General features: G+C 41.9%; 3 protein-coding genes and 1 long non-coding RNA gene across 10 annotated transcripts in view; 2 read left to right on the top strand and 2 right to left on the bottom strand.

The window, feature by feature from the left end:
• The first annotated feature begins 12974 nt into the window (after nt 1–12974).
• On the top strand, nt 12975–38273 carry TMEM168 (transmembrane protein 168). Of its 3 annotated transcripts, none has more exons than XM_036424680.2 (5): nt 12975–13108; nt 19481–20734; nt 23980–24122; nt 26038–26312; nt 36356–38273. In XM_036424680.2, exons 2-5 carry the CDS (start codon nt 19607–19609, stop codon nt 36901–36903), a joined length of 2094 nt encoding a protein of 697 aa, XP_036280573.1. In that variant the 5' UTR covers nt 12975–13108; nt 19481–19606; the 3' UTR covers nt 36904–38273. The 3 variants fall into 3 exon arrangements, with proteins under 3 accessions (XP_036280573.1, XP_036280591.1, XP_036280583.1); XM_036424698.2 differs by having other exon boundaries at nt 12977–13108; nt 19481–19702; XM_036424690.1 differs by lacking the exon at nt 12975–13108 and having other exon boundaries at nt 19481–19702; nt 20338–20734.
• Nucleotides 23277–33338, bottom strand: LOC118711587. Its single transcript, XR_004985748.2, has 3 exons — nt 33328–33338; nt 33280–33285; nt 23277–23423 (listed from the first exon to the last, which is right to left on the bottom strand). It is a non-coding gene; the product is annotated as an uncharacterized LOC118711587 (long non-coding RNA).
• A 5019-nt stretch (nt 38274–43292) lies between the features above and the next one.
• Nucleotides 43293–95517, bottom strand: BLVRA (biliverdin reductase A). Of its 2 annotated transcripts, XM_036424567.2 has the most exons (8): nt 95420–95517; nt 85214–85245; nt 81852–81973; nt 79083–79202; nt 71005–71102; nt 62107–62214; nt 47236–47407; nt 43293–43633 (listed from the first exon to the last, which is right to left on the bottom strand). In XM_036424567.2, the coding sequence occupies exons 2-8, from the start codon at nt 85223–85225 to the stop codon at nt 43384–43386; spliced, it is 882 nt and encodes a 293-aa protein (XP_036280460.1). In that variant the 5' UTR covers nt 85226–85245; nt 95420–95517; the 3' UTR covers nt 43293–43383. The 2 variants fall into 2 exon arrangements, with proteins under 2 accessions (XP_036280460.1, XP_036280503.1); XM_036424610.2 differs by lacking the exons at nt 81852–81973; nt 95420–95517 and having other exon boundaries at nt 85214–85244.
• Nucleotides 95518–109561: 14044 nt separating this feature from the next.
• Nucleotides 109562–112465, top strand: part of LOC118711492 (cytochrome c oxidase assembly factor 1 homolog) — a 21171-nt gene continuing 18267 nt past the window's right edge. The window contains exon 1 of one of the 4 annotated variants that reach the window (XM_036424633.2): nt 109562–109581. The gene's annotated coding sequence lies outside the window, so the exon portion shown is untranslated. Of the gene's footprint in view, nt 109582–110191; nt 110318–110542; nt 110583–112349; nt 112397–112465 lie in introns of those variants that run through there. The other 3 variants (XM_045576047.1, XM_045576034.1, XM_036424625.2) reach the window with 3 other exon arrangements.

Below are 112465 nucleotides of genomic sequence, written 5' to 3'. Positions count from 1 at the left end.
CCAATGAAAGTGCTTTGAAAGTAAATGAAAACAGTGCTTTTGAGATCCGGGTGTAAGCACTACCTTGGAGTCAGCGTTTGTATTACAGCTACATGTTGGTGCTATAAATTCTTCCGATGTTTTTACAGATGTTGATTCTGCTTATGCTCTAAAGTGGGCATGATGTATTTTAAGTAGTAGTTTACAGAAAAATATCTTTATAAAACCTATATTTCCACTTATTGTTAAGTTTCTTTGAATTTATAAATATCATTTGTTATTGTAAATTCAGCTTGTTCAAATTAGGATAGTAATGATTTATTTTTTTTATTAAACAAACACATGTTCTATCAAAGCCAATTCAACGTATAAGTGATAAAATATAAATAGTCATGTGGCTTGGCGTGTAATGGCAAGAAAAGTCAATAGAGTCTTCTAATACTGTATTAATATGGATACTCTTGAGAATTATTTCATTTGGATATAAAGAAGTAAGGTCCTCCTGATTTATTCACAATTAGATTCTCCAAAATAATTTAGTGTTTCAAAAACAAATGATCTTTTGGTTGGATTCTTGAGGATCAGTGGTTTATATAATAGTTGCCAAGTGGTGGGAGGTGGCATATCTGAAAGTGTTGTATGTTTTTCACAATTTGTGAACAATGAACATTTATTACAATTTTTAAATTTTCTAATATACATTGTCCATTACTTGTAAACTGAACGTGTTGTGGGTTTTAACCCACCTCATTAAGTGGTTTCAAAATGGGGAGGCAATTTAAAACTTGAATGACTTAGAGTTTTCTAGCTATGTTTATCTTGTCACTGTATGTCAGACATATCATACTCCACTTTCCTTGAAAGTTATTTACATCAGAGATAATTTTGGAAGACAGCAAGTAACAATTATAGTTTCTAAATTGCCACAGGCCTTTTTCACTAAGAATCCAAAAGATAACGTATTTCCCAAAGCCAGGCATGGATGAATGAAACATTCACCGGAAATAAGGTAGATGGGTTATTGCTAGGAAGAAGAGACTGAGCAGGCCAAATCCCTGGAGACTGCCTGTAAGAAAAAGATACTTAGGAAACAGACAGAAACAGACTGTCATAGGAGCTTTCTGTTTTCTAACATAATTGAAGCACTAGCACAGATTAAAGTACCAGAGCACAGGTTGCTGTGAAAACTGGGGACCTGGGGATTTTAAAGTAATAAGATAACACCCTTATTGAGAAGAAAGGTGATCTGCAGCTGTGTTATCAGAAGAATTATCAAAATAGGAGGGACCCTGTTGGCATGGAGAGTGGTGCCAATTGGAATGAGGAGCTACAGAGTAAGTGCTGGGATGCCACAAGCTATCTCTTTAGTCTTGCTTGATTCTTTAATTGAGGATTAATTACTATACTATTATACTGGAGTAGGTGGTACACAGCTGACAATGTAACTTTTTTAAAAATAGCATTAACATGAAATAACAAAAAGAAAACTTTAAAATTGCATAACAGCATATTCTTGTATTGCAGCAACTTGTGGTATATGTCGATGAAATATATTCACATGACCTTTTGGCTGATTCTTCTTAGCCAATCTAGATTCATTTTACTTAAATACGGGTATCCCTCATGGAAGGGCCAAATGTAAATGATGTTGTTACTCCCTAACTCTCCCATGGCGATCCTCATTCACTCCTGCAGCTTCCATGTGAAATCCCGGGGTGGGGAGGGACCAGTCTGTGCCCACCTTTGCACCAGCAAGTCCCTCTGCCTAGAACATCTTTATTGTATACTGGATTTGCAAGGCTAGTTTGTTATTAAGGCTTTAGCTTACATGTAACCTCCTTGGGAGTACAGCTGAACAAAAGAGGGGAGGGTTGGCTGCCTGCTGCGAGGAGAGCCAAACTCATGAGGCAGGCGCTGGTGCAAAAGGAAAGAGGTTTTATTCAGGAGCCACACCGCAGGGCCTGGGAGGATGGTGAACTCCCGTCTCCAGGACCATCTTCTCTTCCTGCCCAAGCCCCCAGTTCTTATAGGGATAAAGAGGGGAGGGCCTTTGTTTTTCTTTTTCTTTTTTCTTCTTTTCCCTCTCCACTTACCTTGTTAGCTTTTGGCAGGCTTGAGACTCTATCTAGTCATCTTCCTAGCTCATCCAGCTCATCCAGGGCCCTATCCATTCATATGTCTAGGTTTTGGCAAACTCAGTATAAACCTCCCCCTGCGCCATCTTGGCCAGTAGGAAGACTCCCAGGTGTTCTGCCTGCCTGACTCTGGTCACAACTCCCCCCTTCAAGACTCAGGACCCTTGTTATCTCAGGGTAAATGAATGGCGGTCCCATCTTCTGTGGTTTCTTCAGCTGTCAAAGGGCACAGTCTTACCTCTCCCCAGAACCAGAGATCCTTACTGTCTACTAAAAGGAGAGGTGGGTCACGAATGGAGGGAAGCCTTTATGTGAGGGAGGACGGTTGCTGTCTTTGGAAGATGGTATAGTATACATAGTGTCTAGAGGATGGAACTATTGAACAAACAAAGCTGGTAGACTGCTTCATATTTTGAGAGCCAGTGTTGTTAACGGGCTTCCAGAGTGAGACCTATTGTGCAGACAAGTGTTTAGTGAGGGGTATGCCTAGTAGTGCAGGGGAAATGGTAGTAAAATCAGAAACTGGATAAACTAAAGGATCCCCATGATCTAATCCAGAGCAGGGCTTTGGGTGGCACACGCAACAGCAAGATACATTTTCCAAGGAAAACACTGTCTGAGAAATGCAGAAAAAAATAAAAAATAACGTCGCTTAGCTTTGGGAGGCACTGTCCGTTTCTGAAAAAGGAAGCTTAAACCTCTTTTAGGAGTACAGGTCCAGCTCTGCAGTATCAACAGCCGCAGCAATATCTGAGTCCTCAGGTGGCACTGTGGATCCAAGGCTTGATTGAAGAATTTGTTGTCAGCAGGATGTCATAGAGACTGGCCCATTGCTTGGCTAACTGCTGCTCAGGACCTTGAGTCTTCCAGGTCTTTAGTAAACTCCCGGCTGGAATGGGTGGAAGGGTCTATCTTACACAAGTATTCAGGTTGATAGACCTGCAATGAGCCAACGTGTATTTGCCCTAGATGTTGTATGTGTGGTTTTTACATTTTTTAATCCATGTTTTACATCTAAAGGAGGTGTTCCTAAAACAGAAACTTGGAAGAGTCACCCATAAACTTCCAAAACGGCTTAATTGAAGCCCACTTCAGAGCACTGCCCAAATCCAGAACAAGGCAATAGAGAGTTCCAGGTCCCATTTCAGATGTGCTCCCTAGCATATTTCACCAGAGTCGTCTTTATTATTTGATTCATTTTCTCAGTCTTCCCCGTAGATTGGGGTCTCTAAGATACATGTAGTTTTTACTGAGTATGTAGTGCCTCTCCTATCTTTTCTTCTGGGAGGTTTTTGAACAGTGGTCCATTGTCACTTGGCATGTTCAAAGAAGTCCAAACCTAGGGATGCTTTTTTTTCTTCTAAATATATTTTTATTGATTTCAGAGAGGAAGGGAGAGAGAGATAGAGACATCATCACTGGTAGGAAAGAATCATTGATCGGCTGCCTCCCGTATGCCCCACACTGGGGATTGAGCCCCTCACCCTGGAATCAAACCAATGATCTCTTGGTATATCTATGCCTCTACCCATCCAGAAAAGGTATCTATAAAAACTAATAAAAATTTAAAGTTTCCTATGATTTTAGGCACCTATGTAAAGTCAAATTGCTAGTCCTCACACAGGCCTATCCCTTTATACTGTACTCTCTTTCCTGTTGGAGCACAGCCTGTTCTAGGATTGGTTCTGGCAGGCTGTTTGGGGCACATATCTGACAGGCTTGTATAACCTTCTGAATAGTCCTCTGTAAATGAGGGCTCTTCAGGTGTGGTCTAATGAGGTCCATTAAAGCATCCCTTCCACCATGGGTGCAGGAGTTTGAGGATGAGATACCCAAGAGCTTCAAGGAGAAAGATCATACCCCGAGTGTTGAACTTCCTTATAGAATTAGAGTCATTGTTAGAGATTCCCCATTCATGGACCATTTCTTACATCGTTCTGTGCCATGAGGTTCAGATTCTGACACGTTCCAGTGGAGAATTAGAATTCCAAGAAGTGGCGGCCCTCTGGTGGCTTGTCTTGCTGCTGTATCAGCAGTTTGGTTTCCCTGGCTTGTTTGGGAACTGTCCTTCTGGTGTCCTGGGCGGTGCATTATGGCAATCTGATTTGGTAGATTCACTGCCTCCAGCAATTTTAAAATTTCTTTTGCATGTTGGATGCACTTATTTATTCCCCAAGGTTAAGAGAACTCTTTCTTCCCATGTTGCCCCAGGAGCATGCACGGCCATGAAAACATATTTAGATTGAGTTTAGATGTTAATATCTTTCCCCGCGATAATGCTAAGGCTCTTATGAGAGCTATCAGCTCAGCCTTTTGTGCTGGGGTGCCTACAGCAAGGACGCAGACCCCTAGTACCTTGTCTGTGGTGACTACCAAGTACCCGCTCATTGTTGACCATTCTCTATGAATCTGCTCCCATCTGTGTACATTTTCCAGTCAGGTTCTGCCAGCAGCTGGTTGAATAGGTCCAGTCTGCGGGAATAAATTTTGTCAATGATTTCTAAGCAACTGTGTTGGAGGTATGAATTTCCCTCCGAGTCTGAGAGTAGAGTGGCCTAGTTTGTAGCAGTAGGAGTTTGTAAGGAAACATTTGGGTTGTCTAATAAAATGGCCTGATATTTTGCCATGCAACCTGCAATGACCCTCCTTTCTGTTCTAATGGGGTTAGGACCTAGTGTGGTACAAACATGGTAGTAGGCTGCCCAAAAGTGAATTTCTCTGTTTCCGGTAGGATGTCACAGATAGCTGCTATTCCCAGCATCATGGTGGTCATTCTTTTGTCCTGTGACCTACTTTCCTTAAGGGATAGGCTGTGGGTTGAAGAGTATTTTCCAGGGTCTAGGTTAGTAACCCAAGTCCAATTCCTTGCTTTTAATAAATGTGTATTTTGAAAGGTTTCTATAAATTGGGCAATCCTAGTGCAGGAGCCTAAACTATTTTACTTCATGGTGTCAAATGCCTGATAGTCCCTTGTCCATTCAAGAAGTTCAGAGTCCAAACCTTAGAAGACTTATACAGTGGTTTTGCTATAAGGCCAAAGTTTGGAATCCAAATTCGGCAAAACCCTGTAATCCCTTAAGAATTCACAAAATTGCCTCCAGTTCTCTGGGTTTTTATTGTAGTGATGGCTTATTTCCATAAGCTACCAAGTTCCTAGTGCCCTGATCCAGTTGGAATCCCAGGTATGCCACCTCCTGTTTTAAAACTGGGCCTTGTGAGGCAACCCTTTTATATCCTTTTTTTTTTTTTTGCCAAATGATTCAGAAATGGATGGTATTGAGCAAACAGGCTTCCTAAATATTGTTAGCTATTAGCAAGTTTTCTACATACTGTAAAAGAATTACCAATTTCAGTTGAATATCCCATAAATCTATTGCTAATATTTTCCCAAATATGTCTGGGAAATTCACAGTCCAAGTATTGAAGCATAGCTTTAGTTTCTAGGTTCTGCCATTCAATGGCAAATAAACAGTTGAGTTTGTTCATCTATTGGGATGCAGAAAAAAACATCCTTCAAGTTTAGGATTGAAAACCATTTGCTATGCCCAGGTATCTTGTTGAACAAAGTATAAGAGTTGGGCACCATAGGATGAATGTCCTGAGCAGTATCATTTAAGGCCCTAAGATAGAAACATCAATGATGAGAGAGAAGCATTGACCGGTTGCCTCCTGCACGCCCCCTACTGAGGATCCAGCTCGTAACCTGGGCATGGGCCCTAGATCGAATTGAACCAGGGACCCTTCAGTCTGCAGGCCAACACTTTATCCATTGAACCAAACCGACGAGGGCTGGTTTTGCTTTTATGTTAATTAATTATTATCCTAATTTGTGCTTCAGAAAAGTCTCAATTGGTAGAAAATGTAGCTTAGATCAATGATAAGTGACTTGAAGCTATATATTTTTTTCCCTCTACTTGCCCCTACCTATTTAAATTTCTTATATCAACTCATCCTACTTTCTCACGAAGGCTCTCAATACTATCAAATTTCTATCTCCCTCTTGTTGCAATAAAAGAATTTAAGTTTGTAAACCATCATTAGCTTTACTGCATTTTTTAAAGGAAGATTTAACTAATTGATCTCTTCAACTCTACAAGAGGAGTGCTCCAGCAGTCTCTCAGTTTGTGTAAGAGATACAGTCATTATTCCAACTATTTTATATCCAGATAGGTTTCCCATCAGAAACTCTATGAAATCTTGGGCAAATAGTCACACAATAGGGATACAACACTTAGTAACTAGTCTTTATTTTAGCAAATAGCCTTAATAATCCTGTTTCTTTTTTCTCTCAATCTTGTCTGTTCTGTTCCCTCCATGCACATTTCAACAGGTGTTCTTAGTCCATTGGGTGAAATTCTGGTCTAGAGGATACAGGCCTTGCCTGCATAGAAGCAAGTATTGAAGAATAAATGTTCCTGCTATTAGAATCTTTACGTTGCCATCAATAACTGCGTTTGAAATCTCCTGTCACTGCAATGGTTCCCAGGTGGTTGTTTTATATCCAGGTGTTTGGCTGTGGAAGTGCCAGATGTCAGGAATAGACCCTGATATTTCTAATAAATTTCAGGATAAATGGTGCCAAGCAAAGGGGATTTAGATCATGCTCTGGATTTAGATCGTTCTTTAGCCTCGCGATTTTCAATCTGTGCAACAGTTTTTAAAACATTCAGGGGCACTGACCTCTTTTTCCCTTAGAGTGTCAAATTAAAAAATGACATTAGCCAACACAGCAACAGCCATCAGGTGTGATTGCCCTGTCTTGAACAATAAATATGTAAGTCATATAATAGTGTTGGATCTTATTGGTCATGTTGCATACTTAACACAGTAAAGTTGTGTCTGATTAATTCTTGGTACCAGGAATTTTTATATACAAGTACAGATACCTGATCTTTTTTAAAGTCCTCTAGAACAAAAAGGTAAGTAATTACCATTTTTTTGTAAGTCAATCAAAGTAACTATTTTTTGTCAGATATGAAAAATAAATTTTTTTTCAGTGTGTTGCAGAAATTTAATGATTAGTTTATGTGTGCCATACGATAAAAAAGGTTGCAGCCTGTAAAAGTCATTGATTTTGATCCAGAAGTGTCACAGAGTGGTGCTCTGAGTTGAGTGAGGGGACCAGTGTGACGCATTACTAGTCTGGGGTGAGGCTGACCTCAAGATGACTAGCAAATACTAGTAGGTAACTGAAGTAATTCAGGCACTAGGACCTCAACTATGGTATTGGCAATGGAAGTTAAAAGAAAATGCATGGAATATAGCGGACAAAAATGAGCAACACTTGGCCTTCACAATTATCAGGTTCTTTTAGTAAATACTAGTAGCCTTCAACAACTGAAGATTTGTGACAGCTGCACATCTCCTCCCTCGCTACTTGTAGTGTCCTACAGTGGAAACAAGTCTCAGATCTAATACTACTACTTGGATAAATATTTAATAAATAGGCACAAAAGAACTACACAAACAATATTTCGTGACAAAGTGCTAAACAGCAGTCTAGACACGGGGCCATTCTGAAGGTGTCAGTCTGCTAGAGTCAGCAAAGTCTTATTCCACATTTATGCAAGGGCGGAAGTGCCTGTACAATAGTCTAGCAATGTATCTTGAATACCTGTTATTTCCACAAGGAAACATTATTTCTAATCCTTTGTGCTAATTAACATTCCTCTAATGAAGATTTACATCGTGATACTGGAAGCACCTCTGCATCCAACTAATAGTGAAGATTCCCAATTCATCTTTCAGATGCTCATTACTCACCCAGGAGTGTGCAGATTGAAGTTAACACAAGCACAGACACCTCTCATTGAGTATTCTAAAACTGAGGAGAGATTGGACTTACAGGGTGACCACATTGTAAAATCATGTAAAAGTCTAATCACTTTGTAGTTTATGTGAAACTATGTATTGTATGTCAACTGTAAATGAAAAAAAAAATTATAAATTTAAAGTATACTGACAAGATAAACATCAAAAATGGTTTCAAGATCACAGGTAGAAAATCATGTTTGGGGAAGATGAAAAAAGCACTGTTTGAAAGAGGAATGTTAGTGCTAACGAAGAGAAAACACCTGTGGCTGATTTAAGCAGGAAAGAAATTTATTAGAGGATATTGGGTAGCTCAAAGGGGACATTGGGGACATTGAGGCTTGGACAAGCCTGGTCAAAAATGGCAATAACGACAGACCACAGACATGATGGAAGAGGCTCTGGGATTGCTGTCACCGTGATCACACATCTTGAATCACTGAACCATTAATACTGGACGCCTGGCGCCACCCCAGAGCCACACTCGCTTTTGCCCCAGGAGCCACCTGCAGTTACCCAGGGAGCACAGCTTGCTGTGCCCACTTTTTTTGAATCAATTGCTTCTCCATGGCGCACATGATTGGCTAAGCAAATAGTTGGCATTTCAGTCTCAGCCAACAGACCAGTTAGGGACATCTCCAACACAGGAGGGCGTTCCCAGGGAAGTGGTACACATTAAAATAACAAAAGGGTAAATGTCCATTAAAAGCAAACTGAACTAGAAGTGATGATGATGTATTCAAGTATAAACATCTAGCAGACAATTGTGTGGCAGGATAGTAAGAAGCTAGGAAAATCCCTGGGAAACTGAGACAAGAAAATTACACAAGGCCAAACAATTTGAGCAGCTTGCAGCCAGCTTGTGAATCGCATGCAAGACCTTATCTTCCCCAACCGAGGACAGTTGAGAGCAAACGGTTTATACCTCCCCTCCCTAATCAGAGGATACATAGCTTACATCACCCTGGTCTGGAAAATAAAAAACAAAGGCCCAATTAATGCCATTTGTGTCAGTTAAATCCAAGAACAGATCATATCTGATAACAAATAACAAAACCCCATTAAAGCCAGACAGCTAAGATAACAGTAACACAGACCAAGTAATAACCCCAAATTCCCCTGTACTCTCATTCTGATGCATCAGCATATTAAAACGGCACCTGGTCAGGGCACAAGCCCTGGTTGCAGGCTCAGTTCCCAGTGGGGGGCACACAGGAGGTAGCTGATCAATAATTCTCTCATCATTGATGTTTCTGTCTCTCCCTCTTCCTTCCTCTGTGAAATCAATAAAAATATATGTATTTTTAAGAATGCACCTGGACTGAATTCACCAATGAGAAAAACAAAACAAAACCTAACCATACGCTGCCTTCAGGAGACATATCTAAGCTGCAAAGACAAAAGCAGATTCAAAGTGAAGTGGAAAATGATTCTCCAAGCACATAACATCCAGAAAAAGGCAGTTGTAGTTATACATATATGTGACAAAATACATTTTAAGATAACAAAGGAAACAGAGATAAAGATGGACATTTTATAATGACAAAGTGGACATTACATCAAGAAGACATTAACACTTCAATATACACCCAATCAGGGAGCACCGAAATAGATAAAGCAACTCCTCTCAGAACTAATGGTGGGAGAAACAGACAAAAACACCACCATAGTTGGGGACTTTAATACTTCATTGACAGTTTTGGAAACATCATCCATTCAGAACATAGAGAAATACTGGCCTTAAAGGACACATTAGACCAGATAGACATTCAGAGAGTCTTTCATCCAAAAACACCAGATTAGACATTCTTCTTCAGCGCACATAAACAGTCTGACCATATGTTGCGTCACAAAACTAGCATCAACAAACTCAAGAAGAGTGCAGTTAGTAAGCATATTTTCTGACCACAATGCCTTGAAATTTGAAATCAACTGAAAAAAGGAAGTAAAGAAACTCACAAATAATGTGATTAAACAACATACTGCTTAAAAAAAATTACTGGATCAAAGAAAAAATAAAAGGTGAAATCAAAAGATATATAGAGACAAATGAGAATGACAATATGACATATCAAATTCTGTGATGCAGGGAAAGCAGTAATAAGAGGAAAGTTCTTATTATAGGCCTATCTCAAGAAACGAGAGAAATCCCAAATAACCTAATATTGCATCTTAAAATACTAGAAAGAAGAGAACAAAAGCTATCCAAAGTCAGCAGCAGAAAGGAAATAATAAAAATTAGAGAACTATTAAATGAAATAGAGAACAATGAGACAATACAAAAAAATAATTCAGATATAGGTTTAAAAATGGCGATGGAGTAAGTAGAAGCTACACTGACACTCTCCCAGGACCAAACTGGAAAGACAACTAAAATAAGAAAAACTAGTAATAAGCTGAATATTAGCTGGAGAGAATCTCAAAACCAAGAGGGAAAGTGGAGACTGGAGAGGGCTGGCCAGGCTTCCCCAGACAGCAGCAGAGGGTCTGGAGGGCTAGTTCAGCTGTGGGGGTTCCCACTGAGAACTCTGGGGTCTAAACCCCAGCTGGGGCCCCAGGAGAGAGCACCAGAACTGAGAAAGGTGCTCATATAACTTCGGGCTGTCAAAAGCCTAGGAGTTACTGTCTGCCAGGGAGAGATGGCTGGAAATGCAGGCACCCTCTTAAAGGGCCAATGCACAAAATTTCACTCACCTTGGGCTCTGGCAGAGGAGGGCAGCTGTGTGAGCAGAAGCCAGGTTCAGGAGCTCTGGGTTTGGAGCTCAAAGGGCAGCAACCCTGGTTTCCTGCGCTGAGTCATTCCCTCATGCTATGGAGGACATCTTTCTCCAGCCGACATTAGCTATACCGGCATGGAAGGACCGGGAGGGTATTATGCTAAGTAAAACAAGCCAGGCAGAGAAAGACAATATCACATGATCTCACTCACTTCCTATCTAATAAAAGAGTAAATGCAAATTGACTGTCACTCCAACACACAAGATGGCTGCCCCCATGTGGTCAAAGATGGCTGCCCCCACATGGACAAAAGATGGCCAGCAGGGGAGGAAGTTGTGAGTGATCAGGCCAACAGAGGAGGGCAGTTGGGAGCACCAGGCTTGCAAGGGAGGGCAGTTGGGGGTGATCAAGCCTGCAGGGGAGAGAAGTTAGGAGTGACCATGCCAGCAGAAGAGGGAAGTTGGGGGTGACCGGGCCATCAGGGAAGGGCAGTTAGGGGTGACCAGGCCTGCAGGGGAGGGCAGTTAGGCATCAATCAAGCTGGCAGGGGAGTGGGTGGGAGTGATCAGGCTGGCAGGCAGAAGTGGTTAGGATCAGTCAAAAAGGCAGGCAGGTGAGCAGTTGGGAGCCAGCAGTCCTGGATTGTGAGAGGGATGTCCGACTGCCCGTTTAGGCCCGATGCCAGTGGGATGGGGCCTTAAGGGGCAGTAAGACATCTCTCGAGGGGTCCCAGATTGGAGAGGGTGCAGGCTGGGCTGAGGGACATACCCTCTGTGCACGAGTTTCGTGCACCAGGCCTCTAGTGTGTAATATAATGAACAAAGTAAACTGATGAATTAAATAGAGGCAGAGGCATAGAACCATGGAACCATGTTGATTCTCAGAAGGAAGGCGTGGAGGGGGGGGGGGGAGTGGGTGAGTAGGAGTAGATCAACCAAAGAACTTGTATATGTATATGCATAACCCATGGACATGGACAATAGGGTAGTGAACGCCAGGGGTGAGTGTTCGGGGGCTAGAAGGGGTCAGATGGGGGGAGGGGGGAGAGAAGAACATATGTAATATTTTCACCAATAAATATTTAATTTAAAAAAATTAAAACAACCAAGAGCTGGTTTGACAAACTTCTGTCTAGACTTATTTTGGAAAAAAGAAAAAGACCCATATAAACAAAATCAGAAATGAAAGAGCAGAAATTACCACACACATATCACAGATTTACAAAGAATAATTCTAGAATACTATGAAAGACTATATGCCTTCAAATTAAAATTAAATAACCTAGAAGAAATGGATAAATTCCCAGGAATATATAATCTTCCTGGACTGAATCAGATAAAACTGACTGATTAGCAGTGAGGACATGGAAACAACCATCAAAAACCTCCCCATTAAATCCTGCCAAACATTCAGAGAAGATTTGAATCCTTCTCAATCTCTTCCAAAAAATTGATGAAGAGGCAATAGTTCCTCATTTTTTGAGGTGAACATAAATACCAAAAGCTGGCAAGGATAACACACACACACACACACAAATAAATAAATAACTACACCCCAATGTCTCTGATGAATACAGATGCAAAAATCTTGAACTAAATAAAAGCAAATTGAATACAACAATGCATTAAAAGAGCAATACATCATGACCAAGCTGGATGGGGAGAGGAAAAAAGAGGGTAATGGGGGATTAATGGTGATGGGAGACCTGATCGGGGGTGCTGAAGACCGAATACAGATGGTGTATTATAAAACTGTACACCTGAAATCTGCATAACTTTATTAACCAATGTCACTCCAATACGCTGAATTTTAAAAAGCAAAAAGTAAAAATAAAGGGAGTCTCCATTAGAAAAGGAGGCCAGAAGGGCTCTGAAGGGGGAGCCTGGGCTTCGGCTGCTCAGTGGACAATGGACGCAGCCAGATGTTATTCCAAAACTATTAAAGAGCAGCAACGCCTCCCGCAGTATTTATTTTCGTTAATCCTCACCAGAGGATGTTTTCCCATGGATCTTAGAGTGGGAGGGAGGGAGGGACAGAGCGTGAGCGAGGGAGACATGGATGTGAGACATAGATCAGTTGCCTCCTACACCCGCCACCTCGCTGGGAATCAAACTTGCAGCCCAGCTAAGTGCCCTTGGCCTGGAATCCAACCCGAAACCCTACGGGGCGCGGGCCCTAACCATTGAGCCCACTGGCCAGAGCTCTAACCACTGAGCCCAACGGCCCGGCGCACCGCGGTATGTTCCAGTCTGAGCGGCCGGACGCCTGGGGGACGTGACGGCGTGACGGGCGCGGTCCCGCCGCCGCCCTCTCCGGCCTGCAGGTCCCGGCGGCCGGGGCGGGCTCGCGCGGGAGGCCGGGCCTCGGGCGGATCGCGGCGCGGACTGGCCCGGGCGGCGCTCCGTAGCGCGGCGGCGGCGGCGGCGGCGGCGGGAACATGGCGGCGGCGGTGGGCCCGGCTCGGAGTAAGTTTCCTCACGCCGGCCCGTCCTCGTGCGAGCGGCCCGGGCCCTGGGCCCTCCCGTCCCCGTCCCGGGGTGCAGGCCCAGCCCCGGCCTCCCCGCATGTGCAGCCCGGAGCCGGCCCGGGGGCTGAGCGCCCGGGGGCCGCGGCCCGGGCCGGCGGGGAAGGGGTGACGGGGGCCCGGGACCCGGCCCGGAGCCGGCCCCGCCCCGCTGGCCCGCGGGGGGAGAGGGCGGCGGCGGGGGGAGGGAGGACGGCGGCCGGGGGGAGGGGGAAGGCGGTCCCCCGCCTCCGCGGGCTCCCCGCGCGGCCGCTCCCCGGGGACCCCCTCCCCCCGGCCGCCCCGCCGGGAGGGTGCGGGGAGGACGGCGTTGCTGCCCCGTTGCTGGGGGCCATCCGTATCGGGGCGCCTCCTCCTAGGGAGAGGAGTTGTAGAATTCATGAACGAAGCACTGGCTGCAGGCGGCGTGGTTAAGCTTGGACACTGCCTGCCTGGAGGGAGCCGGGATGCTTTCTGACTTGGAGGGTGGCACCGGCGGTGGGTGTGCCTGGGACCCCCTCCCCCCATGAGCCAGGGCCGGAGGGTCGGGTTTGGGAGAGCATTTACTGACTTACAGGAATTTGAGTGAATTAAGGGAAGGCTGGAGAGGAGAGCAGAGAAACAATCCAGAAATTCTTGGAATCCCTTCAGTGGTCGGCAAACCGAGGCTCGAGAGCCACAGGCGCCGCGTCTCCCGTCGCCCCACGGACCGACACCCCCACTTCCTCTAAGGCCGCTTCTTCAGAATAGACCGCCCGGCCCCAGACCGACTTCTGCCCGCGGGCCACGAGGTTTCAGACGCACTGGGCGTGGCGTTTTGTGTCAGAGCCACACTCCAGGGGCCACAGAGCCGCGGCTTGCCGACCACTGCCTCAGCTCTACCACTGGCTGTGAGATGTTAGGTTGTCTTATTTTCTTTGTGTATCAAGTGGTCCATAACTGATCGGCATTGTTACTGAACATAGTTATTTCTGGATTAGTCTTTGTTTCTCTAACACCGTCTACTTGGTTGCAGACTTTGTGGAGGACGTTGGGCATATAGTACTGACAACAGGTTTTCAGAGACTTGGTGGCCTAGTGGGGAGTGCGGACAAGTGGTGATCAGTGTTTTCCTGTTTTAGAGGACGTGTAGGGATCGTACACATGGGTTAGGGGTGGTCTTCCAAGAAGGTTATTTAAGCCGAGACCATGAAGAGGAGGAGTAAGCAGGGTGCGAGGACTGCCCCGGGGCTGGGAGGGGGGAAGGGAGTGCGTTGGAGAGGGATAGCATTGAGAAAATGGAAAGATCAGTATGGCTAGAGTACGAAGTTCGAGGGGGGTTTATTCACATCCAATGCAGAGAGCCGTATAAGGAACTTGAAGGAGTTTAGACTTTATTACTGAGGGCGATGGGAAGCCACTGGAGGGTTTTACATAACAGAGTGATGTGACAAGTTTTGGTTTTAAAAAGGACACGTCATGGAGAGAAGGGCACGAGTGGACACAGGTCAAGTATGAGATGACTGTGACCAAAATTGGGACTGTGACCTTGGGAAGTGGAGACATTTAAGAGGTGTGCAGGAAGAGGAGTGGTCAGTTCTGGGTAAGGGTTAAATCTAGGAGGTGAAGGAGAGAGGAAGCTCTGAGAAGTATAAAACAGACTCTGGCCCGTAAGATTTCCCATGTGCTCCATTTCTTTTTCATCTGCCTCTCAAGTAATTCTCCAGGGATGGCTGGCCAATTGGAAAGGATCGTAATGCTTTGTTGTTTACTCTCTGATTGAGGCTAGTTGTCGTTTGAAGAATATCGGATTAGGGAAAGACTTTAGTAAATTAGTCACTTTAAAGTAATAGTCTGCCATGTTGATTTTAGTCCATAATAATGGCTGCATATATTCCATTGAATGGATGTGCTGTTACTTTACATTTGTGTTGTTTACATTTTTTTTGAGATTTTTATTTCTGTTAACAGTGGAGATCCAAGCTAATGCTTTTATGTCTATCAGGTAGATTAATATGTGTATACTTAGGGGGAGATAATAATTGAAGACATGGAAACAGATGAGATTGCTTGTAGAAAATATGTAGTAGGAGAAAAGTCTAGGCTTGGGATTAAATGTCTGAAGGTAGGACTGAGAGGAGACTGAGAAGCAGAGATCAGTTAAGTAAGGAAGAAAATCTGGAGATTGGTCTTTGGAAGCTAAAGGAAGGACAGGTTTCAGAAGGTGAGAGAAGTCAATAGAGTCAAAGGGTGTTCAAAGAATGGGGAGCATAATGAGTGAAAAGTACCCATTAAAAAGGATTAAAAGCTGTAGGGAATTTTTGTGAGTTTATTTGAACCAATCTGTCAGCAATTGCTGGGAAGCAAATCTCAACAGATTGAGAAAATGCTCCAGAAAATGGCAGTCTTGTTTCTTATTTTATACATTACAATCAAAAGAGAAGACATAAGTGGGTTACAGGAAATCCATTGGTGTTAGATTAGGGAAGGAAGAGAAAGCAAAGTGGTGAAACCTCAGATTGGATAAAAAGTAAAGTGTTAGACACATTTCTTTTGCATAGGGGGATACGGGATAGTTAACAGTCAACAATTAACTATATTTTATCAGTTTATCAGCAATGCTGTCTATATTTTATCAGTTTCTCATACTTAAATAAAAGATAAAACCAAAATTTACTAATGGGAGACCAGTAACAGTAAGAGGGTTTGTGGTCTCCACTCTGTGCAGGACCTGTGCTTTGAGGGGTCCACAAAAAGGAAATTAGTTTGACATTCCAAAGGTTTGTTATTATAGATGCAAAAAGACAGTAGATGGGGTTAGTTAAGGTGAAAACTGACCTTTGTCAGGGAAGATTCCAGCCTGGACTTCCCCACTATAAACTGCTTTTCGTTAAAAACTTTTTAATTTCAGACCATCCTCTATGGTTATTTTAGGTCTCTGAGTCTGTAAGGCCACCTTGCAGGCCTTCCCTGAGCTTGAGGTGTAGTATGTCGCTCCTTAGGAATTTACTGGCCATTATAGGACTTGGCAGAGCAGTTTATGGTGGGGTGGGGACCACAGTTTAGTGATGTGAAAAGTGAACTAATCAAATATTAGTTGTCCAAAGTTCAGAAGATTGAATTTAGAAGAGGAGATGGGAATGAGTGAAGATTGTTGTTTTGTTTATTGTTTCTGGCTGTGCTTTTGTTTTGTTTTGGTGTTCTGAAAAGAGCTTTGCAAATGTTCATGTTCTGATGAATAAGACAGTGGGAGCATGAAGAAAGAGGAGAGTCTGAAGTTGTGGAAAAGGCAGGGGAAGGGATACAGAGTATGTCAGAGATTCAGCCTCACATAGGGGAGGGTCACCCTTCTTTCCTTGTATTAGAAGATGTAGGTAGAGGTGGGTTTGTGGTGTTGGAAATTTAAGTGAAATCCCTTCTGATTATTCTGTGGGAAATAAATCATCTGGTGAGAATGCAGTGGGAAGTAGGAGTCAGAGACTAAGGATATGGAAGAGAGGTTTGGATAATCACAGAAGGGAGAGAGTTTTGACCAGAGAAACACGGAAGGATGTCTGTGGTTGAGTGATAACCATTTAGCCTAGTGTGTATCTTTTTTTCCTGTAACAGTGTTCAGTCATCTGAGTCCAGACTGTACCATCAACCCTTTGAGGATATACAGTATATTTCAGTGTATTTACTGAATGATTGTATAACACAGAGAAATGATGTTAAAAAGTGCAATGCTGTCTATATTTTATCAGTTTCTCATACTTAAATAAAAATAAAACCAACATTTACTAGTGGAAGATATTTTTTGTAGATGTGTATAGAATCTTAAGAAATTATTGAATGGAAAATATAATTGAGGAAAATTAGTTACAACTTATTTAATTAAATCAATTTAGCTGTAAAGTATCTACTTGTTAAATATATACAAGTAAAATCCTATATAATAAAAGCCTAATATGCTAATTGCCCAGGCGACCAGTTGGCCGTTCAACCAATCAAAGTGTAATCTATGTATATAAAAGCCTAAGCGACTGGACAGTAGCTATGACATGCACTGACCACCAGGGGGAAGACACTCAACGCAAGAGCTGCCTCTTGATGGTCAATGCACTCCCATAGCAGGAGCGCCACTCAGTTGACAGGCACCAGATGCCAGGCTCGTGGCGGGCAAGCGCAGCTACAGCTGCACGAGCTTCTCCAGTGCACACTCCCCCTGCGTGCTGAGTGGCAGCAGTGGCAGCGCAGCAGGGCCAGGATGAGCGGGAGCGGGGCAGAGCCTAGCCTGGGCGCCCAGCCTGGGCGCAGGCTCCTCGCCGGCCTCCTGCTGCTTCCTGCAGTACTGTGTGCTGTGCGGGATCCACACGGACAGCAGGCTGGAGCCTGACGAGCCGATGGGTAAGGCCAGGTTGCAGTGGTGTGAAGGTCCACTGATCCCTGCAGGCAAGGCCGAGGAGGCAGATGCTCCGACCGGTAGGTTAGCTTGCTGCTGGCGTCTGGCCAATTGGGACTGAGTAAAACGGGCCAGACCTGCCCTGCAGCCCTCCTGTGGTCCCTGGCCAACTTCCAGCATCCCTCCTCAGCCTCATCATGTACCAGTGGGGTTCTTTGGCCTGGCCTGTGCTCTCTCACAATCTGGGACCCCCTCGGGGGATGTTGGAGAGCCAGTTTCGGCCTGATCCCACAGGCCAGGCCAAGACCCCACTGGTGCATGATGGGCCTCTAGTTTGTAATGATATTCCCAGACATGTTAGGGTGCTCACTCGGTGACATTCTTCTCCAGTCAAATGGATAATTAAGGGTACATTCCAGATTATCTCATGTTTCCGTTGGGTCTGTTTTTAGAGTCCTGCTTTTAAGAAGGAAAGTATAAAAAAGTCCTGGCCATTGTGACTTGGCTGGGTGTCCCATGCACTGAGGGGTTGCTGGTTCGGCTAGATCCCCATTGTGGGGCATTTGAGAGGCAGCCGACCCATGTTTTGCTCTGACATAGATGTTTCTCTCTCCCTTCCCCTACCTCTCTCTTCAAAAGAAAAGAAACTATAAATAAGCTGATCACAAACTAGTTACTTTTCTAAAAATTTATTTTATTGATTTTTACAGAGAGGAAGAGAGGGATAGAGAGCTAGAAACATCAATGAGAGAGAAACATCGATCAGCTGCCTCCTGCACACTCCCTACTAGGGATGTGCCCGGAACCAAGGTACATGTCCCTGACCCGAATCTAACCCAGGACCCTTCAGTCCGCAGGCTGACTCTCTGTCCACTGAGCCAAACCGGTTTCGGCACAAACTAGTTACTTTTTGAGTTTTTATCTGGTTGAGTTCTCTCTGGATATTCAGTGTGGCTGTGAGCCAATGTATCAGTTCTTTTGACACAGTATACTAGAAAAATTGAAGAGTTCCTTAGTTAAACCATTTTGTGACCACTGTCAAGTTTTTAAGTGCAACTTGTGTGGCACTTAAAATTGAAATAATTATCTGGCCTGTTAACAAATAATCATAACATTTTTCTTTCTTTATTGATTAAGGTATTACGTAGTGTCCTTATCCCCCCATTGTCCTCCCCCCCCCCCCCCGCCCCATGATAATTTTTTAAAGTAAAATTAATTTCTTAATTTACTCTACAATAAATACAACATTCCAACTTTTCAATTTTGACTAGAAAGGTCAGGAATTGGTTTGCTACAGAGATAATACTTAGATTTGGAAAATAGGTTTGATAATCATAGTAACTTAGTAGAGGTAAAAAAGTACAAGGAAAATTATGGGTCCACATTTGGGACTGAATAACTTTAATAGTTAAACTTTGCTTCTAGAAAGTTTATTAGGTAAACAATGTAAAGATTAAGATTTTATAACATTTTAGGACTGCCTTGTAAAAATATGTAGAGGGTCTTAGGCAGGTAGTAACGATTGCTAATTGGATACCGGTACTTTCCAAAGTACAGGTAATGATGAAGTCCCTCATCCTATTTAAGATCTGAGTAGCTTGCATTGTGCCAAACCCATCTGCTGCAATCTAAGCTAAGCTGAACATTATACATTTGCATGTTATTGAAAAAAAGATACATTGGATAAGAATTAACTAGCAAATTTCTCACCACTTCTGGAAAAACAGTTTCATTGATATTCATTTGGTCATACAATACTAGTATATGATGAGTGGACAGCACAGCCTTTTTGGTTTGGATAAACTGCTGAAATTTTAAGCCAGTGACAGTTTCCATTAAGATACTTGCAAGTCACATTTTAAACTGGGTTTCAGAATAAACTTTATTTCTCATTTATTATTTTTAATGAAGAAGCTTCATGTGAAAGATAATTATACAAAATTAACATTGAAAATTTTTTTTTCTTCTTTTTAGATCACTAAACAAAAATTTGACCAGAGAAAATGCTGAAATCGGAGTTACAGTTGCATGGGATTTGCTGAATGAAATATAAGCAGTTAATTTTTGTAACGTGGGCGAAAGCCAAAATTGCCAAATTACATGTGTAAATCACTGCGTTATTGCTTTAGTCATTGTCTCTACTTAGCAATGACAAGGCTGGAAGAAGTAAACAGAGAAGTGAACATGCATTCTTCAGTGCGTTACCTTGGCTATTTAGCCAGAATCAATTTACTGGTTGCTATATGTTTAGGTCTTTATGTAAGATGGGAAAAAACAGCAAATACCTTACTTTTGGTAATTTTTATTCTTGGTCTTTTTGTTCTTGGAATTGCCAGCATCCTCTATTATTATTTTTCAATGGAAGCAGCAAGTTTAAGTCTCTCTAATCTTTGGTTTGGATTCTTGCTTGGCCTCCTATGCTTTCTTGATAATTCATCCTTTAAAAATGACGTGAAAGAAGAAGCAACCAAATATTTGCTTCTAACTTCTATAATATTAAGGATATTATGTGCTTTGGTGGAGAGAATTTCTGGTTATGTCCATCATCGGCCCACTTTACTAACCACAGTTGAATTTCTGGAACTTGTTGGATTTGCCATTGCCAGCACAATTATGTTGGTGGAAAAGTCTCTCAGTGTCATTTTACTGGTTGTAGCTTTGGCCATGCTTATTATTGACCTAAGAATGAAGTCTTTTCTGGCTATTTTAAACTTAAGTATTTTTGTAGCCTTATTATTTTTCTCCTCATTGGAAACCCCCCAAAATCCGATTGCTTTCGCATGTTTTTTTATATGCCTGATAACTGATCCTTTCCTTGACATTTATTTTAGTGGACTTTCAGTGACTGAGAGGTGGAAACCCTTTTTGTACCGTGGAAGAATTTGCAGAAGACTTTCAGTTCTTTTCACTGGAATGATTGAACTTACATTTTTTATTCTTTCAGCATTTAAACTTAGAGACACTCATCTCTGGTATTTTGTAATACCAGGTTTTTCCATTTTTGGAATTTTCTGGATGATTTGTCATATTATATTTCTTTTAACTCTTTGGGGATTTCATACCAAATTAAATGACTGCCATAAAGTATATTTTACCCACAGAGTAGATAACAACAGCCTTGATAGAATCATGGCATCCAAAGGAATGCGCCATTTTTGCTTAATTTCAGAGCAGTTAGTTTTTTTTAGTCTTCTTGCAACAGCTGTTTTGGGAGCAGTGTCCTGGCAGGTAAGCTTATAGTTTGTTTATTATGTCAGTGCCTGTGATGTGTGATTAAATGTTTGCTTCAAGTGTTGAATTATTAGAATTGAAAGGTCGAGTTCCTGATTTCAAAAGGAGATTCTTTTTTATGGCACTTACTCAGTTTTGTTCATGGAATTGAAGTACTGAATGATCATTGATAGGATAATTTAGTTTGATCTCTAGCAAAGAGGCACCAAAATGTTAGGCATACTCAACATGTGAAATGCCTCTTACCTTTGCTTGTTCATTAATGAATGAAGTATTCATACATTAAAGATTCTTAGAATTTTAACATTTTAAAGGTGTTTAGATATTGTGCCTTAATTCTTTCAATACACACACACATACACACACACACACTCACACTCACACACTAGAGGCCCGTACACAAATTTGTGCACTGGGGGCTAAGAGGGTTCCTTAGCCCAGCCTCCGCCCTCTCACAGTCTGGGACTCCTTGCTCCTTACTGCTTGCCTGCTCGCTGCTCCTTACTGCTTGGCTTGCTGCTCCTTGGTGCTGTTGCAGAGGTGGCAGAAGCTCCTGCTACCACTCCTGGCTTCCAGCTGTGTGACACTCCCCCTGTGGGAGCACACTGACCACCAGGGGGCAGCTCCTGTGCTGAGCGTCTGCCCCCTGGTGGACAGTGTGCATCACAGTGACCCGTCATTCTGGTCATCCCACCTTAACGGTCGCTTAGGCTTTTATTATATATATATTATTGATTTCAGAGAGGAAGGGCGAGGGAGAGAGAGAGAAAAACATCAATGATGAAACAGAATCATTGATCTGCTGCCTCCTGCACACCCTATATGGGGGATCAAGCCCAAAACCAGGGCATGTGTCCTGACCAGAAATCGACTGTTACCTCTGGTTCATAGATAGACACGCAGCCAGTAAGCCAGAGAAGACTTTTATCCAGAATCACTGGTAATAGCCAGAACCAGTTTACCTACCTTCTGTATAGTCTACTGATCTCCTCATCACCACAGCACATTTCTTTTACATAGCCATTTATCTACAGATTTTATATGAAAGGTGGTGTAATGACATAGCAGGTACTTAAATACAGATAAAGGCTCTCCTAAGAAAGAAAAAAATGTTTTACAATACATTTGCTGTTGCCCTAGCCGGTTTGGCTCAGTGGATAGAGCGTTGACTTGGGAACAGGTTCAGTTCCAGTCAAGAGTACAAGCCGGGGTTGCTGGCTCCATCCCCAGTAGGCGGCCTGCAGGAGGCAGCCGATCCATGATTCTCTCTCATCAGCGTTTCTATCTCACTCTTCCTCTCCTTTGCTCCAGGTCAGCAGGGGAGGGCATTTTGGGGCAACCAGGCTGTCAGGGGAAGGCAGTTAGGGGCAACTAGGCTGGCAAGGAAGGGCAGTTAGGGGTTACCAGGCCCATAGGAGAGGGCAGTTAGAGGCAATCAGGCTGGCAGGGGAGCAGTTAGGCATCGATCAGGCAGGCAGGCAAGTGGTTGGGAGCCAGCAGCCCTGGATTGTGAGAGGGATATCTGAATGGATCGGGTCTAAACGGGAGTTGGACATCCCTCGATGTCCATCCCAGGTTGGAGAGGGTGCAGGCTGGGCTGAAGGACACCCCCCCCCCCCATGCACGAATTTTGTGTACCACGCTTTAGTATAATAATAATGAAAAAGTTTGAAATACTGTGAGAATTACCTAAATCTGACACAGAATCATGAAGTGAGCAAATGCTGTTGGAAAAAATGGCACTGAGATGCTCTCCCTCCTGGCAGCATGCGCACGCCTTTCTTCCTTCTCAGGTGCATCTCCCATATCTTCAGAATTCCCAGGAGATTGCAGCCAGGGGAACAGTGTGCAGCGACAGCTTGTCTCAGGCCAACCCCTTGATCCTGTCTCCAAGCCCCCGTTTTCTCTGACTTCCCTGTGAGCCAGAGCAGCCCACAGCGGCTCATTTCTTTCCCATAACTTTTATAGAGCCAAATCAGGCCTGCTCTCTTCTCTGGCCTCTTCTAACCTAAGCCCTTCCCTTTTCACACTGTCCTCAGCTTTAATAAACACTCTCAAATAAGAATTTTAAAAATGGCACCAATAGACTTATTCAAATGTATGGTTGCTGCAAATCTTCAGTTTAATAAAAAAAAAACAAAAAAAAAAACTCAGTATCTGTGAAGCACAATAAGTTGTGTTATGCCTGTATTTACAGTACAACCAACAAAAGACTCTTATCTAAAACATGTTGAGAGCGAAACAAACCTGTAAATCAATAATTAAAAGGTAGCCCCATGGAAAAGTAGGCAAAGTATTTAGCACTTCACTAAATATGAAATCCAAATGATCAAAGGTATTTAATATAATTAATCCGAGAACTAAATACTTATTCTGGTTTTGTTAAGTATAATGGAAAATTAATAGGAATCTAAATGTGAATAATAGCTAAGCAGATAATTAAGATTTCATTAGGTGATAGGAATACTATTTGGTATTCATAAATGATTTTAGAGTGATGTTTATAGAATTACAATATATTACAAAGTTTACAGAACATTATCAGTCCCACTTTGATAATATATATATACATATATATGTAAACATAAATTGTATGAAGGTTGGAAATATTTTTAAAAGTACCTGTGTATGGGTGATGGTACTTGGAGTAATTTTAATGACACTTCTTTTTTACTTATTTGTATTACTAGAGATCCGGTGCATGAAATTTGTGCATGGGTAGGCAGGGTCCCCTCAGCACAGCCTATTCCCTCTCCATTCCGGGACCCCTAAGGGGATGTCCGACTGCCGGTTTAGGCCTGATCCCAGGGATTGGACCTAAACTGGCAGTCAGACATCCCTCTCATAATCTTGGATCATTGGCATATGTATTTTAACAGCAAAGGATTTATTTTCTGAGTTTTTTCTAAATTATATCAAGAATGCTTGTGTTTTGTTTTGTTTTGTTTTTGTATTTTTACTTTGAGTGGGATATTATCTGACAAATTCAAAAATATATGTGCTGTAATTGTTTTTGCTAGAACTGCCAAGAACCTTAGAGATAAATTTAGGATTCATTGCTTATCCATATATTCTTGTCCGCTTCAACTAACTATTGTTTTTAGATAATTATTCTTTTAATTATTTTTGGAAGTAGTGTCAAAAATGTAAGTAAATATGCATAGATGCAAATAAATATATATACTTATGCACATATAAATGCATTCCGACTGTACAAATTTGATGTATTAAATTTCTTTTAGCCAACGAATGGAATCTTCTTGAGCATGTTTCTTATTGTTTTGCCATTGGAATCCATGGCTCACGGGCTCTTCCATGAATTGGGTAATTGTTTAGGAGGAACATCTGTTGGATATGCTATTGTGATTCCTACGAACTTCTGCAGGTACAGTAATCTAGAATGTAAAAATTAGTAATAACTACTTGACTTAATATTTTCTTCATATTTGTGTGACAATATAAAATATAGCACATTTTTTCAAAACTATACTATTTTTAAAATATAAAAGTATAATATTTTAAGTGTTTAAAGCCTTTACTCTCAGTAAAATAATAATTTTCAGTGTTCAGTTTATTTTTTTCCTTATAAATGTGATTAGGTTATATTTTAACTAGAAATCGGGAAATATGAATGAATTTTCTAAGGAATCATAATATTTTCTTTAAGAAAATTTCCTTTGAAACAGCATGGTAAAATATAATGGAATGTAAACTAGATCTGAGAGTCCTAAATCCTAGTTCTTTATTTTCTTAGGGAAATCCTAACTTCTCTGAACTATAGTGTCTTTATTTAAATGCAGATGACAATACCTATTCTGCCCATCTCAGAAATATTATGACGAGCTAGTGAGAATATAAATATAAAAATGTTCTGCCCACTGGAGAATGTCATACAAATACGAAGAATTCAGAAATTGTCAATGTGTGTGTGTGTATGTATAAATATATATGTATCTGTATACATGCAAATATATATATTACATATATATAAATATATGTAATTTATTGTAGCTTATTTCAAAATTTTTTATCCCAAATATATAGTAGATGTCTGAATCTATAAATATTGCTACATTGTAACTTATTTAGTTAACTAAGTACCTTTGAAATAGAAAAAAATGAGTTTCTTGCAATTAATTAATCTTGATGAACAAGTATTCATCAGACTTTCATTGCGGTGAAAGAAACTTGAAATTTATCTAATTTTAAATATTTGGCATAAAAACCCCAATAGACTATTTGTATTAAATATTTTCCTCCATATTAAAGGTTTAATAAAAAGTTGAAAATTCTTATTAGAAGTAAAATAAATAGGTTTATTTTAAAGTAAGATGTAACAGCTTGCAGAAGGAATATGTGGGAAAAGTAATTTGCATGGTTAGATTTTTATTTCGTTAGTTTTTATTTATACATTTCTTCTTTTACTTTTTTGTTATCGTTAAATGATATAAATATGGAACAAAATGTTTTTTTTTTCTTGTAATGAAAACTAAAGTATTTGAAAGCTATTTATGATACATGAAGAAAAATGTAAAGTTTTCAAAATTCCTTTTTTAGATAGGATTAATGATTTCCCCTCCCTCAATATCGATTGTATTTTGATTCTGCTAGTTGTAGGACTTGGTTTATCATCTTTATTAGAGTGTCATTTTACAATTGTTTAGGAACAGATCTAGGTCTTCAATTAGTATTTAGTAGGATATGACAGTTTGACTAAATATTAATAATTGTTTTTAAATGCTATTTACTAATAGGCTATTTCTTCTATAATTTATTATCTTAGGTTAGTAAAACTTGAATACAACTTTATGAAGATTCCTTTTCAATATAGGCATTAAATAAGTATGTAATTTAAAGTATTGCTTTTATACTTTATTTTTTTCTCAAGAAAGAAAAGTTTTTATTGTAGTCCCCACCCATGTTCTTGAAACACATTGTGGGTAAAATTAGTATAATTTTGATTTTAAAATGTCTTGTCCATTGCCAATCATTTGATGAGAAGATATAAATAAAGAACAAAGAATGTAGTGCTGTCTACATGTGGAGATATATTATCCCACCTTTTAATTTGGTTATTGTTTATTAATAAGAAATAAAATTTTCAAGAAACTAGGCTTTGATTTTCAAAGCTTAATTCTTAGCATCAAGAAGCTTAGAAAAGGTGATTTCTTAAAAAATCCTGCCATTTAGTTAGCAGAAACTATTATGATTCTTAGATAATTACTTATAAGTGAAGGATAAAAAATATGATATAAAATGAATGTTTCTTAAACACTGAAATAATTTTTTTTCCTTTTCAGTCCTGATGGCCAGCCAACACTTCTTCCGCCAGAACATGTACAGGAGTTGAATTTGCGGTCCACGGGCATGCTCAATGCTATCCAAAGATTCTTTGCACATCATATGATTGAGACCTATGGGTGTGACTATTCCACCAGTGGACTGTCTTTTGATACTCTACATTCCAAACTGAAATCTTTTCTTGAACTTCGGACTGTGGATGGGCCTAGACATGATACATATGTTTTGTATTACAGTGGGCACACCCATGGTACAGGAGAGTGGGCTCTTGCAGGTAAAGTCACCCTGGCACTTTCACTGTTGTGAAAATACACCTGGTGTAGAAATCTGTCCTTTACAGGGAAACATTACATTTTTAGAATTCTGTTTTCTACTTTACAGTTTACCAAGTATATATATAACTTTTTTTCGTTTTTCTAAAATACCTATATTTATAGCATAATTTTAATAATCTCCAAAGGTTTTGAGAATTGTGTCTTACACTTATTAGAAGAAAAAAATGTTTGATTTGATACTTATAATCAATTTCCCTTTAAATTATTTTGAGAATTATTAAATATAATAACACTTTTCAGAAGCTGATTAAGTTGACTAGTACTTTTAAGTCTCCTAATGTTATGAATACTGAATTTAATAGTCTTTCACATGTAGAGTTTTATTTATCCTAGAAAGCTCAACAAAATTTTAAACAGAAGGTGATATGGTGCGAAAAGCACTTAGGTCAGGAGACCCTGAGTTTGGTCCTAATTTGCTACAATAGTGTTATTTTAGGTAAGTTACTTAACTTATCTTGGCCTTGAATCTCTCATCTATAAAATGAAAGTGTGATATTAAATTTCTCTGCCAAGTGAGAAATGAGATTTCTCTATATTATATGTAAACTAGAGGCCCAGTGCATAAACTCATGCACGCGTGGGGTTCGGTCATCCTGGCCCTAATCACAGATTTGAGGTGGCCTGCTGGGGGAGGACGAGACACGGGGAGGTTGGCCAGCTGGCCTGCCCTGACTGGGGTCTGATCAGGGCCCAGCTGACTGGGGGAAGAGGCTCTAGGCAATTGGCCAGCGGTCCCATCCCTGATTGGGGTGGGGGTTTGATTGGGGGTAGGGCTAGATATGGGGAGTGGCAGCTGGCCCCACCCCCAAATGAGGTAGAGGGGCCGATTGGGGATCAGTGGCTTGGGGGTGGGTCTCTGGGAGGTTGGCTAGCCAGCCCCAACCCTAATTGGTGTGGGTGAGTCGATAGGGGGCAGAGCAGGCTGTGGGGGAAGGGCCGCAGGCAGTTGGCCATGCCCTGCCCCTGATTGGGGTGGGAGGACCGATCTGGGGTAGGGCCGGGCCAAGGGAGGGGCTGCAGGAGGTTGGCCGGCTAGCCCTGCCCCCTGTTGGGTTAGGGAGAAGATCGGGCAGTGCCAGTGGGGGAGAGGGGCTGTGGGAGGTTGGCCCACCTGCTTTACACCCGATGGGGCCAGTTCAGTGGCCACAGTGGGTGTCATAGCAACCAGTAGTTCCAGTTGTTACAGCATTCTGGTCCCTGGCTTTTTATATATATAGGTGTGTTTGTTGCCCTCACCAACTATAGGTCAAGGGCTTTGTCTTATAAATTATTTGCTTAGCTCCTAGAACAGAGCCTGGCACATAGTAGGGGGATCCTTAAGTAATTGGTAGATGGATAAAATTAAATCATGGAAAAAAGGAAACTTTCTTGCTTTAGATTAGAAATACTTCTTTTAGGTATAATTATATCCTGCTTTTGTTTATAAAATAATTTTCATTTATACGAAGGACCAAACAAAAAATAAAACAGTCAAATATCTAAGTAGAAACAGATTCTCAGATCAAAGAAAAATAATAAACATAATTATTATAGAAAGGCAGAGCAGCCAATACATGAACTCCAGAAGGAAGGAAACAAACTCCATGTTAAAGTAGAGATGATTATAAATCACATGGTCTCATAATTTCATACCAGATTTGTAACTAAGTCTTTATCATAAAAATATTTTTATAATTTTTCTTTCTGTAAATAAATAATGGATAATCCAATGTATGTCTAGGAGTAATGGTGAACTAACTTTTATTTATTGGGCACATTTAAAGCACAGCTACTATGCTTGCTATTTCATACACATTAGAAATAATCTTCACTTGAAATCCTTTGAGGTAAATACTCCATCACTTAAATTTTTCAAAGGATGAAATGAAAGCTAAAAGTGGTTACATAATTTACCTGTTGCTCATGCTATTGATAAGCGAGGAATCGGGATTCAGGGCCACATTTGCCTGGCTCCTAGAATATGTTTTCCCCACTGTACCAAGTTGCCACCAAAGGAAAAAAACATGAAGGTAGAAAAATGACATATTCTGGTTAAGTAGATGTTTTGTTAACATGGTTCACCCATTTTCAAAACATTAGAATGTAGAAGGTAGTCAACATTAAAACTACTTGAATATAATTTATAAAATCATTTTCCTGACCTTAACTTTTTAAAAAATATATTTTTATTGACCTCAGAGAGAAAGGGAGAGGGAGAGAGAGAAAAAAAACAAACAAAAAAACCCCAAAAAACATCACTGATGAGAGAGAATCACCAATTGGCCACCTCCTGCACACAACCACTGGGGATTGAGTCCACAGCCCAGGCATGTGCCCTTGACTGAAATCAAACCCGGGACCCTCCAGTCTGCAGGCGGACACTCCATCCACTGAGCCAAACCAGCTATGGCCTGACCTTAACTTTTTAATAACTCAAAATAGAAAACAACTCTTTAATTTAACCTTTATGGCTACTTTAATTTCAGGTGAAGATTAGCATTCTGTGTACTTCAGAGCATAAGAGAAAAAGTTGTAGTCAAAAGATCTTCAGAGAAATAGATCTTCAGAGATTATTTGTTGAAAACTTAATGCAATCCTACCTAATGAGAGAGTAATATGCAAATTGACCATCACTCCAACACACAAGATGGCTGCCCCCATTGTGGACATAAGATGGCCAGCAGGGGAGGGCTGTTGGGAAGGACCAGGTCTGCAAGGGAGGACAGTTGAGGATTATCAGGCCAGCGGGAGGGGTGGGGGCAGTTGGGAGGGACCAAGCCTGCAAGGGAAGGCAGTTGGGGGCGATCACGCTTGCAGGGAAGGGCAGTTAGGGGTGACCAGGCTGGCAGAGGAGGGAAGTTGGGGGTGACCAGACCTGCAGGGAAGGGCAGCTGGGGGGACCCAGGCCTGCAGGGGGAGCAGATGGGAAGCACCAAGCCTGCAGGGGAGGGCAGTTAGGGGTGACCAGGCCTGCAGGGGAGGGCAGTTAGGGGCAAACAGGCTGGCAGGAGAGCAGTTAAGCATCAATCAGGCTGGCAGGGGAGTGGTTAGGGGTGATCAGGCTGACAGGCAGAAGCGGTTAGGGGCAATCAGGAAGGCAGGCATTCGAGCAGTTGGGAGCCAGCAGTCCTGATTGTGAGAGGCGTTCCAGATTGGAGAGGGTTCAGGCTGGGCTGAGGAACACCCCCCACCCCATGCACGAATTTCATGCATCAGGCCTCTAGTGTTGTGATGATAAACTGTTTTCAAGTTAAATGCGGGAAAAGGCATATTTTTATGGTCATGCATAAATCCTTAGTTATTTTTAAGTTTTATAAGAAAGTAATCTTAAAAGTAAGCTTGCTGTTTAGGTGAAGAATTTATTAATATAAACTTTTTTTTTATCTTAAAGTTTATTTCAAGTAGTTTTTAAAAGATTGCTTTGGAAATAAACTCTTTATGTTCAGTTTACTTGTATTTAATCAGCATTTTCTTTTCCTAGGAAAAGTAAATAGACACCAAGATAAATATTTTGTGTGTGTTTGTGTGTGTGTGTGTGTGTGTATGTGTGTGTGTGCGCACACGTGTGCGCATGTGTGTGTGTATATGTGTGTGTGTGCACGCGTGTGCGTATGTATGTGACTGCGCATGCCCATGCACACACATCTTGTTAAATTTTTATTCACTATCAGGAATTATCTGTGAAGAGTTAAAAATGCTGAAGTAGGAGTTTATTTTAAGTAAATATTTAGAAGTAACATTCTGGAATATTATCTTTATAGATTTTTGAAGTATGTCACCAATAAGCTGACCATTATGGAATGCCTCTGTTAGCCAAGATTTGTTCCAAATAAGAAAAGCAGTCATAGACAGAATGTGTAAATTTCTTGGTCAGAGACTTTATTGTAAAAAGTAAAAATAGGGGGAGGGAGGGAGGGGGGCAAAAAAAATCATTAAAATATGTTAAAAAAAATAAATAAATAAATTAAAAAGTAAAAATAACAATGGAGAGACATAGCAGTCCTCCTCATAATTCAGCAACTGTATACTCTCCATGTCTGAGGCATCTGGCCCCCTTGCTAGTAAACAGGTTGAACCAGGGCCAGAGGCTGAGCCCTCTTTTCAGTCAGTTCTGGCGCTAGCCTGCCCCAGACATAACCCTCAAAGGCTGATTCTACCTCAGAGATAGTATTGAATACTGCTCTGAAGAAGAGCTGTAATCCCATCTAAACCAGTGACAAAGAACTCCACGCTCTGAGAATTTTGTAATAGTTACCTTCTAAAAGTCTTTAAATAGAAACATCATATCTTGAGTTAGTATGTTAAGAGCAGGTCCAGAACTAAATATCACTGTGAGAAAGATTATCTGTATTTGCCCTTTATCCCATACCTTTACTTACAGTATTTCTTAGAATATGTAGTTGTCTTACATTTATGGGGTTTTCTAATATGAAAACTGGTATTTCTGCTTCATGGCTTGAGGGTAAAAAACAATGATGGCTGTGATGAGAGATAGAAATCCTGGGTGGGGCAAACGTAGGTTTGCAGTTCTAAGTACTTGAAACACAAGAGTTTATTCTTGTGTTATTATTATCATACTAGAGGCCTGATGCACAAAATTCATGCACGGGGGTAGTATGTCCCTCAGCCCAGCCTGCACTCTCTCCAATCTGGGACCCCTCGAGGGACATCTGACTGCCCCAAAGAAATGGGCAGTCGGACATCTATCTCACAATCCAGGACTGCTGACTCCAAATTGCTCGCCTGCTTGCCTGCCTGATTGCCCCTAACCACTACAGCCTGCCAGCCTGATCACCCCCTAAACACTCCCCTGCCAGTCTGGTTGATGTCTAACAGATCCCCTGCCAGCCCAGTTGCCCCTAACTGCCCTACCCTGCAAGCCTGGTCACCTTTAACTGCCCTCCCCTGCAGGACTAGTTTCCCTCCCCCCAACTGCCCTCCCCTGCTGGCTTGGTCACCTCTAACTGCCCTCCCCTGCAGGCCTGGTCCCCCCGCAACTGCCCTCCCCTGCTAGCCTGGTCACCTCTAGCTGCCCTCCCCTGCAGGCCTGTAACACCCCCCCCCCCTCCAATTGCCCTCTCCTGCAGGCCTGGTCACCTCTAACTACCCTCCCTTATAGACCTCATTCCTCCAAACTGCCCTCCCCTGCTGGCCTGATCTCCCACAACTGCCCTCCCCTGCCAGCTATCTTGTGTCCACATGGGGGCAGCCATCTTGTGTGTTGAAATGATGGTCTATTTGCATATTACCTCTTTTTTTTTTTTTTTTTTTTTTTACAGAGTAGGAATATTGTTTTTTCTAGATTGACAGGTTGTTGTTTTTTCAGATTATTACAATTGTTTCTCCTTTTTTCCTCTCATAGCTCCTCTCCACCCAGTTTCCACCCTCCCTCCCACTGTCCTCATCCATAAATATATGATTTTTGTCCAGTCTCTTCCCATACCCCCCACACAGACACTCCTTTCCCCCTGAGAATTATCAATCCACTCCCATTCTATGCCCTGATTCTATTATATTCACCAGTTTATTCTATTACTCAGATTTTTAATTCACTTGACTTTAGATCCACTTGTTGATAAATATGTATTTGTTGTTCATAATTGCTATCTTTACTTTTTTCTTGTTTTTTCTCTTTTTAAAGAATACCTTTCAGCATTTCATATAATACTGGTTTTGGTGATGATGAACTTCTTTAGCTTTTTCTGATCTGTGAAGCTCTTTATCTGCCCTTCAATTCTGAATGATAACTTTGCTTGGTTGTAGGTTCTTGCTATACATCACTTTGAATATTTCTTGCCCCTTCATCTGGCCTGCATAGTTTCTGTTGAGAAATCAGCTTATAATTGTATGGGTGCTCCCTTGTAGGTAACTAACTGTTTTTCTCTTGCTGCTTGTAAGATTCTCTCTTTGTCTTTTGCTCTTGGAATTTTAATTATGATGTGTCTTGGTGTGATCCTCTTTGGATTCCTTTTGTTTGGGGTTCTGTGTGCTTCCTGGACTTGTATTTCTTTCACCAGGTGGGGGAAGTTTTCAGTGATTATTTTTTCAAATAGGTTTTCAGTGTCTTGCTCTCTCTCTTCTTCTGGTACCCCCATAATTCTGATGTTGGTACACTTGAAGTTGTCCCAGAGGCTTCTTACACTATGTTCAACTTTCTGGATTCTCTTCTTGCTTCTCCAAATCTTTGTATTCCAAATCTTTTACTTGATTTTTGTGTTCCAAATCTTTGATTTGATTTTTGTGTTCCTCTAGTCTGCTGTTGGGTGTCTGTATATTTTTTATTTCAGTCAATGTATGTTTAATTTCTAGTTGGTCCTTTTCCATATCCTTGAGGGTCTCGTTAAATTTATTGACCTTTTCTAGGAAATTTTTGAAAAACCTTATAACTTTGGTTTTGAACTCTATGCCAGTCGTTTGTTTTCCTCCCTTTCTTTCATTTGTGATCTGTTTCCTTGTCTCCTCATTTCACTACTTCCCTGAGTTGGTAGGGTAGCTTTGTGTACTAGGTGTTCTATATGGTTCAGTGGGTCAGCCTCCCAGTTGCCTGATGTGGACACTCTTGGTGCACCCCTTTGTGGACTGTGTATACAGCCTTGTAGTTAAGTCTTGATTATTGTTGGTGTCACTGGGAGGAATTGACCTCCAGGCCAATTGGCTGTGAGGACCTGCTGTATCTATAATGGAAGAATTACTGTGCTGGAGACACGTTTATGGGGCAGGACTTGTTCCAGTAGGGCTTTGGTGCTCACTGAGTCTGCCTCATGAATGTGTCCCTTATGAGAGTGGTTGAAATCTGGTGTTGTCTCACACAGACACTAGATACACTAGTTTCTGGATCTCCAATGGGGTGCAGGTCAGCTTGCATATTACCTGTTTATTATATAGGATTATTATATAGGATTTCCCATAGGAACAAGTGTAACCTACTTTTATCTACTTTGTAAATGAAAAATAAGTAGATAATCTGTAATGTACTTTATCAGAGACAAACAAAGCCTTTATAATGCAATATCAATTACTTGAAATGCATGAGATGGCTGTTATCTAAGATAAATGTTAAGTACTTAATATCTGGGCCAAAAGCCAAATGAATTTTCTCTAATTCATAGAAGAAAGCAAAGCAAAACAAAATAGAAGAAATATCATTTAAAAGATTTTAATGCTGCTTTACATCTCTTGTTGATATTTAAAGAGCATATATATATATATATATATATATATATATATATGAAAGATTGTAGAATGTGCTGAAGAATATTTATTGAAATATTTGTAAAAGGCAAATTAGGGATGTTTTATGGCAGATAGAATTTGTAAAATAGCACCTGTAATCTGTTATTCTCTGGTCTCTAGAGAAATATAATAGAATTGGCAGTAATGAAAAGTTAGCATTTCACCATTTTTATTTACTTTTTATTTTAAAAAATATATATTTTATTGATTTTTTACAGAGAGGAAGGAAGAGAGATAAAGAGTTAGGGACATCGATGAGAGAAAGTCATCGATCAGCTGCCTCCTGCACTCCCCCTTGGGGATGTGCCCCAACCAAGATATGTGCCCTTGAACAAAATCGAACCCGGGACCTTTCAGTCCGCAGGCCAACGCTCTATCCACTGAGCCAGACCAGTTTTGGCTTCACCATTTTAAAAAATATATCTTCAGGGAGTATCTATGCCCTAGCAAGTGTAGTCCAGTGGTTAGAGCATCGGCCTGCATAGACCAAAGGGTCTTAGGTGCAATTTCCGGTCAGGAGTATGGACTTGGGCTGCCGGTTTGTATCCTACTCCCTGTTGGGGTGCATGCAGGAGGCAACCAGTTGATGTATCTCTCTCACATCTCACATCGATGTTTCTCTCTCTCCCTCCCTCCCTTCCTTTCACTCTTTCTGAAAAGCAATGGAAAAATATTTTCAGTTGAGGATTAACAACAACAAAAATTAAACTATAGCATGTTAAAACATTTTTCTAATTATAAAAGTAACATATTCAATGTAAAAAATAATTGGAAAATATTTAAAAATATAGTAAAACCACCTGAAATCCAAACACCCAGAAATAACCACTGCTATTATTTTTATAGATATACTTCTGTATCATACTTTTATCCTAATTGCATAGATAATTTTGTTGTCATTAAAATTTCTTAATAGATATCATCTATACTAATAAAAGGGTACTATACTAATTAGACTGGACATCTTCCAGACAAAGCCACAATGACAGGAGCTGAGGCAGAGGCAGTTAGGGGGTGATCAGGTCGGCAGGGGAGAACAGTTAGGGGCAATCAGGTCAGCAGGCAGAGTGGTTAGGAGTGATCAGGCAGGCAGGTGATCCGTTAGGAGCCAGTGGTTCCGGATTGTAAGAGTTGCAGGCCGGGCTAAAGGGCTTCCCTCTCCTGTGCATGAATTTCATGCATTGGGCCTCTAATTTTACTATAAAGTTCCCTTCCCCTCATTAGGTGTTACCATCATTTATTTCCATTCCCCCGGTTGTTTCAGATTTTACACTATTTTAGATAGCAAGGGTAAAGAAATCATTATATGTAATTTTTTGCCCCAATATCTACTCTTTCCTTAGGATAAATATCTAGAATTAGGATGATTGTATCAGTGTATAATTGAGACAGAGCCAGGACCAGGGAAATGTAAAGATAGATGTCAATTGGGTTGGCCATGAAATTTAAGAGGGTGCCAGAAATCAAATAATCAAAATAATATTTTAATGTAACATTTAAAAAATCAAAGTTAATGCAAAAGAAACTATCCACAGTGAACCAGATGGAAAGCCTTTTAACTATAATATAAGATAGGTTTATAGGTCAAATTTATTTACTTTAGAGCTTTCTGAGTAAACTATTTTTAATCATTTATTGTTTTTCATATATAAAACTGATTTAAAAATAAATTCATTCTTGGTAGAGGGAGGAGAGTTTCTTCTTCATCCAGTAGATACTACGTACAGGATAGGTAACATTATTTTATCAGTGGTGCACAACAGGATTGGCAAATATTTTGTGTAAAGGACCACATATTTTTGGCTTTGGGGGCCATAAGATGCCTGTTGTTGGAACTACTCAGCTCTGCTGCTGTAGTTGAAAATATCCTTAAATGAAGATTAAATAGGAAAAAAGAAAAGCACCCATAGACAGAATGCAAATGAGTTTATTTACGGAAACAATTATATGAAATGTAAATTTCATATTTTCCCATGTCACAAAATACTCTTTGTTTTTAATATTTTTCAACCATGTAAAATCAATCCTCAGCTCTCAGGCTATATGAAGACAGGCAATGGGCTAGATTTGGACCATGAGCCATATTTGCTGTTTTTGATGTAGAAGAATGTAAGCTTTCCTTTATAATTTTATTTTTTTCAACAAATACAACTTTATAAAGTAATTTATTAAAATAAGATTGCATTTATTTATTCTCACCTGAGGATATATTTTTCATTGAATTTTTTTATCTAAAGAGGAGAGGAGAGGAGGGAGGGGAACAGAGAGAGAGACAGAGAAACATGGATATGAGAGAGAGACATTGATTGATTGCCTCTTATCAGGTCCCAACTGGGGCCTGCTATCAAGCCTGCAACTGAGGTCTGTGCCTTTGACTGGGAATCAAACCCAAGACCTTTGGGTCTGTGAGCCAATGCTCAAACTGGCCAGAGAAATAATTTTCTAAATTTATTGTAGCATATCCCATTTAAAAAAAATTTTTTTAAATTGAATATATTGGGTTGACATTGATTAACAAAATTAACATCCCATTTTTTATGTGAGTAATAAGGATGTTTTTTTGTTGTTTTTTTGGTTCTGGTTTTTTTAACTTGAAATTGAAAGTTTGTTGTTATTTTTTTTTAATCTTGTAAGAAAATACTTTGAAAAGAAGGCTGTTTTCTACTCTTATATTTAATTTCCAAAATTTATAAAAAATACACTTATGACAGAAGGGTATTCTTATTGAGAAGATTCAGAAATTTCTTATTGAATTTTCTTTTGTTTATAGGTGGAGACATACTACGCCTTGACACACTCTTAGAATGGTGGAGAGAAAAGAATGGTTCCTTCTGTTCTCGACTTATTATTATATTAGACAGTGAGAATTCAACCCCTTGGGTGAAAGAAGTAAGAAAAATCAGTGACCAGTATATTGCGGTGCAAGGAGCAGAGATGATGAAGACAATAGACATTGAAGAAGCCGACCCACCGCAGCTGGGTGACTTTACAAAAGACTGGGTAGAATATAACTGCAACTCCAATAACAGCATCTGCTGGACTGAAAAGGGGCGCAGAGTGAAGGCCGTGTACAGTGTGTCCAAGCAGTGGAGCGACTACACTCTGCACTTGCCAACGGGCAGTGATGTGGCCAAGCACTGGATGTTACACTTCCCTCGCATTACATATCCACTGGTGCATTTGGCTAATTGGTTGTGTGGTCTGAACCTTTTGTGGATCTGCCAAAGCTGTTTCAGGTGCTTGAAAAGATTAAAAATGAGTTGGTTTCTTCCTGCTGTGCTGGACACGGGGCAGGGCTTTAAACTTGTCAAATCTTAGTTTGAAAACCAAAGTAGAATATTATTAAGAGTTCATACTACCAGTTACCACTAATTTGCCAGTTTTTGTACGTTATATTCTTATTTGTGAAAAATATCCTGTTACTTCTGTAGCTGCTCTCCCTTTGTCTTTTCTTAAGTAATTATGGTATGTAAGTAGTTGGGAATAAACATTCTTTTATACTAAAAGTATGTAGAGATTCAGAAAATTCTGACTGTGAATGCATGAGATGTAAAAGTAACAGTGCACTTTGAGATGTTTGCATTAGAAAGAAAACACTTGTCTATGCTCTGCAGTGAAGGATTAATTACTCATGCCTTATTTTCTAGGCATAGACCAGGATATTTACTATTTAAGGAAACTGAATTTGCATACAAAATATTTTTTTGTGAACAGTAGGGTTTGTGTCCCAAGTCCATTTGAAAAATTACATACTTTTTCTTGGGAAAGAAAAAAGTCTACCTGAAATGCATGCAAAATTTGCTTTTGTCCATTACATTCAGGTGTCTTGGCTGTGACCTAGCACAAGTTACTATTTAGATTTAAAATTTTTATATAGGTAACTAAGAGGCTAGAGCCTAAAAGTTGCTCCTTCGTGAATTGTTGGGGCCGAAGAAAATACAGGCAATTTTAAGAGTCTTTTTCAGGGAACCATGTTTTTTTAATGAACAATGTTTTCACTACAAATTTCTTCCAGATAAGTTGTCTTCCTTTTCGAAAAGTAATCTTATAAATTTAGCAATTTCTTATTGATTTGCAATTTTCCAGAAATTATTTCGATCTCTATAAAGTTAAAGTTGCTTTAAAATTATTTTTCAAATCTCCATTAGTGATAACATTTGTGTGGTTTTTTTTTTTACTGAAGGTGAAAGGATTGGAAACATTTTTCTTGTAAGATATTATGTAAAAATGTATTTATATTAACAATTTTACTTAAGCATAATAGTGAGGTTATAATCTTTAAAACTTTTTTCAGTGTTTTGTCTCATTAAAGTAAGCACTGGTCAGGATATCTTCCAAGGGGTAATTTATCTTCTGTTTCCTTCTAGTAATCCTCACAATCTGAAGTTTTATCTCTGGGAAATACAGAAAGGGAGTATAGTTAAGTTGGGGTATAATCTAATCTTTGATGTTTAAGTGGTGTCACTTCTCACCATCAAAGCCATTTTTCAGCCTCAGAGAGACGAAATGATGCCCCCACCATTTTTTATCTGGTGACTTGCAAACTGAAGTTTTAGTTAGGAGGAAGTCACTAAGCGTCAGGGAACTTGTATACCACTATCTATGCAGCATTGTTGTTATGGTCTAATTATTTCTGTGCTTTGAATATGGTTTTCCTAATACTTTGAATAAAATTTTGTTAAAAATTTTTTATTAATGAGCAAATAACAGTTATTGTATGTTCTAGTATATTGCAAGTCAAAAAATGCCTACGCTTTAGAGTTCATGGTTGATAGCAGGTGAATTTGAAAATTTCTTGGTTAAGTGTGTCTATATCAATATCATCCAAATGAAATAGTATTGTGTTTTATTATTATTCAGAAATAGTAAACAGAAAAGCCAAATGTTAAAATATGAGTTTATAGCTTCAAAAAAAGTTAAATTAATGTTAAGGAAAACACCTTTTAAATTTCTGAGCCAATATTGAGCAAATTAAAGCTTTAAAGCATATCTCTTTTTACTCTGAGAGAGCCAAATTTAAAGCTATATTCTGCATTCTTTATAAGTATTACGATAGTACTAAAAATATTCAAAAGGTAGAAGGTACTTTCACACTCACAAAACTAATGTTTTGACATTATTTTCTACGAAAGTACAACCAAAAACATTCTAAGCTAAAAATGTAACTTGAGCCAACTTTTAAAGCAAAGAGTTAAGGAATATTCACTTCAGTTCGTTCTCCTACCCAAACCAAAAAAAAAACCAAACAAAAAAAAACAACATAAATGACTCTTAGGAGATGGTATCTATATTAATAAAAGGGTAATATGCTAATTAGACAAGATAGACCAGACGTCCTTCTGACAAACCACGCAGCTGCAAGGGCCGAGGGCCGGCCCGTGCAGTTCCGCAGCCCCTTCCACAGAGGCGGCGGGAGAGGGGGTGGCTCCTTCCGCAGAGGCAGTGGGAGAGGGGCTGTGCGGCCCCAGGCCCAGTGCTGCCCCTTCCGCAGAGGCAGTGGCGTGGAGCTGTTCCCGGCGCCATGCCTCCACAGAGGCTGGACAGGGTGCCATCTGCTGTGCCTCTACCTCCCACAGCCCCTCCCCCAGCTGGCCTGGCCCCAGATTGCTTCCACCCACCAGTGGGTGAGGGCAGGGCCAGCACTAAGAAGCGAGGGCTGAGGGCCAGCAGCCATGGTGGCCGATAGTGGCAGCAGCAGCAGGGTGATGGGGGCAGTGCCTTCCCCCAGTCAACCTTGTCTCCCACAGAGGGAGGCCAGACTGCAACTTGGGAAATACCCTGAGGACTCCCAGACTGTGAGAGGGGGCAGGCTGGGCTGAGGGACACTCTCTCCCCCCCACCCCACCCGCATAAATTTTTGTGCACCAAACCTCTAGTTCTAAAATAAAATTGCCAGTTTTAAAACAGTAAAGTGATAGTATAGAGATTCAATATTGTGGGAAGGATAAGTTGATTGGTTACTTTTACCTAAAGATTGAAAAAATACCTGATTAATTTTACCCTAGCCGGTATGTCTTAGTGATTGAGCATTAACCTATAAACCAAGAGGCCAAGGTTCCATTCCTAGTCAGGGCGCATGCCTGAGTTGTGGGCTAGGTCCCCAGCAGAGGGCATGCAGGAGGCAGCTGATCAATGGTTCTCTCTCATCAATGGTTCTCATCCTTCCCTCTCTCTTCCTCTCTGAAATAAAAAAATACATATTTTTTTTTAAAAAAAAGAATTAGTACTTCAGCTTTTATTTCCTTTATATTTTCATGAAATATCTTTTTCCATCCAGACCTTTAGTCTGTGTTTCTCATTCTGAGGTGGGGATCTTAAAGACATGGGTTTTGTTTTATCCATTCAGTTGCCTTATATCTTTTGATTGGAGCCTTTAAGCCATTTACATTTAAAATGAGTATTGATAGCTATGTATTTATTGCCATTTTATTTTTTAAACTTTCTCCTCCTCATCTTCCTACTCCTTTTTTTTCTTACTTTTCCCTCTTCTTTTCTTCCATTTCTCCTTCAATTTTAAATGATATCTTTGCTGGGGAAAGTAGCCTTGGTTTTGTTTTAGGCTCTTGCTTTTTGAATATTTTATGCCAATCCCTTCTGGCTGAAACATTTCTATTGAAAAATCAGCTGACAGTCTTATGGGAGTTCCCTCGTAGGTAACTGACTTCCTAACCTGGTGAAAAAGTATATCTCTTTTTTCACCAGGTTATGGAAGTTCTCAGTCATTATTCTAATAGGTTTTTCATCCCTTGCTTCTGATACCCCTATGACATGGATGTTGTTCATTGCATGTTGTCCTTTGGGACAACATTCTTTTTAAGTCTTTTTTATTTTTACTGCTCTGATCTCGTGCCTTTTTTTGTCTTCCAAATTGCTGAATTGATCCTCTGCTTCATCAAGCCTACTGTTTATTCCTTCCAGTGTATTCTTTATTTCAGATATTGCATTCTTCATCTCTCACTGGTCCATTTTTCATGGTTTCTCTGTCCCTTTTCATGCTGTTGAGAATCCTTATAATCATTATTCTGAAATCTATAAGTACCATACCTCCCTCTCATTTTAGCTCTGCTGGATAATTCTATTGTTCCTTGATTTGGAGCCTGTTTCTTTGGTCTCCCCATTTTGGCTGCCTGTTTGTTTCTATGAACTAGGTGGGTCTGCTGACTCTTGGTAGAGTGGCCTAAAGTAATAGATGGCCTGTGACACAATCCTCTTGATCACCTGAGCTGGGTGCTCTAAAAATGTATTTTTTGTGATGTGGGCCCTCCTATTGTAATTGAGTCTTGATTGCTATTGGCCTGTTTGTGCATTGGATTAACCCTCAGGGAGGCTTAGCCCTCAACACAGCATGCAAGCACTTGTGCACGTGCTGATCACATGAAGCAAATTCACCTCGGCAGGGTTTAATGCCTGCCGAGATCTCCCTGGGGATATGCTGCTTTGTTGTCTGAAGCTTGCAACTGGGTTTATTGGTTCTGGACCTCTTCAAAGGGACGCTGGTGCAGGCCAATGTCAGACATCGTCTCAGAATAGCTTGTTTGGAGCTATTAGTGAGCTTGTGGCTCCATCTGCTGGGGCTAGAAGAGTGTGGAAAGGAGCGAGCTGTGCACCAAGGTCTGCTGTTACTAGCACTGGGCACAGGGGCATATCAGCAAATATCTCAAGGTACCCTGAGATCTGCTTCTGCCTGCAAGCTATCTGTTAGGCTTAGTCACATAAAGAGCCTCCAGCTGTACTTCTCCGCAGGGTGTGTGGAGAAGGATGCCACCAGGTGGAGCTATTGCTTTACCCAGGCTGCTCTGCTTGGGAAAGATGGCTTCTGCAGTATGGGGGAATGACTCAGAATAGGGATCCTGCTGGCTGACCTCTCAGCTCTCTCCCGAGAGCCATCACCAGAGACTCCTCGTGCAGTTCTAGACCCCTCTGCCCTCTCTCCCTCAGAGCACAGGGGGAGTGGCTGCAAACAAAATTTTGTGTATTGACCCTTTAAGTGGGTGCCTGCATTTCCAGCTGTCTCTCCCTGACAAAAGAAACCCCACTGCTTTTTCTAAGCCAAATGTTACGTGGGCGTCTTTCCTGGTTCTGCTCCTCTGTTCTGGGGACCCTGGCTTGGGGTTTAGACCCCAAACTCTTCAGAGGACACCCCCCACAGTAGAAATATACCTCTGGAACTTTAGCTGCTGCTGTGGGATTCCAGCCTGCTCTCTTGCTCCTCCAAACTTCCTACCATTCTTGTTATGGCCTGCTCTGTAAGTTCTGTCATAAGGCTGCACAGCATTCAAAAATAAATACAAGCCGAAACCGGTTTGGCTCAGTGGTAGAGCATCGGTCTGCGGACTGAGGGTCCCGGGTTCGATTCCGGTCAAGGGCATGTACATTGGCTGCGGGCACATCCCCTACTGGGGATGTGCAGGAGGCGGCTGGTCGATGTTTCTCTCTCATCGACATTTCTGGCTTTCTATCTCTCTCCCTTCCTCTCTGTAAAAAAATCAATAATATATATATATATATATATATATATATATATATATATATATATATATATATTTAAATAAAATAAAATAAAATAAAAAATAAATACAATATTCCCTGACCTTAAGGGACATTTGATGTATATAACCAAACAAAAAAATAAATTGACTGATATTTATTACAAATTATTTTATATGGCAAATGTAAGAATAACCATAAGGCTTTAACATATTTAAATTAATGTACTATGGTGATGGAATAATATAAACAGGTAAAAAAAAAAAATAGAGTTTGCCTCCATCAATGGATTCTGAACTGTTTAATGGCAAGTGAGGAGGAGGCAAAAAAACAAGTGGAGGATTTACAGAAGCAAGAAAGCTAACCCAGCTTTGAAGAAAATGCAATAGGACCTTCGATGAAACAAAAAAGCAACTTCCTGGGACTTGATTCTTGATTCTTCCTCAAGCTCAGCAGAGTCTGACTCGACCTCAGGGACAAGTCCAGGCAGAGCAAAGGCTGGAAGCACACACATATTGGTTGGCTCTCAGCTGACCGTGCCACTCCCCTAATAAATTACACCTTTCCGCGCATCAGCATTGCCTGACACTTAACACGCCAGCTCCTTCCCCGGCTGGGGGTTCCTCCAGCATAAGACTTGCCCCCAGTACGCCAGGGTTCCCATGGCTCTCCCCAGGCGGCTTCTCACTCTGCTTCCTTACAGAGCTCTCTGCCAGGAGAGCCCTGCTCTCATCTTTACAGCTGACTTACTCCTGGGCAGAATCTCCCTGGACTCCTTTTTGGAAGGCCAGGATATATATCTTTTTTATTGAACCTACTCCATTACAATGACCGGTTTATGCAACTGGTTCCTTTATGACCCTGTGAGTTATTGGGGGCAGTAGCTACGTCTCACTCATTTTAAGAAACCTGCATACTTAGCATAGTCGACTAGTGAAAGTTTGAGAGAAAATAAAATTCCTTTAAGCAGGGACTAAGGCTCATGGGGCTATTTTGTGGTGGTGGGGTGCCTGAGTGGGGTTGGAAGCAAGAATTTCCACTGTGCTAACGGGAACAAGCCTGGTCATCCCCTTCTAAGAGGGGTGTTGGAAAAAGTAAATGAAACCAGGCATATAAAGCACTGGATCAGCTTAAGCTGAGTTCTTTCCTCATCCCCTCTTCATGTGCCTCCACTCTCAATACCACGCCCAATACAACCATGACAGTAAGCAAAGCCTGTGTCCCCAAGACGTGTTTAATTGCAAGAATAGAGTTAAAACCAACTCGATAAAAATCAAACTGTGGTTTCACTGCTTTCTTTCCTTCTTCCTTTCAGCAGCAGCGTTTCTGGATTTCATCCGCGAGCCACAGGCAGTGCAGGATGCGCTTCTTTTCAGCAGCCAGTTCCGCTTCCGAAATCTGGCCCAAGAGTTTCTGGACAAATATGGTCTGATCTTTCAGGAAAATATTCTTATTATCGCCTACATGTGGCACATCCTCCAGGGACCCCGACGTGAAATGGAAGCTTAAATGTCGGTTTCGTTTTAGACCAGGCCCTTTCTCCTCGATCCACGTCAGCGGACTGCAAAGGCAAAAGATCAGAGGTGTTAGCCCAGGGCAGCACCAGGGAATGCCTGCTGCCTCCTGGGAACAGGCCCTCGTTTTGTGGCCACCTGCCCCGCAGCCGCTGCTCCCCGTGGTGGCCAAGGTGGCATCCCAGCCTCCACCAGCCCCCCACGGTCATTCCCAACTTTAGTGCCAAACAGGCCTTTAATTTTGCCACAGACAGGGGGATTCATGCAGTGCTTTTTGTGAACACCACTTGGTTATTCAGGAGTTTTTACTCTGAGCCTTATGGGTCCCTCTAGGGGAGAAAGATAGGAACTACAGGCAACTCATGCACCACCTGAGATTTTGTGAAAACTATTCCCATGCGAATGTGCATTTTAATGAGAAAGTATCCCTGCATTATGTTCTCAAAGAAGTCGATGATACCGGCACACCGGACACAGGCTTTGCTTACTGTCATGGTTGTATTGGGCGTGGTATTGAGAGTGGAGGCACATGAAGAGGGGATGAGGAAAGAACTCAGACAAAAACCATGAGTGAATTTTAGCAATTGTACAATACAACAGGGTTTCAAGTAACGATCCCCGTCTTGCTAGTTCTATTGTGGCCTTTGAAGAGCATGCCTCCCCTTCTCCCCACATCCCGCTGGGGTCCTGCTCCATGCCACCTTGCTGTTTGGAGACAGCTGCAACTTAACCATTTGTATCTGGAAACAACCGGCAGAGGCTCCTCACGTGCAGTGACAAGGCCTGGAAAAATATCTACTTGTAAAATCTGGCCTGCAGGCTAAGAAAAGATTTGGGGGAGAAAGAGAAAAGTGGCTCACAGATCCCAAAGCATTCTTCCCGGCAAAGTCAGAAGCAAGAGCTGCACACACAGGAGAAGAGGCTTTCTGCACACAGCACACTACCCCATGGAGTCTGTAAACCAAGCAGGGGGGACCCTTCTGCTCAAGGAACTGTGGTGCAGCTCGTTGCCTGTTCTGGAAGCCATTAACACGATCCACGTGTGAATCAACACTAACCCATAAACGTGATGTTCACCTTCAGGTCAGGCAGAGACTCTGGTAAACAGTAATTAAGTTAAATTAGTAAGCTTGTAAGGTGTTCAAATCTATCAACTAACCTGTTTTCTGGTTATGACTCGAATAAAAAAAAATACATGATTATTATCAACTCTATAAAAAAGTTGGTATAAATTCTTCTAAAAAGTTTAATTTTAGCTCAGCCAGTTTGGCTCAGTGAATAGAACGTCAGCCTGTGGACTGATAGGTCCCAGGTCCAATTCTGTTCTAGGGCACCTGCCTGGGTTGTGGGCTCAATCCCCAGTAGGGGCATGCAAGAGGCAGCCGATCCATGATTCCCTCTCATCACTGATGTTTCTATCTCTCTTTCTCCTTCCCCCTTCCTCTCTGAAATAAAAAAAATATATATTTTAAAAAACAGTTAATTTCATAGCTAGTTTTTTAGAGTTTTGTTTTGTGTTTGCTTTATTGAGGTAGAGATGACAAGTGACATGATATTAGTGTCAGCCTATGGCTAGCTTTAAAACTCATGACACAGCCTTTACAAACATTCCAGGATGTGATGACAAAGATTACTATCAATGTTTCTTATTAACTGCTTTAACACCAGACAAAAAGCACTGAATATTCCAAATATTCTAATCTACCTGAGACAATTTCTCAGAGCCCTCCAAATAACATTCAGCCTTGGAATTTGAGGGAATACAAAATGCCAGGATGTCTCCTCCACTTCAACTTCCTAAGAGTGAAAATGAATAACAAGTGCACAACATCTTTACCTATGTTGTGGTGGTGATGGTGGTGAAATTAAAAATGCCATTTGTGAGGTGGAGAGAATTATGTGAACTAAAAAATTATGGTCCTTGCCATCTGCCCCACCTTCACCCGGGGCTTTGCAGTGAGAGTCAGCTCTTGTTTCCGGTCTGATTCCCACTCCAGCACCCAGCACAGCACCTCCCCCTCTAAGCAGCACGATCTGACTCTCCAGGTGCCCCTTCCCTGCTCTCCTGCAGCGCCCTGAGCTACCGTTAGCTCTGAACACAGGGCACAGCACCTGCCATGGATATGGCTGCAAATCCACGTGACCAGCATCAGAGCTATCACTGCACGTGCTGTCCATCACCCGTTACCTCTGCCTTTGCCTAGGAAAGAGGAAACTCCTCTAAGTGGACATCAGGTTTCACTCAGGAAAAAAAAAATTTTCCCTTTTTTTAAATACCTTAATGGTCTGTTTATTTTACTACCAAGAGACCCACACACCTAGGAACTCTAAAACCTTCGCTGTTTTAAATATTTTACACAGCTGTCAAAACCGGTTTGGCTCAGTGGATAGAGCATCAGCCTGCGGACTGAAGGGTCCCAGGTTCGATTCCGGTCAAGGGCATGTGCCTTGGTTGCGGGCACATCCTCGGCAGGGGGTGTGCAGGAGGCGGCTGATCGATGATTCTCTCTCGTCGATGTTTCTAACTCTCTATCCCTCTCTCTTCCTATCTGTAAAAAATCAATAAAATATATTTAAAAATAAATAAATAAATAAATATTTTACACAGCTGACATGCTTTTAAAAGAAATTGATAAATGTGTTTTTTGTTGAAAAAAGACTTGGTATGAGAGAGAATCAGAATATTTGGGGAACAGTATGACAGTATGATGTGATGATAAAGGTAACCCAAATTTTGGACATGTGATAAGCAAGCAGGGTAACATGTTAATGGCAAGATCTAGGTGGTATTTGTAAGGGTGTTCTTTGCAAAATTCTTTCAACCTCACCATATGTCTGAAACTTTTATACTAAAATTAGAGGCCCGGTGCACAAAAATTCATGCATTGGAGGGAGGCGGTCCCTCAGCCCAGCCTGCACCCTCTCACAGTCTGGAAGTTCTCAGGGGATGTCTTACTGACAGCTTAGACCTGCTCCATGGGAGTGGGCCTAAGCCACAGTCTGGCCTCCCTCTGCGGGAGGCGACCGGGCCAGCCAATCAGGGAACGGCACCACCCCCATCACTCTGCCATTGCCACCCAGCCTCAGCCTCCTTCTGCAGGAGGCAAGGACAGGGAATCAGGTGACAGTGCTGCCTTCCCCTATAGCCCCCCCATCGCCCCTCCACTGTCACTGATTGCTGCCCCCCCCCTTTGCTGTTCCTCCCTCTGCCAGCTGGCATGCGCCTTGGCTGGCCTGGCACCACCTGCTCGCTGGCCCTGCCCCCCACTGACTGGTCATTCTGCCATTTGGTCGATTTGCATATTCCACTTTTATTATATAGGATTTGGGGAAATATTCCGGCCACAGAAACTACTAGATCTCATATTGCTCAACTGTATGGCTCAGGCAACCTGCTCAAATTCTATAAGTCTGTTTACTTACTAGCAAAGGGTATCATGTTTGTCTTATTTACCTTTCATGGCTGTTGTGAAGAAGAACTAGAGCAACATACATGAAATATTAGTAACTGTCCTGTTAGCAAAAGCAGGCAGCCCTTCTGGAGTTGGGGCTAAGGGTGTAGATCCCCCAGGTCCCCTCTAGATTCACTCTGATGAACTCAGGAAAATGTCTTTAAGTTTTCTTCTCTTCACGGTTTCTCACAACCTACCGTTTGTTCTCTGTCTCCAAGCAGACAGTCATTTTCAGGTAATGATCTTCCTTTCGCTCTTCCAAAGTGGCAGACACAAGAGAAAGTTCCCCGAAGAGAGAGACGAGCCAGGTCAGGCGAGAAATGCCACTGAATGCAGGGAAACCGAACCGCTCTTGCTCCAGTGGGCCAGCTGTGGGAATTACAAACACTGTGGGAAGCGGGAAGCAAAGGACTGACTGCGGGAGAGCAGGGGCGGGACACACGTGGGAGTGGCAGGGAGTACCCATGTGGCTGGTGATCAGGACAGCACAGCCCCGCCTTACCACATGGGTGTGCAAGATGACGAATCACGCTGATGAAAACTCAGGTGCGTGAATGTAAACCCTTTCATAAAAGTGTCTCATTTTTTTCTTGTTTTTTATTAAATTTGGTTTTGTTAGTATAATAAAACATGTTATTGGAAACAGCAGTCCATCTAGTCCATGGGCTAATGAAAATGTTTCAGATTTCTAATACGTATGTGTGCATATACACAGACACATATATATCATACAGATGTATCCTCTTCAGTTGATGAGTTGAAGAAGTAAGAAACCAATATATTCAGCTCAAGTATATATACACTCTCCTATCTGTATACATGTCAAGAAGGTAAAAGTTTCATGATAACTGTGAAAAATACTATAATACCCAGAAACTATGTCAATATCAAGAAAATTGACACAGTAGTAACTATTTTCTTAATCTACTTTCCTGAACAAAATTATATTCAAAAGAATATCTGTGTGATAAATCTACTCAAGATACAGCTCTTTTCCCCAGCCTAAATTTTAAACATAACCTAGATTTAGAAGACTTCATACCCATTACATTGCTCTATAAACCGAATATTTCTTATATTTTTGATACCGAAGATAAATTATAAATAAAAGCAAACAGACTTCCCTTCACTATGCATTACTGCATCAAAGTTACAACTAAATTACAGAAGACCCGTCATTGAGAACCACCTGAAGAGCAGCTGAGCAGAGCGCCTGGAACTAAGGGTGGGAAGAAGAAGCCACCGGAGACTTGTGGGAGAGGCGGGACCTGGTCTGAAGAGGCCCCACATCCATGCAGTGGGGATAAGAAATGAGAGGGAGCTCTCAGCTGTGGAGAACCCCTGAGGAGCAAGCAGTCCCAGCCCCACCCCAGGCCCCACAGCCTAAGGCTTCAGAGCCAGAAAACGAGGGCCCCACAACTTCTAACTGTGGGGTGGCAGGTGAGTGAGATGAAGGGCTGCTGGAGACCTATGCACAGACTCACTTACTTAAACGCAGTTTGTTCTGATCTCCAGCACTGGGGCAGCAGCATGAAAAGTGCCAGAGACATACAGCGGGGAGTTGGACGTACTAACTTTAGGGTGAGGGCTGGAGGGCCAGGGGCTAAAGCAGCTCACTACAAGGACAGAAGTGCTGGTAGACACCATCGTTCCTTTGTTGAGTCCCCCTCACTCCCAGCCTGAAGCTCAAAGGGCACAATATCTAAGCCATTCACTAAACTACTTAACACCAATCACCCTTCCCTGGTCCTGATCAACAAAAATTATGCTCCTACCCCAATCTCTTTCCCAAACAGACTGGCTACCTCAGGTCACAGTGTACATGTTCCTGAAATATTGCTAAAGTTAAAAAATACCAAACAAGTCTCATCTGGCCTCAGCAGGCCCACTACCATTTGCTAAGCTGCCTTAAGCAAGAAACTAGTGGACGCTGGATCAGTTCTCTACTTAGCCTCCCCCAGGTACCTCCAAGCCAACCACAGGTGGCAACCCTCTGCAGATCACTTTGTACCTCCTACCAGGTAGCCCTGGGCAGGACACAGGCAGTGGCTGACCTTGGACCAAACCAGAGCACCAAACCCCCCCCCCCACTCCCCCTCCCCTGACAAAGGCCTCAGAAGCAATATACCTTGTGGCCAGGTTCAGAACAACAGAGGACCACCCAACCAGCTCCACAAATGCCAAACCCAAAAGGCAGGCTCAGCAGGCAGCAGAACCCCACTAAAGCAAATTGCACTCTACAGGCCAGCCCCTGCACAACAGCTCATCTGCTGCAGTCACAGACATTTCTCACAGCCTGTCAGTCTAAGGGTCAGCCCCTCACACTGACATCACAACAGCAATAAAGACTCAACTACAACAGAGGGCCCACACCACCCACACAAAGGAAAGACCTAGAGAACCCAACCAGGTGACAGGGAGACTGTACCACTGGGTCCTATAGGGCACATCCCACACAAGGCCCTTCTTCTGAGAACAGGAAATGCAGCAGATCAACCTAATGCATAGGAACAAACACAGAGAGGCAGCACAAACGAGGAGAGAAAGAAATATGACCCAAATGAAAAGGAAAACAAAAACCTCTGGAAAAAAGAGCTTAGTAACAAAATGGAGACAAGCAATCAAACAGGTGCAGAGTTCGAAACACCGGTTATGAGGATACTCAATGAACTTAGGGGAAGAAAGATGGACCCACTGAGAGCTTCAACAGAGAAGGAACATTAAAAGGAAAATTGAAAATATAAAAACAAGCCAATGAGTAATGAAGAACACAATAACTGAAACGAAGAACACGAATCAACAGCAGCAGAGATTCAAATGAAGCAGAGATTCAAATCAGCTTAGAAAGACAAAGAAAGCACATCCAATCTGAACAGCAAAAAGAAAAATAATGAAATAAATAAGGATAGATTAAGAAACTTATAGGACAACATCAAGCATACCAACATTTGTATCACAGAGATACTATCAATAAAAAAAAAAAAAAAAGAAGAAAGACATCAAACCTATTAGAAAAGAATAATAATGGAAAATTTCTCTAATCTGGTGAATGAAAATACACATACAATTTCAGAGAGCACAGAGAGTCCCAAACATACAATCCTAAACAACTTAGACCAGCACAAATCATAATTAAAATGCCAAAAGTTAAAAATAAAAGAGAATCTTAAAAGCAGCAGAGCAAAACAGTTATGTACAAGGAAGCTCCAATAAAAAGGTCAGCTTATTTCTCAACAAAACATTTGCAGATCAGAAAGGTTTGGCACAAAATAACCAAAGTAAAAACAACAACAACAAAGACCTACAATGAAGGCTATCTCTGTGAAGCAAGACTATAATTTAGATTTGAAAGTGAGATAAAGAGCTATCCAGACAAAAAAATTATGTTTAAAAGTTCACTGCCACATAACCGGTATTACAAAATATGTTAAAGGGACATATTTGAAAAGAAAGAATGTCAAAAAAAAAAAAAAAAAAAAAAAAACCCAGAGGAAAGAACACTTCCAAGCTCTTTTTAGACCAGTATTATCCTAATTCCAACAACAAATAAAGATACTATCGGGTCTAGTAATAATTAATGTCGTTTTTAAACATTCGTTTAAAATCTTGCTTGGCGTTGACTTGTATTGACATAACCTTCAAACACGTGGTATCTACAGAACGTGTGAAGTGCAATTAACAAGTTTTGCTTGAAAAAGTTTGTGTTTGGTCTGGTTTTTGTTGCAAAACTAGGGCTAAGAAGATGGCGGATGAAGAGCATATTCGGCACTGCATGCTTTATGAGTTCCAATTAGGAAGAAAAGCAAGTGAGGCTGCAAAAAATATCTGTAGTGCTCTTGGTCAAGGTGCAGTTAGCGCCAGAAAATGCCAGCGTTGGTTTGAGAAATTTCGCGAGGGAAATTTTTCGTTAGATGACAAGAGTGGTCGAGGCCGTGTGTCCAATTTTGATCAAGAAGCTCTTCAAGCTCTTTTGGTGCAAAATCCTCAAATTACGCAACAAGAGCTTGCGACAACTTTAAATTGTTCACAAAAAACAATTTCCAATCAATTGCATGCACTTGGCAAAGTCCAAAAGTTTGGAAAATGGGTTCCTCATGAGTTGACCGACAACAACCATAATCAAAGAGTCACAATTTGCAGTTCGCTCCTCTCTCGTCAAAACCGTTTGCCATTTTTAGAGCAAATTGTTACCGGAGATGAAGAATGGGTGCTGTATGTTAATCTGAAAAGGCGGCCTCAATGGTTGGACAAAAATGAGGCTCCGCAGCCCACGCCAAAACCTGACTTGCATGCGAAAAAAGTGATGTTGTGTGTTTGGTGGAATTTTAAAGGAATTCTTCATTATGAACTTTTACCATCTACCCAAACCATTACAAGTGCAGTGTATAGTGCCCAATTGGAAAGGTTAGCCCAAGCTTTAAGAGAAAAAGAACCTGCACTGATTAATCGAAGGGCGTAATTCTTCACCACGATAACGCACGACTGCATACTGCAAGAATCACTGCTGAAAAACTGCGCCAGTTGGAATGGGAAGTTTTCCCTCAACCTGCATATTCTCCTGATATTGCCCCCTTCCGATTACCATTTGTTTCGTTCTTTGCAAAACTTTCTTCTTGGAAAAAAATTTAATAATGAAGAATGCCTCAAAAATGCATTGACCAAATTTTTTGCATCAAAATCACAAGAATTTTACAACAGAGGGATTAAAATGCTTCCTGAGCATTGGGCACAAGTAGTAGAAAACAATGGCAACTATATTGTTGATTAAATTTTGTTGTATTGTTTAAATAAATTCGATTTTTAAAAGTATTAGAAAACGACATTAATTATTACTAGACCTAATACAAAGGAAGAAAATTATAGGCCAATATCCCTAGTGAACAAAGATGCTAAAATCCTCAATAAAATAATAGGCACAAGCAAAAAAAATTAAATTAGACCACCAGCTTATATCACACACAAAAAATACATTAAAAAATCTTGAAGAAAACATAGACAATAAATCTCAGACATCTTTTGAACCAATATGCCTGCTGCCAGTGGTCGGCAAACTCATTAGTCAACAGAGCCAAATATCAACAGTACAATGATTGAAATTTCTTTTCAGAGCTGAAAACTGACTTCTGCGCATGGGCCACGAAGTTTCAATTGCACTGTATGTGAGCGCCCGCAAGTGGTATTTTGTGAAAGAGCCACACTCAAGGGGCCAAAGAGCCACATGTGGCTCACGAGCCACAGTTTGCCGACCATTGTCCGAGGGCAAGAGAAACAAAAGGAAAAATAAATAAATGAGACTACATCAAATAAAAAGCTTCTGCACAGCAAAAGAAACCATCAACAAAATGAAAAGAGATCTCACTGTATGAGAGAACATATTCACAAATGATACATTAGATAAGGGGTTCATTTTCAAAACATATAAAGAACTCATACAGCCGAAACCGGTTTGGCTCAGTGGATAGAGCATTGGTCTGCGGACTGAAAGGTCCCGGGTTCGATTCTGGTCAAGGGCATGTACCTTGGTTGCAGGCACATCCCCAGTGGGGGGTGTGCAAGAGGCAGCTGATCGATTTCACTCTCATCGATGTTTCTAACTCTCTATCCCTCTCTCTTCCTCTCTGTAAAAAAAATCAATAAATATATATTTTTAAAAAAGAACTCATACAACTTAACACCAGGAAAATAAACAAAACAATTAAAAAATGGGCAAAGGACCTGAATAGACATTTCTCCAAAGAGGATATACAGATGACCAATAGACATGAAAAAATGCTCAAAGTCACTAATCATCAAGAGATACAAATTAAAACCACAATGAGGTATTGCCTCACACCTGTCAGAATGGCTACCATCAATAAATAAATCAACAAACAACATGTGCTGACGAGGACTGGAGAAAAGGAAACCCTCGGGCACTGCTGGTGGCCATGCAGTCTGGTGCAGCCACTGTAGAGAACAGTAGGAATTTTCCTCAAAAGATTAAAAATGAAACTTTCTTTTGATCCAGTGATCCCACTTCTGGGAATAAATCCTAAGAATCCCAAAACATCAATCAAAAAGAACATATGCACCACAATGTTCATAGTAATGTTATTTACAATAGTCAAGGTCTAGAAATAGCCCAAGTGCCTTTCAGTAGATGAGTGGATAAAAAGGCTGTGGTACATTTACACCATGGAATAGAACATGGCTGTAAAAAGAAGGAACTGTTATCCTTATGTCAGTATGCATGGACCTCGAGATTATTATGTTAGAGAAAATCAGCCAATCAGAAAAAAAGAAATAGCATATGGTCTCTTACATGTGTAATCTAATGAACAAAATAAACTGGTGAGCCCTGGCTGGTTTTGCTCAGTGGATAGAGCATCAGCCTGTGGACTGAAGAGTCCCGGGGTCAATTCCGGCCAAGGGCACATGCCTGGGTTGCAGGCTCCATCCCAGGTGTGGGGTATGCAGGAGGCAGCCAATCAATGATTCTCTCTCATCATTGATGTTTCTATCTCTCCGTCTCCCATCCTCTGAAATTAATATCTATATAAACTGAGGAACAAAATAGATCCAGAGACATGTGTACATGGAACAGACCAACAGATCTGACATGGGAGGGGGTGGACTCAATAAAAGAAGTTGAAGAAATCAGCTGAAGAACATATGTGCATAGCCCATGGACACAACAACAGTTTGGTGAAGGCAAGGGGGGTGAGGGCTGGGTGAGGTGGACAATGGGTGGTTAAATTGGGGACATCTGTAATAATTTCCGTAATAAAAAATAAAAACATGTTACACAGACAATACGAATCCCTCATTCTCTGGCTACAATGGGAAAATGAGGTGTTACTGTTATTTGAAATAATATTCAAATTAAGAAATAATATCTTAACCAATAGAATACTTAGAACAACTATGTACATATTATTAAAAGTATTTTATTTTTAAAATTAAAAAAATAACGATCACCCTTTGCTAATTCCCCCCAAAAAAGAACAGTGGCACTAATGATGTTTCTAACAACACCACTTGCAAGTGCATTGTGAGTACTGTTAATTCAGTAAATGAGAGCGACATAAGTTCTGAAATTCATGAAGTGTTTAAGAACACTTGTGATCGCCCCACCGGTTTGGCTCAGTGAATAGCGTAGGTCTCAGACTGAAGAGTCCCGGGTTAGAGTCGGTCAAGGGAACATACCTAGGTTGCAGGTTCCATCCCAGGCCCTGCCCGGAGCTACCAATAGATGTGTCTCTCTCACATCAATGTTTCTATTTGTCCTCCCATCCTTCACCTTCCACTCTCTCTAAACATCAATGGAAAAATATCCTCGGGTGAGGATTAACAACAACAAAAAACATCACTCCTTAAAACGATTCTTCTGAGAATGCTACCTGCAAACTGTTTGAGAACAGTCTTAAAGTCAAGAATGAAAGGGACCCTCATTATGTAATGAATATAGTGAAGTAATTATGATCTCTTAAAAAAGCATGTATTTCTAAGAATACTAGAAATATAAATTTAAAATGTTATATGTTAAAATTTAGGTTAATTATATCAGTGAATGTTATATCAAGAACAATTTAATAAAGACTTTTCTAAGAACGATACTTGCAAACCGTGTTCACTGTGAAGGTGTGTTCCTATTGTTAGCAGCCTTCCCTGTGAAGGTGTGTTCCTATTGTTAGCAGCCCCAGCCTAAGTGAATATAAGTAATCTGATTCTTTAATGCATGATGAAGTATATAACTACTCATAGCTAGAACATTTCTAAGAATGCTGCTTACAAACGGTGTTGTGTCAAGTACTATTTTACAGAAAAGAGCAATTCTCTCTGTAATGCATCACCCCCAACAGTGTTTAAGTATGCTTGTAATAAGGGTACCAGGAGTAAAGAAAGTGAGCAAGAGAGAAAACCTATTTGAAGAATTAAGGACAGAAAACTACCCTAGCTTGGTGAAGGAACATGGAGCAATAAGTATTACTACATCAGTAGTCTTTTTTCCTGTTCTCATTGACTTATTTTTTTCCCATCACTTTCAACCTGTGTGTATCTTTTGTTCTGAGGTGAGTCTCTTGTACACAGCATATACACTGAGTGATCAGATTATTATGATCTCTGAATGCATAATAATCTGGCCAGTCAGTGTATATCTTGTACAATAAAAGGCTAATATGCAAATTGTCCCCTCAACCAGGAGTTCGACCAGCAGGCAGGCTGGCCAACTGCCCATGTCCCCTCCCCCTGGCCAGGCTGGCTGGATCTCACCCATGCATGAATTCATGCACCGGGCCTCTAACACACACACACTGAGTGGCCAGATTATTATGCATTCAGAGATCATAATAATCTGGCCACTCAGTGAATGAGTCATGTATTGTTATCCTTTCTGTCACACTGTCTTTCGATTAGAGCATTTCATCCATTTGCATTTACAGCTACTAATGATAGGTACTTATTTATTGCCATTTTTTAAAAGGCTATGTTCCTCTTTCTCTATGTCTTAAAATAGCCCCTTTAGCATTTCTTGTATTGCTGGTTTGATGCTAATGAACGCCTTTCATCTTCTTTTGCAGCTCTTTATTGACCTTCTATTTTAAATGATAGCCATGCTGGATAGAGCAGTCTTGTTGCAGGTTCTTGCTTTTTATTACTTAGTGTACTTCATGCCAAGCCCTTCTGGCCTGGCATGTTTCTGTGGAGAGATCAGCCGACAGCTTTATGGGAACTGACTGTTTCTCTCTTACTGCATTTAAGATTCTCTGTGTTTAATTTTGGCCATTTTTATTATGATGTGTCTTGGTGTGGTCTCCTTGTGTTTATCTTGGGGACTCTCCGTTCTTCCTGAACTTGTTTGACATTTTCCTTCACCAGGCAAGGGCAGTTTTCTCATGAATTCCTCAAAGAGGTTCTCTCCCTTGCTCGCTATCTTTACTTCTGGTAACCATATAATGTTGATGTTGTTACATTTCATGTTGTCCCAAAGTTCCTTTAATCTCTCCTTCTGTTTAATTACTTTGTCTTTTTTCCTAGTCCGACTGATTTTTTTTTTCTGTTTTGTCTTTTATATCTGACAAAATTGAGTATAAAACAAAGACCATAAAAGAAACAAAGGTCACTACATAATAATAAAAAGATCATTGAGCAGCGTGGCCTGCAACCGCATGGTAAGAAATGGAAATGTTCAGGGTGGCTGGAGTGAAAGAGCTCCAAGTCAGGGCTAACAGTGTCCACTTCCCTTGTCAGGGGATTTAATAAATAACATAATGTTCTCATAAGGAGCTCAATAAATACTCTTCTGTTCCTCTCTTGATTTGTTTGACTATATCAACTTCTAGCTCTGGAATTCCATGATTCTTACCATACTGCGTGAGTTTTATTGTGTACAGGTTTATACACTGTCATTGTGCATGTTAAATAAATAGTTTCTATGACGGTTGGCAGAAGTCTGAGTAAAAGAGTATAAGTGGTTGAAACAAACACTAATAATAATAATAATAATAATAATAATAATAATAAAAGGTTCAATCTAACAAGAGACTATAATTCTTATTAACATATATACACCCAATATATGCACCTAAGTTTAAAATAATTTTTGGTAGATTAAAAATTTTTTAAAATATGTTTTTTTATTAATTTCAGAGAGGAAGATAGAGGGAGAGAGAGATAGAAACATCAATGATGACTCAGAGAATCATTGATCGGCTGCCTCTTGCACACCTCCTACTGGGGATTGAGCCCACAACCCCAGCATGTATCCTTGACCAGAATCAAACTTGGGATCCTAAAGTTCTCAGGCCAACACTCTATCCATTAAGCCAAACTGGCTAGGGCTTTTGGTGGACTTTAAGGAAGAGATCAACTGCAATACAATCATAGTAGGAGATTTTAAACACACTGTCATCAACGGATAGATCTTCCATAGAAATATCAATAAGAAAACAGCGACCTTAAAAAACACACTAGATCAGGATTTAAATACCTACAAAACATTTCATCCCAAATGAGCAGAATATTCTCAAGTGCATATGGAACGTTCTCAAAGACAGATCACACTTAAGGACACAAAAGAAGCCTCAATAGCCGAGACCGGTTTGGCTTAATGGATAGAGCACATGTGTCAAACACAAGGCCCACGGGCCAAATCCGTCCCGCTAGGCCTTGCAATGTGGCCCGCACCGCACTGTCATCACTGCACTCCGCTGCGTTTCCATCACAATGACAGTTTATGACTGTTCAGTAAACCATTCGGCCCGCGATTTAGGCTGGATTTTAGATTTTGGCCCCTTCTCTGATTGAGTTCGACACCCCTAGGATAGAGCATCGGCTTGGGGACTGAAGGGTCCCGGGTTCGATTCTGGTCAAGGGCATGTACCTTGGTTGCCGGCACATCTCCAGTGGGGGGTGTGCAAGAGGCAGCTGATCGATGACTCTCTCTCGTCGATGTTTCTAACTCGCTATCTCTCTCCCTTTCTCTCTGTACAAAATCAGTAAAATATATTTTAAAAAAAGAAGCCTCAATAAATTTAAGAAGATTGTAATTAAATCAAGCATCTTCTCCAACCACAATAGCATTGAAATAGAATTCAAGCATAATAAATAAAAAAAAAAGCTCAAAAATATTGAAATACATGTAGGTTAAATAGCATGTTATTAATTAATAGAGTGCCAATAAGATCAAGGAACAAATAAAAAAATCACCTAGACTCAAATAAAAATGAACACACAACCACCCAAATATCTATGGGGCACAGCGAAAGCAGTCCTGAGAGGGAAGTTCATAGAATTACAGGCCTACCTCAGCAAGTAAGCAAAATCTCTAGTAAACAATCTAGTCCTACATCTGAAAGAATTGCAGGGGAAAAACACCCCAGGAACAGTCCAGAGCAAGTAGAAGAAAGGAAATAATAAAGGTCAGAAAAGAAATAAATGGTATAGAAACTAAAACAACAACAACAACAATATAAAAGATCAATGAAACCAAGAGCTGGTTATTTGAAAGGATATAAAAGACTAATGAATCTTTAACCAGATTCATCAAGAAACAAAGAGATCAGAACCAAATAAATATAATCAAAAATAAAATGGAGAGGTAATTACAGACATCACAGAAACCCAAATGATTGTATAAAAATATTACCAATAACAATATGTCAAGAAAAAAAGAAAAGCTGGGCAAAATGAACAAATTCCTAGGAACACACAGTCTTCCAAAACTGTGTCATGAAGAAGCTGAACACCTGAATAGAACAATAACAATTAATGGGATCTAAGGACTAGCCAATAAACTTCTGGGAGACCAAAGCCCTGGACCAAACGGCTCCAAGGGCGAATTTTACCAAACATTCAAAGAAGAACTAACAGCAATCCTCCTCAAACTATTCCAAAAATCCAAGAGGAGGGGAGACTTCCAAGATCATTTTATGAGGCCAACATTATCCTAATACCAAAACCAGATTAAGACACTACAGAAAAAAGAAAACTATAGGCCAATATCCCTGATGAACATTGATGCAAAAATCCTCAAAAAATATTAGCACATCAGATCCAGCACTACACTAAAAAATAATACACCATTATCAAGTGAGATTTATTTTGGGGATTCAAGATTAGTACTATATCCACAAATCAATAAATGTGATATGTCATATAAATAAAATAAAATATAAAAATCACATGATATCATTAGATACAGAAAAGCATTCAATAAAATCTAATCCCCACATATGATAAAAACTCTCAGCAAAGTGGGAATAGAGGGGTCATACCTCATCATAATAAAGATAATATGTGAAAAATCTATAGCCAACATTATACTCAATGGGCAAAAAGTATTTCCCTTAAGATCAGGAAAAAGACAGGGATGTCCACCTTCATGATACTTATTCGACATAATTATGGAAGTCCTAGCCATAGCGAACAGACAAGAAGAATAAATAAAAGACATCCAAGTGGGAAAGGAGCAAGTAAAGCTGATATTTGCAGAAAACATGATTTTGAATATATAAAATCCTAAAGACTCCACCCAAACCTTCTAGAGCTAATAAATTCGACAAAATTGCAGAATACAAAAGTAACATTCAGAAATCAATGGCATTTTTATACACCAATAATGAACTATCAGAAAGAGAAACTAAGAAAACAACTCTCTTTACTATTACAACAATAAAAATAAAGTACCTAGGAATAAACTCAACTCAGGAAAAGATAAACAAATGGGAACACAACAAGTTAAAAAGCTGCACAGCAAGAGAAACCATTGACACAATGAAAAGGAAACCCACTATATGTGAGAATATATTTATGAAGGATACATCCAATAAGGGGTTAATTTCCAAAATATATAAAGAACGTATACAATTCAACATCAGGGAGACAAACAATCCAATTAAAAAATGGGCAAAGGACCTGAATAGACGCTTCCCCAAAGAGGACATACACATGGCCAATAGACGTGAAAAAAAAAAATGCTCTAAGTCAGTAATCATCAGAGAGATGCAAAATAAAAACTAAAACGAAGTACCACCTCACACCTGTCAGAATGGCTACCATCAATAAATTAAGAAACAAGTGCTAGATAAAACAAGGTTTAAAATTATTAGATTTTAAAATTTATTCTTAGAAGTGTAAAAGTTTATTAATTAAAAAAGAAAAGACAACAACAACAACAACAAAAAAGGAGATTGAAAAATCTGATGAACAATATTAGCTGTTGATTGTAGTAGAGTTGGAGATACTGGAGGGGAGTGGACTGACAGTTCTCGGGAAAGGGGGATTGGTGGGTGCGGAAAGAGACTGAACATAAACTGTGTACCTATGGATGAGGACAATGGGGGGTGGGGAGGGGGCGGAGGGTGGGGTGGGAACCTGGTGGAGGGGGGAAGAAATGAGGAACCTTTGTAATAATATGAACAATAAAGATTGATTTAAAAAAAAAAAAGAAAGAAAGAAAGAAAGAAAGAAAGAAAGAAAGAAAGAAAGAGAAAGAAAGAAAGAAAGAGAGAAAGAAACAAACAAACAAACAAACAAACAAGTGCTGGTGAGGATGTGGAGAAAAGGGAGTCCTTGCACCCTGCTGGTGGGAATGCAGACTGGTGCAGTCACTGTGGAGAACAGTATGGAGTTTCCTCAAAAATTAAAAATGGAATTGTCTGTTGACCCAGTGACCCCACTTCTGGGTATATATGCTAAGAATCCTAAAACACCAGTCAGAATATATGCATCCCCGTGTTTACAACAGCGTTGTTTACAATAGTTAAGATCTAGAAACAGCCTAAGTGCCCATCAGTAGATGAGTGGATAAAAAAGCTGTGGTACATTTACACAATGTGGCTATATAAAAGGAGGAACTGTCATCCTTTGGGACAGCATAGGTGGACCTGGAGATTATTATGCTAAGCCAAATAAGCCAAAGAAAGACAAATGCTATAAGATCTCTCTAATATGTGGAATCTAAGGAACAAAATTAACCAAGGAACACAATGGGATCAGAAGCTTGGACACACGGAACATACCGGCTGACATCTGATGGGGTGTGGGTGGGAGTGACTGTCTAAAGAAGATGAAGGGATTAACTAAAGAACATATATATATAAAATCTCTCACGGACCCAGACAATAGTTTGATGAAGCACAAGGGATGGGGAGGTGGGTGTAGAAGTGGACAAAAGGGGTGGGGAAGGACGACACCTGCAATAATACCTACATTAAAATTTTTAATAGAAACTGCTGACACCGGTTTGGCTCAGTGGATAGAGCGTCAGCCTGCGAACTGAAAGGTCCCAGGTTCGATTCCAGTCAAGGGCATGTAACTTGGTTGCGGGCACATCCCCAGTGGGGGTGTGCAGGAGGCAGCTGATCCATATTTCTCCCTCATTGATGTTTCTAACTCTCTATCCCTCTCCCTTCCTCTCTGTAAAAAGCCAATAAAATATTTTAAAAAAAATTTTTAATAGAAACAAATAAACAAACAAAAAGTTTAAAAATCACTACCTAACCAATCATTAGACTCCACATAAGTGAGATCTTATTGGATCTGTATTTTTCTGACTGGTTTGTTTGAGTCAGGTCCACGCACACATTTTTGCCAATTGAAAAAATGGGGGGTGGGGGGAGAAGGGAGAGGGAAAGCATTGCCAGGCTACGTCAGGGTTTCACTGTATTTCTTTCATGAAAGCTCCCAGGGAAGGTGGCCAGACAGGGAGCCCAAGTAAGGGTTGGAAAGACAAGGTGTCCGTCCAAAGGCGACGGCAAGAGGAGGCGGCTCCAGGAGGCTCCTGCTACTCATGGATGTGCCCAAAGAATCACCAAGACAGAGTACGTAGCTAAATATACATCAGATCCAAATGTGGCCACAGTCGATGTCCCTGTAACTTGTGGGAGGAAAGGGAGGCTAGCATGTTCTATTTGCTCCACAAAGAGACTTTCTCCTCCCCAAGAACCTTTCCCTCCATCCCTTTTTGAAAAGATAGGTTTCACTTTCAGCTTCCTGTGAGAAAATAATGTCCGGCTTGTTAAGATTTCATGAGGCATAACTCTGCTTAGTAGACTGGGACAGTGGCCTAACAATGCTTATAATTTCTAATACACTTTTTAAAATATATATATATTTTATTGATTTTTTTTTTTTTTTTTTTTTTTTTTTTTTTTTTTTTTTTTTTTTTTTACAGAGAGGAAGGGAGAGGGACAGAGAGTTAGAAACATCGATGAGAAAGAATCATCAACCAGCTGCCTCTTGCACAACCCCCCACTGGGGATGGGCCCGCAACCAAGGTACATGCACTTGACTGGAATCGAACCTGGGACCTTTCAGTCCGCAGGCTGATGCTCTATCCACTGAGCCAAACCGGTTTCAACTCTAATACACTTTTTACCTAAGCACATCAAGCAATTCAGTCTCATTTGAAAACAAAAAGAAAAATTAGATACTTTTATTGTTTGTAGGTGCGTAATGAATTAAACTGGCCCTCAGTCAGAGTCTTTAGTAAAATAAACCAAAGCTCATCCTGAGAGCTAGGAAATAACCATCTGGCATCTGGCCCCAACAGGCCCACGTGACCCGTGATCCCACCTAAAACCGACCTGTGAAGTGAAGAGATCCTTTCAGCAGGTCTTTCCCCGCCACTTCCTTTTTCAGGAATGCAAACTCCTCCATCAAGAGCTCAATATGTTCCTCATGCAAGACTCTCCCTGTGACGACAAAAACGGAAGAGGAAGGCAGTCGTCATCAATTGTGTACAGCCATGGATCCCAGAGTATAAATCTGTGTTTGCCCAGCACAGAAGGACACACAGACCCCAAAACCAATTCAGGAACCACCACACCTTTAAACACCCCGGCGGTAGGTAGTGCCAATTCTAAAATTACAACAGGATTAACAATCTAAGAAAGCAAGATTCTATCCACCTGCCTCAAAGGCAAGATGAGATCAGGGAAATATCAGAATGATGTAGCATAAAATTCTAAGACACAAAAAGAAGAAAGGGGGTTCTCGAGATTAAAGGAAAGAAGCTGGAACTAGACTTTATTTCAAAGAATTGGAAAGAAAAAAAAAAAACAGATGACTTTTTAAATTATCTGGGTTAGAGGGAAAATAAAACTTTAATATTTATAATATTTTTAATTCTAAAAGAAAGCTATTTAAAATTTTTGCTCGAATGGCTTTTTCATACCTAAGCCAGGAATTTCATAACAAACCCAAACTGTTTTTGTGGGTTTTTTAAAATATATTTTATTGACTTTTTTACAGAGAGGAAGGGAGAGAGATAGTTAGAAACATTGATGAGAGAGAAACATCGATCAGCTGCCTCCTGCACCCCCCCCACTGGGGATGTGCCCACAACCAAGGTACATGTCCTTGACTGGAATCGAACTTGGGACCCTTGAGTCCGCAGGCCGACGCTCTATCCACCGAGCCAAACACTCGGCCCAAACTGTTTTGTAATTAAGTGTAAAGTGTGGTTATGATCTACACTTTCATTGAAACAAAGAGAGAAATCTGGGCCATGGAAGACACTCACCAACCTTTGCTTAACCCAGACTCACAGAAGACACTGCAGAACACACTGAGCTTGTTTTGCACCTCACTGAGTGGGCGGGAATGTCTTCGGAGCCTCCAGAGAGAGAGGTGTGTGGGAGAGTGAGATTCCTCCCACCCACTCCCTAGCCCATTAATTGTGTCAGAGCTTCTTACAGTGAACAGCCGTTCTCTCCTCTGGGTGATTCCATCATGTGCATGAGCATGAGGGGAGGCTGGGCATTGGGAAGTTAAACATGTTTCGGAGCATGTTGTATTCTCTCCAGCACTATTTCTATGTTTATATTTCCTCATTTCCATATCCATGGTCATTAAGAAAATTTTTACCTTTCAACTGCATCTTTGGTTGTTTTTCTATCATTCACTCAATGCTCTACTGTGATAAATGTGGCAACCACAGTATACACATATACACACTAACGCACGCACGCACGTACTCATACACATACACACACACATCTATATACACATTTTCTTCAGTTCACTGAAAGGACCAATCTCTCTCTCTCTCTCCCCCCCTCTCCTTCCTTCCTTCCACTCCCTCTACAAAAACGAAATGTGGGAACTTGCTTACAGGTAATCTGAAGAGAGGTCTGCTAACAGTCACTATGTCACTGTGGGGACAAAGGACTAAGAGGAAAGGAGCCCCAGGGAACTTTCTGGGGTAATAAAATGTGCTATATCTTGACTGGAGTAATAATTGCATGGGCTTATACTTTGTCAGAATTCATTTAACTCTGCACTTAAAATCTCAGCTTTTTATCATAGGAAAATGACATCTCAATTTATAAAATGCCTAGATTTAAGTCATTCATTAAGTTATTTAGATGAATCTCAGAATTATTACTCAGTTTCTTCAAGGCCTTTGTTTTGTTCTATTCAGAGCTGCTGTTGTAGAAGAAACAAGACATGTTTTCAGCAATTCTTGCATCAAAGGGTTCTAGCTCTGTAACCAGTTTCACTATTGATGCAAGTGCTAGAAAATGTGTGTCCTGGTTATTAAACTAGAGGCCTAGGGGGTCGCTCGGCCTGGCCTGTGCCCTCCCACCATCCGGACCCCTAGAGGGATGCTGGAGAGTTGGTTTTGGTCCGATCCCCACAGTTCAGCTGAGGGACCCCACCGGTGCATGAATCCATACCTCTAGTGTGCATATAAGATCTTTGGTTAATCTCTTCCTGCCCTCTCCCCTCCCTCTGAGATTCATCAGTCTGCTCCATATTTCCATGCCTGTGGTTTCCACTCCTGTATTGAGTGTCTATCCCCTAGTGGTCAGGGAGTGTCATAGCTACTTGCCAGTCAGCCAGTCACTTAGGCTTTTTTTTTTTTTTTTTTTTTTTTTTTTTTCCACTTAGGCTTTTATACATGTTAAACCTCACAAGCTATCCCTTATGACTGGTGAAGTGAGAGATGGGGTTTGAGAGACACTAATCCTAGAAGACTGCTGAGAAGCAGAAGAGGAGGCCACGAACTGCCCTGGGCCACCAACAGATACGTGCATCCATAAGACAAGGTTTTCCATTCCATTTGTGAACTATAAAGCACAAAAAGTACATTTAACCAAGCACCAGTCAACTATATAGCAATCAATGCTGTGACTGTTTCCTATGGTATCCTGGATAAATATGTCAGAATAATTCTCAGAATAACTTTTTGTATTTAAAGATGAGATCTCCATATTTATAATTCTACTCCCTACCAACTGAAGCAGTGAACAATATAATTCTATCCTCTGCCAACGGAAGTAACCTAAAAAGTAACATAAAAGCCTAAGCAACCAAATGACCAAAATTACTGAAAGACTGGTCTTCTGGTTGCTATGATGCACACTGACCACCAGGGGGCAGATGATCAATGCAGGAGCTGCTCCCTGGTGGTCAGTGCACTCCCATAGCCAAATTCCCCCAGCTGGCCCACCTCCTGTTGTCCTTTCCCCCATAATTGTAGGTGCCTCCACTGTTTCTTTTTCTAAAATACAATATATTTTCATTGATTTCAGAGAGGAAGGGAGAGGGAAAGAGAGATATGGTAGAAACCTCAATGAGGAGAAAGAATCATTGATTGGCTGTCTCTTGCATGCCCCCTACTGGGGATCGAGCCTGCAACTCAAGCATGTGCCCTTGACTAAAACTGAACTCAGGGCTCTTTAGTCTACAGGACGATGCTCTAATCCAGCGTTTTTCAACCGCTGTTCCGCGGCACACTAGTGTGCCGCGAGATGTTGCCTGGTGTGCCGTAGGTGCAGACAAGACAAGAATTTTATAATTTTTCACTATTTTGTTTACTTAATATTACATAATAAAGTAATTATAAAATACTTTCTTTGTGTTTATTTGATTCCTATTCAAGAGAATTACTTTATATATAGTCAATATAGGCACAGAGTTAAATTTTTTTAACATTTTCTAATGGTGGTGTGCCTCATGATTTTTTTCATGAAACAAGTGTGCCTTTGCCCAAAAAAGGTTGAAAAACACTGCTCAATTGAGCGAAACTGGCTAGAGCCCATTGTGTTTTTATCCTTGTTTTTCCATCTGTTGTCTCAGTTTGGTGGTATTCTACAATTTTTTTCTGTTTCCCCTTTTTTTAAGTTATGTGTTTTAATTTTAGACTTTTGTGTGTGTGTGGTCATTGTTAAGTTTATACAAAAGAAAGTTTCATATATACAGTAGTCGTTTTTATTCTGAATGTATCTTTCCTCCAGAGATGTTTGCAAATTCAGACCTTTACCCTTCCCCTTTTATATTTTTTCTTGTCAGAAATTTTCCTTATTTATGCTGTGAGTTAATTTCCAAATTGCAGTCGATACTGTCTTTTCCTCTGTCTAATTTAGTATTTTTACTTTCTTTAACTGTAGTTATATTTAAATGTATACCTTGTCCTAAAAATGAGCTGCAATACCCTGTTTCTGTCTGTTTGTAATCTTGCTTGTAGTTTTGTATAATTTGTTTCAGTATTTCCTGTAATGGAGGTTTTAAGGTGGCAAATTCCCTGGGCTGCTGTGTGTCTGGAAAAGTTTTTATTTCTCCTTTATATTTAAAGAATAACTTTGCTGAATATAATGTTCTTGACTGATAATTTCCCCCTTTAATAGTTTGAGTATTTGATTCTAATCTCTCCTAGTTTGTAGGGCAGCTGCTGAGAAATCCGATGATAGTCTAATGAGATTTCCTAGAGCTTACTCTCTTCTTTTCCCTGGTTGCCTTGAGGATTCTTTCTTTGTTATTAATGATTTTTTTTATTTCTTTATTGATTAAGGTATTACATATGTGTCCTTATTCCCCCATTACCCTCCACCCCCAATTCACACCCCTGCCCCCCTGTTGTCTGTGTCCATAGATTAGGCTTATATGCATGCATATAAGTCCTTTGGTTGATCTCTTCCCCTACCCTCACCGTCTCCTACCTTCCCTGAGGTTCGACGTTCTGATCAATGTTTCCCTTGTTTCTGATCTGTTTTTGTTCATCAGTTTATGTTGTTCATTATAATCAACAAATGAGTGAGATTATGTGATATTTATCTTTCTCTGCCTGGTTTATTTCATTTAGCATAATGCTCTCCATCTCCATCCATGTTGTTAATTTTTGACAATTTTAATACAATGTGCCTTGGAGAAGGCCTTTCTGGATTGAGATAATTAGGCATTCTGTTTGCTTCTTGGATTCGAGCATCTAGCTTTGTCCATAGGTTTGGGAAATTCTCATCAACTCTGTATGAAGAGGACCTCTGCTCCCTTCTCCTTCTGTGCTCTTTCGGGTACACCTATTGTTTTAATACGGCTCTTTGATCGAGTCAGACAGTTCTCATAGAATTCTTTCACATCCTCTCCAGTCTCTCTCTTCCATCTGCACCATCACTATCTTCAATTTTTAAAGATTTCTTTCTTCATTATCACTAATTCTTTTCTCCAATTGGTCAGCATTATTTCCTGAGCCTGCTAGTTCATCACTATTTATCAAATTTCTATTTCTTTTTTTAAGTTTCAATGTCTTTAGTAAAGTACTGCTTTTGTTTGTTGATTTTATTTCTGAGTTCATTAAACTGCCTGTGTTTTCTTGTATTTCATTGAGGGTTTTTCCAGAACTGCAACCTTAACTTTTCTGTCATTTAAATCACACATTATTTTCTAGAGATTTGCATTTTCTTTCTGAGTTGCCTCATTACCTTGGCTGTTCATGGTATGTCATAGAGTCATAGATTCCTTCTTATTTAGGCATCTACAAGAATGAGATCTGCTTTCTTTTTTCTTTCTTTCTTTTTTTTTATTTTTTATTTTTTTTAGTGTCCCTTCTCAAGTAGGTTAATAAGAAGTCTTGTTTTCCAGAAGGTGGCACTGAAGCACAAGTTTCTTTGTTTCTCTTGTGCAGCTCTGGCTTCTGGGATCTCTGCAGAATGGTTGAAAATGTCCGGTATCCCCTAGTCTCTTCTGTAAGCAGGTCACCTTGGTCTCAAGGCACCACCCCTGTGGGAATGTGGAGGACTCAGGTGTTACAAGCCTGTGAAATCACAAGGGTGAGGTGTGGTAAGCTGGGAGAGGTCAGCTGCTGCACTGTGGTTACTGTTACTCCCAGTAACAGTAATTGCCAGACCTCCGCTGCTTCCCCTCTGTATCTCCTCCACCCATCACTAGGATTAACTGCAGCATGTACCTGCCATTTAGGGGGGAAAATCCTTCTGTCACTCCAGTCCTAGGGTTTGCAGATATTGTGTTTTATAGCCCAGTGCTCACGGCTGTAGCTTCTTCTAGGGCCACTGCTGCCTCTGGAAGGGTGAAGGGAGCTGGCCAGGCTTTCTGGCTTGTTCTGCCTGACAATGGGGGCCACCAGACAAGGGCATCTCTGTGCTTCGTTTCTGCCCCGGTCGCTGGGTTTAGTGCCAACCACTCAGGCAGGAACGTTCAGTGTATCTCTTTGCTCCTCTGGCTGCAGGAAATACAGATGGCAACCTGATTCTCCCCTCTTTCAAGACCCGTAGGGCTGCATCTGCGGTACAGGTCTCTGCTCTTCTCCCTCCCTCCCCCTCCCGCCTCCGCCTCGTTCCCCACTTGCTCCCACTCACCCACTTTTAGGTGTTTCAATGCACAAATCTCTCAGATGTGTTTGTATTCAGCAGGGAATTCTTTGTTCAATTATAACTGTTCAAATTATTGTAACTTCAAAAAGAAAGACCAGGGCAACTTCTCATGCTGCCATTCCTCTGCAGTCTTTCTACCTTACAGGTTTCTTTATTTGTCTTTACCTTTACCTTCACCAGGGAGCTCTTTTTAAAACTTTGTATGCCTTCTTGTTGCTGCCCAGTATCCTTTTGTTTAAATTTGAAGGAACATCCTTTAGGAATTCTTCTAGGGTGGGTCTAGTGGTGATTAATTCACTCAGCTTTTGCTTGTCTGGGAAAGTCTTAGTTTTATTTTCATTTCTGAAGGACAGTTCTGCTCAATACTGCATCCTTGTTTGGCAGTTGTTTTTCTTTCAATGCTTTGAATACATCTGTCCATTGTTCTTGCTCAGAATTCTGCTGATAATCTTAAAGGAGCTTTCTTGTATATAATGAGTCACATTTCTCTTGCTTTTTTTTTTTTCAAGAGTCTGTCCTTATTCGTGACATTTGAAGGTGTATAATGTGTCTTGGTGTGAGACTCAAGGTTTATTCTAGTTAAAGTTCACTAAGTTTCTGGAAATTGTATATAATTTCATTTGTCAAATTTTTGCAAGTTTTTAACCATTATTTCGTTAAATAAGCTCTCTGCCCTTTTCTCTCTTTTCCCTTTGTGACATATATTGATCTGCTTGATGGTATCCCATAAATTCCTAAAGATTTCTTCACTGTTCTTCATTGTTTTTTCTTTTTGTCCTTATGAATCAAATTTCAAATGACCCATCCAAGTTTGTTTTTTTCTTCATTTGGTTGATCAAGGTTGTTGTTGAACTCTTATTGTTGGCTCTTCAGCTCCAGAATTTGTTTGGTATTTTTTATAGTTTACATCTCTTTATTGATATACTTTCATTTTGCTCATATACCGTTTTCCTGATTTTTGTTTGTTTGTGGTATCTCTTAGCTGACCAAGAGAATAATTTTTAATACTTTAAAGAGAGTCACTTTTAATCCTTTACAGTTATTTTTAATGCTTTTTCAGATAATTCATAGGTCTGCATTTCTTAGGGTCAGTTTCAGAAAATGTTTCATTGGGCTCTTTTCCTCTTTGTTTTCCTCATGATTATTTGTTGAGTTTTGAATATTGAACAAAATAGGCACATTTCCCAGTCTTTACAGACTATTTTGTAAAGGAGAGTTTCACCTCTCATCCAGGCAAAAAAAAAAACAAAAATCCCAGGGAGGAGGGATTACCAAAAATTTTTTGGGAATATATCATCTCTGGGATTATTTGTATAATTTCCAAATTAAAGAGGTTTGTCCCTGTTCTCAAAAATTTGTAATCTCTTGCTCCCCCTGCTGGCTGTTTGCAGTAATGCACTCTCTGGCTCTCCTTGTTTTTAACAGTCCCCACATTGGCATTCAAAGGATAAATGTCTTTGAGAAAATTGGACAGATATGTACAACAAATTTAAACTAGAAAAACTTCTTACACAATACACAAGCATATACTCAAAATAGATTAAAGACTTAAATGTGAGACTTGAAAAACTGCTAGAAGAAAACGTAGGTAGTAAAATCTTAGACATTTCTCATAGAAATATTTTTTATAATATATCTTCTTGGGTAAGAAAAACAAAAGAAAAATAAACAAATGGGACTTGGTTTTTTTTTTAATATTTTCACTGATTTCATAGAGGAATGGAGAGGAAGAGAGAGAGAGATATATATAAATATAAATGATGAGAATCATTGATCAGCTGCCTCCTGCATGCTCCTTACTGGGATTGAGACCGTAACTTGGGCATGAGCTCTGACCAGGAATTCAGCCATGATCTCCTGGCACGCAAGTTAACACTCAACCACTTAGCCACACCAGTTGGGCTAGCTTTCCTTGTTTTTAATAATCTTGACATGTTTAAGAATACTGGTCAGGTATTTTGCAGAATAACTCTCATCTGGGATTTTCCTGATGTTTTTCTTATAATTAGCCTGGGTAATGTGTTTTAGAAAAAAAGTAATCACTTTTCATCAAATGATATCAAGTACATGCCATTAACATGACTTATCACTATATCATGACACATGGCTTAGGCAGTTTCTGTCTATTTTCTCCTATGTAAAGTTACTCTTTTTTCTTCCTTTTCGTCTTGTACTCTTTGGAAGATACTCACTACATGCAGGCGTATCTTCTTGAAAAAACTTAGCCTGTTATCTTGCAGAGTATTCCACATTCTAGTTTGTATGATTTTACTATTTGGTGTCACCTCGATCCCTATGTTTCCTGCAAACTGAAAGTTTAATTTAAATGGCTCACAATGTCAGAATGATCCATATTAGCAGTCATTTGGTTAGGATGGGAACAGCAGAGCTCTTCATTACAAAGGGACAATTTTTGTAATTAACAAGAAGTCTAGCATATAATACTATAAATAGTATTCCCTTAAGGAAGAAGAAAAACTATAAAATGTGAATAGAAAACAATTAGTTACTCTGATCTGGGCATTTTTCCATTGGCAATATACAATAAATACCATATGAATAAAACTAAAATCATATCATGATACTACCACAGGTTGAAACCAATGCATGTTTTTAATTAGAGTAAAAGAAGCTGACAAGTCTCAAAAAAAAAAAAGTTTACAAATTCCCACCATCCCTCCACCCTATTGGCCCTCAACATATTCCTTTAATGCATCTCGAGTAGTGAGGTGGAGAGTGTGGGGAGTCTTTTGTATCAGTAATATATCTGTTATGGGGATAAACTATAAAGGAATAAAGATACCAGAGAATTCTTAGTGATGGTAACTCAGTAAGAGGAATTGTGCTCTAGACAGATAGAACATACATCACCTTTCTGTTCAGCCAGCTCCCACAGGTCCTGAGCTGCTGTCCAAGTCAGCGTCATAGGGTATTCCACAAGGACATGCTTGCCAGCATTAAGGAACTGCCTTTGGAAACAAGAGATATGGAGAGAATATACTTCAAATAAGCTGCCCTGAAATGCCTGGCATGAAAGAGTACAAAATGTTATAAATGACAAAAGTCTAGGTGTGCAAATGTGCCATACAGGTGAGTCAAAACCAAAAGATAAGGGTGATGAATTGTACCTCACATTATTTTCTACTATGCTGTAAGAGAATGCCTTTATGATTATGTGATAATTTTAAAAATCTGTTTATTCAACCACTCACATATTCAACCAGGTTCTATTTACCAGTTATTTTCGAGAGGAAATAAAGACACGTTTAACAGCTAAATTGCGTTACCACATGAGAGCTATAAATGAAAACTACAAAACCCATGGCAGCTAGCTCAGTCTGAGGCCGTCTAAAAAGATTTCACTAACAACAACTGAACCGACTCTTGAATTATGAGTAAACATTTTTCAGGTGCAATGGAATGAGCATATTTCATTTTATGCAGAATATGCAGGGGCTTGGGCATTTTGTGGGGCTTTGTTCATTTGAATCATGATAAGAATTTCAGCATGAGCTATAGGGAGTAAAGGAAAACGAGGTAATACTAGTAGCTGGGAGCCTGATTGTGAAGCATTTAGAATGCTGTGCTCAGAAATTTGGGCATTATTCTCTAGATAGTCTAGGGTGGTGGTCAGCAAATTCATTAGTCAACAGAGCCAAATATCAATAGTACAACAATTGAAATTGCTTTTGAGAGCCAATTTTTTAAACTTAAACTATATAGGTAGTTACATTGTTATTAACTTAATTAGGGTACTCCAAAGCTGGCCTTTACTAAACACTCAAGGGGCCAAAGAGCCACATGTGGCTCACAAGCCACAGTTTGCCAATCACTGGTCTAGGGTCTAAACATTTACAGTTTACCCTTGAACAATGCACAGATCTCACACACAGTTGAAAATCTGCATATAACTTTGACTCCCCCAAAACTTAACTACTCTTAGCCTAACTTTGACTGGAAGCTGTATCAACAATATAAATAGCTTATTACCACATACTTTGTATGTTTTATGTATTCTTACAATACAATAGCTAGAGAAAAGAAAATGTTGAATGACATCAGAAGAATGGTGGCATGAGAGATGACCCTTTGAAGTTTAAACTATTTGAACAGCTATAATTTAACCAGAGATTCCCTGTTCAATGCACAAATACACCCGAGAGGTCATGTATTGAGACATTTAAAGGTGGGCAAATGGGAGCAAACCATGGAGAAAAAGATGCTGAGCTGCGCCACAGACACAGCCTATAGCTGGGGAGCTCACATTGGGGCTCAGTCCAGGAAGGGGAGAAATTGGGTTGTGGCTGAAACTCCTTTCAGCTGGGGGGAGCAAAAAAAAAAACAAAAAACAAAAACAATTGGGGGGAATTGCTGCAGAAGTGGGCAGTCTGAGCTGTGGCTGAGCCCAGATACCTGAGCAGGTACACAGCATAGAGGTGCAGCTATGGTTACATGGATGTCAGCATGCAGAAGACAGAGAAACAAAACCACAGAGCACAGCCATCCTGAAGACTCCTAGAGCTTGCCTCCCTTTGTCCTTGGGTTGGGTTGTAGAGCACATTATCTGCAAACCCAAGAACTGGTACCACAGAATCACTTTTTGCCTGAGCAAAGGATGGGCTCTGTGACTGGTCCTGGAATCAGGGGCACAAAGGAGACTCCACAAAGGTCCAAGGTAGCCATTACCAGTGGGGCAAAGCAACTTAAAAGGCAGACAGGTTACCCCAGAACAGTGGTTCTCCACCTTCCTAATGCCATGGCCCTTTACTACAGTTCCTCATGCTGTGGTGACCCCCAACCATAAAATTATTTTTGTTGCTACTTCGTAACTATAATTTTGCTACTGTTATGAATCATAATGTAAATATCTGTGTTTTCCTATGGTCTTAGGCGACCCATGTGAAAGGGTTATTTGACCCCCAAAGGGGTCACAACCCATAGGTTGAGAACCGTTGCCCCAGAACAACATACCCTCATGCACTGCAGTTACCCAGGTGGCAGTGTCCAGCTGTGAAAAACAGCACAGGGATTTCATGGATTTGGAGCCCCACTGCCCACTGTATTTTCCCTGCAGGGTTGGTAGCCTGGGATTGGGATGATCGGATCATAGGGGAGGCACCCATATTCCATTCTCCACCATACGTAGAGATTGAAAAGCCAGAGAAGTGCAAGAGACCTAAAAAACTTGTGAATTAATGCTACCTACTGGAAAATAATAGGAAGACTTCTTCATATCTATCTACTGGACAAAGGCCACTCATACACAGATGCCTAGTCAGAGAAGAAATCCATCAAATGCCATCAATAACCAAAGTAACAAGACAGCTTGGAAAGAAAATGAACAATTTCCAGGAAACAAACTGAAAAATATGGAAATATGCGATTTAAAGGACAAAGAACTCAATATTTCATTTCTGAAAAACCTCAATGAGATGCAAAAAAAATACAGATAGACAGTTTAATGAGCTCAGAAAACAAATCAATGAACAAAATGAGCACTTTACCAAAGAGATTAAAACTTTAAAACAAAAAACAAGCATAGAAAGTAGAGCAGACCGAATGGAGGAAAAGATAAGTAATATAAAAGGTAGAAATCTAAAAATGATGCAGAGAGAAGAAAGAGACTTAAGGAAAAAAAAAGAAGAAAGAAAAAAACTGTAGGAGAACTATCTTACTCCATCAGAAAGAGCAATATATACTAATAAAAGGGTAATAAGCTAATTAGACCGGGTTGACCAGGAATATGCTAATTAGACCAGACATCTGACTTCCTTCCAGACAAAGTCATGGTGGTGGAGGCCAAAGCAGAGGCAGTTAGGGGTGATCAGACCGACAGGAGAAGGCAGTTGGGGGCAAGATCAGGCTGTCAGGGAAGAGCAGCTGGGGGCAATATCAGGCTGGCAAGGGAGGGCAGTCAGGGGCGATCAGGCATGCAGGCAGGTGAGCAGTTAGGAACCAACATCCCAGATTTCAAGAAGGCAGTCAGACATCTCCCAAGGGGTCCCCGATTGGAAAGGTTGCAAGCTGAGTGTATGAATTTTGTGCACTGAGCCACTAGTATAACAATAATAAGCATACTAGAAGAAGAAAGGGAGAAGGGAACAGAGAGCCAAGTCAAAGACTTAACAAGAAATTCCCAAACCTATGAAAAGAGCTAGATCCACAAACTTAAGAAGCAAACAGAACACCTAATTACCTCAGTCCAAAATACCTTCAAGGCATATAGTATTAAAACTGTTAAAAACTAATGACAAAGAATAAATTATCAATGAAGCCAGGTAAAAGAAGAAATTAAGCTATAAAGGCAAGCTCATTAGGTTAGAAGGGGAGAAGGGATGGGAAGATGTTAACTAAAGGTCTTACCTACGCACACAGACAGTAAGATGGTGAAAGCCTGGGACGGAGGGGGACAATGGAGGGGAAAAGGGAGACATCTGTAATACTCTCAACAATAAAGATTTAAAAAATAAAAATAAAGGCATGAAGAGTGAGAAATATCTTAAACATATATATACACACATACATGCAGAAGAACTGAACAGACTTTTCTCCCAAGAAGACAGACAAATGGCAAAGAGATATATGAAAAGATGCTCAACTCCACTAGCTGTTAGGGAAATGAAAATCAAATCTACAATGACATAGCACCTCACACCTGTTATCAACAAAACAGGTAATAACTTGGGCTGGAGAGGTTGTGGAGCAAAAGAAAGCCTGGAGAGGAGCCAAGATGCCCAGGGAACAGGTGGAAGCTACACACACCTCTACACACAATGCCAACCCAGATTTATAGCTAAATTGTGGAGCAATCAACCTGAAGGACCAACGGAAAGAGAGCTGAACAGGAGAATTATATATATCCAAGAATTTATAGAAGAAGCTACACAGAGACTGGCAAGAAGGACAGATACATGGAGAGGGCTGTCATCTGCACCCAGGGGCACCAGCTGAGTAGTCAGAGGGATAGCGCAGCTGCAAAAGTCGTTTCTGAGTACTGGGGGGGGGGGGGTCTCAATCCTATACTAAGACCCCCAAACTATAGCACCAAGACAAGGAAGAAGAGCCTGCATAGCATCTGGCAGCAAAAATCAGTGTGGAGCCGAAACCGGTTTGGCTCAGTGGTAGAGCGTCGGTCTGCGGACTGAAAGGTCCCAGGTTCGATTCCGGTCAAGGGCATGTACCTTGGTTGCAGGCACATCCCCAGTAGGGGGTGTGCAAGAGGCAGCCGGTCGATGTTTCTCTCTCACCGACGTTTCTAGCTCTCTATTCCTCTCTTCTCCTCTCTGTAAAAAATCAATAAAATATATTAAAAGAAAAAAAATCAGTGTGGAATCTGTCTCCTGGAAAGAGAAGAGAGTCTTCTAGAACCCCAGGAGCTCTCCTAAAGGGCCAAAACACAGGAGCTGGCTCTCGGGCACTAACCCGGGTTCTGGTTGAGGGAAGGAGTCTCAGGCATACGGAAGCCATAAGAGAAGATCCAGTTGGTGTGGCTCTGGAAAGATATCTGGAAGGTTAACCACTGAGGTCCTGATCCTGAGGCAGCATCCCACATTGCCCTCGGGAGCCATCTTCCACGTTTGGACACTCCTTATAGCACCAGGTGTGGGCGGTAGGGGCTGCGTGGGGAGCAGAGGTGCACTAACCCCATCCTCCAAATACTGGTGACACCACCCTGCCAAGCTCGAGTCTGGCAGAAGGAACCGTTAGTTGCACCCAACAGGAACCTGAGGAGCACTCTTTTTTCTGGAGAATCTATAGGCTGACTCTCAGGTGGTCATTTAACTGTGCAACTTTGGAACAGGGGCCAAACTTCTCCCCTTTCTGCAGGCTGGACAGGCACCACTCCAACAGAAGACTCCCTTGCCAGGGCCGCTGGTGGCATGGCTGCAGAGCTAAGGGGAGGTCTGCAGCTCGCTCCCTGTCTGTGGACCTGTACGGAGCGCTGCCTTAATTCTACAAACACCGTCCTGCTGAGCTCAGCCCCACGGGGGAAGGAGGCACTGCTAAGGTGTGGGACCTCCAGCACAACCCCTTTGAAGACACCCCCCCGGGGGCTTCGGTGGCCTGCTGTGGAGCTAGGGGGAGGCGTTCAGCTCACTCCCATCCTGAGGGCCAGTGCCACTTGGTGGGGCCCCGGCTAAGTAAACACTGGGTGATTTAAGGCTGCTTTAACCATGAGCTCAGGGGGAGCTCAGGTCAGATTAATCGGGGGAGCTCAGGTCAGATTCTTTAAGTAGCTGCAAGGTCGCTGCAGGCCTCACACTGAGCAGCGCGCCTTTCTGTAGCAAAATGCTGATGTTACTGTTTGGAAAAGTGCCTTCTTTGTTTGGACCTGTCTGAGCATGTGAATCAGCTGTCACTGACCAGCCTGTGATGGCTGTTTTGGTGTGGAATGAATCATGTCCCCTTTGCCTGCCTGTACACGCCTGTTTTTCCGATTTCCCTCACCAAGAAGGGTCAAGTGGCTGGCTGAAGAGTTCACACCCGACACACCTACAGCAAAGAACTGCCTTCATCTGCTCCTCCAAGTCCCACTGGCCCTGTCCTGCTGGACGGGGTTTCATTGGGGGGAGGAAGGGAAGTAGCTCATTTCAGAGCTGGGATATTTGGAGAGCTTCCCTCTCAGAGGCTCCGGTCCAGGCTCCATCAGGCATGCATACAGAGTTAAGGGGAGGAGGGCAGCTCCCTCCCTCCCTCCCAGGGCACCACTGCTGCAAGCCTCACAGAAGGGGCTCTTGTCTTGATCTGTTGGCCAAAGTCCCAGTTGGTCCTGTCCTTTCTTATAAGAATCCTGTCCCTTCAATTCAAGGTAAAATGGTATTTCAGAAAAAAGTGCAAGGTTTTTGTGTCTGCTGCAATAGTGTCACGGTTCTCTTTTCTCAAAACACACGTTTTCTTTATGCCGGACTCATTTACTTGACATGGCGGGCAACTGCAGCTGCAGACTTCCATCTGAGGTACACACCAAGCAATTCAACTTTGTCCTGTAATGCCATGTCTTTCCTCAGCTTCTTGGGAGCCCTCCAGCATCACCAGTGGCATTTCCTATGGGTCCCATGGTCTCATTCAAGGTTTGCAGATTCATACTAAACACAACGAAACATACACAAGACCTGCAAGGCACCACTTTTCACTGTGACAGGCGATTTGCCAGAGAGATAAGTAGCTCAGCATGAGATGATCAGTGTCATGTGGCATTTTAAGTGGATACGTGAAATACTTGAGCACATGGTAAAAACAATAGGAAGTGGCTACAAAATTATTATAGCAATCTAGTATGTTCCACAGTTAATTGTATTCAGTTATTCATTACATTTGTCTACATTTCTCCAAATTGAGAATGGTACCATTTACAATTGTGCCTGTGTGAGTAAGTTTGGATAAATTTTGGCTTTTTATAATAGACTAGAGGCCCGATGCATGAAATTCATGAAAGGGGCGTGGCCCTCGCAGCCTTGGCAGCTCACCAGCTTCATCCGGAATATCATCTGGACAGTCGTTCTGGTGTTTGGTCTAATTAGCATATTAGCTCTTTATTATATAGGATATGTGTATATGTAATGGTAGTAAATGATAAGCTAGACTACTATCTATATGTATTTTATGCATTCATGACATACCTAACTTTTTATTAAAGTTTTTGATATTTTCTAGGCTACATAGCTTGTCTATAAATTTTTTCAAATTATCTCAAATCTCCAAAAAAACCTTTAAATGTATTTATTGAAAAATATCTACATGTCAGTGGACCTGTGCATTTTAAACCTGTGTTGTTCAAAGGTCAACTGTATAAGCATATAATTAAATGATCACTGTTTGTTTGTTTTTTAAAAGAAAACACCACTTTGGTACCAAAAAAGGTTAAGAAAAACCAAAGAAAGGTTTTCCTAATCACACTCTGTCCAAACAACAATCGGCTGATAAAGAGGGAGCACCCTGCTCCTGGGAGCAGCAGATGCAGTTCAACATAAGGACCTGGAAGGGAAGCTGAGATGCAGGGAGACAGCTGGCTACATCCTACCTGGGCTCCACCTTCCAGGCTCAATCCCACCAAATGCCTGAAGGCCTCTAGGCCAGTGGTTCTCAATCTTCCTAATGCCCCGCCCCTTTAATACAGTTCCTCATGTTGTGGTGACCCCAACCATAAAATTACTTTTGTTGCTACTTCATAACTGTAATTTTGCTACTGTTATGAATCGTAATGTAAATATCTGATATGCAGGATGTCTTAGGCGACCCCCGTGAAAGGGTCATTCGACCACCAAAGGGGTCATGACCCACAGGATGAGAACACTGTTCTAGGCTTTTCACTCAAAGGTGGGGCAGGGGACACTTCGCTTCTCTTGCTTTATAAACAGTCATCTCCCTGCACTGAAGCCACCACTACTTCCTTATTTATCTCATGGCAGAACCACTTCATAGTAAAGGAGCTCTCAGAGATATTTCACATGTTGAAAGTGCAAAGGATAAAATGTTTGAAGCTTATCCAAACTTAGAAAAAACAATGACAATTCACTAAGGCATGGAAAAGATGCTGGCTCTATATCCTAAGTTATATGATGAGAAAAAGGCAAACACTGTTCAAATTACTCTCAATAAATTTTTTACAAAGAAACATAACACTTTCATCCTTAATATTTCTAATGTTTTAAATGATAGTAGACTAAAGAAGTATTAACTTTACTATAATTTTCATTTCCTTATACATTTATAACCAATAGGAAAGTTTTGACCATCTTTTCATTGTTGATATTATTACAAATATCCTCCATTTTCCTCTCTTTGCTCTCCTTCACCCAACTCATCCCCCAAAAAACAATTTTTAAAGGTGATGGATCCATTGTAATTTTCCCCATTGACTTTTAAGACCCATTGGTGAGACTTCAGCTTGCCCAGTCACTTAGATAGTCCTGCACTACCGTGCAAGGGCTGCCTGCACTGAAACCCACCTGATGTAGTCCTCATGGCTGGTGTTTTCACTGCAGATATAAGCAACGTCAACCTCTTGGCTAGAAAGGGCGTCTTCCAAAGAAATCTGCTGGACTTCCTCAATGCTCTTGAGCTCGCGTCTGTTTGAAAGTAACAGGAATGGAACTTAAAAGTAGACAGACATCGACTTAGAATAAATGAGCATCATCTATCTCCCTCCTCCCAAAAATGTCTTGATGATCATCTTTAGGAAGTGAAAAAATTAACCCGCTCCCCCCCCACACACTTCAGGGCATTTTCCTTGATGGAGTGAAAACAGCCTCAGGTTTGAAGTCAGGGGACTGGGCATTGAGTGCTGATACTACTGCTAACAACCAGTGTGATGTGGAAGTCTTTGAATCACTTAATATCTAAAATAAAAAAGAATTGGTCTTTTTCCTCAAGAAGAATAATCCCTACAGTCACTGCCAGCTCCAAGTACCTGGCCAAACACTATGGCTACGAAACCTAACTCAAATCCAATATACTAACACCTTAGAAGTGCACATTGCTGTGTGACTTCAAGCTCCTTCACAACCATCAGTGGCCTTGTGATGGCCAGTGGAAGGCAGGCGTCACTGCCTCCTTTGTCTGAGCTGACAAAGCCCAGAGGGGCGGTAGCTGCCATGGCTAATGGGTGGCAGAAGCAGGACAGGAACCCTAAGCCTTTTGACTCTTACAGAGTAAGAAGAAACTCCTTACTTAGAGGATCTGAGGACCCCGGCATTCTGCACGCTACCCTCGTGCAGAGGCTGGAGCAATAGAGCAGTCCTCTGATGACGGATGTAAGAGGAGAGGGGGCGGCCAGCAGAAGGCTCCCATCCATCGCTGAGCTCCACTTAAGCTGCAGCAGGCAGAGGGCATTTGGGCAAGTTTTGGCTGCCAGAAGAGAGTATGGTAGGTTTTGTCCTAGGGGGGCTCCCCAATTTCCACTGCTCGATTTGACCAATATTTATTGTTTGTCTACTTTGTGCTAGCCACCATGGGGAGGATCATAAAGAATAAACTAAAAGTCCTCAGCTTCTATTGAGCTCACAGTCTTGTAGAGAGAGGAAGTCACACTCACACATAAATAACAACACAAGACTAACATGAGAAACGTGCTGGAGTACATGTGGGAGACTCAAGGAGGGCAGGAAACACCAAGTTTAGGGTTTTAGAAAAGGCTTCCCGGAGAGAAGGTAGGACTTAGCAGACAGACCGTGAGGAACAGGGAATGTGAGCAGGGGAAAAGAGTGACAATGGCAAAGGTGCAGTAAGCAGTGGGTCTGAGCTGGCCATCTTCCCACACAGCCTGGGTACTTTGGGAATTCCCACTGCCTCAGCCATGGCAGCCAGTTGGCAGAGGGACGGGGGCTTAAGCTAAAAGGAGAAGCTTCACGTCCTCATGCTCAATGAGCGCTTCCAACAGGGGCGCAGTGGGAGATACAGTACGGCTAAAGATATCCCATTTGTATGCAGCTCTCTTAGAGTGTTACTGGGAGGGGAGGCTTGACCACGGGCACATTCCCAGAGCTTCTGAGTCACCCTAGTGACCCAGGGTCCACTTTAAATATTTAAAGGAATAGCCAAATTTTGAGACAGGCAAACTGGAAGAAAGTAAACACCATAAATTAAAATATTAAAAGAATGTACATGGCCCTAGCTGGTTTGGCTTAGGGGATAGAGCATCGGCCTATGGACTGAAGGGTCCTGCGTTTGATTCCAGCCAAAGGCACATGCCCCAAGTTTCAGGCTCGATACCCAGTAGGGAGTATGCAGGAGGCAGCCAATCAGTGATTGTCTCTCCTCATTGATGTTTCTATCTCTCTCTCCCCCTTCCCTTCCTGTCTAAAATCAATAAAAATATATATTTAAATAAACAAACAAATAAAAGAATCTGCATGGACTATCAAATAATTAATTATGCTTTCTAAACATATTTATTTGATTTCTCTAAACCACTAGAAAGTAGACATGCCTACCTTACTCACCATCACATTTCCTCAGCCAACACAATGCCTGCAGCTAGTTCACAATATTGATAAATGATATTACATAGCATTAGTTTGGTGAGCAGTATATGTGTGAGAAGTAGTGAGGTATGCAGAAAAGAACTGAACATGGGGCAATAAATAATACAAATGGTGATAAGTTTGATTTTGTTTGGTTACAGGACAGAAATGAAGCCCGCCAAAAAGTGGGACTCAAAATTATCAAAGGAAAAAAGAACACATGGTATTTAAAGGTGGGCCTTGGAATCAATAGACCTACATTCAAACCCAGTTCTTAAACTTTCCAGCTGTGTGACCTCAGGCAAATGACCCAACATTTTGAAAGGTGGCTGTTTCTTTAATATGGGGTTGGTAATGGTAACGGTACCTATGTCAAATGGTTGGTAAGGCTCATAAAACTCGGAGCTATTGCATGGGTAAGTGATGTAATGATTAACTGCTGCAACCTAAAGCCTTCTTTCAGGCCAGCCCTCCCTGTGTTCCCTGTGCCCATTGGGTGACTCCAGGCCCTGTGCTCATCTCCCCTCCTTTACCTTTGTAGACCCTTCGAGGCTGGTTCACTGCTCATCCCAGCATGCTTCAGTTCCAGACCTATCTGAACTTGAGATCTTGTGGGACTAACGCTGAGCAAAGTTTTCTAGAATAACTGTGGAGCTGATTTTCTCTCCTGGGTCAGGAGAATCTACATGTCCCAAGGCCTTCTCCATCCCACTGGGCTCCCCATGGATTACAAGGTGCAAAGCAAGTGTGAGCCACCTGGACACGAAGCCAATCAGGGTCAGGAATGCTGAGGAAGCATGTGGACTCCGCAAGTCTCGCATCCGCACTGAGCCAGCTCTGCCAACGCCCACAACCACCACGCCAAACTTCTTCTCAGGCTAAAACACAAGAAACCAAGGTGGGGTTTGAAAACAGTCCAGAGTTCAATGCAATTCCTATTAAACTACCAATGGCATAGTTCACAGGTCTAGGTCAAATATAAAAAAAAAAAAAAAAAAATGTGTATGGAATATCCCAAAAGGGCTGCAACAATCTTGAGAAAAAAACAAAAGTTGGTGAAATCAAAAGACCTGATATTAAACTACACTACAAAACACTGTAATCAAAACAGCCTGGTATTGGTATAAGTATAAGTATATAGGTCAATGGAGAGAACAGAGAGCCCAGAAATATACCCATGCCGCTTTGGACAATTAATATTTGATAAAGAAGCTAAGAGCATACAATGAAGTAAACACAGTCTCTTCAATAAATAACATTGGGAAATTTGAACAGGTGCATGCAAGAAAATGAAACTATACCACCAATATATACCATATACAAGAATAAACTCGAAATGAATATAAGTCAGGAAACCATAAAAATCCTAGAAGAAAACATAGGTAGTAAAATCTCAGACATCTCTCATAGCAATATTTTTGCCAATATATCTCCTAGGGCAATGGAAATAAAGAAAAATTAAACAAATGACCCTATGCCCTGGCACCAACCAACTAGAGGAGACCAGGACCCTGAAAGAACACACCTGGAAACGTGATGAATAGTCTATTAAGACCCACCCCTGAGACCTTCCCTAAGATTTCCACCTGTAAGAAAGAGATAAATACGCTTTTAAGACAAAGGACCAGTGCCTGCTCTCCCTCCAAGGAGCCCACCAATGTCATTTCCTTCTCCTTCTGCTCCCCCCCGCCTCCCCACAGGCACATGTCCCCTAAACTCTAAGAGACCCCATGAGACTTGCAACCAGGGAGCAATGGGTGGCAGCAGCTCATCCCATGGTAACCCCCTGAACCTGTCTCCAAGGCCCCCTTTTCTCTGACTTCTCAGTGAGCCAAAGCAGCCCAGCCTAGGCTCTCCTGTTGCTTCTTCTATGCCCATCCTTGTGTCACTGCCCTAAGAATATTTTTGCTGCCACCCTTTGGCTCAGTACTGTGTAACCCATCCCTTTGGATATCTCCACCCCCCATTTCCTTTTTATTTAAATAAATTTAAATTTTCTTTAATCACTGTCTGAGATGGCTATTTAGCCTTGCCTGCACACCACTGACTTCAACCTTTCATTCCGCAATGCAATATACAAAGCTAATACAATCTTCATAAAAACCTAGTGGCATTTTTAAAAGGAGCAGATAAAAAAATTATCAGATTTGTATAGAACTACAAAAGACCCCAAATAGACAAAGCAATCCTGAGAAAAGAGCAAAACTAGATGTATCAAATTCCTTGACTTCAAATTATACTACGGAGTGACAATAATCAAAACAGCATAGTATTGGCAAGAAAACAGACACACAGAACAATAGAACAGAATTGAGAGCCTAGAAATAAACTAACATACATATGGGCAAATAACTTTTGACAAAGGAGCCAAAAACAATACATTGGGAAAGAAAAAGCCTGTTCAATATGTGGTGCTAAAAAAAATTGGAAAGTAACATGCAAAGAATGAAACTAGAATACTATTTGTTCTCATGTACAAAATTAACTCAAAATGGATCAAAAACTTAAATTTAAGACCTGAAAAAATAAATTCCATAGAAGAAAACATAGGTACTAAACGTATGGACCTTGGTCTTAAAGAGAATGTTATGAATTTGGCCCAAGAGAAAGTAAAGCAAAAATAAATGAATGGGACTATATTAAACTAACAAGCTTCTGCACAGCAAATGGAGCTGCCCAAAAAACAAAAAGGCAATCAACCAAATGGAAGAAGATAGTTGCAAACAACAACTCCATCAAGGAGTTAGTATCAAAAAATGTAAAGAACTGATACAACAGAACACCAAAAAAACAATAAACAATCCAATTGAAAAATGGAAACCTGAATAGACACTTCTCCAAAGAGAACATACTGCTAGCCAACAGGCATATGAAAATATGTTCAACATCACTAATTGTCAGAGAAATTTAAATCAATACCACAATGAGATACCATCTCATACCTGTCAGTAGGGCTGTCATCAATAAATCAATAAGCAACAAGTGTTGGTGGCAATATGGAGAAAAGAAAACCCTATTGCACTATTGGTGCGAATGCAGACTGGTGCAACCACTATGTAAAACCGTGTAGCAATTCCTCAAAAAATTCAAAATGGAATTGCATTATGACATGGTAATTCCACTTCTGGGTATATATCAAAAGAAACCCAAAACACTAATTCAAAAGAATATATGAAACCCCATTTTCATCGAAGCATTATTTGCAATAGTCATGACATGAAAGCAACCCATGTGCCTATAAATAGATGAGTGAATAAAAAGTTGAGGTACATATACATGATGGAGTACTGATAGGCTATAAAAAGAATGAAATCTTATTTGCAACAGCATTAATGGACTTAGAGGGTATTATGCTAAGTGAAACAAGTCAGAGAAAGACAAATTCTATATGATTGCACTTACATGGGTAATCCAAATCCTATATAATAAAAGCCTAATATGCTGAGTGTCTGGTCATCCAGTTGTCCGTTCAACCAACTGAGAGACATTGATGTGAGACACGTTGACACATTGACTGGTTGCCTCCTGTATGTACCCTGATAGGGACCAGAATTGAACCTGAAACCCAGGTAGGTGCCCTTGACCATAGAATTGAACACTTGACCCTTTGGTGAGGAAAAGGACACTACCAAGAATCAACAAATATTGAACGAGTAATATGAAACTATTATTAATACCTTTATAGCTAGAAATTCAACAATTTAGATGAATTAGTCAGAGTCCTTAAAAGACTCAAAGCATCCAGTTGATTGAAGTGCCATTCCCTATACCAAAAAGTGGCGGGTTTGATATCCAGGCACATATTCAGGCTGTGAATTCTATTCTTAGTCAGGATGCATGTAGGAGGCAACAGATTGAGGTTTCTCTCTAACATCAATGTTTCATTCTCTTGCTCTCCCCCCTTCCTATCTCTAAAAATAAATTTAAAAAAAAAAATAGAATGCAGGAGGGCCTAATTATTCCCATAACACCCAGAGCCATGTTAGAGAGGAAATATTTTCAAGTTTGTGCTGATGTTTCTGAAAACTCTGTAAGGAGAGAAGACACTTTGTGAAGGAAAAATGAGGAACCCACTGCAAGAAAAGCATTCTTTAAAATGGCAATTTTAAAGAACTCACCTCTGCATTCATCTTGGTCTCTTCTTCAGTGGCTGTGAAAACAAACAAACAAAAAAAATAGAGGTTCATAAACCTGGAAGCACCTGCCCCAAACTCCATGCAGATGCTCCACTTGGCCAATCCTGCTTTCTTCTCTACTATTTCCTGTCCTGTTGACCACATACTCCCCAAATGCCTTTACTACCTTGTGCCCTCCAGCACTGGTTCCTAGACCAGTGTATGATTCTGAGGCTGGTCGTGGCTAACTTCCCTGGGAGATCATGCCAGTGATATTTCTATAAAAAAGACCATTTCCAATCCCCAAAGTCTATCCCCTACACTGGAATATAGCTGTGAATATCACATTTCTGTGTATTTGAACAGATGATGCACTTCCAAAAGCTGGTGCTCAGAGAGGATAGCTTTGTATATAACCACTAGTGACCCGGTGCACAAAATTCATGCATATTAAAAGGGGATTGATTAAAGGAAATAATTTAATATTGCTATTTGCCGTTTCTTTATAATAGAAGTGTCAGAGATGAAAGAAAATCAGTAAAATATATATGAAAAACTTCCTCCTGTAAGAGTCTGTGGCACACCACAGGACTCAGAGTCAAGTCCCCACCCACCCACATGCACCTCAAAATTGCATGAGACCCAGACCTGGCCATTCCCCTCTGCCCCCCACTGCCATTGGGCCAGATCTAAACCTGGCCAGTCCCACCCTGGTCAAGCCCTGCTGGGAAGGGGGCGTAGCCTCAGGTCCCATGGCCTGGTGCCAGGACAGGGGCGTGGCCTGAGGTCCCCCAGCCCAAACCAGGCCAGGGGGTGTGCCTTGAGGTCCTCCATCAAGCCCTGCCAGGTGGGTAACATGGCCTGAGATCCCCTGTCAAGCCCTGCTGGGTGGGGGGCACAGCTTCAGGTCCTCTGTCAAGCCCTGCCAGGCGGGGGCTGTGGTCTGAGCCCCCTGGCCTGGCACTGGGGTGGGGGGAGAAGCCTGGGATCCCCTAGCCCAACACGAAGATGGGAAGCACACCTTAAGGTCCCCCATCAAGCCCTGCCAGGTGGGTGGGCGTGGCCTCAGGCCCCCTGACCTGGCACTGGGGCAGGGGGTGCATCCTGAGGTCCCCCAGCATGATACCAGGGTGGAGGTACGGCCTGAGGTGCCCTGTCAAGCCCTGCCGAGTGGGAGACTCAGCCTAAGGTCACCTGTCAGGCCCAGTAAGGGTGGGGAGGGCATAGCCTCAGGTCCCTGATGATTGCTTGTTAAGGCTCCTTATGGGAACTTGGCCTCAGCTATGGGTGCAGCCATCTTTGTGATGGAGTGATGGTCAATTAGCATATTACCTCTTTGTTAGATAGGATATTTTATGGGGACAAGCAAGGCAATAAGAAATACATTTTCCTCTCCTAGCTGAGTTCCAGAGGACTTATCCTCTATAATAAAGAGGTAATATGAAAATTGACCCTTATGCCCTTGCACAAAATGCCCCCATGTGATCAAATATGGCTGTCACAAGATGGCTGGCAGTTGTGGGCAATCAGGCCAGCAGGGGAGGGCAGTTAGGGGCAACCAGCCCTGCAGGGGAGGGAGGTTAAGGGCAACCAGGCCTGCAGAGAAGGGCAGTTAGGGAGGACCAGGCCTGCAGGGGAGGGCAGTTGGGGGTGATCTGTGGGCCAGAGCTTTATCCACTGAGCCAAACTGGTTCTGGTAAAACTGGTTCTGTTGTGGGCTCAATTCCCAGTAGGATCAATGTTTCTAACTCTCTATCCCTTCCCCTTCCTCTCTCCAAAATCAATAAAAATAAAAACATAAAAACTGTTCTGTGTTAATTTAAACCACATGTGTCAAACACAAGGCCCGCGGACCAAATCCGTCCCGCCAGGCCTTGCAATGTGGCCCGCACCGCGCTGTCATCACTGCACTCCGCTGCGTTTCCATCACAATGACAGTTTATGACTGTTCAGTAAACCATTCGGCCTGCGATTTAGGCTGGATTTTAGATTTTGGCCCCTTCTCTGATTGAGTTCGACACCCCTAATTTAAACAAACAAAAAAAGCACAAATATGAGGAAGGTGATAATAGTGGTGAGTCTACTTGTGTCAGCTACTTTATATATATTGACCCTAATCCTTGAGATCTTCAAAAAAACAAACAAACAAAAAAAACACCTAGTATTAATTCCATTTTACAGATGAGGTGCCTGAAGTTCAGGGTGGCTAAAAACACTTGTCTCTACAGTCAAGGCATTGTGACATTGCACTGTAATTTCCAGACTTTCTAATTCTAGAAACAAACCCCAGACAGCCACAGAGACCGTTACAAATCCTTACTGTCACCGAAGAGCTTTTATAATAACTAGGAGCCCTGATGTGTTTGGTTCTGCTTCAGTCAAAGATTAGTGAGCTGACCATGGCCAAAAGCGTCCTCATTTGTAGGCTGAGCAGCTGGACTTCACCTTAAAGGTCTATTTCGTCTATAAATGTTCTCGTATTCCCAGAATAGGAAATTCAGGTGACTCTTAAACAGGTTGAACAATGCTCAGCCTTAGTCATGATAACTGAATGCAAATTATTACTTCACCAAGACGCGCTATCAGACTGAAAGATACCAAAATGTGTCACAGTGTGCTAGTCAAAGTGGGGAGAGAAATACATTCTCTGACATTATTGGGGGCCCAGAGGTGGGTACCATCTCTACTGAGGGCAGTTTAGCAACATCTATTAAAAGTCCAAATACACACAACCTCTGACCTAACAATTCCACTGCTGCCTATTTCTGCTCTCTAGCACCAAAACAAAAACCAAAACAAAACAAAAAACACATTAAGCAGGAAATCATTAAATTTCTTCGTGTCCTTTTTCTTTGAGAAACATTACTCCTGCTTGCCTTCTCTTTCTAATGAGAACTTTCAGGAAAGCTTTCCAATGAAATATATCCTACAAAGCATTACTTAGGAACTGCTTTCCAACAGAATCTGGGAAAAGCAAAACAAAAGAAAACAAACAAACAAAAAACAATTTGGAGAGATAAACATGTGTGAAAAAGAATCTACCTATAAATTCTAATGTATTAGCCATAAGTGGGCCACTACCTGGGAGCACATTCAAATGCAGTATCCTGGCCAAATCTTTTCCATGTTCTTTTCCCTTCTATTATATTTCAACTCCCCTTATAATAACTGTTAAAGGAGGCAGCAAGCCCAAACCAGATGAGGTCTTGCTCCACTGTTCAATACGCTACCTGCCCATTCCACCTCTTTACCCTTTCCTCCCACTGTTCTGTCAAGTCCTGTTAAGTTTGAACAGAACCCTGGGAGAGTCTTATTCTACACTTTAAAATATTCTGAAAGATCTAAGACCCAAACTTATAACAAGAAAATTTAGTTTTGTTTGTTTATTTCAAAGTTTTAATATGTAAATGGTCAAAAACTAAATGATTCTAAGTTTCTGATTTTTGGTATTATGTTTATAAAATTTTATAGCACATTTTTATTCGCTTTTAGGGTTTTAACTTACTTATTTACATTTTTTTTTATTTTTTAACCAATCTAAATTGTATTTTGGTATATGGCATAAGACTCTAACTGTACTTTCCCCCACATAGCCTTGTTCCCAAATCATTTATCAACTATTCCATCCTTATCTGCCAATGATCTATATTATAGAAGGCCAATGGCCATAACACTGTAACGACCAAACGACCAGTCTCCAGGTGGTGCATTGATGGGTTTCTTGGTGTGGTGGGTCTTGGTCTTGTGGCACAGTGGTTCTGGAGTCACACCCACGTGGTGGGTCTGGGTCACACTCTATTTCACGCACTGGACCTCTAGTTCATAAATTCTCATGAATATGATTATTCTTTTTTCACTGCCTCTGCTGTGTCATCAACCGAGTCTAATATATTATTTACATGATTGTAGATTTACAATATGTTTTGATATCTGGCAGTTGAAGTTCTCTCATTAACTTGTTTAGTATTCTTATCTATTTTTGCTTGCTCATACCACCAGATTAATTTTGGAACATCTTTGTCATGTTGTCCCAAAATTAATCCACTGGAACTGTGCCTATATTTATAAATTAAATTAGGATTCATTAATAATTATTTCCATCTAGCAGTATATGGTATGTCTCTCTAGGAGCACCCTGTTCTTAAAAAAAAAAGAAGAAGGGGAAGAAGAACAAGGGGAAAGGGGAGGGAAGAAGAAGAAGGGGAAAGAGAAGGAGAAGTAGAAGTACATGTAGACGGGAAAGGGGAAGTGGAAGGGGAAAGTGAAGAGGAGAAGAAGAATCATCTTGAATAATTTCCTGAATTATTACATCATGACAAATGGCAGGTCAGTCTGCAGTGGTTTATCCAAAAGTTTAAAAAAAAAAAAAAAGACACCACTGGATGTCAGAAGGATAGTGGCATATGAGGTCCCCATGGGCTCGCTCCTTAAAGTTTCAACAAATTGAACAGCTAAAATTCAACAAAGGATTCCCTGCTCAACACACAACATGTCACATTGAAACATCTAAAGATATTAAATAAATTAAAAAATCACAAACACAGACAAGTTTGGTGATTACCAGAAGGAAAGGGTAATAACCAGGTAGCAGATGGTAAAGAGGTGATGATGAATGGGGACAGAAGGAGGCCTGGCTTTGGGTGGTGAACACAAAGTACAGTTGATGTATTATAGAACTGTGCCCTTGAAACTCATACCATTTTATTAACTAATGTCACCCCAATAAATTAAATGAAAATAAAAAAATAAACACCTGCAGGTGGGCAAGTGGAAGCAAAGTAGGGAGATGAGAAGGGAGAAGAGCTGAGATGATACTGGAGGCAGCCTGGAGCTCTCAGCCTGGAGGTCCCAGCAGGACACAGCTCGGAGAGGGGAGGAATCAGGGTGCCACTGGCTCTCCCTTCAGCTGGGAGTTGATACAGTGAGTATTTCTGTGGGAGTGGCCAGTACATTATGCAGCTGAACCCAGTAACCTGGGCAGGGACAAAGCACAGAGATGTGGCCACGGTTATCTATCAATTCCAGACAGAAAACAGCAACAGGACCCGACCACCTCCCCTCACACTCCCAGGGCCCGCCTCAACTCATCTCCCCAGGAATAGAAGCAGGCCCTAGAAGAAGCTGTATCAATGTGTCAGGTTGCAAAGCACATTATCTACAAACCTGAAAACTAGTACAAGAGAAACATTTTTCCCTGAGTGACAGTCTAATCCCAGTCTGGAATTATTGGATGGAAATACAGAGGGGAGGCCACTGATGAATGCCAGTCACCATTACTGGGAAAATATAATAAAACAAAAAAAATGGCACTGTACAGCCATCAGTTCACCCAACCCCCACCCACCCAGCTGCACTGCTAACAGCATCTGGCTGCAAGGGATAGCGCTGGGACTTCACAGATTTGGAACACTATCACCCACCACTGACGCGAAGATAGGGTCAATTTGCATCTTTCTCTTTTATTAGTGTAGATGAGTGTGTCACCAAAGAGCTCAAGAAAGAAACGAAAAACTTTTTGGAAACAAATGAAAAGGAACACACAATAACCCTAAATCTATGAGACATAATGAAAGCAGTCCTGAGATAAAAGTTCATAGCATTACAGGCCTACCTCAAAAAATAAGAAAAGCCTCAAAAAAAATTATCTAACCCTACAACTAATACATGTGAAAAAAATGCTCAAAATCACTAACCATCAGGAAGATGCAAATTAAAACAACAATGAGTTATCATCTCACACCTGTCAGCAAACAAATCAGCAAACACAAGTGTTGGTGAGGATGTGGAGAGAGAAGGGAACCCTAGTACTCTGCTGTGGAAATGCAGACTGGTGCACTCTCTGTGAAAAACAACAACAACAGTATGGAGTTTCCTCAAAGAATTAAAAATATAACTCCCATTTGACCCAGTGATCCTACTTATAGGACTATATCCTAAGAAACCAGAATCACCAATCAGAAAGAATATATGCACCCCTGTGTTCATAGCAGCACAATTTATAATAGCTAAGATCTTGAAACAGCCTAAGTGCCCATCAGCAGATGAGTGAATAAAAAAGTTGTGGTATATTTACATAATGGAATACTACGTGGTGGTAAAACAGAAAGAACTCTTTACCATTTGCAACAGCGTGGAAGGACCTGGGGAGTATTATGTTAAGTGAAATAAGCCAGTCAGAGAAATATAAGTATTGCAAGATCTCACTCATTTGTGGAATCTAATGAACAAAATAAACTGATGAACAAAATAGACTAGGAAGCATGGAAGACTGATGAATTTCAGAGGGATGGCTGGGGTAAGCAGGTGGTGGGGAGAGAGCAACCAGGAAACTTATATGCATATATGCATAGTCCATGGACACAGACAATAGGGTGGTGAATGCCCGGTGGAGGGAGTTAATGGGGGTGGGGAGGTGTGGATGTCTGTAATACTATCAATTGATTAATTGGCATTTATTCCAGTAATCCAAGGATGGTTCAACATCTGCACATTACTGAATGTATAATAATACACTATAGTAACAAAATGAAGGATAAAAATGATAGAGACAGAATGAAAGAGACAGAAATTAAAAAATCACAAACACAGACAAGTTTGGTGATTACCAGAAGGAAAGGGTAATAACCAGGTAGCAGATGGTAAAGAGGTGATGATGAATGGGGACAGAAGGAGGCCTGGCTTTGGGTGGTGAACACAAAGTACAGTTGATGTATTATAGAACTGTACCCTTGAAACACCTGCAGGTGGGCAAGTGGAAGCAAAGTAGGGAGATGAGAAGGGAGAAGAGCTGAGATGATACTGGAGGCAGCCTGGAGCTCTCAGCCTGGAGGTCCCAGCAGGACACAGATATTCACAAAATTCAATATCTTTTTATGATAAACACTCTAAAAAAAACTGGGCTTAGAGGAAATAAACCCATAGGTAACATCATTCTCAAAGGTGAGACACTGAAAGCTTTTCCTCTAAGTTCAGGAACAAGAAAAGAACGCTCACTATATTCAACAGAATATTGGAAGTCCTAGTCAGAGCAATTAGGCAAGAAGAAGAAATAAAAGGTATATAAATCAGAAAGGAAGAATTAAGATTGTCCTTATTTGCAGATTATATCATATATAGAAATCCCTAAAAGACTCCATACAAAAAAAAAGAACTGTTAGACTTCATCAACAAATTTAGTAAAGTTGCAGAATACAAAATTAATATACAAAAATCACTTGCATTTCTATATACCAACAACAAAATATTAAAAAGAGAAATTAGCCCTAGCCAGTTTGGCTCAGTGAATAGAGAGTCAGCCTCCAGCTAGGGGTGTCGAACTCAATCAGAGAAGGGGCCAAAATCTAAAATCCAGCCTAAATCGCGGGCCAAATGGTTTACTGAACAGTCATAAACTGTCATTGTGATGGAAACGCAGCGGAGTGCAGTGATGACAGCGCGGTGCGGGCCACATTGCAAGGCCTGGCGGGACGGATTTGGCCCGCGGGCCTTGTGTTTGACACATATGCTCCAGACAGAAGGATCTTGGGTTCCATTCCAGTCAAGGGAACACGCCAGAGTTGCAGGCATGATCCCCAGTAGGGGACAAGCAGGAGGCAGCCGATCAATGATACTCTCTCATCATTGATGTTCCTATCTCTCTCCTTCTCACTCCCTCTACCTGAAATCAATAAAAATATATTTTAAAAAAAGAGAAATTAAAAAAACAATCCATTTGCAACAGTATCAAAAATAAGTACTTAAGAATAAATTTAACCAAAGAGGTAAAATATCTGAACACTGAAAACTATAAGATCTTGATGAAAGAAACAGAAGAAGACAAATAAATAGCAAGATATTCTGTGCTCATGGGCTGGAAGAGTAATGTTATTAAAATGTTCATACTACCCAAAGAAATCTCCAAATTGAATGCAGCCCCTATCAAAATTTCATGGTATTCTTTTCAGAAATCGAATAAAAACCTTAAAATTTGTATGGAACCACAAAAGAGCCCAAATAGCCAAAGCAGCCATGAGAAAAATGAGAGATATCTGTAATACTTGCAACAATAAAAAATATATATATTAAAAAAAACAAAACCTCAATTAAAGCAAAAGGAAAGGCAAAAAAAGAAAAAGGAAAGAAAAAAAAAGTACAAAGCCAGAAGCATCACTGATTTCCTGATTTCAACCTCTATTACAATTCAAAACAGTATGGTATTGGCATAAACTCAGATACAGGGGGAAATTGTCCCTCAGCCCAGCCTGCACCCTCTTCAATCTGGGGCCCCTCGGGGGATGTCCAGGACCACTGGCTCCTAACTGCTCACCTGCCTGCCTGCCTGATCGCCCCTAACCACTCTGCATGCTGGCCTGCTTGCCCCCAACTTTCCCCCCTGCCAGCCTGCTTGCCCCCAATTGCCGTTCCCCCCTCCTGGCCTGTTTGCCCCTAAACACCTCTGCCTCAGCCCTTCCACCGTGGCTTTGTCTGGAAGGACATCCAGAAGGTCTCCTAGTCTAATTAGCATATTACTCTTTTATTAGCATAGATACATACATGCACATTAGAGGCCTGGTGCACAAATTTGTGCACGGGTGGGGTCCCTTTGCCTGATTGGTGATTGGGGCCTATGGGGGGGGGGGGGCACCTGGCAGGGGGGGAGGGACTGTGGGAGGTTGGCTGTGGGAGTGCCCTGACCACCAGGGGGCAGCTCCTGCATTGAGCATCTTCCCTGATGGTCAGTGTATGTCATAGCAACTGGTGGACTGGTCGTTCCGGTTGTTCCTGTCATTCAGTAGTAACGGTTATTTAGGCTTTTACATATAGAGATATATGGCCAATTAATTTTTGAAAAAAGAGACAAAAATATAAAATAAGGATAGCTTCTCAATAACTATAAGGAGCTGGGCAGGGGATGTGGAGGATGGGCCTCACAGCCCACAGTTCCTCTCGAGGTGCACAGATTCATGCACTGGGTCCCTAGTCTGTGAATAAAAACCCTGTTGTTCAATGGACACATACACTAGGAGGGCGAGGGCATAAGTGGAGGGGAGATGGGGGGCAAAGGGGAAATAAGGACACATATGTAATACCTGAACCAATAAACAAACAAAACAAACAACCCTGTTGTTGCCCTAGCTGGTTTGGCTCAGTGGATAGACCAACAGTCTGTGGACTGAAGAGCCCTGGATTCCAGTCCCAGGCTCCATTCCAGTGGGGGTTTGAGTCCCGTAAAGGGCACATGCCTGGACTGCAGGCTCCATCCCTAGGAGGCGTGCAGGAGGCAGCTGATCAATGATTCTATCTCATCATTGATGTTTCTCTCTCTCTCTCTCTCTCTCTCTCTCTCTCTCTCTCTCTCTCTCTCTCTCTCTCTCTCTCTCTCTCTCCCCCCCCCCTCCCTTCCTTTCTAAAACCAATAAAAGTATATAGATATTTTTAAAAGCCTGTCGTTGCTGGGAGACAAGTCTTAGTGCACTCAGTTCATTTAAACGCTCAAAACAATGTCTATGAAATACAGAATATCTTTCTAGTTTCCAAAGAAAAAAGTGCGGCCAGGGGAGGCTGAGTGTCTTGGGCAGGACTGAATCCCCAACGGCATGTCCTCAGATTCCCAGGACCCAGCCTGCGCCCTAAACTGGAGATGCCCCCAAAGAACCAACTCTCTCAAACCCAACCTTCCACCGAGGCTATACAAGAACGCAGCAGCTGAGCTATGTCCACGTGAGAACAAAACCATAAGTATTTTGCAAATGAATTGCAGATTTAACTTTTCAAACAGTTTGTCTTTTGTTTGCTTTAGAAAGTGCTTCCCTGGGGGAGCACCTCTTTTTTGTTTCTAATGTGGAAAGCCACATTTAAAATATATATATATATTTTTATTGATTTCAGAAAGGAAGGGAGAGGGAGGGAGAGAGAGAGAAAAAACATCAGTGATGAGAGGGAATCCTTGGTGGGCTGCCTCCTGCACGCCCCCCACTGAGGGTGGAGCCCACAACCCCCAGTGTGTGCCCTCCATGGAATGGAACCACTGAGCCAAGCCCGCTGGGCGCAGGGAGCACGTCTCCAGGCTGCCAGGCCCACGCGCGGGCTGGGGTGCGGAGCCCAGGCTGCACCGGAGGCTCAGGCCGAGGCCCAGCCGCTCCTGGCAGTGCGGTCTCCGGGCTCCGCTTCCAGGAGCTGCCGGAGGGTCTCAGAGCCACGGGGACGGCCGCGCCCCTGCAAGCGCCTTACCTGCCTGCGCGCAGAGCTCAGCTCTCCCAGCTGCTCCTGCTCCCTCCGCCACAGCCCGCGAACTGGCCAAGCCCACTGGATTGGCCGCCTGCCCGGGGGAGGTGGGGCCGGCCAGCCCGAAGGAAAGCCGGGGCCTGGGCAGCAGGGGACCCGCCCACGCCCGGCTCCGTGCGGGGACCTGCAGGGCTGCAGCTGCGGGGTGCGCCCGGCTCCTAGCTGGGAAGCTGCTCTGCTCCTTGCGCCCTGCTGGGCTACAGTGAGTGTTAAACAGCAATTTTAACTGCCAAGGCTGAAAGTTGTTTTTAAAAGAAACGGTTATGCTAGTGCTAGAAGAAAAGAAGAGAGAGAGAGAGAGAGAGAGAGAGAGAGAGAGAGAGAGAGAGAGAGAGAGATCAGCTGCTTGCCTCCTGAGCACATGCCCTTGTCAGGAATTGAATCCTGTGACACTTGAGCCCTCAGGCCCACACTCTAACCACAGTGACAAACCGGCCAGGGCAGGACCGGTTCTCTCTCTCTCTCTCTCTCTCTCTCTCTCTCTCTCTCTCTCTCTCTCTCTCTCTCTCTCTCTCTCTCTCCCTCCCTCCCTCCTCCCTCCCTCCCTCCCTCCCTCCCTCCCTCCCTCCCTCCCTCCCTCCTTTGTTAAGTTCATACCTAGATATTTTATTCTTTTTGTTGCAATTGCAAATGATTTTTCTTTCATTTTAGTTTTTTTTTTTTTTGAAATGAATTGTTAGTATATAGGAACATAATAGGTTTTTATACATTGATTTTTGTGTGTCCTGCAAATTTACTGTTTATTTATTTCTAGTAATTTTTGGTGGAATTTTTAGGGTTCTCTATATGAAACATCATGCCATCTGCAAAAAGTGACCATTTTACTTCTTCGTTCTCCATCTGGATGCTTTTCATTTCTTTCTCTTCCCTAAGGACTCTGGCCGTGACTTCCAATACTGTGCTGAGCAGCAGTGGTGAGAGTGGGCATCCTTTCTTGCTCCTAACCTTAGAAGAACCGCTTTTAGCTACTCAATATTCAGCACACAAGTTGCAGGTTTGCCATAGATAGCCCCTATTATGTTGAGGTAATTTTATTCTTTTTTTGGGAGGTCCTTTTATTCTATATCCATCCTATTAAGTGTTTTAATCATAAATGGATCTTGCATCTTTTTCAAATGCTTTTATTGTAACTATTGATAAGATCATATATATTTTTTTTACTTTGTTAAGGTGGTGCATTACGTTAGATTTGCATATGTGTTTTTTCCCCATGAACGTGAATTCTTTTTTAAAAATAATTTGTGGCCGAAAACGGTTTGGCTCAATGGATAGAGTGTCGGCTTGGGGACTGAAGGGACCCGGGTTCGATTCTGGTCAAGGGCATGTGCCTTGGTTGCAGGCATATCCCCAGTAGGGGGTGTGCAAGAGGCAGCTGATCGATGACTCTCTCTCTCATCGATGTTTCTAACTCTCTATCTCTTTCACTTCCTCTCTGTACAAAATCAATAAAATATTTAAAAAAATCATTTGTATTGTTGAAAGTAGTACAGATGTCCTCTTTATTTCTCTTATAGACCTCTCTAACCTACCCTTCCTTCTCCCCAGGCTTTCACCACACTATTGTCTGTCCATGGGTTACGCATATATGCGTTTAAGTTCTTTGGTTAAACTCTTCCCAGTTGCCCACTTCCTTCTGAAATTAGTCAGTCTATTGCATGTTTGGATATGTCTCTGGGTCTATTTTGTTCATCACTTTATTCTGTTCATTAGATTCCACATATGAGTGAGATCATGTGATACTTATCTTTCTCTAACAGGCTTATTTAGCTTAGCACAATACTCTCCAGGCCCCTTCATATTGTCTCAAAGGATAATAAAACCTTCTTTTTTTTTACAGCTGCATGGCATTACACTCTGTGAATGTGACACATCTTTTTTATCTGCTCACCTACTGATGGGCACTTGGGCTCTTTCCAGATCTTACCTATTGTAAATAGCACTTCTATGAAGTGGAAGTGCATATATTCTTTGTGATTGGTGCTTCTAGTTTCTTAGGATATATTCCTAGACGTGAGATCGCTGTGTCAAATGGCAGTTCCATTTTAAATTTTATGAGGAAACTCTACACTGTTTTCCGTAGTGGTTGTACAAGTCTACATTCCCATCAGCAGTGTACTAGGATTCACTTTTCTCCAATACGTTATCTACAAATAATGACAGTTTTACATCCTCTTTTCCAATTTGGATACCTTTTATTTTTTCTTCTTGATTAATCACTGTGGCCAAGACTTCTAGTACTATCCTTTATAATAAAAGCCTAATATGCTAATTGTCCAGTCGTCGGGTTGACCAGTTGACTGTTCAACCAATCAAAGTATACTATGCTAATCATAAGCTAAGGCCGCTCAACTGCTTGCTATGATGTGCACGGACCACCCAGGGGCAGACAGTCTACCAGTAGGTTAGCTTGCTGCTAACATCATTTGTAGATCTCCTAGAAAAAACAACCACAAGGAACAAGGGATACTGTATATCAGATGGAATTAATTGACATTTACAGAATCTGTCACACCAAAGCTACAGAATATATATTCTTCTCAAGTGCCCGTGGTCAGGAAATTCTGCTGACTAGATGTTCCTAGCATATCCAAGACTGGTTGGTTCTTAATCAGATATTCTTCATCACCCAGCTGAGTCACTGAAGTGGTCTCCTTCCTGATATTCTTGCAGTTTATCTCCATGCAGCAGCCAGAGAAGCCTTCACAAAGTTAATGATCATATCCCTTCTCTGCATAACTCTTCCAGTAAATACCTATTTAATTCAGATTAAAAGCCAAACCCTTTCAAGATTCTACAAGGCCTCACATGACCTGCTTCCTCCATTACTCCCGCATCCTCATGCACTGGTACCTTCCCCTGGGCTCTCTCTGGCTCCGTCACTGTGCCCATCTTGCTATTCCTTAAATGAGGAAGGCAGGCTCCTGCTGTAGGGCCTTTGCACTGGCTGATCTCTGCAATGTATGGCTATGTAACACTTTCAGCAATAAAGATTTAAAAATAATAATTTAAACTCTTATCTTTGTTTAAATTCCACCTCAATGAGAACCACCTTCACCCACGCCATTAAAAATTGCCACCTGCCCTGGTCTTGACTTCCTTAGTTTGCGTTATTTCTTCTAGTACTAAGAACCCAGTGCACGAATTCGTGCACCTTGAAAGGAACTTTGGGCCACAAGGCTGTGTGGGCAGAGGGGAGGGTCTCTGCCTATTCTCTCAGCCCCTGCCTGGCCCCTCCCATCATGGCCCACAGTCTCCTGTCAGGCAACTGCCCTGCTCCTGCTGCCACTCCCATGCTCCCATGTGCTGACTGTACCAGCCTCAATCAGTCTGCGCCATCAGTGGGTGCGAGCAGCAGCTGCTGCCCAGATCTTTCCTCAGGAGCAGGGGGTGGTCAAGAAGCCTTCAGGGCAATTTGGGCCAGCAGCCACTGCTCCACCCACTGATGCCAGTGATCAGGTGGGCACTGGGTGGCAACAGTGGGAGTGAGCGGTGGCTCCAATGCCAGCAGCTGGTGAGAGTGGGGCCAGCGCCACAGACAGCAGGTGTGAGCACCGGGAGGGACTTCGGCACATGGGAGCAAAGAATTTTCAGTAATCACCAGAGGCTTTCCCCGATGACAGTGACCGGCGCCCTGCCTTGGTCTGGTGCCTGCTCCACCATCCTGCCACTGCTGATGCCTGCCATGTTCCTCTCTCTGCTGCCTGGTGCTGATGATGCCCACCATGCTCTGTGACGACCCCTGGTGGTCAGTGCATGTCATAGAGACCAGTTGTTCAGTTATTCCACCATTCTGTCTATTTGCATATTAGGGATATATATATATATATATATATATATATATACACTTCTTTATTCACTCATTTCTTTTGCTTATTGTTTATTATCTGCCTATTCAATCAACTTATCTCTACTCCTGCCTCTTGGGCCATGGTATGAATTAAAAAAAAACAGGAAAAAACTGTCACTGCATCTCTAGAGGAATGCCATATTTTCACTGTCAAGGCCTAGATCATAAGCCAAATTCTGGGATCTGAATGTGAAATCACTTTAAATAAACTACAGGGAGAAGAGGTGGTTCCCCAGGGAAAGCTGGATTCTGTTACTGGGTGAGGAGATGCTGGCCAGACAAAAACCACAGATGTTTACTTGCTGAGTCAGACTAGCACACCCCGAGGAGCTTTAGGAAAAGGTGAGAAGGCCACCCATGCCCGCAAGTGCAGAGTGTAGAGGTGGGACTACCAACACTCTAACTTTCTTATAATGATGTGTGATGAATATGTTAGTTTATTTACCTTAACCACAGTGAAGTCTGATTTTATGTTTAGTTTCTACTCCTTTCTTGAGTAAGAACTTCCTATTTTACAAAGTTGTAACCTTTTCCAACTTGAAGGACTTTGTGGCAAGCTGAGGGAACAGGCTGCCGTAGGCCTCACGTATTAGAAAACCCTCATTCAAACAGCATTAAACAATAAGGAGCTGTGTGAGGGCTCCAGCTCCATTTCTCTGTCATTCTCTTTGATCTGGTTTTCCCCATGAGTATTGCATTTTGTGTGGCTTTGCATAGATTTTTATTAAGACAACAGGGTCCCCTAGATGTGAAATTCTAACATAAGGCCTCCAAGGATGTAAGGTGGAATAGAAATGGAGAGAGGATTTGGTGAAGAATTATCTGGTGAGTGCCTGCTATGCAGAGAGTTCTGCCTCTCCCCACCTGAGGGAAGCTGCAGCCAGCCCATGTCCCTCATGCCATGCCAACGGGCTCTCAAGAAGACCACTTGGGGAATTTCATAGATGTGTCAATACACATGGGGGGGTCTCCCCAACTGCCCCAGGAGAGACAGGCTACAGAAAGCTGGAGTGGCAGAGTCCCCAGCATGCTGCTGTGCTGAAGTTGGAGCTGATTGGCACACACACAGGGTGGCAGTTGTGTTTGCCATGGATCAGATGTGTGCCAGGCAGGAGATACAGTCCTTTTGGGCCCAGCACAATACCTCTCTCTGTGAGAGCAAAGGGATCCCCTAAGCAAGAAGCTGAAGGTGGCAGTTAGGTCTGCAGGGATGGAGGGAGAAATCACAGTGAATGTGCCTAAGGCAGGAGAATTGCTGGAGAGACATCCTCTGTGATGGTCATGTCCTAAGAGTGTGAAAATTTTAGAACGAAATTAATAGGAACTGTTCAATTAGATCTCACTCACTATCCCTTGCCAGTCAGAATGCTTTCAGGATCTCCCTCCTTCACAGAACCAACAAGTTTCTTATAAGTAATTTTGCTTTATTGTAGAGAGTTTTTAATTGACAGGTATTATTTCCCCCCCTGCATTTTGTTCTATCCAAATGCCAATACCTATTTGATTTTTAAGACTCGGTGATGATGACTCCTATCCCTGGGCCCTTACCAAATGCAGAATCACATGATCTGGTGATTAAAGATTAAAAACTTCTATTTAAGTTACTCAGTTTTATATTTCTCAATGCCATTCTCTACATTGAGGGGGGTGTTTGTAACTAGATATGACCTTAAAACTTTGTTCAGTGAGCTGTGCATCTGTGCAAGGTACCGAATTTTTCTAAGATTCAGTTACCTCATTTAAAATGAGAATAGTAATACCTATGACACACAAGTGCTTTGAAATTAAATGATATAATGTAGTTAAAGTGTGTAGCAGTATTAAATATTTTTCTGTTGAAAGTGGGAGAAAATTCAATCTACCACAGTTTAAATGAAAGAACGTGTATTGGTTTGTGAAATTAACAAAATTCTAGGGGTAGTGTTGGCTTCAGGCACAGCTGGACCCAAATTCTGCAAGTGAAGTCCCAGAACCTGATTTCTCTGTCTATGTCTATCAACCACTGTTGGGAGCCATCAGAGTTGAGACAAGCAACTCTGTCTTAAGAAAATACAGCTCCATCTTAGAATTAAGTTCCTTCTAGCAGAAGTTATACGGTGCCCTGCGGGTTTGGCCAGAAGCTAAAGATTAACCTGCCACTTAGCACATCTTGCTCGAGGATCTCTGCAACTCCCCTTCCTGATCCTCCCCCATAGCTAGCCCAGCCTTGGAATGTTACGCCGCCCTGGCAGTTAGCCAATCCTGTGTTGCCAGGTACCTTACCACCTTGTCTCTCAGTGCCTAAACCAATTATACACTGTGAAAGACCCCGCTGCGTAGGCAACCCTGCCCCCCTTTGTTCCTGCTGTGTGTATACTGCCATTTCAAAAATAAAGTTTGAGGCTTGATCAGAACTTTGTCTTGCCTCCATATCTCCGTGCCCCTGTCCCTTCTCTTCATCCTCCACAGGTCCTCCCTCTCCCCACGTTGCTGTGCCCCGCGGGTCGGGGCAAACCACGCCTCCTTGGCTCAGTCCTTGAGCAGAATGTCTTTGATGACCACAACAGGCATTTTTTCATATCCTCCCAACTTCAAAACCAGTGGCAAAGAGTACTTGCTTTACTCTCAGAGTCGTGTAAAATCCTTGAATCTGTGTAGATTAAGTACCTATCTCTGGGTTAATCATTATCCCAAAGGAATGCAGTAACTTGATTTGGGAGGACTAGGTGTAAAGCATGTGGACGGAGTAGGAGGAGGGAGTGCTCTTGAGAGAAAATGGAACAATGTCAAAAGCAGGAGGAGTGAATTTGGGGTAGGTAGAAACACTAAATGTTCATATACTAGCTGTAAAGATGATGCTTTCTACACAATCAACATTAGCTACCTCATTTCAGTGTTCTGCACCGCTGGCCTCGAACTCAGACTTCCTATTTGGCTCTAGTTCAAGTACTGACTTCTTCAGGACAAATGCTCCTGGCATGACTCAGCTCTGCTCTTCCTTCTGCTTTCACATTCTTGGCTGTGACCCCAGATAATCTACCAGACCAACGTGTGGCAAATCTCCCCTGGCCCAGTTCTGCTTTTTCAACAGCCTGGCAATGTGCTTAGTCATTAAGACTATTACCAGCCAATCACTGTCACTCACCACTGCAGTTCAGGCCTCTTTCAAGTGTTAAGGTTGCCCTTCTCAGACATTAGGATGCGGTAAAGTACTGATCTCATAGTTTTCATGACTTTGAACATTTTACTCTCATCCTTACCGTTTTTCTTGCCAAACTCAAATCTGAATTTTTAAAGTAACACGTGGAAGTGTATTCATCTGCTACCGCTTGCATTGGAAAGCAGGAAGTTGTCTACCACTTTCCTTTGAAGTGTTTGCAGTAGATGTTCAGCCAATAATCACAATGAGCTATAAACAGAAAGCCCAGGTAGAAAGTACTAATCAACTCCAATGTCCTCCTTCGTTTGGTGCCCAAATTTTAGCTGAGTACATGCTGCCTACACAGAGTGCATTCCCTAGCCATCTTTCCAGCAAGGTATGGTTATGATGAGATTAAGTCCTAATTGAAAGTACTTGAACTGAAGTAACATGTACAATTTCCAAGTCATGTCCTTAGAGAACAAAGACATTCCCTCAACCGCAGCATCCTTGGATAGCAGACAGCACACTTTTCCTGTAAAGGGCCAGATAGCAAATAGTTAGCGCTTCATGGGCCATCTGAGCTCTGTCACAACTGTTGTTGTTTGGTGAAGACAACCATTGGCAATATGTAAATGAACGGGTGTGGTTGTGTTCCGATAGCACTTTATTTATAAAAACAGATGGTGCAAGATAGGAACAGGGTGGCAGGCAGGTCTGGAGTGAGGGTGAATGTGGAAGTGGCTGAGTGTGGAAGAGGAGATTGTGTGTGGGTGAGAGTGGGAGGGCATTTGGTTGTGGGAGCGGGAGCTTAGGGAGGCGACGGGGGTGCTCCAGGCAGGAGAAGCAGTGTGCTGCTGGCCGAGCACCTCTCTCCTCTTCAGGGGAAGAGCCTGCCATTTTGAGGGAGTCACTGGGAGCCCTGAAGCCCCGGGCACTCAGACCAGTCATACCAGCTCAGTTAGCCTGAGCTGTGAAGGACTAGCTGGCCCACTTTGCTGGCAGTGTGCGGGGCCTGCCCCTGGCGAACGGAGCACCCCCGACCTGCCCAGCCTCCTCCACCACAGAGCGACAGGCCGGCCCTGTCATTTTTCCCAACGGGGCACCTGACCCGACTCCTCCTCGGCAGCAGAGTGCCCAGCTTGTCCCAAGACCTCAGTGAGCAGAGTCAGCAACTGGGCGGCCACCTCTTCCACAGGGGAAAGACTGCCCCACCGCCTCAGCATCAGGGTGCTCAGCCTGACTCTGCCCTCTGTGAGCAGAGGGGCCAGTCCACCCCACCAAAGAGGTGAGGGGGGCTCCTAGCCTGACACCTGCACCAGCAGAGCAGCACCCAGCCCACCCCACCACCCTGACACATTCCCAGGCTGGATACAAGGAACTGCCACCCTGAACCAGCATGCCTGACCCAGTGCCCCTGGACGACTGGTGCCACCACCTAAAGTGGTACTCCCAGCTCTGCCAGGGTGACCCCAATCCCCCCAGATGCAGGGACCTGTCACTGTGACCCACTGTGTCATATGTGGTGGCCCTGGGCGAATGGCCCTGCTGCTTGACACTGCCCAGTAGATGTGACCCGAGACACACCAGATGCAGGGACCTGTCACAGAGACCGGACATGCCTCACCCGGCATCATCAGAAGATCCTGTTGCTGGGATCCCGTGGGACCAGTCATCTCTGAACACATGGAACAACATGGTGAACCCACCCGCCTCACCCAGCTCCCCAGACTACTGGACTGCAAAAATGGGAAGACAAAGAAATAACCTCCAAATGAAAGAAAAGGAGGAATTGCCACAAAAGGAACTAAATGAAATGGAAGTAAGTAATTTGTCAGATAAAGAATTTAAAGTAATGGTTATAAGGATGCACAAACATCTGAGCGAGAATTACAAGCAACTTAATGAGAATTAAATGGAGCTGAATGAGAAAGACACCAACATGAATAAGAATCCAGAAGAAATGAAGAATAACCTGGAAGGATTCAACAGTAGATCGGAGGAAGCCGAGGACATAATCAGCAAGTTAGAAGACAAGGTAGGAAAAAACATCCATTCAGAGCAGCAATTGGGAGAAAAATTAAAAAGCAGGAGGAGAGTTTAAGGTAGCTGTGGGACAATCCTATCTAAAAAAAAAAAAAAAAAAAAAGAGAAACATGCAAATTGACCATACCTCCATTATGACCACCAGCCAATCAAGAGTGAGTATGCAAATTAATCCAACAAATATGGCAGCGATCATGGAGCTGGAGCCATCCAGAGGCTTGGGTTACTCCCAGCGATGGAGGAAGCCAAGCTTCCCACCCACCCTGGCCTGCCCTGGCCTCCATTCAAGGCTACAAAGTTTCAATTAGAGAAGATAAATAAATCGCAGATATCAGTGCCTCCACTTGGGTTGCTGGGGGGCGAGGCCAGTCTGCAAACCACCACAGGCCCCTCGCCCAGGCCCCAAGGGAATCCCCACCCCGCTCCAGGACACCCTTCAGGGCAAATCAGCTGCCCCCCACCCATGTACCAGGCCTCTATTCTATATATATAATAACAGTACTATGCAAATTGACCATCACTCCAACACACAAGATGGCTGTCCCCATGTGGTTAAAGATGACTATCCCCATGTGGACACAATATTTTCCATCAAAATCCACTGCTCATTTCTATTTAAATCTTTTATAATTTGTAATTATTTTGGTATTTGCTTATGTTTTTCCCACTTGATTATAAGTTCCAGGATGGCAGAATATATGTCTGTCCTGCTTGTCATTGTATCCATTATACTGAGCATAGTGTATGGCCTTCACTAGTTGTTGAATAAATGAAAGATTAAGAAACTAGAAACCAATTCCCTTTTATATGTGAAAAGGTGAACAGATTTGAATGAAGTTGATTAGGTGAATTTAGCAAACCATTGTATTTTTTAAAATGTATTTTTTTTTTATTTCAGAGAGGAAGGAAGAGGGAGAGATAGAAACATCCATAATGAATAAAATATAAAATATATATATATATATAAAAAAAAAAAAAAAAAAAAAAAACATCCATAATGAAAGAGAATCATGGATTGGCTGCCTCCTGCAAGTTCCTCCACTGGGGATTGAGACCACAACCCGGGCATGTACCCTTGACCAGAACTGAACCTGGGACTGTTATGCCCAGATTTCAGGGACCACCAGGGAGCCAAGTCTGATGCAAAAGCAAAAGAGCCTTTATTCAAGCTCGAGCCTGGTCTCCCTGCTTCTACCGATGCAGCGGCAGGATCCAGAGAGCCCGAGCTCTGAAAGTGTGGTCTTTTTCTAGGGTTTAGGGTTGGGTGGTAGGGTGAGGCTCGGACCACTGAGTTGGCTGGTTCTGATTGGTGGGGTGAGGGCCAGGGTCCAGTTACACTGGGTTACTTCCCTCTGTATTTCTGTTAGTCTGTTTTAAGGGTGGGTTGGGTAATTGATATATTTTGTGGTTTTTCTCAGAAAGGGGTTATGTCGGAGACATAGTTACACAAGATGGAGGACACAGTACAAAACGGAGTCAGCCCTGCTCTGCCCTTGAAAGAAGGCCTACGTGCTGGGAAGGGGCCATGAGACCGTATCTCAAGGCCTGGCCTGGTGTCAGCACTGATAACTCTATCTGGGGCATAGTCCATGGCCTCTCTGGAAGCATGCTAAAAAATTCTCACTCTCCAACAGGACTTTTCAGTTGCAGTTCCTGCATGTGGGGGAGCCGCGTCAACAAGAGTCACAGTCATGGCCCTTTCTTGTACAAGCAGGAACTGGAACTACTGATGCCTGCAATATGCTTATAAGGAAACCTCAGTGTGCGAGTTCCTTTTATCAGCTTGTTAGTACATTATATTCTGATTACATTTCATGGTTGGTTAGAGTAGAATAGTTTTTATTCTCTGTTACAGAATGGTCAAGATGAAAACAATAATAGATAATGTTTACTGAGCACATACAAGACACCAGACACTGTTCTAAGTACTTAGCATCCTTTACAAATCTCTGGGGTAAATACTACCGTGTTTCCCCAAAAATAAAACATCCTCGAAAATAAGACCTACTTACAGGTTTCCTTCTGAGTGAAATATAAGGCATCCCCCTGAAAATAAGGCCTTCCCTAGGCTCTGTCTCAGAATGAAAATTAATTTACCATAAACTGGTCACTAGGGCTGCCCTGACTGGCGTCTAGCAAACAGTGATGTTACCCGGAGTCCTGACATCACTGCTGTGTGGAGGCTGAGCGGAGGTTGGAGTGAGGGGTGAGCGCGGGGCAGGAGAGAGGAGGAGACTTTCGCAGATGCGTGTAGAAGAACAGGAGGATTAGAGCGGACAGACCTGGCAAAGGTGGTGAGTGCTGGTCTGTCTCTGGTGACACTACCTGATGCTCTTGGCTGCCCTCATGATGACTGAAGGTTCTCAGTCAGTGGCAAACCCTGCTCCAGCCCAGATCCAGGCCCCAGCAAGCCCAGTGACAGTCCCCAGGCAGGCCCCAGGGGGTAAATGTCTGATAAAGGGGTAGGGAGGATGTCTGGTGAAGGTGTTCAGTGGCACAGGGGTGAGGAGAGGGGGATCACTTAAAATGACACAGGAGAATCAGAGGGGGCAATCAAAATGACACAGGAGGACCCAAAGGGGTTACTAAAATGGTAATCCCCCCTCTGATTCTCCTGTGCCATTTTGATTCCCCCTTCTGATGTCCCCTGTGTCATTTTAAGTGATCCCCCTCCCCCCACCTTGATACCCCAATTCCTTTTTTTTACCCCTATAAATGAGCCCAAAAAGAAAAAGCTACTCCGTGGAGTACAAGAAAGGAATCGTGGAAGACTCTGGGGGCCAAAATCTTACAGCTTTCTGCAAAGAGAAGATGTTGAGTATCCTATTGGTCCGAAAATGACGAGCAGAGTATAGTAACCTCATTGAGCAAGTGGACAAGGGAAATGCTAAAAAGCGCAAGTGTGGATCAGGTCGGCAACCATTATTTTCTGAGCTGGAAGACCTGATCTGTGAATGGGTTGTTGACAGGGAAACAGAGGCTTTGGTTGTGAATAGGGCTCAGAATCAAGAATTTGCCCTTGCAATGGCACCACAGTTTGACATAGCCCCCAAAGACTTCAAAGCATCACAACACTGGCTGGATAATTTCCTTCAGTGAAGTGAACTGTCTTTAAGAAGATCTACAACATTATTTAGGTTGGAAGATACTCAAGTTATTAAGTGAGCACTTGCATTCAAGTCCTTTATTGATGATGCTGACTTCTCTAAATACAATCTTTCCAACATGATTGCTATGAATGAAACTGCAGTGTTTATGGGCCAATCATCTCAAACAACAATTGAACAGTGGGGTGCCTCCTTAGTGTATATTCCCTCCACTGCTTACGAAAGTGCTTGTGTTTCCTGTATTTTGGCACTTCGTCTGGATGGCACTAAAATCCCACCTTTAATCATTTCTAAGGGCAAGAAGGAAAAGATTGAACGTGTTTTGGGTGTTTTATTCTTGAAACTGAAAAAGCCTGGGCCACACAAGCAGTTATAAGGAAGTGGGTCGATTTAATGTTGCTGCTTGTTATGCGAGGGAGCCAAAGAGGTCTGCTAGTCTGGGATGCAGCCAGCACTCACTGTGCTAAAGACATGAAGACATTTCTTCACGAAAGAAAAATAGATTAGATAATGATTCCAGCAGGAACGACGGCCTATCTCCACCCTCTTGATAGTGCAATCAATAAGCCATTCAAAGACAATTTGGGCATGGAAATTGATGACTACATTGAAAATAGAATGGAGAGAAATCAGCGTGGAAACTTTGTGAAACCTAAACTGCAAGAAGTTGTGACTTGGGTGAAGAATTCATGGAAGAAAATCACTGACAGTTGCATTGCAAATGCACTGTGAGCAGGCTACCTTGACAAGAAGTACTCATTTAAAGACTGTGCTATTGCTAAACATGAGAGATTTGGTCCACTGATTCTGAAAGAAATGGAGTCACAAGAAATTCACCAGGAAATTCAGGAATTGGATTGTTAGGATGATGTTCCAGAAGATGATGACATGATTGTCATTGAATAAATGAGTAAATTCTTGATTCTGTAGGATTCACAGTTTGTCTGGTTTGTGTTGACAACTACTGTACTACCGTACTGTATACAGGTAATAAATTTCCTTTATTTTCATTTAACAATAAATGTGTACTGTATTCTTCTTCATGGAAAAAGAAGACACCCCCTGAAAATAAGACCTAGCGCATCTTTGGGAGCAAAAATTAACATAAGACACTGTCTTATTTTCGGGGAAACAGGGTATTACCTATTTTGCTATTCAATTCCATGAGAACAGAGAACACTCCAGTATTTTCTCTTTTTTTCAAATTTTTTGAAATTAATTTATTCAGTTTTGACAGAGAGATAGAAATATATCAATGCATTCATTGGTTGATTTTTGTATGTGCCCTGACCAGAAATCGAACCTGAAACCTTGGCATATGGGTCAGCGCTCTAACCAACTGAGCTACCCGGCCAGGGCCATTTCAGCTTCTTCTCACGCGTGCATTCCTTAGATTTAGTAGGCATTTAATAAATAATTGGCGAATAAGGTAAATTTTATGGTTGCCAGCTTTCTCAGCGAAAGGAGCAGCACGGATTTCAGGGCCAGAGAGCAGGGTCAGGGGGCCCCGGGGTTTCGTGTCCCCCCGGGGGTCGGGGGGGGGGGGGGGGAGGGGGGGCAGCCGAGCGCGAGGTCCCTGAAAGGAGCGATGAGAGGCTGCAGCTTAAGTTTCCATGCCCAGCGCTGGAGGACTGAATGCACGTTGTTGGCTGCCGTGACCAAGAAAACAAAAAAGCGTGGATTGGAGGAGGTGGAACCGCTTCCCTGCACGAGCCCGGACATCTAGGAAGCTGCAGTCCAGCCGCCCGGCCAGGCGGGGTCGCTCTAGTCCACGTGGGACAAGCAAGACCGCAGCCGGTCGCTCTAGCCTCCAGCGGAGGCGCCGCCGGAAGTCTCGACTGCTCCGGGGGCGTGACGCCGGCCGGCTTCTTCCGCCCCCTCCTCGCCTCGGCTGCAGCCAGCCCTGTGGCCCTCCGCTGCCTGAGCCTCTGTCCTTGACAAGTTGGGTTCATCCCAGGGGAAAAGCCTGGTCTCCCCTGCGCCCCGAGAGGTTTGTTCCGGCGGCCGGGCGGCCGGGCCTGCGTGCGGGGCGGGCTGCTGTGGAGGGCGCCCGGCCCCTGGAGGGCCCTTGCGCCGCGGTCCCTCGCTCCCTCCGCTGGCGTGGCGCCGGGAGGCAGTGGCAGGCTCCGCGCCTGGGGATGCGGCTAGGGGGCCTCTCACCTCTCACCCTCGGGTTGTGAATCGTGCAACTTGGCCTTGGCCTGCGGTCCTTGCTGCAGGAGCACCTGGCGAAGAGTTGGGGTCCCCTGAGAGGTGTGGCCGGGCACGTGGTTGGGGGTCCTCAGGGACACTGTGAGGAGGACCCTGCCGAGATCGCGGTAGTTTGCTGGCCCCGGTGGGTGGTCACAACACCTTTTTGCCCCGACCACACATGAGCTCCATATGGGGGCTGACTGTAGGCCTGATTCCAGTGCAGGGAACGATGCATGCACATGTATGTGTACGAAGGACGCCAGTCTTTGTGCATGTGAGTGCGCGCGCGCATGCGCCCGGTCTGCTGAGTGTAACTTTTAAAATCTATTAAAAAGTCTTATGTTTTGATATTTGCTTGTCTGTCTCCCCCATCTCCCCAGTCTCACCTGAGGGGTATTGTTGCTCTACCTCAGGGTATGCTATTGGTCTGCTTCCACTTTGGATAGAAGTAGCAGCTCCCCAGTTAAACCGCACACCTGAAAAGCAGCCCGTGCTCCTCTGCTCAAATCTGGCTGGCACTTCCATTGGTTCAGGTTAGTAAAAAGCCCTTAGCCTGCCTGAATGCCCCTCAAGGCCTTGGTTCTGCTGAACTTGTCCGTGTCCTCCTTCAAGGAAAACACCCCTAAAAGTACACACTTCTCCCTCCATGCCAACCTGCAGTAATCTCATCACTTTAAAAAATATATATATATTTCATTGATTTTTTACAGAGAAGAAGGGAGATAGTTAGAAACATCGGTGAGTCATCGGTTAGCTGCCTCTTGCACGCCCCCTACTGGGGATGTGCCTGCAACAAAGGTACATGCCCTTGACAGGAATAGAACCTGGGACCCTTCAGTCTGCAGGCTGAGGCTCTATCCACTGAGCCAAACCGGTTTTGGCAATTTCATCACTTTGAATATGACAGAGTTTTATAATGGTTTACCCGTATTTTGAAATTTACTCTTTCATTTGTCAGAATTTGTTGAACGCCTAACATTGCCAAACACTATTTTAGGAGCTGAGGATATAATGAGGGGAGGGAAGGGGAGGGGGATACAGTCTATGGTTCTTTAAAAATACATCAACAAAAAGCTTAATTGTGATACAGTTCACATACCATAGAATTAACCTATTGAAAATGTACACTGATTTTTAAAAATACATTCACAAAGTTTAAAGCCATTGACAATGTTAACCTAAAAATAAAAATAAAGGACCTTTCCAAGCCAGAGGCAAGCAGCATTTATTTGTGACCAAAGCATTTGGTAGAAGTCCAGGGTTATTTATGAGAAAGGGAAGGGGAACAATTACATTGATAGAAGAAAGGCATTTCTGTTGGTGCAGATAAATTAACATAGTGGTGCTAATTCTAAACAATATTTTCAATTTTCAATTCAGATGTCATCAGTCCAGTAGTCATAATATCTGCTTTCCGTTAATCTTTGCAAACAGTTCCTTTGGGATACAATGTTGCTTTCCGCCCAATCTAAAGATTCTTTTGCTCTGTTTTAATATTTCAAGATTTGAGGCATAAGACATACAAGGCAGTTCCTCTGGGATAGCAATTGCATTTACACCATGATCAAGTTTAAAACATTTTCTTAACACCCGGAAGAAACGCTGAACCCATTAGCAGTCTCTTCTGATTTTCTCTCCAGTCCCACTGCACTCCTATGCCTAAGTACTACTAATCTATGGTCTATATTTACCTACTCTAGATAATTTATATAAATGAAATCATAAAGTGTGTAGTCTTTTCTGATTGTCTTCTTTCACTTCATATTCTTGTCATCCATGCTGTAGCAGGTATCAGTAGTTAATTTCTTTTTTTTTCTTTTTTTTAATATATTTTATTGATTTTTTTACAGAGAGGAATGGAGAAAGATAGAGAGTTAGAAACATCGATAAGAGAGAAACATCGACCAGCTGTCTCTTGCACACCCCCTACTGGGGATGTGCCCTTAACCAATGTACATGCCCTTGACCAGAATTGAACCTGGGACCCTTTAGTCCGCAAGCCAATGCTCTATCCACTGAGCCAAACTAGCAATGGCTCCTTGAGGATTTAATATGTATAGAGCTTGGATGCAACTATATAGGGACATGCTGGGAATAACAGTTTTATAAAATCTTATTAACATTTTTATATTTCTCTCATTTCATAGGTTTAACTCAAATATTTTTATATTTTTCTTATTTCATAGTGGCAATTCAAATACTTCTAAGGTCACTGAACATTTTGAGAAACTGAAGAAAGTTAATATTACAGTAACTCTTTAGAAAAAGTTGCATATGTTTATTTTACATACAATTTCTAGTTCTTCCTATGGCCTGATTTGTTAGGAGGATTTTGAGTTTCTTGCTTCACTGCTTAAGTTGTGGTAAAATATACATAACACAAAGTTTAGCATTTTAACCTTACAATTTAGTAATATTAAATATATTCATATTGTTGTGCAATTTTTTTTAAAAGACAATGTTTTAGTATTTCATTTTTAAAAAGTATATATTTTATTGATTTTTTACAGAGAGGAAGGGGGAGGGATAGAGAGCTAGAAACATCGATGAGAGAGAAATATCGATCAGCTGCCTCCTGTACACCTCCTACTGGGGATGTGCCTGCAACCAAGGTACATGCCCTTGACTGGAATCAAACCCTGGACCTTTCAGTCCGTAGGCCAATGCTCTATCCACTGAGC

This window comes from Pipistrellus kuhlii, unplaced genomic scaffold (genome assembly GCF_014108245.1).
Source record: "Pipistrellus kuhlii isolate mPipKuh1 unplaced genomic scaffold, mPipKuh1.p scaffold_m20_p_10, whole genome shotgun sequence".
In the NCBI taxonomy this organism is placed as follows: domain Eukaryota; kingdom Metazoa; phylum Chordata; class Mammalia; order Chiroptera; family Vespertilionidae; genus Pipistrellus; species Pipistrellus kuhlii.
The sequence above is the reverse complement of the archived record's forward strand: the minus strand, read 5'-3'. Positions and strand labels throughout refer to the sequence as shown.

Excerpts from the sequence above, each read along its gene's own strand:
- TMEM168 (XM_036424680.2), top strand. The coding sequence starts at position 19,607 with ATGTGTAAATCACTGCGTTATTGCTTTAGTCATTGTCTCTACTTAGCA. Across the intron at positions 20,735-23,979 it reads TGGGAGCAGTGTCCTGGCAG|CCAACGAATGGAATCTTCTT; the intron begins GTAAGCTTATAG and ends AATTTCTTTTAG. Across the intron at positions 24,123-26,037 it reads ATTCCTACGAACTTCTGCAG|TCCTGATGGCCAGCCAACAC; the intron begins GTACAGTAATCT and ends TTTCCTTTTCAG.
- BLVRA (XM_036424567.2), bottom strand. Across the intron at positions 79,203-81,851 it reads CTGATTGGCTTCGTGTCCAG|ACGCGAGCTCAAGAGCATTG; the intron begins GTGGCTCACACT and ends ACTTTCAAACAG. Across the intron at positions 71,103-79,082 it reads AGCCATGAGGACTACATCAG|GCAGTTCCTTAATGCTGGCA; the intron begins GTGGGTTTCAGT and ends TTGTTTCCAAAG.